Genomic DNA, 128,163 nt, shown 5'->3' with positions numbered 1-128,163 from the left:
GTGGGAGAGAAACATCGATTGGTTGCCTCTCAAACATGCCCCCAACTGGGGGCTGAAACCAGAACCCAGGCCTGTACTGGGACCTTTCACTTTTCGGGGTGACACCCAGCCCAGTGAGCCACACCGGCCCAGGCAAGGACGGCTTATTATTATTATTATTATTATTATTATTAACATTATGTAGCAGTAATGTTAGCTTATTTAGTAAACCTCCACATATTTAGGGAAAACAAATCCAAGTAAAACAAAGATGTACATTTGTATTATACTGAACACTGGCAAATTAGGGAAAAGAGATAGCTATTTCCTAAAAACAAAGTTGTGAAATGAGTCTTGAAGGGGTTTGGAACATGCCACCTCAAAATCTGCTGATTTCACCTACTGATTGTTTTGAGCTAAAGTCACTCAAAAAACAGCAGATGTGAGACGGGCACTCTGATCTCCAATGATCTCCGTGGGTTGAACAGACTTATTTATCCACAGTGCCTGGCACCTGTCTCACCTCCCTTGCGGTATTTGCACTATTCCTAGTGTTCATCATACTCACCTGACAAGGCAAGCGGCCAGCTAAGAGCAAACATAGGCCTCCACATGAGCCCCGAGGCTCACAGGGTTTGGCAGCCGTGGTCAGGGCTACAGTGTGGTGTACAGTGAGTGGCCCGTGGGGAGAGCACAGCCTTCGTAGGGGAGGAAAACGTTTCCTAGGGTCCCTGGCTGGGCCTGAGAATTAAATGGCAAAGACAGGTTAATAGGAGAAAACCATACTAATTTATTTAATGTAAGTTTTATGTGACACAGAAGACTTCATCAGGAAATGAAGGCCCAAAGAAATGGTTAGAGCTGAGTATTTTATGCTAGGTTTGATGGAGAGTGAGCAATTGTGGAGAAACATGACAAGTTAAGGGTATGAGGTACGTGCAGGAAACTGAGAGAAACTTAGTGAGGCCTGTTTGTTAGGACTCTTCTCGGCATCCCTTTGGGTTCAGGATGAGGGGTACAGAGAGGGCACCTCACACATGAGGGTGTAATGGCTTATTTCAGGGGAAAAGGGCAAAGGGAAAGTCAGAATGACCTTCCTACTTTTGCTATTTTCTCAAAACTCCTTCAGTTTAAATTATTTAATATGCCATGGTGCCATATTTTGGGATAATGTGTCCAGAACCCCATCACCCCAAATGGACCACTGGGATGCTGCCCCAGCTTCCCAGAAATCCAATAATCCAGACCTTCAAAGACTCTTGAGTGGTCACTCAGCCAGAGGACGTGTACATATGAGACTCCGGGCACCCAGCCTCGGGAGCTATCCCTGGAGTCAGGTGAGTAGAAGGGCAGAGTGACTGTGTCAGCACAAAAAACCTAGTTCCTTAAAATTACGGAAGTTCTATAGTGTCTGGCTTGATCTTTTCCCTGTGTTAGGTAAGAGAATCCATAGACTTGGTAAATATGAGAGGCTGTGATCAAGAAAGGCAGCAGCTGGCATATAGGCGTAGGCCCCAGAACACTGCTTTATCTTTGGAGAGAAGGACAAGGCTCGATTTGTGAGCCTGGGAAAGCTCCCATTTGCAAAGGCAACTGGCCCTCAGAGTTCCGGGCAAGGGCTGGGAACACCCTTAATCTGAAAGACACCAAGCTGTGCTTTCTGGCAGAGTAGATTCTGTCTTGGACTTCAAAGTCATTACATGACCCCCAGAAGATTTAGGGAAATATGTGTGTCAAATATGTTTTAAAATCTTATGAGAACTTACTCTGTGTTAGATCCTATACTAGACACTTCACGTATGTGTGAGAGGAAGGTAAGTCAAAACATTACCAATGAATTTTGTTCACCATTGGGCCTCCATTTCCTCCACAGATGAGCTTACCCACACATTCTGCAGCCAATAAAAAGTATAAGGCAGTCTGATGTGTAATAATCTCTAATATATGTCATTAAATGAAAAAAGAAAGAAGCGGAAAAGCACACATGATATGTTCCTATTTGTGAGTACACACATGCACGACAATACATTCAACAACTTAGTTTCTCAGTTCCTTGATTTCTCAAACTATAATGACCTTACATGAACATGGCTGGAGAAAAATATACAATCCTGCTAATTGATCTGATTTTAAAATTCTGACCACAGTCCTCAAGTGGACCCTCGATGGTATCCAGCAACCCTGCTAATTTCCCTAGACAAGTCATCCTCACTCTCCCTTAACATATCATTTAATTCGTCCTCCTCACACCTGTAATACCCTTTGCCACTCCTACTCTAGTGACAATGCTTTTTGCTGATGACAATGTCTTTTATTTCACTGAGAAAATGGAAAAGAATTTCCACATCCTCTCACCAATAAAATTACTAACTGACCTACATCGCCGTGTACCTATATGCTAGATCTTCCCCATTAACAGGGGATACATCCTCCAAGCTCCCATCTAAGGCTGGCCCTTCCTTTTGCGTGATGGCTCTCACCTTTTCTTACTTAACTGGTTGGACTTACACCCATTAAATGGAATTTGAGATCCAGCAAATTAAAGAAACTGAGAATGATAAGAAAGCACATACTATAGATTACAGATTAAGGAAAGTGTAAACTGAGTCCTAGGAGTAAGGCAGATGTAGAGGCCCCAAGCATTTTCACAAGGAGATCAACTAGGCTAAGAGTCAGGAGGTCTGTTGGAGGGGTGTTGGAGGGGTTAGTCATAGCTATACCACCAGCTATATGAATTTGGGCAAGTTACTTCAATTCATAGACTTGGAAGGGATGTGGGAAGGCCATAGACAAGGTTAGCAAAACTACCTTTTGACCCTTGGATTCCTTTTGCAATATACTCTGAATTAGTCAAGTTCCTCACAAGCAACAAAATTCAATTGAGACTTCCAGCCAAGATGGTGGCATAGGCAGACGTGGCTCACTTCTGTACAACCACAACAAAATTACAACTAAAACATAGAACAATCCTTGCTCAGATCTGACAGAAATTGAGTTGCATGGAAGTCTGACAACTATGGAATTAAAGAAACCACACCCATCCTGACTGAGCTGGCAGAATGGGCTGGTGCTGTATCTAAGATTCCATCAACCTGGCTAACACTGTTTGACCTGCCACCCCAGAGACTCTACCCCACCCAACTTATGGGCCCACCCAAGTTGTATTTCCACATGAATGGCTGGTCTCGGCTCATTTTCCACCATTTCCTAAATCCTCTCAAACAAGCAGCAGCTTACTTCACTTAAAAATTGATTTTCCTTTTTCTGCCCTAATAGTTTGGACAGAAGGGGCCCAGAAATCTGAAAGGGGGAAATCCTAAAATATTTCCCTCAACCAAGCTAAGTATAGTGGGCAAAAGGGCTTTGGACAGATGTGACATGCTTTGCACACCTTCCTCCGAACAAGCCACCCTTTTTCTAATATGGAACACTGAAGAATTGGTCCCTGCTTTTGTCACTTAGTGGTATGGTTTTAATTGTGCCTTCTAACTCTCTTGCCAAACCTGTTGCCTCCAGAATGCAACAAGGATGCCAACTGCCCAGTAGTGCCAGTGTTTGGACACCAGGCATTCCACTCCCCAGGAACAGCCAACTGACCTGGACTCTACAAGGACCTTCCCCATATGAAGGCCACCCTCTGCTCCACACCCCCACTCTTTTAGGGATCCCTGGACCCAAGGGTAGGTAGGACAGCAGCCATGTCCCTCAGGAAGTAGCTATGAAAAGATAATGAGACCTTTGCCTGTTGTACTTTATAAGAATATAAAAGGTCTATATCTGAAAGAGGGGAGTGTAACAGGTGTAGAACGAGGTCCAGAACTTGGGGTGTTTGGGCTAGGGTTCTCCCTGAAGCAGAGAAGATCCCCCTGGGAATATAGAAAAAGGAAAAAAATACCAAAGCCTCCATAACCTGGCTGGGGGAAGGGGAAACAGAGCAGAGTCATTGAGAGTTACTTTGCATATCTGAAAAAATGTGGCCAATGTTTTAGTAATGTTAAGTAGCTTCGCCTGCTGTGCTGGAAGCCAGGGAGATGGGTGAGAATCTAATCAGTGATGCAGTTGGGAGGTGGTCTCTGGTTGCTGCACCTGCACGAGGAGCTTGGAGGCAGTTCCTGCATCACAGACCCACACCCACCCAGACTAACGATGGCAGCCGAGAAAGGCAGAAGAGACCAGACTACTGGCAGTTGTAACCCAGCGTGGGAGGAGTTGGAAATGATGTTACAGAGGAAGATCTGCCCTGGGTTTTAAACACAAGTACGGTAGGTAGCCGTGCTAGTGCTCTCAACCACGTGGGAAGGAGAGTAGGAGAGCTATGAGAGGTGCCCTGCTTCTGATTTTCTTGGCTATGCAGCTTAGAAAGAAGAAGAAAAGCAGGATGTAGTAGCTTGGCCGGGGCTTGGCCACACAGTTTGAAAGGATGCAGAAGGATCCCCACTGGCCCACCATGAGGATGAGGTTTTGGATCAAGAGCAGGGAGCCTAGCCAAACACAGATGACTGGAAGAAGCTGGAATACAGACAGGAATCTGCCCTGCTAAGCTACAGACTTTTTTCCTCGAGACACAGTACCTCTGACTGGCCTGGTTTGGCAAGGGGAGACAGGACTGTATGTTTGTGGGTGTTTTTTGCTTCTAACGGGTGTGGATTTAAAGACAGAATTCTGCCATTATTCTAAACTTGTGTAACTTTTGAATAAATAGTTCCTTTCCTTTTCATAAGATTCTGGCATTAGGAGTCAAGATTCTTACTGTCAGCGGGCAATAGAACCCAGATAAATAGAACCCCGAGTAGCTCTATCCACAGCCCTGCACCAGTGGGCAGATTTCCTAGCTGCCCAATGCCTGGCTTGCTAACAGCTCAGATCAGCCAGGCATGGCATCTACCCTCAAGCCATTCACAGGCCAAGAGGATCAGTACTGTGAAATCTTGAAACCACTTCTTTTGGTTATATATGAGAACTTGACCTGCTTTCTTGTGGTTCTCTAACATAATTTACAACCATGCCTCTAACCATAATGTCAGTTATGACTTGTATTAAGAAACCAAGAAAAATAATTATTTCCTTAGAGGAAATTATTTTCAGCCAACATCTCCCATGGTTTATTCCGGTGCATTTTCATTTTGATAGCAAGGAAGATCATCTCTGAAAAGAATTTTAAACTGCATGATATTGTAGAAAGTATCCTTAGCTGGACAGTCAGGCACCGTGGGAGTTTAATCCTAGCTCTGCCCTTAGGGCACTGGGGGGCAAGTTGCTTCACCTCTGAGCCTCCCTTTTCTAAGACAGTCAGTGGTGTGGGAAATGACAAATACTTTTCAATGCTCTCAAAATCAAAAGTACACTTCTACTGCATCAATGGAACATTGGGACTGGATACCAGGCAGTCTAATCCCTCATTTTACAGAGAAGAAAATGAGGCTAATAGTGATGAAGTGGCTTACCAAGGACAGACATCTAGCTGAGATCAAAGTCAAGGCAGTGTGACGAAGAGCGGTGCTCGGTTGTTTGTTCCACCCCAAGCCTTTGTGTGCCTATTGGTTATAAGCAGCAGCAAGCAGTATTAGGCTTAGCTTAATACACAGTTTTCTTCCTTTATTCACACAGTTCACTTCGAAGGAAATAAAGTCTTTGCATTTATTGTGATTCCCTTTGAGGGATTACAAACTTTTATCTCTTGTTGTTGGTTGTAATAATTAAAACTTTGAACAGCTTTAAACATTATTTGTGGGATACAAAAAAGTAAAACTTGGTGAAAGATGAAAATTTCTAATTTTATAATTGAACAGGACACTTAGCATACAGGAAAAAGGGGGGATATTAACGTGCCTTTACTTGTTGTTAAGAATTATAACAGGATTTCCTTTTGAGAGAAAAGCAACAGGGACAAGTTTTTAACCTGAAGGGTTTTTTCTTCTGAAACTGATGACGTATGCTGAGGAACAAGATCTCAAATGTTCTCAAAGATCTTTTTAAATAATTAACACAGTTTTATTTAATTTTCTTGTAACTCGCTGCATGTCATTCTTGTACAATACCATTTATCTAAAGATTATAGATAAGATTGAATCTTATCTACAATTAAGACAAGGTTGTAGATAATCTTATCTATAATTAAGATAAGATTATAGATAATCTTATCTATAATTTTCATACAATTCATTTATTTTTATTTTTGTTTTCAGATAAGTAAATCAAAATGTTCAGAAATAATAAAGAAAAAAAGAACAAGATTTTCAGAAATAAGATTCTTTGAAAAGCTCTGCATTGCCTGTTCCTTCTTTCAGCAAATTCAAGTCGAATGCGGCTTGTAAGTAGCCTCTGATTCAAACTTAGCCTCGCTGGTAACGGAACTGATGATACCATCGGAACTGATGATACCATCGTGCTAGCCGCCAGTTCAGTCTCCACAGGATAAGACGAGGTCTCCTAGCCCCAGAGCAATCACCTACCACCATGTCGTCATCACCTTCTCCGGTTCTCTTCCCACTCTCCCAGCCAAGGGCACTTCAGCTTCCCCTGTTTTGCCTTTGGGCTTCCCCAAGGACCCATGTAAACCACCCTTTCCTCTCTCTCAGCTGCTCTGCCTGGGAGAGGATACCTAGCTAAAGCCGCCAGTTAGCTAGTGCCCTTACCGGACCTGCTCTGGACTAGAGAGAGGGAGGTTTAGACACGCATCTTTGCCCCACCATGACCTTTGTCCAAGTATGAGGGAACAAAACAAGGGAATAAAGTCAAAGCCTCGCCCCAGTCCCTAGATATAGAGTGCTTGGGCAGCAAGCATTAGGTTCTGACTTGGACACTTATGACCTCCCAAAAGAAGAAACAAGGATAACAAACATTATTGATGAATCTTTGTTAAAAATGGAGGTATAGGGCCCTGGCTGGCGTAGCTCAGTGGATAGAGCGTGGGCTGTGAACCAAAGTGTTGCAGGTTTGATTCCCAGCCAGGGCACATGCCTGGGTTGCAGGCCATGACCCCCAGCAACCACACATTGATGTTTCTCTCTCTCTCTCTCTCTCTCTCTCTATTTCCCTCCCTTCCCTCTCTAAAAATAAATAAATAAAATCTTTTAAAAAAATAGAGGTGTAGCCCTGGCTCGTGGGGCTCAGTGGGTTGAGCGCTGGCCTGCAAACCAAAAGGTCACTAGTCAGGTTCCCAGGGGGCACTTACCTGGGTTGTGGGCCAGGTCCCCAACTGAGGACATGTAAGAGAAAACCTGTTGATGTTTCTTTCACACATCAATGTTTCTTTCTGTCTCTCTTCCCCTCCCTTCCCCCTTCTCTAAAAATTAATAAAATCTTTTTAAAAATAGAGGCGAAACTGGAAGTGGTGGTGTATTGTCTGCAGTTTTGTTCCTCAAAGTGCCGTCTGGGGACCAGCTGAACCAGCATCGCCTGGGAGCCCCTCGGCCCCCACCCCAGACCCGAGAATGCAAATCTGCGTTTTAGTAAGACCTCTAGGTTCATTGTGTGCATGCTGACCAAGTCTGGCTTTATCTGGTAAGTCTGGCTTTATCTGCTCTTTTCTACGATGGGCCTCTGAGTGACCAGGGCCTGAGAGACAGACTTGAGCTACCCAAAAGGCACAGAAACCAAACGCTAATCCACTCATCCGCAGAGAGACCTCGCTTGCATACACGAAGGACTTGCATACACGAAGGCTGACCTCCAGCACTTTTCTCCCTGCTGGCAAACTTAAGCCAGGAGGCTAGATCCTCATCAGGTTACCAGGTGATCCTGGAATGTGTATTCTCTCTCCTAAGTGACCAGAGTTTCTCGAGGTACGTGAATGCCAGCCTGAGAACTCTTCAGTCTTCTTCCTTTGCTTCTGAAAGGCAATCTTACTTTCCACATTTTCTCAAGCTTGGGGGGCATCTCCTGGTAACTCACAAGTAATATTGATAAAATCCTCAATCAGGCACATGAACTCATCGAGTCCTCATAACAACACTATGCAGTAAGTACTCTTTCTCCATTTTACAAAAGCAAAAATTGAGATGCTAAGTAATGTGTTCAAGGTCACATGTCTTGTAGTAGGGGGTCAGAATTCTGGCTGGCTCCCAAGCCTGTTGTTTTGCGGTTTTAAGTTCCCAATACACACTATACCACTGTGGCTTTCTCCTCAGGAAAGCTTCAAAGCTGCTCTGCAAGCTGTTATTTACACATGAATAACTGGCTCATTTTCCTGCTCCTTCATGTGGTTCATATGTCACCTGTCAACCTTTTCATTGTGGTTACTCTCATTTTCATCATCCTAATGTTTGTCGAAAGCCCTTGTGGTGCTAGGCACCACAATTTTAATTTCCTAAAGGCAGTTTCTACCTGCATACTCTTCCTTTGTAAATAAACACTTTGCTATGAATATAGTATTTCCTTTTGAAAATCTGACAGACTACAAGCAGGTGATCTATTTGTTTTCGTGCAAAAGCTAGGAAAAACAGAAAACAACCTTTGCTCAGTTATTCACCATACACAAAATTACAACAGTTGATGCCCTGCTTTCACACTTCATGCTTAATGCTTTCAAAGATGAAGATAAAGCCACCCTGGCTGGTATAGCTCAGTGGATTGAGCACAGGCCTGAAAACAAAAGGGTTGCCTGTTCAGTTCCCAGTTAGGGCACATGCCTGGGTTGCAGGCCAGGTCCCCAGTTGGGGACTTGTGAAAGGTAACCACACATTGATGTTTCTCTCCCTCTCTTTCTCCCTCCCTTTCCCTCTCTCTAAAAATAAATAAATAAATAAAATATTGAAAAGAAATAGATTCTTAAAAAATAGGCAAAGGGCCTGAATAGACACTTCTCCAAATATGACATGCAAAGGGCTAATAGACATAAATGAAAATATGCTCAGCATCACTAATCATCAGAGATATACAAATTAAAACCACAATGAGTTACCATCTCACACCTGTCAGAATGGCTATCGTCAATAAATCAACAAGTGCTGGTGAGGATGTGGAGAAAGGGGAACACTTGTGCACTGTTGGTGGGAATGTGGATTGGTGCAGCCACACTGTGGAAAGCAGTATGAAGATACCTCAAACAATTAAAAATGGATCTGCCTTTTGACCCAGTGATCCCATTTCTGGGAATATATCTAAAGGAGCCCAAAACACTAATTCGAAAGAACATGAAAGCCCCTATGCTCATTGTAGCATTATTTACAATGGCCAAGATATGGAAGCAGCCTGAGAGTCCATCAGTAGATGAGTGGATAAAACAACTGTAGGACCTCTATGCAATGAAATACTACTCGGCCATAAAAAAGAAGAAATTTTCCCCTTTGCAACAGCATGGATGGATCTGGATGACATTATGCTAAATGAAAGAAGCCAGTCAGAGAAAGACAAGTACCATATGATTTCACTCACATGTGGAACCTAATGAACAAACTGAACTAAGAAGCAAGAGAGAGACAGACTCAAAGATGGAGAACAGATGGTAGCTAGAGGTAAGTGGGTGGACGGATTGAGGAAAAAAGGAAAAAGGACTGATGGACATGGACAACAGTGCTGGCGGAGGGGCATAGGGGGACTAAATGGTAATAGAAAAATATATAATAAGGAATAAATCAAAAAAATAAAATTGAAAGGCTACATACAGTATGATTTCAACTCTATGACTTTTTGGAAAAGGCAAAACTATGGATGTAACAGGGAATGTCAGAGACTCCCAAAATGGGGAAGTTCCCCCACTAATCTGCCTGGGGAAGGGGAAGTAGAGCAGGGCCACTGAGCGTTACTTTGCATATCTGAAGAAACTGTGTTTTAGTAACATCAAGTAGCTTTGCCTGCTGTGCTGGAAGCCAGGGGGAGGCATGTGATCCTAAGTAGGGGTTTGCTGAGACTGTGAGAGAGGCTTGAAGGTGGCTCCTACATCACTGGGCCACGCTTACCCCAACTAACAATGGCAGCCGGGAAAGGCAGAGGAAACCAGAGTACCGGCAGGTGTAACCCTCTATGGGAGGAGTTAGAAATGGGGTTACAAAGGACAGTCCATCCCAGAATTTAAACACAAGTGTGGCAGCCATGAGAGAGCTCTGGTGCATGTGGGAAGGAGAATAGGAGAGCCACAAGAGGCACTCTCTGTCCACCCCCACCCCCCCACCCCCGCCCCCTGCACTTTACCATGCAACTTGTGAAGAAGTGGCTTTGGACCACGAAGCTTAGAAAGGAGCAGAAAAGCAGGATGTAGCAGCCTGGGAGGTCTTGGCCACAGGGTTTGAAAGGATGCAAAAGAACCCCCACTGGCCCACCATGAGGGTGAGGTTTTCGATTAAGCGCAGGAGCCCAGCCGAGTACAGACAACTGGAAGAAAGTGGAATACAGATGGGAATCTGCCCAGCTGAGCTGGGGTTTCTATTTCTTTTCCTGAGAGACAGTGGCTCTGACTGGCCTGGTTTGGCAAGGGAGTCAGTACTCTGTGTGTGTGTGTGTGTGTGTGTGTGTTTCTAAAGGGTGTGAGATTTAATAGCAGAATTCTGCCATTATTCTAAACCTGTATAACTTTTGAGTAAATAGTTCCTTTCCTTTTCATAAGACTTTGGCATTGGGAGTTATGGTTCTTATCAGTGGTGGGCAATAGAAGCCAGAACAATAGGAGCCAGTGGTTCTGTTACATGGAGAGAGTAAAACAAATCAGCGGTTATCAGGGGATCGAGGGGCAGGAGAGAAGAAGTTGCAGAGCACAGAGGACTTCTAGAGCAGTAAAACTATTCTGTATGATACTATAATGGTAGATGCATGTCATTGTGAAGTTGTTCGAACTCACAGAATATCCAACATCAAGAGTAAACTCTACTGTAAATGGCAGACTTTGGGTGGTGACAATGTGTCATTGTATGTACATCAGTTGCAATGAGTGTACCGCTGTCATGCAGGATTTTGAATGTTGGGGCTGGTGGTATATGGGAACTCTCTGTACCTGCTTGTCAACTTTACTGTGAACCTAAAGCTGCTCTACAAGATAAACCTATTAAAAACATCTTATTCTGTCCTAGCGGGTGTAGCTCAGTGGATTGAGCGTGGGCCATGTGAACCAAAGGGTCACTAATTCAATTCCCTGTCAGGGCGCATGCCTGGGTTGCAGGCCGGGTCCCTAGTAGGGGCCAAGTGAGAGGCAACCAACCATGCATGATGTTTCTCTTCCTCTCTTTCTCCTTCCCTTCCCCTCTCTCTAAAAATAAATAAATACATATTTTTTTAAAAGGATTGTAAAGACCTTTAAAAAAATCTTATTCTGACTCATAAACATACAAATTCTAACTACAGAAATGTTGTCTTTCACCATCTGATTGCAAAAAGCAGACAGTTTGATAACATAGTGTTGGTGAGGAAGTGGTCTAACAGATACTTGCTTACTCCACTGACAAGATTGCCCAGTTTTATAACCTCAGTGGAGGACAGTTTGACAATATCTCTCAGAGTTACAAATGCATGCCTCCTTTGTCTCAACAATTTCATTTTGGGGAACTAGCCTAAAGATGTGCTCTTCCACGTGTGAAAAGATGCACATACAAAAGTATATTCATTGCTATGATATTTGTGGTAGCGAATGATTGAAAACAGTTAAAATATACATCATTAAGTAAACTACAGTTCAAATAAGACTGCTCTGAGAATGAGGATGAGTTCTCTGTGTACTGAAACAGAAAGATCTCCTAGATGTGTTCATGTAAAAGTAGGATGCAAAATTCCATTTTATGTTTTCTTTAAGTTTATAAAAGAAACACAAAAAGGAGAATATAATTACATTCCTATGTATGATCTATATAAAGATACATAAGAAACCAATAATGGTTACCTATCAGAGAATGTGGGAACGGAACAGATGAGGAACAGAAAGGAGACGTTTCTCTGTACACTTAAAAGAATTTTAAGACATACGAATGTATTTGATATTCAATAAAGCAAATATATAAGTACATACTCACAACAAAACAAAATATAGCCCATGCCCAAGCCATAAATATATATGTACTTCTAATTAAATGGAAAACACATCCAATACTGTATCAGTTCGCTTTTGTTTGAAGTTTGGAGTGGTAACAGTGGGAAATTGTAACCCACTTCACCATTCTTCTGACATTGTTTCTGCTAAGTGCTGGCTCTGACTCATATGTAGCTTGTAGGTAAACAGCATTCTTATATAAGAATCCTAGGAACTAACTTATTTCTTTAAAGATTTTATTTATTTTTAAACAGAGGGGAAGGGAGGGAGAAAGAGAGGGAGAGAAACATCAATGTGTGGTTGCTTCTCACTCACTCCCTACTGGGGACCTGGCCTACAACCCAGGCATGTGCTTTGACTGGGAATCGAAAGAGCGACCCTTCAGTTTGCAGGCTGGCACTCAATCCACTGAGCTACACCAGCCAGAGCAAGGAACTAACTTAAAAAGACACAGCCTCCAACCTTCAGGCATCCCAGCTCTGGAACTCTTGCTGACCTTCAACCATGGAGCCAGGGTGATGTAAATCCAGGATGACTAAACCAGACTAATGCACACTGAACCACCACTTCCCTTATTGGAATGACTGTGCTAGTCTGCACCTAAATAACTCCTCAATCCCCTTCCTTGATCTCTTTGTTCTGTTCCCTATTTATAAAAGCTCCTGCCTCCACCAAAAGGTGGAGATGGGCTTTGTGACAAGTGCACCATCTTCCTGGGAGATGGGCTTTGAGACATGACTCCCCCATCTTCCCAGGAAAGGGGCTTTGTGGCACGAGTCCCCCATCTTCCAGAGGGCTGGCATCTCAATAAACTACTATCCTTTACATCAGCACCTGCCTCTCAAGTATTGGCTTTTGTAGTGTCAGGCAGCTGGACCTGCATTCGATTACAGAGTTGACATTTTCAGTACATTTAATAGAGATATGCATATATGCACATGCACACAGGCATATGATTAGGTATTGAGAAAGACAAAAGGCAGCCCCTGACACCCGGAAGCTGACCTGGTGCTACCAGCTGCTGGCCTTGGAGTTGCTATGAGCTGGCCTGGCACTCACAGCTGGGTCCTGATGTTCTATTTCACATGAACTATTTCACAGAACATCAACATCACACAAGGCCACTCTGGGACCACAGTGGATCAAGACAAAAACAAGACCACTCTATAATCATGCCTGAACACAGACAAAACATGAATCATGAATATTTTTCAAGCCATAAATACCACACATCTTGCTATCCTGGCTACTGTGACAGATGTTTCTTTACCAATTATAGCTTTAGCCTCACTTTAATCTATCACCTTCCTACAGATAAGATTTATTGAAAGCCCTGGCCTATTAGCTCAGTTGGTTAGAATATCATCCCAAAACACTAAGGTTGTGGGTTCAATCCCCTGTCAGGGCACATACAAGAAACAACCAATGAATGCATAAATAAAGTGGAAAAACAAAGAGATGTTTCACTCTCTCTCATTCTCTCTCTTCCTTTCTCTTAAAAAAATTTATTGAGATACTTGATGACAGAGTTTCCCCACTTTCTAACAGCACCCAATCTAGAGTGTACCCTCCTCAAAATCACCCAACCAAGGTTCAAGTCCTAAATGAGCCCTAATACTGTCTTACTGAAATGCTCTGTGGTTCTTCGTGGTATATGTTCTCTCTCCTACTGCAATGAGCTATAGACCAAACTTTTTCAAATACAAGAGCGTTCCTGGTGGTCTTTGGCTGAAGGTCATTGAGAATATATATGACATAAAAGTTAGATAATTTCCAGTTTAGCTTTGCACTTAAACACTAGACTCTGCTGTAGACAACCTTTGATTCGAATCTCTCCTAGTCCAGTCAGCCCGAGACCAGCAGGGACAATCCTGTGAGTGACAAAAGTTAATAGACTCCTTACTCTGAGGAAGACTGCACACTAAAGGACCTACGGGGTGTCTCAAAAGCAGAGGAAAATACAGAATCATTATAGGATTTGAACCCTGACCGGCGTGGCTCAGTGGGTTGGGCATCGTCCTGTGAAGCAAAAGGTCTCTGGTTTGTTTCCCGATCAGGGCACATGCCTGGGTTGCAGGTCCTGGGTTCAGGGCATGCGAGAAGCAACCCAATCAATGTTTCTCTTGCACACTGATGTTTCTTTCCCTCTCTTTTCTCTCTCTGTCCCCCTCTGTCTGAAAATACATAAATCTTAAAGGATTTGAGGAAAGGGCGAAATTTTAGGTGTAATTGAGGAAAGCAGTTTTGATAGGTTCACAATGAAACAGGGCTATGTGTAATGGGTTTCCTTCAAATTTTGACTGCTAATGGAACAAAGGGCCTGTTTCCTTAAATACTACAGTTAGTACAGATATGGAATGTTATATCCAGAACTTTTCTGAAACTCCTCACCTAGATCGGAAACCCAGGCAGCTTCCCTGTGTCAAAGTGACTTAAAAACCTCTTGGCCACCTCTTGGAAACACCAAAAGTAAGGTGTTTCCTTTGCACTGATACAATTTCAAACAAAGTTTCTGGCTCCTCCTGTTGCATCTTCCCCAAGGAATATCACAATTCCCCGGGATTAGCATAGATGTGGGGGCTAGGAGGTGGTGGCGTTGAAAGGAAGGCTAGGAGTAAAAAAGTACTGAGTACTCACTAAGAAGGCAGAAAAGTGTCTTGGAGGTTTCTCCCTCCCTTCTCCCCCACCAGTAAGGTGGCTTCAGGAGAGGCCCCTGAGGAAAGTCTTAAAAAAAGACCCCCCCAATAAGGATGCGGTCTAGAAGTGCAAGTATGCTGAAGACAGTGGCCTGCTGCGGGGAGAGCCCTTGACTGGAGCTCCTGCAGAGGGTGCAGTGTGTGTGCAGCAAGGTTTGTGGGGGCAGCTTCTCAAAGCCCTGTGAGGCCTGCCAGATAAGCCTTTGTAACTGGCTGCAGCTGGGCCTGAAAAATCACATGTAGGCTTTTGGCCAGGAGATGAAATACAAAAATATACACACGCAAACATACTCAACAACCCCAACACAAAATGGACCAAGGTTGTGAACAAAAGGTCCACAAGAAAAGAGTTGATTCCTAAATTCTTAAATCCATGGAATGATGTTCAGTCTCACTCATAATAAGAGAAATGCAAATTAAACCTGCACTGAGATAACAATGTTTCACTAAACGCACTGGGATAGTAAAGGAAGGGAGAAACAGACACTTTCTTATATAGCAGGAGGGTGTATACATGAGTAACTGCCTCTACAGAGAGCAGTTTGCTCCCATCAAAATGACGGATTCAGAGATCTTTGACCAGCAAATATATTCTAAGAATTTACCCTGTAGATGGGCTCACACATATGGTGAATAACGTGTACACAAGAGTGTTTTATTCATTGCTGTTTATTTCCTTTTTAAATATATTTTATTGTTATGCTATTTACAGTTGTCCCATTTCCCCCTTTTATTCCCTTCTGCCCTGTACACCCCCTCCCAGCCTCATTTCTCCCCTTTAGTTCATATTTATGGGTCATACATATAAGTTCTTTGCTATTTATTTCTGTATAATAGCAAAAGATTGGAAACCACCTAGCAGCAAGGGACTGGTTAAACAAACTATGGTACATCCATACCCAGAAACCCTATGCAGCCCTTCAGAATGTGCATCATTAGGGTTTAAGAGCAAACACAGAATGGCGCGTGTACTACGCACAGTTTGCATGATTGTGCAGAGAAAACAACATGTATATATGTTTCTTTAATAAAAGGGAACATAAAAAAACAATAGCATTGGTTTGGGGGGAGAAAACTGGGTAGCTGGTAACCCAGATATGAAAAGAAGCTTTTTTCATTGTATATCATTGTAGACCTTTTGAATTTTAAACCATTTTGAATGGATATCAAATTTTAGAAGGAAGGAAGGAAGGAAGGAAGGAAGGAAGGAAGGAAGGAAGGAAGGAAGGAAAGAAGGAAAGAAAGAAAGAAAGAAAGAAAGAAAGAAAGAAAGAAAGAAAGAAAGAAAGAAAGAAAGAAAGAACCAGCCATAAAAACATGGGCTCTGTGTCAGACTGCTTGGGTTAAACCTTTCACCGTTGTGTGCTAGTCGTGTGACCTTAGGCAAATTACTTAAACTTGGGGTTCTTTTCCTCAGCTACAAAATGGGCACGATGCTATCACCAACCTCAGAATTGCTGCGAGAACCAAGGGGATGATGCAGGTCATTAACTGAGATCAGGAGCAGAGGCCCTGGAGCCAGACTGGAGGGTTCAGATTCTGTCTCCACCTCTTTCAAGTCGCATGATCTTGGACAGGTTATTGATCCTCATTTTTCCTCCATTTTTTCATTTGGAAATGGGGAAAATAATCAAACTGTGTGGAGATTAAATTAGTTAATACTTGTAAACTGCTTAAAACTGTATTTGGAATATATTAGGTGCTATATCAATGTTTGTGGAATATTAGGTATTTATTGGTTTAATATAAATATTAGTTATTATGGTTAGCTATTAACCAACATTGCTGAAATAAACCATTCTTAGTCAAGTTACCTTTCCCATATGACCTTACCTACCCATAACCATGTTCTTCTCCTATCCATAATTGTACAAATACACAAATTCTATGAATTCTACAAAAAAGAGGTAAAAATTTTGTTTTACCTCTTGTGTTAAGGGCATAAGAAGGCTACCAGCTTCTCATTTGCTCATATTATTCCCATAGTCTGGAATGCCAATTCCAACTAGGACTGACTGAGGAATGTAACTGTCCTCAATATCCAATTCAAAGATTTCTTTCTCCCTGAGTGTGGCTGTTCTCTCCTATTAGCTGCCCCATCACTGGTCTCACTGGTCTCTATTCTGTCTGTGTCCCCTCCTGCCCCAGACCAGCACACAAGGCAGGCAACAACTCATGCTTGTCTGGATAAATGGGTAAATGGAATACTGAGGTTTTGTGCCTTGAAAGGAACTAAAAAATAAATAAATAAAAGTTTTCTGTTGTAACATGTTTAACTTCATTTTTATGCCCTAAGGTCTAGATAGAGAGGAAATAAAGAGTAGTTCAGGGACACTAAAGAAAGGTGGAATTAGAATGTGTTGGAAATTAGAGGGCATGTTTGAAGTGTGTGTGTTTTTTTTTTCTTTTGTTTTGTTTTTGGTGCCTTTGGTCAACATGGATCTTGCTCCCCCTCCTGGACATAAAGTAAAATGCTGCTTCAAAAATCCATTTATGTAAAAAAGAAGAAACAAAGCTTGTAGCTTGATACTGTTCTTATTACAGATGGCATAGTTGTAGCCATGACATTCCAGAACTCCTATAATGACTGGCTATATAACAATTACAGTTACCTCACGTATATGGAGGGAGAGGTATGGCTTTGAAATCTAAGTCCAGGACTACAGGCCAGAAAGTTCTGAGTATAAATCCAGCTTTGATGACAACTGCAAAAAGTGGCCTCTGGCAAATAAGTCTGTTTTTTCATGTTATTATTAATTTTTATTTTACCTCTTGTGTTAAGGGCATAACAATGCTACTCATTACCACTGAAATCCAGACGGCATTGGCTATACCATCAATGTTTGTCTAACCGTTAGCCAAATAATTAAAAAAAACTCACAATGTTACTCAGAAAATCCATCCTGAAACATGAAGAAAGAGAAGCCAAAGCCTTTAAATGTGATGAGTGATTGTGGTCAGATAGGAATAAATTCAGAAGTTCAGAAAAGGGAACTGTCCTTAGGGTATGGAAGAAATTTTTTTGTGGTTCCTGGGCTAGCATATTTAGTCATTCATCCTGAGGCCTAGATGAAGCACAGTACTTTCCCTTATGTGTTCATCCTCTAAGGAAGGAGACAGATAAATAACAAGTAAACTAATAAAGTGAAAACAGAAGGTGGTGCTGTGAAGGAAAAAAGCGGGGCTCTGTGAAGGAGAGTGATGAGGTGGGGTGTGTTGGAGACGAGCATCAGCTTCAGAGACAATGGGGGGTCAGGAAGCCTCTCTGAGGAGCCTTGCAGAAGGAGCTCCTCGGGAAGACAATCCCAGTGCTTAACCTGGCAGGGGAGATACCACAATCACAGAAGGTGGTTTTCCCAGGGCAAGGCTTATTCATTGTGCTCCGGATGTGCTGACCGCCGCTATTTCCCCAAATGTGGGAAACTTGCCTGCCTGCGTAATTTGTGGTAGTGGGGGACTGCATTCTGCTCTCCCCTGGCAAAAAAAAAAAGAAAAAAAAAAGCATTCCAAGCAGAGAGAAGAGCTTGAGAAAGAGCAAGTGTGGAGAGGGGTTGCAGCATGGGTTGGACAAATGTTACAAGCAGTGGAGTGTAAGGAAAGAAACAAACATAAATTCCAATGCAAAATTTACTTTTATGAAACATATTCAATAATAGTGCTTAAGTAAACACTTAGCTCAAAATATTTGGTTTGTTATTCCAAATACTTGAGCATTACTTTAAACATATACATGCAAATACATTCTCAAACATATAAAGTTTATAAGTTCCCAGAATGATTCGAAGCCACTAATAGAAATATAAAATAACAAGAAATAAATGAGCCCTGGCTGGTGTGGCTCACTGGATTGAGTGCCCACCTGAAAACCAAAAGGTTGCCAGTTTGATTCCCAGTCAGGGCACACGCCTGGGTTATGGACCAGGTCCCCAATTGGGGGGTGCAAGAGGCAACCAACTGATGTATCTCACACATTAATGCTTCTCTCCCTCTCTTTCTCCCTCCCTTTCCCTCTCTGTAAAAGTAAATAATAAATAAATAAGTAAATAAATAAATAAATAAGTAAATAAAATAATTGTGGTGGAGGTCAGAAGTAAAAGCAAACAGGAGAAAGAAAATAACTATATCTGGGCTGCAACATGGAAATATCAACAATTATGAAATTCAGTGTCCCTATGATAAAAATGAAGTCGTTTTTAAGAGAAATGTAGCTTCCTGGTATTAAGATCTGAGAAAAATGTTCCTTTATTAAGTTACTCTATGCTGTAATGGTCAAAGTCCTCAACAATATATCTCTGCAGTAATCACAAAAGCAAGATTCCTAGGGCCATCTCCTAAGCTAACTTCAATGCATAAAGCCATAGTGCAACTCAGTAACAGCAACTCTGCAAGGGTCTAGAGGCAATCCAGCTTCAGAGCTTATTCTAGTAGCTGTAAATCAGGGATAACCCTAAAAATGTCTAGAGAAATGGATACATCACATATCCTTCAAGTAATCCTCAATGAATAGTTCTTCTTTCACCTGAGCTTTAAAGAAAAATATTTATTTATTTATTTTTAGATAGGGGAAGGGAAAGAGAAAGAAGGAGAGAAACATCAATGTGTGGTTGCCGATTGCATGCCCCCTGCTGGGGACCTGGCCTGCAACACAGGCATGTGTCCTGACTGGGAATCAAACCAGTGGCCCTTTGGTTTGCAGGTCAGCACTCCATTCACTGAGCCACACCAGCCAGGGATCACTTGAGCTTTTGATGAATATGCAGTACAGAGTTTGAAGTTATTTCTCTGGCAAGAAACTAGAATGTAAATTATCTTTGCTGTTAATTAATAGTTGTCTTGACAATCAATGGAGCTAAAGGCAGGACTGACATTGAAAGAAGAAAAGAGTTTAACAGTGTGATAACTTAAAAAGGAGATCGCCCTATTGCCACTTAGAAGTGTGCCTAAGACTTTCCTCAAAAAAATAGACCTAGATGCATGGACAGATAATTATTTACTCCACATACTTCTGCATACATGTGGTCAAGATCATTCTAGCCTTTTGTTTTTAGTTAAGAGAATACCTTAATTAATGAATTAGTTTTAAAATTTCCAGATAACTGCATAGTTTATGTGCTGTATAAATCTTTTGCCAATAAATCAATTAGAGCCCTGGCTGGTGTAGCTCAGTAGATTGACCACAGGCTGCGAACCAAAGCATCGCAGGTTCGATTCCCAGTCAAGGCACATGCCTGGGTTGCAGGCCACAGCCCCCAGCAACTGCACATTGATGTTTCTCTCTCTCTTTCTACCTCCCTTCCCTCTCTAAAAATAAAGAAATAACTTAATTAATTAATTAATTAAATGTTGGAAGACAGCTATCAAAAACAGTATCTGAATGTAACAAGAGCTAATACTGAGCCATGCTTTGAGCCATGCTTTCTGACAATAATTGTACAGAAAAATCCAGAGCCTGCTGAGTGGTAATAACACCATATCCTCAGCACGGAAGCAAATAATTAGCTTTCCCTTCTTAAAAAAAAGTCAGGCACTAAGCTTATCTAAGAGTGGTTTTAGGCCATTAATAAGCAAATTTTGGGGTGGGGGAGTGGAAGAGTGGGAAGCTTTCTGCTTATCCAACAGTTTTCTGATCTGTCGGCATGACAGACTGGCTGCTAGTTACCAAATCAGTTTCCTTTCCCTCTGGGCCCACAGTTCAACTACATTTTCCAGCTTCCCTTGCAGTGAGGTGTGGGCAAGTGAGTTCCGGCCTCTGGAACTGTATGCATTTCACCTTCAGGGTGGTGTAAGAGCCACAGCGTGACCTTGGATGCAATGTACTGAAAATGGTAGACCTTTCCATCAGTCTTGGTTTCTAAACACCGAACTTCTGATTGGGTTTATGCAAAGGAGAAATACTTTCTATTGTGTTAAGCCACTGAGATTTCAAAGTTTATTGTTACAACAGCTTGTATACAGTCAATACAACATTCAAGTCATCAAGAATATACTGTACCTCAATTTCAACTGTGAAATGGAGATATTAATAGCACTTACCTTATAAGTTTACTCTACAAATTGAACAAGTTAAGGCTTCAAAGAGTACCTGGCACAGAGTAAACACTCACTCATGTTAGTTATTATTGTTATTATTACAAACCTTCCTAACAGCACTAAGATGCAGTTCCCATATACATGTAACTCCGATTTCCTCTGACTATTTAGATTCTAGTAACAAATGATGCCACATTTATGTTACCATCTGCACTGTGCTGATCTGCCCAGCATCACTGTAGGGCACCAGTACATTTCTGGGCCATCCTGTGTCGTCCCACAGATGCTCTGAAATTGTTCTTCTCTGATCTCCATGTTGCTGACTGTTAGCCACTTGGGAAATCACTGGGGACAGGCGGTGGCACAATGAGCAAGGCTTGCCACCAACTGTGCTGATCCTGCCCGAGGGGGCACCTTTCACTTGTTCCAGAGCTGTAAACCCTCAAGATGCCAAATTAGACTCCTACACATTTGTATGTATTTTTCTGAATTTGCTTTAATTTTTTAAATTTGCATAATACTTCACTGCATTTTACTAAACGTTAGAAACACCTTTAAGGGGTTATTCTTAGATATCACAGAACGAGTTTTAATTCATTTAATTTCCCATTGTCAATCAATGGGCATATGGGAAAGGATCATCAGTCTGTTCTGTCGAATCCAGGAACTCCTGGTCAGTTGCCTAGGCCTCTTCTTTACCCACATCTTGTCCGTACACTGGGCCACCACAGTATGCCCAGAAACTGCTCCTAAGTTTGACTGAAAGGAATTCTTAACCTCAGGTCCGTAGACCTCTCCCTCTCCAAGTAACCCCAAGAAATCCAGGAATAGAATTCAGGAAGCCTATGAACTTGAATAGGGAAAAAAAGTTTACATCTTTGTTTTTAGTAACCTCTAACAGCAATTTAGCAATTTCTTCCATTTTTTAAAATAATTCCTTATATGTCCTTACATACATTTTAATGCTATTTTTTAAAAAGATTTTATTTATTTATTTTTAGAGAGGGAAGAGAGGGAGAAAGAGAGAAAAACATCAATGTGCGGTTGCTGGGGGTCATGGCCTGCAACCCAAGCATGTACCCTGACTGGGAATCGAACCTGCAACACTTTGGTTCAAAGCCTGCGCTCAATCCACTGAGCTACACCAACCAGGGCCAATTTCTTCCATTATTGATGTAGGCAACAGTCCTTAGCAGTATTAGCAGTATCCGTGACTTTGTCACCAATAGATGTCCCAATAGGTATTTCTATATCATATTACAGCAATTACAAATATCTTGAAATATCATTTATGCTCATACTACTGTGAAATTATGGCATTCACTAGATATATCATTATATCTTATTTAATATATTGATAAAGAAGCATGCATGATACTATAGCAAATGCTGATTTAATATTTTGAGAACTATATTTCATGGTAATTAACTTCCAATTGTACTTTAGCTTTGTATGTAAAAAAAATGTTTTGAAAAAGGAGGCTATAGACCTCACCTGGCTGCCAAAAGGATCCATGGTACAGAAAAGAAAAACCTGTAGGTTACCTGGTTTGACACATAACTCCGCACTGCATGTGTCTTTCCTTTCTCACCCTCCTCTCACAGTGGTGACAAGCATTCAGACTCATTGAAATGCCACCCCCAGGTCAGCAGGGTAGACGATGAAGAGCTTGGGTGCTGGAGTCAGCTTGCCTGCTCTGTCACTTACTAGCTGTGTGGTCCAGGCGAGTTACCTAAGTTCCCTCTGTTTCACAGCTGTAAAATGGGGTTACAGCTGCTCCTTCCTCATAGGGCTGTTGTGCAGCAAGAATGAGTTAATCCATTAAATCTCTTAGGCTCTGTCCCATAGTAAGCTATCAGAAAATGTTGGCTGCTTTTTCAAGTGCATGTCACAGCTGTTCCGTTATTATGATGTTTACGGGGAGGGGAGAAGAGAAAAAGAGTAGGTTGGCTTTTTCTTTTGAGTCATATCTTATACATTATTTCCATGGTGCACAATATTTGATATCCATATGGTGCAAAATTGATATCCTTTTTAAAAGCGCATTGAAGAAACGCTTGATGGTTCTTCCTTGAAAAGTTCCCAACTTAATTTTATGTTTTATGTAGTAACAACACTTCAGTGGCAGTGCAAGGGCTCCCCACCCTTGGTTCACAAAGCAAGGCTTCCATTTAAATAATTTTCATGCTCATTTCTGAGACCTTTAAGAGTTGAATCTTGGCTATGTCATTTTAACTGAGGAGGAGAGGGTAGTAAATATAAATGGAAGTACATTTATTCTTTTATTCAACAATTATTAAGTTCCTGCTCTGTGATGGGTACTGCTCTAAGCGCAGAGGAACTTGTGGTGAACAGAACCAAGTCTCTGCTGTCATTGAGCTTACGTTCTAGTGTTGAAGACAAGCTATAAACTAAAATAAAATTTTAAAAGCATTAGGAGTAACTGATACTTCATAGATTATTAAAATAAGGTGATGTTATATACACAAGGACCAGAGACTATTTTAAATTGGGTAGTTCTCCCTAAGGAGGTGACATTTAAGCATTTAAGAGATCTGAATGGCAAAAAGGAGCCGCTCTTTTTCTTTCTTTTTTTAAGATTTTATTTATTTATTTCTTAGAGGGCAGGGGAGGGAGGGAAAAAAGAGAGGGAGAGAAATATTGATGTGTGAGAGAAAGACGCATCCATCGGTTGCCTCTCTCATGCCGGCAACTGGAGGCCTGGCCTGCAACCCAGACATGTGGCTCAACTGGGAATCAAACTGGTGACCTTTCAGTTTGCAGGTCAGGTGCTCAACCCACTGAGCCACACCAGTCAGGGCCCCTTCTGTCTTCCTTTTTTTGTCCAAGGGAACAGCATTCCTAGCAAAGAGAATAGTGCAAAGTTGTTAAGAGCAAGACTGAGCTTAGCTTACCTGTTCCCATCTGTTTAGCAATGGACAGAAGGCCCCCATTGCTAGAACATAGTAGGCAAAGAGCAGAGCCATAAAGGAGAGGTAAACGGGGATCAAATAGTGTGAGGCTTTGTAAGTAAAATGCAAAGTTTATTCTCAGTATAAGTCTCAGGCGTAAAGTTATCCGATTTCCCATTTAAAACCGCTCTGCCACATGGGGATGAATGTAGGGGGGCAACACTGGATATGCAATGACTGGTTAGACTGTGGCTGGGGCCGGGATGACAGCAGCGAGATAACAAGGAAGGCCACCTTAGGCATTAGGCTATATTTTGGAGGTAAAGCCAGTAGAACTTACTGATTGGGATGTAAGAAAATGAGAGAAATCAAGGTAACTCCTGACTTTTTCGCCTGTGTGTTGTAACTGGGCTGATGGTACCAGTTATTGAGATGGATAAATCCTGGGGGCGATGAGGGTTGGGGAGTGAAGAACAGATGCTAGGTCATCAGCTGAGCGTTCTCCATTTGTGCTCATCTTCATTTCGAGTTGCCTAGCAAACATCCAAATGGAGATACCAAGTTACACGAGTCCAGCATTCAGGGGAGAAGTCAGGGATGGAGATATAAATTTGAGAATCGTTGGCCTAGGAATGGTATTTAAAACCATAAGACTTGATGGGCTCACCTCGTTAGACACTATAAACAAAGAAAAAAAAGTTGAAGACTAAGTCTTGGAGCATTCTTACCTTAGGAAGTCTGAGAACGGGGAAGTTGCTGGTAAGAGACTAAGAGGTAAGCAGGAAGGTAGAAGGAAAATAAAGTGCACGTGGTGTCACAGAAGCCTAGAGCACTAGGCGCTTCCAGGAGGGAGCGATCACTAAGGTCACAAACTGCTTGGTGGTCCAGAGGATGAGGACAGACAGTTGCCCTGACTTGGCAAATGTGGGTTAATACTGACTTGACTGGAGATACTTCAGTATATTGAGGGGGTCAAAGCCCAGTGGGGTGAGAAAGTAGAGTCAGCAAGTGCAGACCGTGCTTTTGAGCTCTGCTGTAACAGGAAGCAGAGAAATTAGACAGAAGCTGGAGGGGGTATAAGGTCAAGGGAGGGTAGGAAGTTTCGTTGTAGGAGGATTAGATGGGGAAAGACTGGGTAAGGAAGCTGTGGGAAGGGAAAGTATAGATTTACTTTGGTTTCTGACCTCGGGGAGTTTATGATCTTGTCTGGGAGAAGTTGGGGACAGCAGTGATAAAAAAAATTAGGCTTTGGATTAAATAAGACAGTAGCTTAATGCTGAGTACAATGCCTAACAGTAAAAATTCAAGATGGAAGGAAGCTATAATTACAAAACAAGTTGAAAACATGCTAACATAGGAGTTAATTAAGGACTAAACTGAGTAATTAGATGTTAGGATTTCAGAAAATAGAGAGACTATTGTCACATTGACGATACTTTCCAATTAAAAGTTAGGGCCCATCATAAGATGATGGGTTTAAAAACATCTGTTCATACATTCATAAGTTGTGAAAACAACTTATAGAGCTCTACAGATTTAAAAACTTTAGCCACCTACTTAAACAACTGTCTATATTGGAAATATTTAAAATCCATATATTCCCAAATATTCAAGTGATTTTGAGCCCTCTCTACACCTGTGCTCATGCTTTTCCTTCTGCCTGGAGCATTGGCCACCTTTACCCAGCAAATCCCTGCTCCGTGTTCAGGGCCGCCTCCTCTGGAAAGCCCCTCTGGCCCCACCCTCCCTTCCAGTGGGGCTAGGTGCTCCTTTGCTGTCACTTGGTGCTCAATTTTACCATGGCCTTTTTTTTAAAGATTTTATTTATTTATTTTTAGAGAGAGAAGGGAGGGAAACATCAATGTGTGGTTGCCTCTCACGTGCCCCCTACTGGGGACCTGGCCTGAAACCCAGGCACGTTCCTTGACTGGGAATCGAACCAGTGACCCTTTGGTTCACAGTCCAGAGCTCAATCCACTGAGCCACACCAGCCAGGGCAATTTACCATAGCTTTTAATACAATGTATTGACATTTTCTACTTGTGCATCCTTTGTGTTTTTCCTGTTCCATCTTTGGGTTTTCTATACCATAAGCTTTTTCATGGCAGGATCAGATTATATCCATTTTGTTTGCCATGTACTCAGCCCAGTTCCTGGCTGATCTCAGTCAATGTTTGTGAAACCCACCTGAATCTAATAGTAAAGTTGTGCTAGAAAATCCTGAGCCCTGGCTGGCGTAGCTCAGTGGATTGAGCGCGGGCTGCAAACCGAAGTATTACAGGTTCGATTCCCAGTCAGGGTACATGCCTGGGTTGCAGGCCAGGTCCCCCGCAACCACACATTGATGTTTCTCTCTCTCTCTATCTCCCTCCCTTCCCTCTCTAAAAATAAATAAATAAATAAAATCTTAAAAAAAAAAAATCCTGGACACAAGTCTTTGAATGGACTTGTTAAGTAGCAGCTAGGAATGAGCAGCCAGAGGAGAAATAAAGACAGGGCCCTTGCCACTACAATCTAATAGAGAACTTAGTGCAGGAGGCTGGAAGCAAAAGAAAGAGCCATTTCAGCAATTCACTCAGCAATCCTGAGCTCGGCTTGATAAGACTGTCGGGTGTCCTGAGCAAGCAAAATAGCACAGGAGGAGGGGAGAGTCCTTGAGACTGTGCTGAGAAAAGGGTCTTCTGTAACAATCTTACTAAGATAGCGGGTTCTGAACATCACAAGCAGGAGTAGCACAGGGAGAAGAGAGGGGCCTATGCTGGGAAAACAGCTTCTGTAACAATTTCACTAAGACAAAGAGCCTTTACTAACTGAGAAAGAAAGCCTTTGTAGCTGCACATTTATTCCCAAGGGGGGAAGGAGAGGGAAACTAGAAGCCAGCTGAGGTATATAACCCCTGAGCCCCAATCGTCCTCATACTTAGATTAGCCAAGTACCCACCTGTAGCCCCAGCTCAAGTGTATAGAATAAGCTCACAAACTTACTAACAATTCTCTTTCCTCTACATGTGGGGCATTTAGACCTGCTGGGCACCTGCCTGCTGCTCCATGCTTATATGCGTTTCACAAATAAACTCGCTACTTCATTTCCACTATGTGCGCTCGTCTCTTGCTTGAATTATTCTCTTGCAAGCAAGACAAGAACCGAGGCTGGGGAAGAAGGCCTCCTGACTTGGGTCGCTCTCTCCCCATCCATAACAGACTGATAACTTATACACCTCACTACAACTTTACAACAGGTTTATAACAGGTGACATAATTAGGACCCATCTTTCATCACATCATTGTGGAGCTGTTTTATATCATCCCCTCCCCCCCAAAAACTTGTTTTTTACCTTTTAATCATCAAAGCATATTCAGTTTCTAATCAAAATGTATTAGCATCAGTGCAGTCTAAATACATATGACTAAACTCTCTTATGTTGGGAACCACCCTGCCTGGTTTCAGAAGCTGTAACCCCCCATGGCTAAGGCTGAGTGAGCGACTTTTGGATCATAAACCACTAGGGAGACAAAGCTTATCTCCCTGGCAGGGGCACTGCTTCTGCTCCTTTTACTTCATCCATAACTGGCCCCCAATGCTTGGTCGGTTAGCCAATGACGGGTAAGATTCCCCAAGGGGGAGCAACCTAAGACAGGCATGTTCACCTGGAGGCCCTCAGAGAAGGACTTGGGGGGCTATGGAGAAAGGGGGTGATGGACCCTCGTTCCTCAGCTTTGTCAAAGCCTGAGTCCTCATTCTGTCTTCGAGAAGTCTCGTAATCTCTTGGCTGCCTTACTTCCTCTGCCTGACTTAAGCCGGAAACAATGACAGAAGGTGGTGCAGCCATGTGCTAGAAAGGGCAGGTTCCCTGGGCAATCAGGCCTAAGAAAGAATATGTAAAATGCTGTGAAACCTGCTTTGTTTAGAATGCTCTCAATTAAATAAGGGTCCAAGCAAGAAGTGAGTTTTATAGCTCTTTAGCTATCTGACCCTGACTCAAAATAGGCCCTCAGAGTTCTTTGTTATCTATTGTTTGATCCTCACTGCCTGATAATGATTAATGAGCTTTACCTGTATTCCTGTGCAAAATGAACCTAATAAAAGCCCATTGAGGAAAAGGTTCTTGGCCCCTCTCCTTTGAGAGATTGGCCACCTTTCCTCCCCAAGCAGATCATGTCTTATTGTCATTCATGGCAGCTGGAGGCAGGGGCGGGGGGATGCCCTGTGGGCAGAGCCCCCACCCCACACTCTTACATTATTTTCTTTTTTAGTTTGAAAGTATGGCATGCTCCTGGTAACAAACTCAACCTGCAGAAAAGGTGTACATAGTAAAAAGGAAGGTTCCCTCCTGTTGCTGACCCCAGCCTCCCAGGTCCTCCTTATAGACATGGTCACTGCTATCAGTTTCTGGTGTATCCTTCCAGAGGTATCCTATCATGTTACAACATACTTCATTTTTTTTAACATAAATACCAACATTCCACAGGTTATTTGGCAACTTGGTTTGTTCCTTTAACAGAATACACTGCATATTAGTCCATATTGGAGATTTTTCCTTATCAGTGCATATTTTAACAGCTGTATAGGATTCCATTTCCCATTTTATGATATTTCATTATCTATTTAACCCATTTCCTATTGACAAAAATTTAGCCATGGCTGGTGTGGCTCAGTGAATTGAGCTCCAGCCTGCGAATTTAAAGTGTTGCCAGTTCAATCCCCAGTCAGTCCCTGCTGGTGTAGCTCAGTGGATTGAGCTCGGGCTGTGAAGGTTGGTTCGATTCCCAATAAGGGAGCACATGTCTGGGTCGTGGGCCGGGTCCCCAGTGAGGGCCAAGTGAGAGGCAACCACACATTGATGTTTCTCTCCTTCGTTTTTTCCCTCCCTTTCCCCTCTCTCTAAAAATAAATAAATAAGATCTGTAAAAAAAAATTTCTAGTCAGCAGGGCACATGCCTGGGTTGTAGGCCAGGTCCCCAGTAGAGGGCACTCAAGAGGCAACCACACATTGATGTTTCTCTCTCTTTGTCCCTCCCTTCCCTTCTCTCTAAAAATAAATACAAAGGAATTTAGGTTGCTCGTACCCTTTTCCTACTATATCATTATTACAAATTAAATTAGGTTACTCCTGAAGTTCATATGTTGAAGTCTCAACTTAGTATATCAGAATGTGACCTATTTGAAGATAGGGTTGTTACAATCAAGTTAAAACGAAATCACATTGGGGCCTAACCCCAAATGACTGGTGTCCTTATAAGAAAAAGAAATTTAGACAGAGACACTCAGCAGGGATGAAGATATGAAGCCATAGAGGAAACAGCTCTCCACCAGGCAGTTTCACTCACAGCTATCACAAGGAACCAGTCCTGCCAGCACACCGATCTGACTTCCAGCTTCGAGTACTAAGAGACAACAAATTCATTGTTTAAGCCGCTCAGTTTGTGGTACTTTGCTATGGCAGCCCTAGTAAACTAATGCAATAATACTTCAATGCATATCCTTGTGTTTTTTTCCCAAAGATGCAAGTATATTGGTAGAATTCATAAAAGTAAATTTATCATCTTTCAACCAATGACATTTTACCTCTTCAGTGTTTTCTCAGCTGAATCAGTGATATTTCCCACGTCCCCCTCACCTGGTCATGGAACGGCCAACAACAGACCCCTGAACACATGCAATTCTTTCATACCTCTGTCTCTTTGCACACACCCCTTGCTCTTCCTAGAAGGTCCTTCCTCCTGGGATGCTCCTGAAAAACTGCAATGTAACCACTTCAAGTGCTGCCTCCTCTGGGAAAGTGTCTGTGGTGATTATCCTCCAGAATGGCCCCTAAGCCCCCCCACCTGCCAGTATTCAAGCCTTTGCATATTTCTCACCTTTGTGTATTCCCTTCCCCTTGAACACGGACTGGACTTGTTGTCTCACTTCTAACAAAAAGAGTAAGGCAGAAGGGATGGGATGTCGCTTCTGAGATTAGGTTACAAACAGACTGTGGCTTTCGTCCATGGGTGCTTCCTCTCACACACTCTTGTTCTTTCTTGCTTGTTTTGGTCAGTGATGTTGGAGGAAGCCGGCTGCCATGTTGTGAGGCAGCCCTGCGGAGAGGCCCATATTTCAAGAGATCAAAACTTTCTAATTACATGTGAGTGAAAATGGAAGTGGGTCACTCCCCAGCCAAGCCTTTAGATGAGACTGGCAGCAGATAGCAACCTCATGAGAAACCTTTAGGCAGAAGTACCCACCTATGCCATGCCTGGATTCCTGACCAAAGAAGCTGTGAGATAGTACATTTTTGTTGCTTTAAGCTGCTAAGTTTTGGGATAATTTGAAAAACAGCAGTAGATAATGAATATAACTCCCATCTTCCCCTCTTCTTTACCCTAAGCTTCCAAAGTTATGTAAACATATGTCTAGTAATGCTCTTAGCATCATACCACATTGTACTTACTTCTAAATCTTCTTCTCCTACTTGGCTATCTGCAAGCACAGGAACCCTTGGCACAGTCAGCTTTATATTTACTGTGTCTCACTCAAATTTTAAGCCACCATCATCACTTCCCTCCATCGTTGTAATACCCTCCAAACTGGGCTGCCCAAATCTTCTCTAGCCTCTTTCTAAGCCATCTTCTAAAAATGCAACTTGGGTCACTTGAGAGATTAAAATTTTCCTCCTCATTCTTAGGCTAAAGACCCAACTCCTCAATACCCAGAGCCTTCCAGGCATGGCACGACCTGCCACAGCCTCACCACTGCATCTACAGCCAGTTCCCCCTTGTTCCTAGTGCAACAGCAACATTGGCCTTTCGGTTCCTCAGTTGAACTACACTCCTTCCTACCTCAGTGTCTTTGTACACAGTTCGCTTTGCCTAGGATGCTTTTTCCCTCATCTTCACTTAATTTCTACTCGCCCTTTGGATCTCAGCTCAATGTCACATCTTCAGGGAAAGCCGTTCTGCCTTCCTTAAAAATAAAATAACGCTTTAGTTTCCTCATTCCCTTTATCACAAATTGGGATTAAGTGATTGTTCAATTGTCTAATATTTTTTGTCTCCCCTGTTGGACTCTAAGCTTTACATGTTGTCTTGTTCACGACTGTGTCCCCAGCACAGACCATAGTGCCTGACATAGAAAATAGGGGCTCGATACTTTTTAATTCTTTTTTCCAAAATGAATTACAAGGCAGAAATTTCCTATTCCTTCTATAAACTTCACATCATTTCATCATCTACACATTTAATGTTCTGAGTGCCATTTCTCCAGTATGCTGTTGTCTACCTTAGATAATGATCTCCAGGATGTAGAGACCACAGCTTTTAAGTTGTGTGCTATAGGACTCAACAGAGCTCTCTGACTGAGGTGGGGATACAGCATTGGGAAAAGAAACAGAGGGATAGGTCTACTTATTAATGTCCTTTTGTAGCTACTTTCTTGCTGTTAAAATCTCCTTGGCCTGTTGCGGGCAGTGTGAAGTTGAAAGAACATGGGCCACCCTGGCAGGGTAGCTCAATTGGTTTAAACATTGTACAGATACACCAAGGTTGCAGGTTCAATTCCCAATTGGATCACATACAATGGATGCACAAATAAGTGGAACAACAAATTGATGTTCCTCTTTCTCTCCTTCCTTTTCTCTCTAACACTCAATAAGTAAAAAATTCTTTAAAATAAAAATAAGCATGGAACATTCAATCAGAGCCAGGTTTGGATCCCAGCTATACTACTTAGGAGCTGTATGACTTTGGGCAAATTACTAATGCTCTCTGTTCCTCCAACTCCTCAGCTATGAAATAATGGTATAATGATGGTATAATGTTATACGGTTGTTTGAAGGATTCTATGAGGTGTCAGGCATCAAGGATAGGGCCTAGCCTTAGCAAGTGCTAAATAAATGTCAGCCACTATTTTTACCTGAGGTAGAACAAAATTGCCCATTTCTCATTCGGTATTAGAAGTTTGTAAATATTTGTGGTGCTGTAAAGTTCTCTGAGGGATGTTAGGATTGGGACACTTAAAAATATAATACTTGCCCTGGCTGGTGTGGCTCAGTGCATTGAGTGCCAGCCTTCGAATAGGGAGGTTGCCGGTTCAATTCCCAGACAGGGCACATGTCTGGGTTGCAGGCCAGGTCCCAGGTTAGGGACATGTGAGAGGCAACTGATATCTCACATTACAATATTCCTCTCCCTCTCCAGTTCCTTCCCTTCCCCTATCTCTAAAAATAAATAAATAAAATCTTAAAAATATATATAATACCTCCTCCTCAGTTCTTTCCTCTCCCTTTAAATCTTAGGATTGAAGTGTTGTGGATGAAAAAAGGGGCCCTACGAAAGTAACTTCACAGGGTGATCTGACCATAAATTCCTAACTGGGCAGGCCATGGTGTTAGCAAACTCAAGGGGTTCACTGCTTAGGGTGTTCCATTCATGGATGAGATGTGGTTGTTATTAGGTAGTTTTATTTACTTGCAGCAAGTAAAGGAAACAGGGGATTTATATCCAAAGCTCTGTCTCCTTCAAGGGAGGTTTATCCATTGTTTCAATACACTGTTTAATTATATGTTGATTTCTTCTTTTCAGTTGGCTATACTTATCCAGTTGGATTCCTATCAAGCTCATCCTGTTTACATCTGCTTCTGCAAAATACTGTGCTACATTTTAACATTTAGCAAGAATAATGGCCCAGACCTTGGTTAGACCTTAGACTCTCCCAGACCTTAAGACCTTTGTCTTAATTTCAAATGTATGAAAGAAACTATGAAACTGTCATCCACTAGAAGTATTTGATATCTTGCTTCTTGGCACAAATAAACTCTTATAAAAACTTTCTACAGGTTTGGACACTTCTTACATTGATATTTACTTGGCATTGCCAACAGGATTTTAAAGGAGCCCCCTAGGACTACCTCGTGGACCCAGACATAGTGCTAGGTACAGGCGTGGGCCCATTGTGCCCCACTGGCTCTCCACTTTGCATGGAATGAACTTGATAAGTATTTTCTTGGGATCCTGGGCCTTCTTGCTTTAAATAACAGGTCCATGGCTTTATTTGGGCTGTTCTTAGAAAATCCTCAAGGTGGATAAAAGTTGAAATAACCCAGGGAAAGGGGAAAAATAGGTTGCTGCATTCAATTTCAGCTTTTTAATTGGATTGCTTATGGAGAATTTAAACAAAATCTTTGCTGGTTAAAGGAGAGAGAACTCTCTTTAGCTGTGGAAGAGAAAGGACACTTGCTTTCCCACCCAACTAGCTAATGGGGTGACAATGGTTGTCCAGACCCCTGAATCTGGAGTGGCAGAGATGGGTGCTGCAAGGCATCCAGTGTGCCCATGCAACCAGTCCAAGAGAAAGTGGCAGGGACCCTGGGGAGAGTTCTCTTTTCACTTTGAAGGGCATGGCACCTGTAATGGGTTCACCTTCCAAGAAGGGCCTATGTCTTGGGAAGTGTCACGGTTCCATTGGCAGTTACCAAATAGAAAGTGGGGTTTGACTATTCACCACCACCCATAGGTAAAACCCGGAGGCAGAGGTTTGGTGAGAAAAGTAAAGAGGCCTTTTATTAAAAAACTGCACAATTTGGAAAAATGGCAGGCCTCAGGGCCCATCCCCTCCAGAACACTCAGAGGAAACCCCACCACCCCCTGCTAGGTCAGCCCAAGGCTGTGCCGAGTTCCTTCTCCCATTTAAAAATACCATCCTTTGGGAACCACAGGCGGCACAACCATCAGGCGGCTTAGCTTGTTCCTGTTTGCAGAGTGGCTTCAGGCTTCTTCCTGGAGTCTGCATGTGGGGCCCGTGCAGCCAGGCCGCCACTGCTGTTTCCTGTGCCAGGAGCCAAGGGCTGCTGCCAACTGGTGTGGCCAGCTGAGCGGGAGCTCCACCATGCCAGCTACAGGGCCCGGAACCTGATGCCCAGACGCACGGTTTCCAGGGCCCGCTGGTCCCACAAAGCTGGCCCACATGTCCATTCCATGGGTCACAGAGAGAAAGAAGCACACGTTTCTCCTTTCCCTTGGTTTAAGTCTCCTGGCACAAACTCCCTTCCATCTGGAAGGGTCTACCTCTCCAGCCAATCCTTTCCTTTTCCCAAGCTAGACTGACAGGTTTTTCCCAGCACAGCACCTCCCCCTTTCACCGTGTACCAGAAGTGAGTAAGAGGGCTTTTCCCTTATCCAAACATTTTATTGGCCTCGCGCATGCTCTGTACAAGGCTCCTTCTGTCATGTCTCTGCCTGAGGGTAGGGAAAACTGTCATCATGTGCTGTGCTAGCTTGTTTACCTCAGGCAGCTTCCTTCTATTGGGTCAGGTCTACCTGTATCAGCATCAGGTAGGCTCTTTCTGGCCTTTGCTCAGGTATTCTTAGGTGACTAAGAATCTGTGGGGTTGCCTGCAGAAAAATTTCCTCTAGGGCATGGAGCAGGCCTACAGGGATAGCCACTACATTTAGCTCATCCACAGATGAGCACATAAGGGCTGGTGTTCCCTAGAAGTTTGTTCAGACTCTACAAGATCTCAAAGAAAAACTTAAAATTAAAATGGGATATTGTGCCTGACAAGCCCCACAACACTCAGCCCCCATTAATACTAAGATGTCCAAAACTAGGATCCTTCGATACTTTTAACCTCTTACGTGCAATTAGAAAAAGCCAGGTATAAAATTAGGCAGAATGCCCTGGCTGGTGTGGCTCAGTGGATTGAATGCTGGTCTAAAAACTAAAAGGTTGCTGGTTCAATGCCCACTCAGGGCACATGCTTGGGTTGTGGGCCCTGGGTTGTGGGGGTGCATGAGAGGAAACCAATTGATGTATCTCTTGCACATCGATGTTTCTCCCCCTCTCCCTTCCTTCCCGTCTCGTTAAAAAAGAAATAAATAAAATCTTTAAAAAACGAGAAAAGTCCCTGTTTAAAAAAATTAAATAAAATTAGGCAGAATGAACGGAAAGCATATATTTAATTGGTCCCTTGAGGCTTCAAAATGAGGATTTGTATAAATAGATCAACCTGTGGTGTCATTTAGATGTCAATTCTTTGTGGTATTAAAAATAGCTATCCTTATCTTAAAAGGGAGAAGTTCATTTGAAACTCGACTCATCAAGAACAGATATAAATTGTAAATGCCTCCAGGGCAAAATTCAGATCCAACTGTTCTTTTATAAGCTATAGAGTTTTTGTCATGGCTAACAGTTCTGTTTGACATGTTTGTCTATGTTTGTTTATATATGCATGTTTTTAAAATTATTTTATTGTTGTTAAATTACAGTTATCTGTATTTTCTTCCCACCCCTCCCCCGCCCCTCCAAATCCCCCTCCCTCCCTTACTTCCATCCTCCCCCTTGGTTTTGTCCATGTGTCCTTTATAGTAGTTCCTGAAAACCCTTCTCCCCATTCTCCCCTCCCTCTTCCCTCTGGCTATTGTTAGATTGTTCTTAATTTCAATGACTCTGGTTATATTTTGTTTACTTTTTTCTTTTGTGGATTATGTTCCAGTTAAAGGTGAGATCATATGGTATTTGTCCCTCACGGCCTGGCTTATTTCACTTAGCGTAATACTCTCCAGTTCCATCCATCCATGCTATCGCAAAGACTATAAGCTCCTTCCTTCTCTCTGCTGCGTAGAATTCCATTGTGTAACTATGCCATAGTTTTTTGATCCACTCATTTGCTGATGGTTACTAGGTTGCTTCCAGCTCTTGGCTATTGTAAATTGTGCTGCTATGAACCTTTGGATTGGTGTTTCAGGGCTCCTAGGGTATAATCCCAACAGTGGAATTGCTGGGTCAAAAGGCAGTTCCATTTTTAGTTTTCTGAGGAAATTTCATACTGTTTCCCACAGTGGCTGCACCAGTCTACATTCCCAACAGTGCACTAGGGTTCCCTTTTCTACACATTCTCTCCAACACTTGTTTGTTGATTTGTTTATATTATATATGCATGTTTTAAATGTGAAAAAAATTTCTGCCTTTGGATTGTTTTGTTAAAATTAATTTAAGGCAAGCACTTATAAAAATTTGGGTATTTTTAAATTCTCAGAAATATGGAAACTAACCCAAATGTTTTTCTTTTCTTTTTAAATTTATTGATATTAGAGATAGAGAGGAAGCAGGGGAGAAACACTGATTTGTCGTTCTACTTATTTATGCATTTATTGGTTGATTTTTGTATGTGCACTGACCAGGGATTGAATTCACAAACTTAGTTTATTGGGATGTAGCTCTAAACAACTAACCTATCTGGCCAGGGCCTAAATGCTCTTCAATTCATGTGATCTAAGATTAATGCTTAATAAATAAAAAGCTAACTTAAGTTTGTTGGTTTAAGTAAAACAGACATGTCTTTATTTTACCTGGGTTTACAAAAAAAATCATTAATTACTGAACATAGGTTTTCCTATTTTTGGCTTATCTGTTAATGAAATTCCTTGTATTTTGTTGAGAAAGCATGTTTCTAAAATTATGAAATGTATTGCCAGTAAAAGAGCCTATGTTTACAAAGATTTTAAAATGTCTTCATAAATTTGACTTCTTAGTTTTTGTTAAAAATTGAAGTTTTAAGGGTTAAAAATCTCAATATATGTAGGAATAACTTAGTGGTGGTCTAGAAGGATCTCTGGAACACCTCAAAATACTTCTTTTATGTTAAATCGCATAGACAGCATTGTAAAGTAAACAATAAAAACCTTCTACGGTATACTGTATGGGTAGACAATATTTGCAAATTAAATGAATAGTCAGGACTATGGGAAATCCAAAACAGCCTCTCAGTTCTTTAAAGCTTCCTGGCAAAACCTATTTTTCAGTTGTTACTTTCCTCACGCATCACAGTACATTTAAGGTGGACTCAAATGAAGGAACTTATGAGCTGACATTATTGAAAGAAGACATATTAAAGTATTGCCAAGATATGATAATGTCACTTTTAAAAAGTGCCAGATTGGTTTTCCTTTCCATTTGGCCAGACCCATCAGGTAAGCGAAGACAGGTTTATAAGTACATCCAGGAGCTGTGTAGGAAGAAGCAGTTGGACGTAATTCACTTTCTTCCCAGGGACGGCTGCTGGCAGATCTGCTAGCTCTTTAAACTCCATAGCGCCCCCCGCCCCCCAATAAAGAACGCAGGCTAGTATACAAGGGCATTGAGCTATAGTGGTCACAAATGACCAGTTCCTAAGGGACTGCCCCTCAAAGGGAAAGGCCCACCAGCGGATTTGATTCCCAGTCAGGGCACATGGCTGGGTTTCAGGTTTGGTCTTGGTCCAGGTGCTTGTGAGAGGCAATCAGTTGATGTTTCGCCCTCCCATCGATGTTTCTCTCCCTCTCCTTATCCCTTCCTTCCCCTCTCTCTAAAAAACAAATATTAAAAAAAAAAAGAGCCATGAAAATAATGAAGTTGGAACTGCAACAAAGAATTCGAGCAAGGGTGCTCTGCTGCTGGAACCCAGGGAAAATATTTCTCATAAGAAAAGTAGAAAAAAATACAAGTAGGTCAAAGTTAATCTTCCCCCAAGACACAGTGTCCTCTCGAGGCCCCTTCCTTCTTTTCTGAAGGCACACTCAGTTCAAGAGCAGAAGCTAGGAAACCAGCCTCAAGTAAATCTGGTTTCCTCTCTCCTTTTAATCTTAAGAAGGGGCTGCCAATTCTAGAAATTCCTCCTTTGATGAGAAGATAAAGTAGAACAATGGTGTGAAACTAAGGGAATTCTTAAGGGACATTCTTCTAGGGTGTGTAAAGCCTGCCTGGAAGGGTGTGTGCCTGGATGGGGCTGGGAAGTTAGGAGTAGGAAGGGCGAGTGGACAAGAGTTGGTAGCCACAGCTACAAGGGATAATACAGTTGCTTCTGAGCGTCTCATAGACGAGCCACTTCATCCTGTCTCTTCTCCTGGAGATTAAGTGAGCGCTTCGGAAAGCGCTTTACCCAGTCCACATTATGGGTCACTAACCACACATCCCACAGCACCCGATGCGCGTTGAAGAATCGGTAAATGATGGTTGGAGTGAAAGATTTTTGTTAACTCTCCTGTTCTTTCAGTCTTCCAATCACAAACTATTGTCGGCGCGGCCTGAGGCGGAGACCACGAATCTGGGAGCCGAAGCTGGGATGGAGGCGCGAGCGCGGAGTTCCCGGAGAGGGTACGAAAACAATAGAGCGTTTCAGTGGTTTGGCGGCGCTTCGGAGGCCCAGCTAGAGTCCAGGGAGGCCCCACTCGCCCAGCCGGAGTCTGCAGTGAGAGACGTCCAGCTCTCTTTCGACACTCCCCAAGTGAGAGCCGGACCCTAGCACCCACCATCCCAGCTGGAGCCTCACTGGACGCGCCCAAGCCCCGCCCACTACTTCAGGTAGGCCATCTGAGTCAGCCTATCCGCAAGAAGCCTGGGCGCGGAAGGCGGAGCTTCTAGACCGGAAGTGACGTTATGCTTGGCTGGCTGCAGAGTCCGCCGAAGCTCACCGCGGTCGCTGAGACTGCTGAGAGGAAAATGGCTCGCACAGGGGTAGCTTTTGCGGCTCGGGTTGTGACAGACACGGAGGCTCAGGCAGCGTGAGGTGAGGAGTGGTGGATGCGGCCGGGGTCGGTACCTGGAACCTAGCTCTGTAAGGCCAGAGAGGGGCCTCAGAGGTTCAGGGATGTAAGGGTCTCTGGTCTGGGCCCCCGGTCCCGCGGGTGCCAGTCTCTGACCCTCCATCCCGTACCTACTCCTGGCGCTGCCCCATCCCGACTCACCTCCCTCCGGGCCTTACTTCCACCCAGGCAGTTGCTGACTGCCCCGCCGGAGGTGCAGGGGCCTGCGCCTCAACCAGGCCCTCCTGTCGGGGACTGGGCCGAGGGTGCTGGGCGATAGTTTTGTCCCCAAGGGGGAGGAGAGGCCACCCCCTTGTCCCGCGGGACCGGACTGGAACTGCATTGCCCGGTCCTATTTTCTTGACGAAATGTTATGTTATTAAGTCCATCGAGTGTGTGTTGCACTTCTCACTTATTTTTTTCCTCCCCATTCTCTTTTCACTTCCTCGTCCCTCCCATCTCAAGCTTTGGGGCTAGTGGTCCTTTTTTCATCCCACTTCCCCACGGTTTCCTTTTTGCCGCGAATCCACTTGCTTGGGGAAGACTTATTACAGTGTGTATTTAGCTCATCATCTTCCTGGGAGGGCGGTCATATTAACTTCCTGAGTGACCGAGGAACGATAAATAATTGAAGATAAAAGCAGTACATACTTATTTTCCTCACCAAATGGTTTGGCTTTAAAAAGGAGATTCTCTAGCTGTGGAATTTTTTTTCGAGAGGGTGGAGCAGGGATTGAGAAGGGAAGTGAGGACGAAGAAAACTAAGTGAAGAGGAAAGTCTAGAGATAAAGAACGTGGAAGAACCTGTAGTAGTTCTTTCCCTGTATTCTCCTGATAGAAGTTGAGGTTGTAATTATACTTTTAAAAGTGGGTGTTGAATTGAATGTAAGGAAGGAGGCCTTCCTCTTTGAACAAGATTATCTGTTAAAGAGATACCCTAAAATCTTCCCGGGGGGGTGTCAGGCAGAAAAGCTCTGTTGAGAAGATTGTTTAATATATTGGAGTATCAAAGTCATAGATTAGAAGAGTTGCGGAAAAAAGAAAGCTATTATTAGAAGTGGTGAGGGCGTAATTTAAAGGGGAAAGACGGCAGGTTAGGAGGTCCAGGAACACTGATTTGATTCCGGGAGAGACTTTGTACCTTTTCGGCTTGTGGCGGTCTCACCAGGAGACTTCTGAGGTAGTTGGGGTTGGTGCTCTTATTCACGGTAGCAAATTAGAACAAAGTGCCTTAGTTAAGGTCTATACAGTTTAAGATAACGTCTTCTTTAACATTAAGACAGTCTTTGAGTACTGAAAAGCATTATGACTGAATGAGAACAGGGACATTTTATTGTTTAACTCAGTGATTCAAAAGTGATTTTTATGTAGGTACAAAGCACTTTGAGAGCTTCCACAAGTTATTTTGCCTAAATTAACAAATTCTGTAGCAATTTTTTTTCTGATGAAAATCTCTGCTGTTTTCTATGCATGTTGCTTGCAGTTTTTCTTGGAAGCAGTATATTTTAATATTTTCATCTATAGGTTTCACACAGTTTTTTTGTGTTTTATAGAATATGGAAGTTGGCATGCTTGCATTTAGGAATTTTAGAAACTATAACTTTATCTAATTAGCTGTATGTTAACATGATTATTTCTCCCTTTAGCCATGAATGGTTCCAAAATTTTCAATTAGTTGAAGATGGCAGTATCAATTCTCATGTCCAGGAGTCTTTCTTTCATCTTGCAGAAGGCTTTCTTACTTAGTAAGCACATTCTTCAGTAAGTGAACTTAATGAGAGTGTTGGATTTTTCAAGAGCTCAGAGTTCTTATTGGAGAGCATCAGAGCAAACTTTGCAGAGCAACAGTGCAAAAGCCCTTTACTTTGTAACTTGTATCGCTTTGATAACATAAATTTACCATTTTATTATAAATTTGCCATATTCCAAAAAGAATTTAAGGCAGGTAAATGATAAAGGTGAATGTTTCAGTGCCGTGCATTTACTTAGTACATGATTTGATTTATTAGTTGTACCTCAGTAGAGCAAAAACTTACCCTCTGAAAGATCTTTCTGTTTTCAGCATCCCTACAAGAATGTCTGGCATTACAGAGGTTCCAGGGATAGAAAAATGAATGAGACAGTGCTTGTCCTCAAGAAGTTCTCTAGTCTGTGTAGGGAGACAAATACACAAATTGGAACAATATGGTTATACGGGCAGAAGTGGATCCAAGTAGTATTAAAAAGGATGTGATCACTTGGGCTGGCAGATGGAGAAGGAATGAGTACATCTGACAAGGAAGATGGTGCTCAAATTGAGCGTTTTCCCCCTGCACTGATCTTATTTTCTGTGGAGTAAACACGGAAAAAATTTTTCTCATTTTCTTAAAGAGGAAAATGAGGCCCAGTGAGTTTGTGACTTGTTTTAGCATAATACGTTAGAGGCATTACTTGAACTTATAATGTCTTACAATTCTAAGCCTAGTATTTTTTTCATGCATCTCTTCAGTTAGTACTTCAGTGTTTAGATACATAGCATTTGCCAGATTTTGGAGTGTTTATTAAAGAATGGGTACTTCCTGCCTTTAGGGTGTTTATATTCCACTTAGGAGAGACCAACTACAATACATATGGCAGAAAGTAATTATAAAAACTTGTTTATGGTAAAACTACCACTTAAGGGATAGTATGGGTACTTTTTAAATAGATGAGAGTTAATGAGGCAAGTTTTCTGAATAATGAATTTAGATCATAAAATGTTGCTGTAGTAAAAAGTGATGAGGTGTCAGGGACATAGTTATTTCAATGCACAGAGAAGAACTTGGGGGGAAACTTAGATAAGAGAAAATAAAGTATAGGTTTAAGGAGGATTTGCAAGGTTTGTTTGAAAAGATAAGGACAGGACATAGGTGAGATAAGAGATGAGAATAAATAGACATCTGCTATAAAGAATTTAGAGACCAATGGTCAAATTTTACATTATTTGAATGATTCAGGAAATCTTAGCACAGGCTGTGAACTGGTGGCCTAAATAGTATGGAAGTCAGAGTGAAGAGGACTGAAGGAGAGGGCCATGTCTGTAAATGAGCAGCAGAGGAATGCTTGTTCCTGTTGTGAAACCGAGTATGGATTTGGTAAGAAATTTGACAAGGAGAGAAAGAGAAAGGAATGGGCAGTATTAAGAGAATTGGTTAAAGGTTTTACAGTACTGAAGCAGCCTATTTTTTTTAGAAAAGTATTTTCCTATAAAAACAGAAACTGGCAGTTTACCTTCAGGAAATAACAGAAGAAGCAGGAAGAGATTAAGTATTGTTGAAATTCTGCTGTGGAATGAGAGGAAAAAGCAAAGACAGAATTCTCTTTCAAGATAAAAGGGTGCAGAAAATGAGAGGAGACAATAGAGAGAAATCAGTCCTGGGGAGGTGGGGAAAAACATGGATGTCAATGGGAGAGATAGACGGACTTAGGAAAATACCTGTCTGATTAGGGAACAGGAAAATACTTTTTCAGATGTTCTGTTTGCAGTTTTGGGAATTATGTGAAGCATGTATTTTCCCTCCAAGATAAGATGAGACCTAATTATACTTATAAACAAAACCATAGTGCTATGAACAGCCATAACCAAACTGATTTATTAAGTCACTTTATATGTGTTCCTAATGTAATATATAACTGTTCTGACTCCTCTTTTGGTTTAGTGTGTGTTTTTTTAGATCACAGTGCTGAGCTGGGAAAGGTGCTCTTCGGCTCCAGGTTTCATAGCCTGGTTTTATCTGATTAAACCTCATAATGACACCAGATTGGAATTCTGCCTGTGTTGCAATGCATGCATGACATAATACTGTAACTGTTTAGGTTTTTTTAAAAATTAGATTTATTGAGATATAATTTACTTACAATAAAATTTATGTGCTTTAGGTATATTGCTTTATAAATTATAAGAAATAGCAACAGTGTTTAACTGCTACCACTACAATTAAGACACAGGATATTTCCATCACTCCAAAAAGTGTCATTATGACCCTTTGTAATCAGTCCCTTCCACTCACCCTTTTTCTAGTCTCTTGCAATAATTGGTATATTTGTTGTTGTTTCTGTAATTGTGGTTTTCCAGAATGTCGAGTAAAATGGCACCGTATGGTATACCACAACCTTTTGAGTCTGGCTTCTTTCACTTAGCTTAATGATTTTGAGATTCATTAAGCTTCCTTAAAAAAATTAAACTAATTTTTAGAACAGTTTTAGATAACAGAAAAAATAATACAGAGACCTAGTTTTCCCTATTATTTTAATGTATGTGAACTATTGATATTTGCTACTTGTCAAAAACAAGATTCTAGAATTACGTTTTTGTAGATGGAAAATTGTGTGGAGGTTTCTGTCAAGATGATTTAATGTAAATTCTGCATGAAATTTGTTATTTTAACCATTTTTAAGTGTACAACACAGTGACATTAATTATATTTACAAGCTGAGCAACCATCATCACTATTTCTAACATTTTTTTCTTTATCTTTTTTTAGCATAAATTTTTCTTCTTTGTATTCTTTTTATTTTAAGTTTTCTTATTTTTAGAGAGTGGGAAAGGGAGAAAGAGACGGAGGGAAACATCGATTGGTTGCCCTTTGCACATCCCAAACTGGGCACCAGGCCCTCAACCCAGGCATGTGCCCTGACCAGGAATTAAACTCTCAACCCCTTGGTTCACAGGCCAACATTCGATCCACTGAGTCACATCAGCCAGGGCTATTTTCAAAATATTTCATCATCCCACACAGAAATTCTACCCACTTAGCTGTAATTACCTATTCCCCCTCTTTCCAGCTCCTGGTATCTGCCAGTCTTCCTTCTGTCTGTATGAATTTACCCATTCTAGATATTTCATGTAGGTGGAATCATGCAACATTTGTCCTTTGGTGTCTGGCTTATTTAACCTTGTATGATGTTTTCATACATGTTATAGCATGTATCAGAGCTTTATTCCTGTTAATGGTTGACTAAATATTCCATTGTAGGTAATATACTACATTCTGTGTGTCCTTCTGTAGATGGATACTTGGGTTGTTGCCACCTTTTAGCTATTGTGAAGAATGCTGTCATGTATGTGTGTACAGATATGTAAGTCCCGGGGTTTTGTTTGTTTGTTTGTTTTTAATTTGTGTGAGTTTATTTGAGCTACACTGATGACATGCCCTAGGAAGCAAGATATCAAATGCTGTCTGTAATGCCCTATTTTTAATTCTTTTGGATATATATCTAGGAGTGGTCATACAGTAATTCTGTTTAATTTTTGAGGAAACACCAAACTGTTTACCAAAGTGACTACTATTTTACATTCCCATCAGCAAAGTATGAGGGTTCCAGTTTCTACACATCCTTGTCAATATTTGGTATTTTATTTCTGTGTCTTTTCCTTTTTAAAAAAAATTATAGCCAGTTCAGTAGGTGTGAAGTGGTATCTCACTGTGGTTTTGATTTTCATTTCCCTAATGAGTAATGATGTTGAGCATCTTTCCATGTACTTAATGGCAGTAAGCTGCAGCTTTTAACGGTAGGAACATATTACTAGGTTGTTCCAATAATTGGACAGGTGTATTTTTTAAGGCCATTATGTAGTAGGCATGATATATAGTTTTATTTAACTGTACAATGCTGTGACATGTATGTTTCACAGGTGAGAAAACTAAGACAAAGGCAGGTAACAGAGCTTGCTTAAGATTACACAGTCAGAGGGAGGTGTGATATTTGAGCTGGAGTCCATCATTTTCTCCTCTTATCACTCTTCTAGGAAACACAATTTCATGCAATTGGTGTCATGTGAGATCAAGATGTTGTTAGCCATAGAAATCGATGGAGTTTGGGGGCAAAATTCCAGAAGTAGTCATAATAGTTTTTCATCATTAGTATTACCTATATGAGGGTTCTCAGTTGTAACGCCAATTTTATTACTATAATCCAAGTTGGAATGGAGGCATATACCAAAGATTGAGCACAAAGGCTTTCTATTGTCATGTTGGAAATGGGTGATGTTAGTGTATATTTAATTATTAGTGTTAAATGAATGAACAATAAAGCAGTCCAAAGTTCAACAATTATCTCCACAAAGCAGTACTACTGTTGGGATTCTGAGTTAGATTGAAAACTGCTTTGTCAGTAAAATGTCTTTCAGTAGGAGCCTCTTGCTGTGACTATATTCCCCCCCTTTCCTTGTCTCCCTCCCAAACACATGCAGTTACACATATGCAGACACAGAAAGTCATTCTGGATGAATGCCCTGGTTGTGAATCTTTTATGTGTGGAATGTTGCTTCCAGCGGCCGAAGGTAGTAAGTACAATGACTGCCAGTGCTTATTAGACTACAGTGCAGCCATTGCTTTTTGTCAAAATGGGAGAATTAAGCCTTTTATTAATTGTTTGTAGTACTTGGGCAAAGCATAATTTTAAGTGTGGTATGGAGGCTAAAGAATGTGGGAGATGGGCTAGGCTCATCCATCTTCAAACTTGTAAAGAAACTGGGGGAGGCTGTTCTCGGCTGTTCCTGTGATGCACTCTTATGTCCAGGTTATGGCTCCAATTTCATCTTTTCCCTGACTAATAGAAAAAAGTCTCTCCATTAGATATTTATCACCTTTGTTTTAAAATAGCAAGGCTTACTAGTGATTAAATGTTTAAAGTTCTTTGAAAGTTTAGATAATGAAAAGTAAATCTGATTTCTACCATCAGCTGCTTCTCCCCTCCCCCAGCCATCCATTTTTCGGTATTGAGTTACTAGTTTCTTACCTTTATCACCTCAGTCTCCTAAGGCATCTCTTCCTTACCTAGTCAGACCCTTCCATCTGTGCTTTGGTTCTATTTTACTTAGCTGTACCCAGGATCTCTGAGCTATTGTTTATCTCCTAGCTCTTGTCCCTTTCAGTCTTTGTTCCCTGAATCCTTCTCTTCAACCTACCACATACTGAAATCCTTTCCTGGGCTTTTAATAGCACTTTCTGACACCTCCTCCACTTGCTCTCCTAGTTCTCTTAACTGCCAAAGAATTGAAAGGATGATATGCCCTTGTTCTTTGTAATTCTTTCCTTTTTCAGTTTCTCACACTTGTGTAAATTCCCCTCTTTGAAAATCACTAATGAGGGCCTGTGGGGGAGGGGAAATGAGGAGTGATGAAGGGTTTCTTTGGGGATGATAGAAATGTTTTGAAATTTGGTAGTGATGATCACACAGCTCTGAATATACTTAAAACAACTGAGTCGTTTGCTTTAAGTGGGTGAATTTTATAAGTGAATTATATCTCAATAAAGCTATTTTAAAAATAATCACAAATGAGCTCTTAGATCTAGAGTATTTTTCCATCCTCATTCTGTCACCTCCCTGTAGTTTCTGACACTACTGATTACCTTCTTCTTAGGATGCCGAGTTCCCTCATTTCTCTAATACCAGCCTTCACACCTACCAGTGATTGTCTTCTGACCTTTTGTTTCCTTAAGTTTTAGTGGCCCTCATGATTTCTTCCTTGTCTCTTTCCTTTCTTCGTCCTAACATTCTCCCAAGGCAGCCTCAACTACTCGCATGGTTTCAGGTCTTCACTATTACATGGATAACATCTAATATTCATCTCTTGCTAAATTGGTCTGTTGAGCCCAAGGTCCAGTATTTCTTGTCTGTACTTGTACTTCAAAATAGTGTTTTGGTCTGACCAAAAAGGAATGGGGCTCTGAAAAACAGTTCCAAGAATATATACACATAGTTTTCTTTTCTCGGAGAAAGAAATTAATGGCTTATTTGACACAGTTGAGATGACTTCCAAATACTTTAAATGGAAATGAATTCAACAAGAGTGGATTAAAAATATTGTATCTCTTAGGTTAAAATACTCATTTTAAATATGATATTTTTGTCTGCTCTTAAGTGTCTTACAGAATGAAGACACTGCAGCAGGGGTGTCAAACTCATTTTCCCCGGGGGCCACATCAGTCTTGTGGTTGGCTTCAAAGGGCTGAATGTAATTTCACCTCCTTAACTGTTAAGGAGTAGTTCCATTTATACAGTCATAAATTATTTCGGCTCTTTGAAGGCAACCGTGAGGCTGATGTGGCACCTGGTGAAAATGAGTTTGACACCCCTGCTCTACAGTTAAGAATTGCTTCCTGATCTGGTCCATATTAGGCTTAATTTCATTTATTTAAGACACAGCTGAATGAAAAGCTTGCTTGTTTCAGGATGTTCTAGGTGCTGGGGATATAGGAGTGAACCCAACAGAAAAATCCAGCTTCACAGAATTTATATTCTAAAGGAAACAATGGACAATAAAATAAGTAAGTAAAATGTATTGTATACTGGATAGTACTAAATGCTAAGGGGAAAATAAAGTGCATAGGCAATGGAGTTAGAGACGGTTATGGTTTTAACTAGGTTGGTAGTGAGGGCTTGACTCAAAAGTCACCTCAATGAAAACCTGAAGAAGGCTGGAGAGTGAGCCATGCATCTCTCCACAGGAAGGTCAGTCCAGTCACAGGGAACAGAAGAGCATCATGTACTTGAGGAGCAAGGAGGCCCATGTGACAGTAGCAGAGAGGAGAGTTGACAGGAGAGAGGTCATGGGGGGCCAGATATTAGAGTGCTTGGATATTAGAGTGGTTGGTGGGCTTATTGTCAGGATTTTACCTTTTCTCTGAGCAAAACAGGAGCTGTTGAAAGTTCTCAGCAAAGGGCTAAGAAGATTTAGGTTTTTCAGAATTACTCTGGCTACTGTATTGAGAGTAGTCTGAAGGTGGGAGGTAGAGGGATGGCAGAGATAGACAAGCAGGCTATTTCGACAGTCCAGGCAAGACATCATGGTTGGTAGGTTTAGAGTAGTAGCAGGGATATAATGAAGAAACACGCAGATTCAGAAATATTTTAAGGTAGACCTTATAAGATTTTATGTACATATCCATAACTGTCTAATAGCCATCAGGAAACATTGCTGTCTTCCTGATGAGCTATATTCAAATTAGTATTTTTTAATTTAATTCAAGTGAGAAGTAAAATTTACTGGATATATGTAGGATGGTGATAGTGTACAGTCATCTCTTACTGATAGGAATATCTTACTACCCATTTAAAAATGTTTTACTTGTGAACAACAATTAAAATAAAATTAAAAAATAAAAAATGTTTTACTTGCATTTTAAAATGCAGTGAATATTAAATTGGTCATGTTATGTGCAATGCCCATGAAATGATTCACAGATGGTGAAAATTTGAGAAACCATATTTTATAGTTTCCTTCTGCATTCTTTTTTATTCTATTTTAAATCTTTTTATCGATTTTGTGAGAGAGAGTGTCATCAATTTGTTATTCCACTTATTTATGAATTCATTGGTTGTTTCACGTACATGCCCTGCCTGGGGATTAAACTTGCAACCTTGGCGTATCAGGATGACATTCTAACCTACTGAGCTACCTGGCCAGGGCTTTTGCAGTCTTACACCCGCTCCCATCTCTTAGTGAGTAAGGGTGGTGTCCTTAATTTAGCCTATAGATTGACCAATGAAAAGGGACAGTACAGCTCTGATTTGTATTTTTTTATGGTATCACTAAAAAGCTAAACTTGTGTTTATGTAATTTGCCACACGTAGGTAAAGAAAACCCACATGCTATTTATAATGCAGGTGTTCCTTTTTTATTTTTCACATTTCATAATGTAGGTATGAGAATGTGTTTAAAATATGTAGGGAGTGTATTTTTTATTGTGAAATAACACACAGAAAAGTTTATAAAGTGTATATGATTATTGAACACATACTTGTCAAATAAACACTTGTATAACCAGTTGCTAAGTCAGGAACTAGAATATTGCTGATATTCCCAAGTCCCCAGGGTACTTCTCCCTGGTCATAAATATCTCTCTCCCTCCCTCTGTGAAGTAACCATTATAGTAACTTTTGGTGATCCTTTCTTTTCCTTCAGTTTTACTATTATACAAGCATTCTTAAGCAATGTAGTTTTTTATGTTTCTGAACTTTATTGTGAAGGGAATCATGTATATTTTTGTCTCCATTTGCTTAACATTGTTTCAAAGTTTTATCCATTTTTAAAATATAACTTTAGTTATCTCATTGGCATTGCTGTGCAGAATTTCATTAAATGAACTGTGATATAATTTTTAAAAATTGGCCTTAGTCTCCTGTTCCTTTAATGCAACTTTTAAAACCCTGGGAATCACCAACATGATAAGAGAGTCTTTTGTACGCTAATGAGATGACTATTGTCCCGGACTAGATAATAGTTTCCGGATGGGGACTGATCACCAGAGAGACCAAGGTTTTATTAGAGGGTTGGAACTTTTCACCCTGCCCTGTGACCCCTAGGGAGGAGAGAGGAGCTGGAAATTGAGCTAATTGGCCAATGATTTAATCAACCATGCCTGTGTAAAGAAATCTCCATAAAAACTCCTTAATGTCAGGGTTTGGGAGCTTCCAGGTTAATGAACACACTGAGGTGCTGGGAGGGCGGCACCTCCAGAGAGGCAGGGGACCTCCACGCATTCCCCCACCCCCCAGCCTTGCCCTGTGCATCTCTTCCACTGGCTGTTCTTGAATTGTATCCTCTATAATAAACTTGTAATAATAAGTGAGCTGATTACCTGTGAAGTATTTAGCAAATTATCAAACTTGAGTAGGGATTGTGGGAACCCTCGATTAGTACCTAAGTTGGACAGAAGTGTGGGTAACCTGAGGACCCAATACCTGCAACTGGCATCTGAAGTGAGGACAGTCTTAGGGGACTGAACCTCTAAACCTGTGGAGTCTCACTGTCAGAATTAGCTTGAACTAGGACACTTAGTTGGTTTCTGGAGAATTGGACTGGATGTTGGAGTGGAACTCCCACAACATTTGGTGTCAGCAGAGTTGTGACTAGAAAAAGACTGTGATAGTTTATCCACGTTTATCTTAGCAGTGTGTGTTTTCCCATTGTTTCATATCCTTGCTATCAGTGTTGTAAAATTTTAAAATTTTCCCAGTATTGTATATGTAGTGGTATCTCACTATGGTTTTAACATGCATTTCCTTGATTGCTAGTGAGATTGAGCCTTTTTTCTTATACTTTTTGGCCGTTGGATGTCTCTGCTCACTTTTAGATTGACTGTCTTTTTAATTTGTAGGAGTTAACTTTTCTTTTAGATTGACTGTCTTTTTAATTTGTGGCAGCTATTTATCTAGAATTTGAGTCTTGTTTATGTGTTAAAAATATCTTCCTTTCTGTCTTGTTTTTTTATCATTCTGTTGGTGTCTTTTGATGAATAAAATTTTATTAATGTTTTCTCTTATGGTTAGTGCTTTCTGTATGTTAAGAAAATTTTTCCTTCTCTAATTCTAAAAGCTTAATAGTTTTTCTTTCATGACTAGGCATTTTGTTTGTCTTGAGTTGATTTTTGCTTAAGGTGTGAATAGAAATCTATTTCATTTCCTCTGCTTTGTTCTAGTACCATTTATTGAAAAAGTTCTTTCCGGCCCTGGCTGGCGTAGCTCAGTGGATTGAGCGTGGGCTGGGAACCAAAGTGTCCCAGGTTCGATTCCCAGCCAGGGTACATTCCTGGGTTGCAGGCCATAACCCCCAGCAACCACACATTGATGTTTCTCTCTCTCTCTCTCTGTCTGTCTCTGTCTCTCTCTCCCTCCCTCCCTTCCCTCTCTAAAAATAAATAAATAAAATATTTATTAAAAAAAAAAAAAAGAAAAAGTTCTTTCCTGTGCTCTCATATATATGCCATTTTTGTCTTAAATCAGGTATCTATGTAGGTGTGTATCTGTTTCTGAGCTCTTAGGCTTTTTAAAAATAATTAATTAATTAATTAATTAATTATTTTTAGAGAGCAGGGTAGGGAGGGGAAAGAGAGGAAGAGAAACAGTGTGAGAGAAAACGTCGATAGGTTTCTTCTTGTAAGTGCCCCAGCCTGGGGCTTGGTCCCTCACCCAGACATGTGCCCTGATCGGAATTGAACTCATGACATTTTTGCTTTTTGGGACGATGCTCAACCAACTGAGCCACACTGGTCAGGGCTTACCCTGTTCTTTAGATTTATCTCTTTCTGCACACATACCATCTTAAGTAAAGTTAGCTTTATAAAGAAAGTCTTTATTGTGTAGAGAAAGTCCTCTCACCTTGGTCTATGTTTGAATTTTGATTGGAATTGCATTAAACCTATAGATTTATCAGGAGAAGTTGCATAGTTATAAAATTAAATCTTTAAATTTGTTAATATGGAAAAATATCCATTATATTTGCATAGTTCTAGTATTAGTAAAATTTTGTAATTTCCCTACAACTTTTTGTTATGTGTATTGTTAGTTGGTGAGTTTTGTGTGTGTGTTATTGCAAATTACCTTTTCAAAATTTATTTTCTGACCATTGTATATAGAAATACAGTTGATTTTTGTATATTAGTATCATATTCAATAACCTTGCTAAACTCTGGTATGTAATTCTATTATATGAATATTCTTTGGATTTTTTACTTTATCAAGTAATATCCTGTTTCTTCCTATTTTATCCTACTGTTTATTTCTTTTTGTTGCCTTTCTGGGTGTCTAGGATTCTATAAGATGTTGCATAGAAGTGGTGATGGGCATCCTGGTTTTTGTTGATGGTCAAAAGGAAAGTTGTCAAAGTTTTACCGTGGAGTATATTTGTGATACCCTTGGTCAAACAAGGAACTCACCTTCTGTTCATAGTTGACTGAGGCTATGTATTGAGATGAACATATGCTTTTTCTATTTTAATTCTTTAATTATTGATGTGGTAAATTGCATTTTGTATTTACAGCTGAGTTTTGCTTAGGATTTTCTGTATTTATGTTTATGAGTAAGATTGATTTGTTATTTTCTTTTCTCATCCTTGCCTGGTTTTGTTAGTTAGTTACAGTAGTTTCATAAAAGATTTGGGGGACATGCCTTCCTGTATGTTCTCTGGAAGGGTTTGTGAAAGATTGTTTCTTCCTTATAGGAAGGCAGTGAAGCCATATTGCCCTGCAGTTTTCTTTGAGGAAACTATTTTTGACTACTAATTCAGTTTCTTTATTACTTATAAGATTATTCAACTTCATGCTTCTATTTGAGTAAATTACTATCTTCTAGGAATTTGTCTACATTTAAAATTTTATTTGCTTAAACTTAATAAGAATATCTTTATTATCTTTCTAATGTCTGCTGCATGGGTTGGATGTCCCTTTTTTGTTCTTGATATTGTTTATTCCCCTATATTTTTCCTTGATCAGCATCACCCGATAACATACTAGTATTTTCACAAAAGCCAACTTTTGCCTTTGTTGATTTTCTCTGTTGCATATTTCCTATAACTAATTTCTCCTCTGGTCTTCATTCTCTCCTACTTTTCTTTTGCTGTTATTGCTTATTCATAAGATGGATTCTTAGTTCATTAATTTTTTAACCTTTCCACTTTTCCAGCATCATTAAATATTACTGTAAATATTTCTTTAATGTTTTATGTATCTAATATTTGTTGGTATGATGACTGTTTTTCCCTTTCTCTGTGAGCTTATTAGCAATTCCGTATCTACTAGTATAATTTTTAAATTGCTATTGCCTCAATATGGGTAAGAGTAAAATAAACATTTTTACTTTATTGTAAACTGCTTATTCATAATCTTTATCCCTTTTCCTGTATGGTTGTTTTTCTGTATGAGATCCTTCTTATGTGTTAGTAAATTAGCTCTTCCTCTGATCTGAGTAGCAAATATTTTTTCCCAGTTTATTGTTTTTTTTCTTGTTGACATTTTTACTGGTTATTTTTATTTTACTTTTCAGCACCTAGAACAGTGCCTGGCTTATAGTGTATACACCCAATGAATATTTATTGAAGAAATGAATAAGTTCAGTGGTACTTGTTTGCCAAACAAAAATTATTACTTTTACTTTTTATTTTATTTTTTAATTAGTTTTAAAAATTTTCTTTATTTATTTTTAGAGAGGGCAAGGGCAGGAGAAAGAGAGGGAGAGAAACATCAATATGTGGTTGCCTCTCATGTGGTGCATCCCCCGCCCCCGCCGAGGACCAGTCCCACAACCTAGGCCTGTGCCCTAGACTGGGAATTAAACTGGTGACCCTTTGATTCATACATAGGCCAGCACTCAATCCACTGAGTCATACCAGCCAGGGCCAAAAAATATATTTTTTAATTTATTTTATTTTTTCAATTTTAATTGTTCAAGTACAGTTTTCTGCCTTTTACCACCATCCCAACCCTTCCCCCTAGCCCTCCCCACCTCCCTTCCATTTCCACTCCCTTTTGTTATTGTCCATATGTCCTTTATAGTTGTTCCTGCAAACCCTTCCCCTTTCCTCCTGAAATTCTCTCCCCCCCAATTATTTTTTTTAATGTTTATGTGCTTGAATAATTTGTCATGGCTTCTAGCTTTTGAACCATATTAGTGTGGCCTTTTTAATGCTGAGGTTACATAGGAATTGTTTTCTTTTGATTTTTATTATTTTTTTTACATTTAAATATTTAATCTTTTTATAATTTACCTTATTTGGCTGATTTTCAACACATTTCTCTATAAAATGTTAACAGTTTTCTAATTGTAGAGTACCAGTAATTGGAAATTATATACTTTAAAAATAAAAAGGTTATAAAAGATGATAAGATAGACTTTAGTTAAAAGGCTGTGTGAGGTTTATGGGACTTAAAAAGTAAAAATTTTTCTCCTGAAAAATAACTTATGTTGTCCACTAGTCAACCTGAAATGTGACTACTCTAAGTTGGAATGTGGTAAGAATGAATGTATGGCAGATTTTGAAGACTTAGTATAAAAAAAAAAGAATGTAAAATATCCCTTTCATATTTCTTAATATTGATTGCCTGTTAAAATGATAATACTTTTGGATATATTAGAGTAAATCAAATATTTTAAAATTAATTTTATCTTTTTTCATTAATATAAGAACATTTTCTTTTAAGGTTTTATTTACTTATTTTTAGGGGGAGGGGGAAGTGTGAGAGAAACATCAGTTGGCTGCCTCTCTCATGCTGCCAACTGGGAACTTGGCCAGCAGCCCAGGTGTGTGCCCTGACCAGGATTCAAACCAGTGGTTTGCAGGCCGGGGCTCAACGCACTGAACCACACCAGCCAGAGTGAAGAAATTTTTAAAGATTTTATTTGATTACTTTTAGAAAGAGGGGGAGGGAGGGAGAAAGAGAGGGAGAAACATCTATTGGTTGCCTCTTGTACTCCCCTAACTGGGGCCTGGCCTACTACCCTGGCATGTGCCCTGACCAGGAATGGAACTGGTGACCTTTCAGTTCGCAGGCCAATGCTCAGTCCACTGAGCCATACCAGTCAGGGCAAGAAATTTTTAATTTCATATGTGGCATGCCTTCTGTTCTATTGAACAGTGCTGCTCTAACCTAATCCCACCCAACACCTGGGCAGTGTTCCATTTTGTCTTTCTAACAAATTTGTACAGTGCCTAACCCCAAACTGCTTGGTTTCTTTTGTCAAATGAGTTTTTTCCCCCTCCATGAATCAGTAGAGATAGGAGAATATTGTCTTCTTGTCTACTGCAGTTTTCCTTTTTGCACAGATGGAGTACTCTCTTGCATTTTTAGTTGTCCGTTGCCATCTTCCTTCTAGCTTTCAAGGTAATATTTTCTCTCACCACTTGTTTATATTAAACTCAACCATGTGATTTTTCCATTTTATTTGAATTATTAATAAATGAGCTCTTTAAGTGTGTTTATTTTTGTTTCAGAATTTGAACATCTTTGTTAAAGGAATTGTGTTTTAAGTTCTCTAGTCATTGACACGTTCATTCAACAACTACAGTAGGTTTGAGAGTAGGGGGTGAATAAAATGAGCAGTGTAACAAATAGCAAACGATAGAAATCCTTTCTTTTTGACTGGCTATTTGCATAACAGTAAACCCAGTTGGAACTCTTGGAAATAGTGACTAGTATTTAAGCCATTTTATGCCAAGAATTCTGGCAGAAGGCCGCTGGTTACAGTAGCCAGTGAGACAGCTGAAGTGAAAGCTTGTTGAGTTCATTTACTGTCCTAGCTTTCCTGGTTGGGCAGAGAATAAGATAGTCATGTATGTGTAAACATCTTTCTTAACCTAACAGTGAGTGTGTAAGATATTTTAAAAGTGTTCCCTTCACCCAGATTTCCCTCAAATGTTCATTTTATTTTATTTGGTAGTATGTTTGTAAGTGACTTTGAATCCTAACTAAAAATATACAAGGTAGGTTAAAAACAAAATTTGTGTTTAAAAAAATCTAATTAAGTGTTATGTTTATTTTTGTGCATAGGTCTTGCTATTGGGAACTATAAGAAAAAATAGATTAGAGGAAGGTTGGTCTTTTAAGTGGACATGGCTCAGATATCCAGCGACAATGGATTTAAACAGTGTTCATCTTCACCTCTGGATCCAGCAAGAACAAAAGATGTGGACAAAGAAGAAGCGTTACAGATGGAAGCAGAGGCTTTAGCAAAGCTGCAAAAAGATAAACGAGTAACTGATGATCAGCGAGGCCTTGAGTTGTCAAGCAGCACCAGACAAAAAGCACAAGTTTATAACAAACAGGACTATGATCTCATGGTGTTTCCTGAATCAGATACCCACAAAAGAGCAGTAGATATTGATGTCGAAAAGCTCACTCAGGCTGAACTGGAGAAACTATTGCTAGACGACAGTTTCGAGCCAAGGAAAACACCTGTGTTGCCAGTTACTCCTGTTCTGAGCCCTTCGTTTTCGGCACAGCTGTGTCTTAGACCTACTGTTCAACGAGGACAGTGGCCAACTGGTTTGTCTGGGCCTTCTGCTTACACTTTACCTTCTATTTATCAGTCAACTTACAGTAGTAAACAGACTACATTCCAAAATGGCTTTAATCCAAGAATGACTGCCTTTCAACCCACAGACCCTATATATTTAAGTCTTCCAGGACAGTCTCCATATTTTTCATATCCTTTGACACCTGCCACACCGTTTCATCCACAAGGAAGCTTACCTGTCTATCCTCCAGTAGTCAGTCCTGACATGGCAAAGCTGTTTGACAAAATAGCTAGTACATCAGCATTTTTAAAAAATGGAAAAGCAAGGACTGATTTGGAGATAACAAATTCCAAAGCTACAATCAGCAATCTACAGGTATCTCCAAAGTCTGAAGGTATCAGTAAATTCGACTGGCTAGACTTGGATCCTCTGAGTAAGCCTAGGGTGGACAATGTAGAGGTTTTAGAGCATGAAGAAGAGAAAACTGTTCCAGGTTTGCTAGTAGAGGATCCTTGGGATGCTGTTCTTCTTGAAGAGAGAGCACCGGCAAGTTGTCACCTTGAAAGAAAGGTGAATGGAAAATCTCTTTCTGGGGCAATGGTAACAAGAAGCCAGTCTTTAAATATTCGAACAACTCAGCTTACAAAAGTCCAGGGCCAAATATCTCAGGTACAGTTTTCTTTTTGTTTGTTTGTTTTTTTTTTAAACTGACTTCTTAAATTTAGTAGTAACACAATTGATTTTTGTGGGTATAATTTATTAGATACAAATATTTTTTATTTTGACTCTTTGTTCTTAAGTGTGCTGTAACTCTTAGAATATATGCTAAAGGATTAAATGTAGGCCATTTGAAAAATTGCTTGCTATTAATGTTATCTTTTCAAGGATTATAAATTCAAGAAACCTCTAAGAATCTGGCTATCACTGATAGGCACTTACTTTTAAAATAATTTTTAAATAATATTTATCTGTCTCTCCATGTCTTATGATATGGTCCTACTTTTTTTCTTCTTTATCTCATTTTTTCAAGGTATACAAGGAATTACTCTTTTTTTACACCATTATAGAAATTCTCATTTTATTTTTTATATTGTTTTAGTGTTCCTCATTATATTGTTTTGTTGTTTTTAACCGTGAATGAATGTAAGGAAGGGAGGGTAACCCCAGAGAGACAGGGGAAGGCCATTCAAATGATTCTCTGTAATCACCTGTATTGATAAAATTGAGGAATGGAACTCTCTGTAGGATGTAGTTGTTGATTTCTTAGTCTTACTATCTGGAAAATTTAGTTAAGGGTGGCTCTCAGAAGAGAGGCAGCAAGGTGTAGACTTTGCCTTTCCAAATATAGCATACCTAATTGTAGATTTGTGTTATGCTTTTAAAACATCTGTGGATCCTGGAAATGTTAAGCTTCATTCTCACCTTAATGTGAGTTACATTGTTCAGTGCCTAGCTTCTCTTTAATTTAAGCATTGGAATCAATTAGCATTTAGGGAAGAAGTGAATTTCTCATGATTTGGATGGATTTATGTTGAATTGTTGACTTTAAAAAGCCATTTTGGATGTCAGGGATGAAATAAGCAGGTATTAAGAAGGCTCAGAAGAAAAGATGAGGATGTTTTTGATGACATGATCAGGAAAATCTTAACCAGTGTTACTGTTCCCAAATGTATTTTGTTTGCAGCTCACACAAAGAAACATGTTATTAAGTTCTCTTAAGCTTTTCAATACCATTTACAAATTTAGTACATAATCTCTGGACATCTTTCAATTAAAAAAGAAACCACAAGCTAATTATACATTTTAAATTGAATCACAAATGTAATATCAGATTTTTTTTTTAAATAATCCATGTCTTGTCATGGTTTGGGTTTTGTTTTTATAAAATAATCATTTCCGGGAGTATTTGAAGGGAGAAGTGGAAATTCTAAGTCAAGAATCATTAAAAAAAAAAAAAAGTAGGGGGTAGGATATACCTAGGAGTAGATTTGTTCACGTTCACGGGTCATGCGTATAAGTTCTTTGACAATTCCATTTCCTATACTGTACTTCACATTCCCACGGCCAATCCCCTCACCTCTTCACCCATTCCCCACACACCCCTACCATCTGGCAACCATCAAAACGCTCTCCGTGTCCATGATTCTGTCTCTGTTCTTCTTTGCTTAGCTTCCTTTTAGATTCATTTGTGGATAGACATATATTTATTGTATTATTATTAGATGTGTATTTGTTTAGGATAGAGATGCATATATGTATTATTTAGTAACTTAATTTTAAAATTCATTGTCCCAAAAAGTAGAACAAGGAGAAAGAAAATTCAGGGAAGCAAGTATTAAAGCAAGTGTTATTATGGTCAAATGTCAGCAAAAGAATTTATAAAAAATAGCCTGTTGTTTGTCAGTGCATAATTATTGAAGGTCTTCAGTTAGAGGTGTGCACTTGTTACAAATACTGTAAAAGGATTTTTATATTCAAAGAAAGTTCTAAGCCCTTTTATTAACACAAAATTTCATCATTTTCTTTGTGTACAAGAAGATAAAGTTTGGTTTCATTTAGGCCAGAAGGGGGAAGGTAAACAACACTAGTAGTATTTATTGGAAGTTCGTGGCACCGACATTAAATGGAGCTTTTAATTTTTCACATTCCATTCATCTCTGTTTAAAAGCTAAGGTTTAAACCTTAGGTTTAAACCCTAAGGTTTATTTTTTTTGTTGTTGAAAAATAAGATTGCAATGTCTGTTGTTTGTAATTATTATATGTACTTAAGTATTCATTTTCTGTAAGAACTTTATGCTTTGTGGTAAAAACTCAGAAGGGTATTTTTCTACACACTCAGCAAGCTTACTTCCTGTTTCTTCTAGTGTCTCATTTTTGTGAATAATCTAAATTCTTTAGTTCAGATGTTTTGTGAACAAAACCAGGAAAAGGAGTACTACTCGAAACTGTTCTGGCAATTTAAATTGAAATGAGACTTTGAGTTAATAGCTATATATCTAGATACTTTGAGCAGATTTCAAACATTTCAGTAATGAATCCAGTTATTTTCATAGAAGTGGTTTTGCAAAGTTCTGTGGATATTTACTCTTTCTAAAAGTTAATTATATTAATTTTATAAACATTTATATCCCCATTGACAGAATGTCTTAATTTTAAAGATGGAGGAAATGAACAAAATGTGTTTTCATTGGCTGAATGTAGTGTATTATTTGGATAGGTTACTGAAGTCTGTTTGCGAAATTTTTTAAGAATTCAGGTATGGAAGTAACCAACTTTGTCCTTAATAGTAACTGGTACATGTATTTAATGCTTACAGAATATTAATTGAAAGCTTCGTGTTGTGTCCCATCTAATTTCTGGATAACGTGGCATGGAACTTGGACTTGTGTAGGCTTAAAGCTTTCCCACATTCTTATAACTGCTTTACAGAGTATGTGCTGATAAAATCTTGTGAATCATTTCAAATCTTCATTGCTTTCTGTAGACCCCTAATCTATCCTTTCTACCATGTAGATGTCCTCATTACCTTTTCTTTTTTCTTTTTTTATGTTGAGGTCAAGGTCATCCTTTGTACGCACTTGTCCACCTCAGATTTGCCTTTATTTCTGGTTTGAGGGAAGAAATATTCTTTCCCTTTTCCAGAACTTAATTCTTTCATCTCTTTTCTTATTTCTGTCTTCCTAAAGTATTTTCTACCCTTACTCTTTAAAAGAGAATTTGTTCTTAATGGCCTTTCCAGTCTCTCACTGTGCTCTATTCCCATCACATTGCAGAGAAACTTACTTCTGGTAACAGGTATACTAATTGCCAATCTCATGACCATATTCACTTTCCACCCCTTTTGCTCCATATGAACAATTAACTACATTCTTTTTTTGAAACGTCTCTTCTGTTGTCCAAACATACTTTCTAGGTTTTCTCCTGTGATCTTGACTCCTTTTCCTTTGTCTAGCTTCTAAACATAGGCATTCACCCACACTTTTGTTCTTGGTTGTGTTTAATATCTGTTACCTCTTCTTTCTTTTTCAGTGCTTCATTCTTGAGACTCCAAGATACAGAATTTGAAAACTACTGGTGTAGACTCTTCCAGTAATATGTAACTCTATGACTCTTTATGGTTGTGAGGCTGTGATGATTAATCTTTGTGTCTACTTGACTGGGCCGTGGGGTGCTCAGACATTTGGTCAAACAAATGCCATGGGAGTGTCTGTTTGTAAGGGTGTTTCTGGAGGAGATTACTATTTGAATCAGTAGCCTGTGTAAAGGCAGATTGCCTTCTCTAATATGGGTAGGCCTTGTCAAATCAGTTGAAGGCCTGAATAGAACAAAAAGACTGACCCTATTGCCAATGAGTAACTCCTGCCTGTCAGCCTTTGAACTGGAACATGGATTTTTCCTGCCTTCAGACTCAAACTGAAACCTCAGCTCTTATCAGGTCTTGAGCCTTACCTATTCAGACTGGAACTACACCATTGACCCTCTTGGTTATCCAGCTTGCCAACTGCAGACCTTGAGACTTGTCAGTCTCTATAATCACATGATCTAATTTGTTATAACTCTGTGTGTGTATGTGTGTATCCCAGCTTCATTCCCAATGGGTACAGCCCCTTATGTGTCCCTTAGTTTCCTAAAGACACTGTCTCTTACTGATTGAAACTTGGACCCAAAACCCCTTTGGATGGGATACTGCCCTCTTGGTGATCCTGATGGATGCTGATAGCAATTAGTAGAGATAAATTTCCCTATAGAAAATTGCTGAAATTGGATGGATGATCCCCAAGTCTAGGTCTTTAGCTCTGGAATAGAATTTCAGGAATACAATATTTCTAGATGATGATCAAACACCTATGAGGATTTCCAGTCCAATATATTTACTAGAGAACACAGTAACTTCCACAACAAACCTTTCTTTGTTCAATCTATTGGATAATGGCATTAGCAATTTTTCTTACTGATTATCATTGTCTCTTTCATTCACTGAAACATATTTGAGACTATACAAGGTGAGGGCTATAAAAATTAATCATTTGCAGACCTCATTCTTAAAGAACCTGAGTTAGAAGAGGGAGACAGGATGTGTGTGCACATAATTGCAATATAAAATAAAGAGCCTTGAATGCCACATGAAAGTACAAGATCAATGGAGAAAAAAGAGAGGCTTTGATGTTTAGGTTGTTCGGGTGGAGTTGAGAGAGATTGGGGGCAAGAGCTGAGTGACTAGGTGTAAAACTTTTTAAAATTTTGTTTAAGAAATAGTGGACAAAAACAAAAAACAAAAAAATGCTAATATTAACGTATGAGACAAAAAAATTGGTAGCCCAGTATTTTTTATTTTGTGGACAGAATACTGTGTTAACTTTCCAGATTCTGTTATTACCTTACTGTATGACTAGAGAATTAGTTATTATAACCTATTTATGTCACTGTCAGTTGAAATATAAAACCTGCTTGAAAGGAAGAACCTAAGTTCATGAATGGCACTGTAAAAAAAATGCAACATTTTGATTTTAAAAATCTAGAAATGTCACTAAGGGTATTCAAAATCTGTTAATAAGTAAAACATGAAAAATAGTCCAAGAAGGAAAGATGATTATTGGGTCAAGCAAAAAAACCCCAGGTTTTCTTTTTTTAAAAAAGACTTTACATATCTATTTTTAGAGAGGGGAGGGGAGGGAGAAAGAGAGGGAGAGAAACATCTATGTGAGAGAGAAACATTGATTTCACGTGCCCCACCCGGGATCAGGCCTGCAACCCAGGCATGTGCACTGACTGGGATTCAAACCAACATATTTTTGTTTGCAGGACCAAACTCAACCAGCTGAGCCACGTCAGTCAGAGTAAAACAGGTTTTCTATTCATGTTGCTCCAGCAAAGGTCACATGTCATTTTTCTCATTGCATTTTTAAGGAGTTTTTTAAAATTATATTTTATTGATTATGCTATTACAGTTATCTGACCTTTCCCCCTTTGCCCTCCTCCTAACTCACACCACCCTACTCCTTAGGCAATTCCCCAGTCATGAGTCATGTCCATGGGTCATGCGTATAAGTTCTTTGGCTACTACATTTCCTACAATGTACTTTACATCTCCATGGCTCTTGTGTAACTACCTATTTGTACTTCTTAATGCCCTCACCTTTTCACCCATTCCCACACCTCTGTCTCATCTGGCAACCATAAAAACGCTCTCTGTAGCCGTGATTCTTGTTTGCTAGCTTCTTTTTTAGACTCAATTATTGTAGATTTGTACTTTTTGCCATTTTATTGTTCATAGTTTTTAATCTCCTTTTTCTTAAATAAGTCCCTTTAACATTTCATACAATAATGGTTTGGTAATGATGAACTCCTTTAGTTATTTCTTGTCTGGGAAGCTCTTTATTTGCCCTTTGATTCTAAGTGATAGCTTTGCTGGGTAAAACAGCCTTGGCTGTAGCTGCCTGCTTTTCATGACTTTGAATATTTCTTGCCAATTTCTTCTAGTCTGTGAAATTTCTTTTGAGAAATCAGGTGACAGTCTTATGAGAATTCTCCTGTAGGTAATTAGCTGCTTTTCTCTTGGTGCTTTTAAGATTCTCTCTTTAACATTTGACTTTTTACTTATGATGTGTCTTGGAGTGGGCCTCTTTGCATCGATCTTGTCTGGGACTCTCTGTGCTTCTTGGATTTGCATGTCTATTTCCTTCACCAAATTATGGAAGTTCCCTTTCATTATTTTTTTCCAAATAGGCTTCCAATTTCTTGCTTTTTCTCTTCTCTTTCTGGCACCCCTATGATGTGAATGTTGGACCTCTTGAAGTTGTCCCAGAGGCTGCTTATTACTATCCTCATACTTTTGGATTCTTTTTTCTTCTTATTGTTCTGATTGGTTGTTTTTTGCTTCTTTATGTTCCATATCATTGATTTGATTCTTGGCATCATCCACTCTGCTGTTGTTTCCCTGTAATTTGTTTTTTATTTCAGTTAGTGTGTCCTTCATTTCTGATTTGATCTTTTTTATGCTGTTGAAGTCCTCACTAAGTTCATTGAATATCCTTATAACCAGTGCTTTGAACTCTGCATCTCGTAGGTTGGTTTTCTCCATTTCGTTTAGCTCTTTCTTGAGTTTTGTTCTGTTCTTTCATTTGGGCAATGTTTCTCCTCAACTTGGCAGCCTCCCTGTGCCTGTTTCTACGTATTAGAAACAATGTATTCTACGTATTACTACATATTCAATGTAAAACTACATATTAGAGCTGCTTTGACTCCATGTCTTGTTAATGGGCCTAATATAGTAGTTGTCCTGTAGGGTCCAGTGGCACAGCCTCCCCTATCACCCAAGCTGGGTACTTGGGGTGCACCTTTTGTGTGGGCTGAGTATACCCTCCTCTTGTAGTTGAGCCTTGATTGCTGTTGGCAGGTCAATGGGAGGGATTCACCCATACCAGTCAGCTGCAAAGATTGACTGTGACCACTGACTACCAACCTCTGCCCTCTGTGAAGGATCAGCTATACAGGGGTAGGGGGGTGGTGCTACAACATGGTCTGTACCTGTTATTGGGTGTGCTGGCCCTGGCATTTTCCTGGAGGTGCAGGCCGAGGTTAGCCCCCTCCTGTGTGCTGCCTGCAGCTACTCTGCATGAGCTATAAAGCAATCTGAGATGGCTGTTACTTGTGTTGGGCTTGGAGATTCCCATTGCAGTACAAGTAGCAGCCAAGCTGTGAATCTAGGGTGGCTGCTGCTAGTGCTGGGCCTCAGACTCATGGAGGCCAGTTTTTGATTGATAGGATGTAGGAAGTTGTAAAGCATAGGCCAAGACCAGCTGTTCATATGGAGAAGCAGCTTGGGTGGTCCTCTAAGTTGGGTGGGGTGGAGTCTCCTGGGGTCTCTGAGGTGGGTAACACAGTTACCCAACCTGGGTTAGCCAGGTTGATGGAGTGTCAGATATGGCATCAGCTTGCTGGCTCAATCTGGATGGATGTGGTTTCTTTAATTCTGTAGTTCTGTAGACTTCCCTTCAGCTTGATTTCTGATGGTCCTGAGTGATGGTTGTTCTACATTTTAGTTGTAATTTTGATGTGGCTGTGTGCAGAAGTGAGCCATGTCTGCCTATGCTGCCATTTGACCAGAAGTATCTGTTGTTTTTTGTAAAGAGACTTTTGAGAGGTTAATGGCAAGGTGGTTAAGCATGTGATTTCTGAAGTTAGGCTACCTGGGTTGAAATCCTAACTTGAATATATTAATTATATGACATTGTATGAGTTAAATAAACTTCTCAGTGCAATTTACAGATTTATTTAGTCTGCAAATGGGAATAATAATAGTACCCACCTATTAGGGCTTTGTTAGAAATAAACAATACATACATACCTACCAGTAAATTTCTAAGAGCAGAGCCTGACATGTAATCAGTGCTCATTAATTTCTAGTTTTTCGATTGTGGTAAAATATACCTAACAAAATTGACCATTTTAGCCTTTTTAAAGGTGCGAGTTCAGTAGTATGAAATACATTCACATTGCTGTGCAGTCCCCACCAAACACCTTTTATCCCTGGAACTTTGTTAGCCTGTAAAACTGAAACTCTGCACCTGTCACAGAACAACTCCCCGTTCTCCCTTCCCCCACGCTCCTGGCAGCCGCCTTTCTACATTTTGTCTGTGATTTTGAATACTCTAAGTACCTCGTGTAAGTTGAACCACATAGTATTTGTTTTTTGTGACTGGCTTATTTCACTTAGCATAACATACTCAAGGTACATCCATGATGTAGCATATTGCAGAATTTTCTTCCTTTTTAAGGCTAAATAATACTCCATTGTATGTATACATCTCATTTTGCTTATCCATTCATCACCTGTTGATGGACACTTGGGTTGCTTCCATGTTTTAGCTATTGCAAATAATGCTGCTATGAACATGGACGTACTAACATCTCTTCAAGAATTGCTCTCAATTTTTTTTAGTATGTACCCAAGAATGAAATTGCTGGGTTTTTTGGTCCTTGTATTTTTAACTGTATGAGGAACCACCATATTGTTTGTTTTCCCACAGTGGCTGTACCATTGTACATTACTAACAACAGTGTGTAAGGGTTACCATTGTACATTAGTACCAATAGTAAATAAGAATTCTGTTATCTTCACATTCTCACCAACATTGGTCTTTGGGTTTATTATTATTTTTAAAGATTTAATTTATTTACTCTTAGAGGGAAGGAAAAGAGAAAGAGAGGAAGAGAAACATCGACTGGTTGCCTCGTGCACGCCCCCAAGTGGAGACCTGGCCGGAAACCCAGACATGTGCCCTGGCTAGGAATTGAACTGGCAACATTTCAGTCTGCAGGCCAGCACTCAATCCACTGAGCTACACCAGCCAGGGTTCTTTTGTTGTTTTTAATAGTAACCATCCTAATGGGTGTGAGGTGGTGAGTTTTAACTTGTTTTTAGAGGGAGTAAAATATTCAACAAGTTGAATCAGTGGTTCAGTGCCTCCTGAACTGGATCTAAAGCTCTACAAAAATATAAAATTCAATAAAACTTGATTTTTACCTTCAAGGAGCGCTCCCATTTGGACAAATATTAAAAAGGATATAATGCCTGGCTGGCGTAGCTCAGTGGATTGAGCGCGGGCTGGGAACCAAAGTGTCCCAGGTTCGATTCCCAGCTAGGGTACATTCCTGGGTTGCAGGCCATAACCCCCAGCAACCACACATTGATGTTTCTCTCTCTCTCTCTCTCTCTCTCCCCCCCCCCCTACTTCCCTCCCTAAAAATAAATAAATAAAATGTTTAAAAAAAGTGTCATTTAAAAAAAAAGGATATAATGATAATGGTGTTTGTTCACAAGTACTTGGAAGTGCTAGGAGGGAAGAATTGCTTCATATTGAGTCATTATCAAAAGACATTATAGAGGAAATGGCATCCTGTTGAGCCTTAAAAAATTGGTAGATGTTTGACTTATGAGGGGAATTTAGGAGGAAGACATTGAAGACAAAATTTCAGAGTGGGATAGCTCATTTGTGTTTTATTAGGAACAGAATATGATTCAAGCTAACTGGAATGTAGAAATCATTTGTAAAGTTCTCAGAAATTTGATTGGATTAGATTATGACAAACCTTGAGTGTCAGACCAAAGGATTTGTTAGAAACATCCAATCCCAATAGGGTAGTATGGTCTATTTGCTCTAGTACTTGTTTCTATAACACAAATTAACTGTTGTAATTGGTAAATATGAGATTGATGTCAGTATAATGGGGAAATAGCATTAGTTCACACATAATCTTTACCAGCATATCAACATTTTTTAAAGAAAGATTTTATTTATTTATTTTTAGACAAAGAGGAAAGGAGGGAGAAAGAGAAAGAGAACAGTCGTTAGGTTGCCTCTTGCTGGTCCTAAACCCAGGCATGTGCCCTGACCAGGAATTGAACTGGTGACCTCTTTGTCTGCAGGCCAGCACACTAGCCAGGGTGCATATTAATGTTTTAAAGCAATCAAGAACAAACTTTCTCACAGTTAAAAGAAAGTATTAGTAATATAAGAAAATGTTAAGGAAAACACTGAAAATCCTGCAGACATCTTATTTAGTAAAAATGCTGTTGGATGAGTAGCTTCAAGAATGGTTTCATAATCCACAGTGTTAAGCTCCCTGGTGAAGCAGTTAGCACAAAGAAGATGTGAAGACATTTCCTTTGCATTAAGAACTTTGTTGAAGAAATCTATATCTTAGATGATATTTTTAATTCCACTGAAATTGGTAGACTAGAAACAAATGCACTCGAGAATCCATATAATAAATGAAGCCGGAGCTCCAGGGTTTTAAAAAAGGTTCAGAGACCATAATGCTAGGTGAAAATTTAAGTGCCGACTTAACTGTGCTAATATTTTTATAAGGTGTTTTTATTGTGTTAGTTGGGGTTTGATGATAAAGTTACACTGATTTTGAGTAATCTGCCTTAATCCTGTTTTTTTCCATAAGCTTTGTTATTTTTAGTTGCAGTTTTCTGGATCTCAAGACTTTGTTTTCTTTTTTTTTTTTTTTAAAGATTTTATTTATTTATTTTTAGGGAGGGAAGGAAGGGGGAGAGAGAGAGAGAGAGAGGGAGAGAGACATCAATGTGTGGTTGCCAGGGGTTATGGCCTGGAACCCAGCAATGTACCCTGGCTGGGAATCGAACCTGGGACACTTTGGTTCCCAGCCCGCGCTCAATCCACTGAGCTATGCCAGCCAGGGCAAGACTTTGTTTTCTTCCCCAAATGTGCATATCACAGTCTAGCAGAAAGGGCTCTGCCATACTTTAAAAGAAGACAATTCATAAAGGAATTATTGCCCTAAGTTTCCAGTTTAGTTTTCTGACAAAGTGTTCATTGAAATCTATTACAACTCTTGAAATTTATATATTGTGTTCTGATTCACTTAGTTTTGAATTGTGAGTGTTCCGATTCCAATTTTAATGGAAACTTACATTTGAAATTTGTGCCAAATAAGTATTTTTGTGTAGTAACCACAGTACCTCTAAATATGGACTGTTTGGCTTTGCTTGTGTGGTGAATTTATTTTCTAAATGTTCAACAAAAGTTTTGATCATAAACTTAATTACTAGAGGACTGTTAGTTATTTGTATAACTTTATTAACATAGAGAATGTTCACTAACTCCCAGAACTCAGTCTCTTATGTAAAGAACCAGCTGCTGTGTTGGAATTTGAAGCCTAAGTTAAGTCCAGTGTGGGGCAAAAGTAGGCTCACAGTTGTTTGTATGGAAAATAATACAGTAATAAATTATAATACAAGAATAAATTCTGTTTCACATTTCTCACAACTGTAAATCTACTTTTGTCTGACCCTGTGTATAGAATTCCTGGTTTATTAGAGGATTCCTAATTGTACTTATCTCTTCATTTTCTTAAAATAAAGGGCTAGTCCTTGAATTTCATTCAGCTGTTACTTTGGTGTTCATTTTGGGAAGATTTCGAATGGAAATGTCTTTAGCATTCCATTCTGACTGACCAATACAAAGAATAGGATATTTCTACTTTCGATCCAAGAGAACCAGTGAACTTTAAAATGAGGCTTAGTTGGCATTACTTTTACACATAGAGTCCATAATTTCAAACTTTGTTACTGATGTAATTAATTTTACCTTCATATCTTTGTACATATTTTTGTAAAAGTGTGTTTATGCTATGGTGCTATTTAGCATTTTGGGGATCTTTTACTTTTAAAATAAAAACACTTTTTTGATTACAGAAAGACCCAAATGGGACCAGTAGTTTGCCAACTGGAAGTTCTCTTCTACAAGAAATTGAAGTACAAAACGAAGAAGTGGCAGCTTTTTCTCAATCCATTACAAAGTAAGGAATTTTTCTTTATAAATTAAATATTTTTTATTAAATGCTTGTTTAAAAATTTATTGAAAATTAGCTTAGTGCTAATTATTCTAAAGTTTTTAACTTTTTATTTTTTTTCTCCTTGTGGCTTAAAACTTAAGTTGGCACATTAACAAACTAGAGGTGAACCTGTTAGGTTTCTGAGTACTTAGCAGAAGGACTGAGGTCAGACAGCAGACTTCTGATAACCAGTTATATGGCTTAAACAGTTAACTTCTGTTAACCAGTGAAAATATGGCTTAAACGTTCAAGTTTCAGTACACTTAAATAATGCCTGTTGTTTTAGGGACACTTAATTTTGCTTTATTCTTTTTTAGCATTCAAAATAATGTGCTTATTTAAGAGATAACATGTACAATTAGAGAAGCAAATGTATTTTCTGTAGGTTAGGCAAATGCAATTCTAAAATGATCTTTTAATCTTAAATGTGTCTAATATTTTTAAATTGAGGAAATTGAGACTCATAGAAGTTACCCTCCAAAGCTTACTCAGCTATAGTCAGCCAGGTTTCCTTTGCCCCTAGTTCAGTGTGTTTTCTTTCCATTATATTATATTGCTCTACTAGCCGGACTTCCATTTTGAGGACTAGAAACACATCTTAAAGTAGTTTAATCAAGCGTGGTTATGTGTTGGCTCACAAACCCCTACAGCAGAAAGAGGAAGGATGGGACAGAGCTCAGTGACAGCCAGATCCTGGAATCCTTACACTGTAAGGGTCCCACCTCCCTTTGGGCTCTCTTTTCCCACTTCTGTCCCTGCTCTCACTCCATGCATGTTGGCCTCATTTTCTTCTACTGCAGATGGGGTATCGATGGCAGGAAATGTGGCCACTGATAGCTTAGATTTCATATTCTAATGGTTATGCTAGTAAAGACAAAGGGAGGCCTCTCAGCCAGCACCAGACAGAAAAAACCTCACGGAAGGAAAAAGTGGACAAAAAACATTGTGGCTAAGACAACGGGAATGTTATCTTTTCTAGACTGTTGGTAATATTTCATTAAAGCTGTCACTCTTTACATTACCCTTTTTAACCAGAATTGTTCTGCAGAGTACCCTAGGGGGAAAAAAGAAGAAAAAATATCAGTAGAGCTACTTTTTCTTCCCAGCAAAAGTTACTCTTAATTGGATTTTTAAAACTCATGTTTTTTAGTAGGCATTTAAAATAGAAGAGACAAAGACCGTACTTTCAGGGAATTTCTACAGTTTGTTACTAAAATAGAAGAGATAATTTAGATGACTTAGTATATAAATTGCATGTATTAGAAATAACCTATGCCATTATATCATTATGTGTGTGTGGTTAACAATTTGGAAATAATCTTTTACTTTAATGGTTTGGAAATAATCCATTATGTGTTCATCTAGTTCTATTTAATTTTCTCTCAAAGCCCTGTATGTTTTCTGTTAAACTGTTGAGTGACTATTGCATTTAATTTGAGAAATTAGGCTGTCTGTGACCTGCCCTTTCTCTCTATTTGAATCTTTGAGTTATTAACAAAGACTGCCAATAAGCTAAAAAGATTATTTTTACACATGCACACATACACACACACACACAACGGCTTATGTAATATGAAACCCCAGAGTTCTTTTTGTAATTTTATTTTCATTAGTAGAGTATGATTGCAACAGGTATTTCAGAGGTGTTTTTGAATCATGCTTTAGGAACTTCTCTCATTCCCCTGTGACCTTGGCGAGTAAGATCAGGAGGAAATGTCCCTTGAAGAAATTAATGACTCTATTTTTTTCAATATGCTAATACCTGCAGTGCATTTTAAAAACAAGTATTTATATTCTTACAGAGTCATTTACATTCAGCTATAAAATTATTAAAAGACTGTCAGGATGGTAACTGCTTACAGTTAACATTAGTGTATAGCAGCCTTAGAATTTAGTGCCAGTTCTTGGTCTTTTTTTTTTTTTTTTTTTTCCTCCTCCTTCTGCGACGTTAGGGAGTTGGGCTGTTGATCTCAAAGGTTGCTTTGTTTCAGGCCCTGTAGTGCTTTGATTCAGGACCTTTCATTGTTACTGCATTTCTTTCCTGTCACACTCAGCGTTAATTGACAAAACCTGCTGTTTCCACTAGCTGTCAGTTCAGAGAAAGTTCTTAAGACGAGAAGAATGTTCAGCACCAGTATAAGTTTTTGCTGCTTTTTTTTTTTTTGTGGTTTCCTAGGGGATAAGATGAGAAACTACACTTTAGACTTTTCATTCTGAAAAGCTTTGTATTTCTTTTCTTTATATATGGTTCAGATCTAATATTTATATCCTATAATATGTCTTGATCCCAAGCAAGGATTTCACCTCTGCATTTAGTTCATTTTATTTTAAACAATGCTGAATCTATACTTTCCTGTAAAGTAGCATTCGATTAAAACTCTCATTTTTATCTTTAATTTAAAAATCCTCATTTTTATGTCTTCTGTCCTGATTTTGCATGATTTGGCTCTGTCTATATATAACTTTAGCTGGATCAGGCACCACATTAAACAAACAACCAAAGCTATGTCTTTCTTTGGTGGTGATAGGAAAATGGAAATTTTAGAGAAGAAGAAAATTAAAGTTAAAAAATACTCTTTACAGGTAATTAGTTAAGAACATCACACTATGTTGGCTTAAAGTGTCCATAAAAACATTTTATATGGTCTATTACATTGAAGTGAATAATTTACTTGGCAATTACCAATTTACTCATTTAATTTGATTTCATATATTTACTTACAAACAAAAAAATGTCCAACTTTAAGGAATCTTTACCATCTTGGTTTTTCCCCCCAGTTTTTGTAACGCAAACAAAGCCATGAGAATAGAAGAAATTATCAATTTTATAGAAAAACAAAGAAAATTACTGTGCATAGGGGTAAATGGTGATGTAAGGAGACTTCACTTGGGGTGGTAAATACACAATATAGTTTACAGATACTGTATTATAGAATTGTACCCCTGAACCTATATAATTTTATTAACCAATGTCACCAAATACAATTAAAAAAGAAAAATAATCACTGTATTTTTCTGGACCATCTTTTTTTAAACTTAAAAAATGTATTGATTGGTGAGAGAGAGAGAGAAAGAAACATCGATTGTTGTTCCTCTTATTTATGCATTCACTGGTTGCTTCTTGTATGTGTCCTGACAGGATTAAACCTTCAACCTTGATATATTAGGGAGACACTCTTAATGGACCAATTTAGCTACCTAGCCAGGGCTGGAGTAAACTATCTTTCATGGTGTCAAGCAGAGAGAAAAAGTACTTACTAGAAAATAAACTGGCTTTATTGTGATAAAATATATATAACATAGCATTTACTATTTTAACCATTTTTACACATACAGTTCTGTGACATTAAGTACATTCACATCGTTGTGTAAAAGAAGGGACTTATTTTAGGAAAGGGAAATGAAGGTTTTTTCCCCCCAAAGTCAAGTTCATTGAATGCAACTTTTATCACTGGAATTTTCATCCAATAAATTCTTGTTTTCTGAGCTATCATCAGGATTTCTGATTTTCCTTTCATCATCCTTAAAATATTTGTTGTCTGAGAATTGAAAGCTTGCTTAGCTGTAGACAAAATTCTGTACCATTTCATATATTAGTTAATTATATGATTTGCTGTATCTGTTTCATTCATACTGTAGAAAACAAGAGAATATCAAGTATGTGTGTCTGTACCATTTCATATATTAGTTAATTATATGATTTTGCTGTATCTGTTTCATTCATACTGTAGAAAACAAGAGAATATCAAGTATGTGTAAAACAATAAGAATCTTGGGCTGGGTCCTATGAAGATGTCATTGTGTTGCCAGAGGGATAGGCCTGACGACAGATCTGAAGATAATGTGTCCGGATTGAGTTTTCAGTGTGAATTTGATTTCATTACTTATGATACCCCCTTTTCAATTACATTTCTCTTTAATGGCAGATCCTTTGTGACACTTACAATCACAGTGCAGAAACCAGACTTACTCATTTACTCTTTCATTTATTTGACAAGATCCTTACCGTGCTTACTCCGTACTAGGTAGGCCCTGTCCTGCGTGCTTTAATTACTTAATTCACATGATTCTCACAACAACCCTGTGATGTTAGTCTTAGTGTAATCCTGAGTTTACAGAGCAGGAAATCAAGAAAAAAAAAAGGAGTTTCAATAACTTGCCTAAGGTCACACAGCTAGGAAGTTGTAAAATCAGGATTTAAACTCAGGTAGTTCGGTATAGTTTGGTACTTGCCCTCTCTCTAGAACCTTTCTTTCTGTCATCTCAAACTGTTTTATTCTATTCCTGTGACTTCATTATTTTAATCTCTACAGAAGCATATGCACAGTACTTTTCAGTATTCATTCCATTTATAGCCCTGTGAAAAGCAGATGTGAAGATTGGAACTTGTCTTCTAGCCTCCAGAAAAAAGTTAAAGGAAGCTCCTAAGTTTGAGAAGGATCAAATCCTCCCTTGTCTCTGATAACAAAGCACTGTCTGGAGATGAGCCAGCCAGGCACCGTGCTCTTGTATTTAAATTTAAACTATAATGCTTGTCTGAATATCTGTGAACACTAGGAATACTTTCCCAGGCAGTTATTACCATTCCCTAAGTTTCAGAAATCACTTTGAGGGAATAAAGGCCTCATAGCACTGGGTAAAAACCCATTTTCTATGTTTCGTTTTGTTTTTTAAGAAATCACTGTCTGATGACCAGAAGCAATGTGTAGGAAAAAAGGTTTTGAAAAAAGGTTTCGAAAAAACAACAAATATTTTATTCCTCTGGCAGTTTAGGGCTACATTACCTATATTATCAGTGAGTGATTAAAAATGTACCATTTTGTGTAATTACACTGTGTAGCAAAAGAATCTGAAGCAGAGCACCTCACATAAACGGCCGTGTGCCCGGTGTGTGCCTGGTTAACGCTGATAAGGGTACCAAAGAGGTCCTGGCAGTGCTTAGTCTCTTCCCTTAGATTCCTTGTATTTAAAAGGCAAATGCTGGTATTTGGGGTATTGGCAGGGGTCCATTGCAGTTTTCATGAGCTGCTCTAGGACTGAACAAAGGCACAGAATTGAATGGCTGTAAGCATGCACAGTCTATTTCAGGGCTCAAATAAATGCAGCTTTTAAAAAAAGAATTTAATTTCTTCTTTCTTGGGAACAGATTGAAGACCAACTTTCCATACACCAATCACCACACAAATCCAGGCTATTTGTTAAGTCCAGTCACAGTGCAAAGAAACATATGTGGAGAAAATGCTAGCGTGAAGGTCTCCATTGAAATAGAAGGATTTCAACTACCAGTTACTTTCACATGTGATGGTAGGTTTGTAGTTCCCCAACTGTCCTGTTTTGCTCTGGTAAGAGAGAAAATGTTTAAAATGTTAATAATTATTATTTTCTTTATAAACTGACTCTTAGTATCATTTTAAAAAATGTGTGTGCATGAGTGTGGCTGAACACTTAACATTCATTAGTTATCCTCTTTTAAAACTTGGCATCTCATTTGGATACTTTCCTGGGTAGGGCAAGTGGGAAAGCATTTTATCTTTAGCTGCTGTACATATTTCTCTGAAGAAGGCTGAGGAATTTTGGTTAATCAGTGGCTCTTGGCCAAGGCCCCAAAGCATTATATAAGAAGTCTAATAAAAAGATAGCTAATTAAATAGAAAGCCCAGTTCTTTCTTTTCTTTTTTTGTTTGTTTAATGGCAAGAAGAATGCTTGTTTATAAAAACCCGTCAGTAAAATTGAAATTCTAGTTATCTTGCTAAGCTCCTCTAAGGCAGAGATTTTCAACCTTTTTCATCTCATGGCACATATAAACTAATTACTAAAATTCTGCAGCACACCAAAAAATATGTATATTTTGCCGATCTGGCAGAAAAATAGGTATAATTTTGATTCATTCACACTGATGGCTGTCATCTTTTTTAAAACTTGATCATCTAAGGGAGTAGAGGTTAGGTGCCCCTGACTAAAGAGTCAGGTATTGCGTGTTTTAAAAAATCTTGTGGCACACCTGTTGAAAATCGCTCTTCTAAGGAGAAGATATTTCTCTTTTGGTATTTTTTTTAATTTTATTTATTTATTTTTTAGAAAGAGAGGGAGAGAAACATCAATGTGTGGTTGCCTTGCACGGCCCCCCAACTGGGGATCTGGCCCACAACCCAGGCATGTGCCCTAGACTGGGAATCAAACTGGCAACCCTTTGGTTCACAGGCTGGCACCCAATCCACTGAGCCACACCAGCCAGGGCTGTCCTTTGATTCTAAGTCTTCCTTTGAAACTTGATGTGGGTATCCTTTCTAGAGATATATCCCCAAGTCTGTGGGAATTTTTTGTTATAATTTTTAAAACTACTCTTATTTTCTTTCATAGTTTATTGCTTTTCACAATTTTTATTATTGTAATGGGTTTCTTCTTTTTAAATATTTTATTTATTTATTTTTAGAAAAGGAAGGGAGGGAGAAAGAGAGAGAGAAACATCAATGTGCAGTTGCTGGGGGCCGTGGCCTGCAACCCAGGCATGCGCCCTGACTTGGAATCGAACCTGTGACACTTTGGTTTGCAGTCCGCGCTCAGTTCACTGAGCTACGCCAGCCAGGGCTGTAATGGGTTTCTAACAGTAAAATAAGATCCTATATTTCTACAGTACTTTGGCCTAAAAATTTTGCCATTTTTTTTCTTTAATGGTTATAACTAGGAATATGTTCAGTATTTGGATACTTTCTTTGTAGCTTTGAACTTTTCAAGGCCCTTTGAAAAAATATGATCTGAAACAAAAATGTTAGCCAGTTATAAAGAGTCATTCTTTTAGTTTCTAAAGGAAGGATTGTTTTAAAAAATAACCTCACACATTTTGGGTTGAGGTATCGTTTCAATCTAAGTATGCTATAAGAATTAATACTAAAATTGAAGGAAAAAAAGATAATAGGTCTTTTGAAATAAGCATGAGTACCAGTGCTTATACATTGATAACAAATATTTTAATTTGTGTCAAATTTTGACTTGCTCTAAAGATCTAATTGCTTAAGATCTAATATCAAAATCTAATAGCTTAAAAATATTTCAAATACCTATTGTTTGGTTCTTCATAAATGTGTACAATTACAATGAACATCTCTGTTAAGAAATGTAACCATATTGTGGTACACATGGTTTTTATATGTTCAAATGATAAATGTCACCATTCATTTGACTATTCAGAAATGTAGCCATTGTATTAGATAGAGGTTTTATGGCCTTTACTGCCAAGCTGTTAACTTGCATGAAGTTTGAATGTAAACTTGCTTTCTAAATTGAATTTAGGACCTTGAAGTATAGAAATAGTGTACTTTAAAGGTTTCCTTAGTTTTTAATTTGTTGTAATCTTAGTATCCAGCTATTGCCAAGAATGATAATTAAACAATACTTCTTACTTGCTAGATTTTTATTGTTTATCATAAAATATGCTAGGCAAACTTCAAACATTTAAGATGGTGATTCTTTGTCCTTCTGAAGTGGTTTAGGTCATTATTTGCTAGAAACTGCTAAATGTCATCCTTTTTGGAAGCATCTGCAATAGGGAGGTGGCTTTCTTAGCTTAGATTTACCCTGATACAGTAACCACCAGAAATGTGACGAATGTAGATTGAGATGTGGTATAAATATAAAATACACACTGGATTTCAAAGACTTAATTTGAAGAGAATATAAGATACCAGTAATTTTAAAATCCTGATTATATGTTGAAATGATATTTTAGATATATTAGGTTAAGTAAAACTTTAAAATTAGCTTCACCTGTTTCTTTTTACTTTTTTCATTGTGGCTACAAGAAATTTTTAAATTATACATGTGACCTGCATTGTATGTTTATTGTATAGTACTATCTTAGATATAAGAAATATAATCTGAATAAATGTATACTTAGAGTTAAGTGAGCAAAATGCAAATGATGACTAACTCTTTTACAGTGAGTTCTACTGTAGAAATCATTATCATGCAAGCCCTTTGCTGGGTACATGATGACTTGAATGAAGTAGATGTTGGCAGCTATGTTTTGAAAGTTTGTGGTCAAGAGGAAGTGCTACAGAAGTAAGTTTATTCATTTAACTACTGAGCGATGTCTTTGGAAATTTCATTTTTAACAGCTTAAATTAGAAAAAATTTAAGTTCAATTTGTAATCCAAAAATATACTGGGTCCTACTGAATTGACTCATTGTATCAATAAAATTGTATTGGGTCATACTTTGTCAGAGAAGTCATGTCTCAGACAGTGGGGGGATTTGAGAGACAATTAAGACATGGTATTAATATTTCCCTTAAAAAGCTTATAGTCTCAGATGGGAAGAATGGTGGGCAATTGGTTGGTTGTAGAACTTGAAGGTTTTTTTCTTTCTGCAAAGGGTCAATAGTGACTGACATCATCACAGCCTTCATCTTCCTTTTGTAGCATGCACTGTTATTTTATACAAAGGGGTCAGTTGTGATTTCCTTTTATTTACCTGACATAATCATTATATGACTTTTTCTGAACCCATAATTATTGCATCTGGCATTTAGTCTTGTTACAGATTTCATTTTCTTAGGCCACTGAAAATGATCTGTCCCTATTTTAAAATTTTCTTCATCTTCTTTCTTCTTTGTTTTGACTCTTCTCATGTGGACTTAGTCCTCTACTCAAATGCTCATATTTGGTTTAAAAAAAAATCTCTGTATTTTACCATTCTCTTCCATTTCTGATGCGGATGCAATTTATATTTTACTCTTACCTCTATAATTTCTATTTTTAAGAAAACAAAACATTGATGAACAATTACCATATTTTAACAGTAATCATTGCCTTGGAAGTCATGAACATATTCAAAACTGCCGAAAATGGGACACGGAGATTAAACTACAACTTTTGCCCTTAAGCGCAATGTGTCAAAATCTAGCCCGAACAGTAAGTGTTTGCCTTATAATTGAATTGCTTTTGTTCAAATCTGAATAATTCTGCTAAGGAGCTAATTGGCAGTTTGTTATCTTCTGTAAGATTTCTGGGTTGGACTGGAAGTGATGGACTCTTTTTCTCAAAAGGAGTCCTTTTAGCAGATGCCGTGAGATTTTTAATCAAAGGTTAGGTAGCATACTACTCAGAGCAAGAGGCCTATTTGAAAATCAAAGTGGAGGAATGAAAAATTTGATTTGTAATAGTTTTACACAAGAATGAAAACGTCAGTTCCTAGTCAAGGAGAAATGAGGAAGAAGGAAAGAATTTGAATACTAATCCAGTTTTTTTTGCGGGGGGGGGGGGGGGGGGGGCAATGGGGGGAGATCTACACTGTAACTGAGAAAAATACATCACTTCTCACCAAGTGAAAACTAATTCTGTGTTTTAAAAGTACAGTCCTTTTTTTTGAGTTTAAAACAAAATAGCATTCAGGAAATGAGGCCATTTTATTACTGTATACATACTTGAATTTTAATCTCTAAAGAAAATTATTCTTCACATGGTGGAATTTTGGGTGGGAAAATATCAGTCATTTCTACTCTCAATTTTTTTAGGTTTTGCTGCTATGTTAGGTAGTGGAAACTATTTCACAAAATTCAGTATATTTTAGCAGTCATTAGTAACTTCTCTTTTCATTTCTTGAGGAATGATCTTCCTGAATATATTTACATAGTAAGGACTTATGGTGGGAGAGACTAGTGCCTCATGTATTGGTGTTAAGGATATAGAGAAACTTGATTATCATTAGAAAGAAAATGCGGAAATTCAAATGATTTCTTCCCCATCTGGTTCCCACCCCACCTTCATTTGGCTGTCAGCCATCTTTAAAAGTATTTTTAGCTTCCCAGTCTCTATATAGAACAGAAGTAATTTTGGCATTGGGAGCTGTTTATATATTAGAAACTAGACTTAAAAGTATTATGTTTTCCACTTAAACAAAAATTTTCAGACTATTCACTTTTTTAGAGTCAATTATAAATAACATAATTCTGATATTTTCCTTTGTTCTGAAAAATCACTTTAGCTTTAAGAATTTATCATACACTTAACCGTATTTAATTTGGCAATAGAAAGACCAAAGAATAGATTTGATTTTTTTGGTAAACATTTGTGTATATATGTTTGTTTAGGCGGAAGATGATGAAACACCAGTGGATTTAAACAAACACCTGCATCAAATAGAAAAACCTTATAAAGAAGTCATGACAAGGTGTGGCATCTAAAGCATTAATTGCAGCTTTTCATACTTTTCAGTGTAAATACATTTATTTTGGCAAGTAAAACAGTCATTTTTGTATATAGTATCCTTCAGCCACAATAACTGTTCTTTATTTCAGACACCCTATTGAAGAACTCTTAGATTCTTATCACAACCAAGTGGAGTTGGCTCTTCAAGTTGAAGTAAGTCTTAATTCACATTTTGACATGATGACTTAAAGATTCTTGTCTCTGTCCTATTTTAAATACTAGTGTTGGTATTGGATAAAATATTGATGGACTATTTAAACTATATATATATTTTTTAAGATTTTATTCATTTAGAGAGAGGGGGAAAAAGAGAGGAAGAGAAACAGCGTTGGTCGCCTGTCATGCTACCAACTGAGGAACTGGCCTGCAACCCTGGCATGTGCCCTGACCAGGAATCGAGCCAGCAGCCCTTTAGTTTGCAGGATGGTGCCCAACCCACTGAGCCATACCAGTCAGGGCCAAACTATATTCTTAATGTTCATGTTTGATGACTTGTTTTCTGACCCAGCTTATTAACAGAAGTTGTCAGTAATGCTTAGTCAGCATGTGTACTCTCACTTCAGCTTTATTACTGAGAACCTTTAGTTCAATTCAAAAAAGCATTTATTGAATGCTTACTATATGCTACTTAATTGGAGTTACGAAAATGAATGAACTAGTTACTCATCTACCAAGAATTTAAAACTAGTGACAGGGGATTTAAACAAAATTTCAGTGTTAAATGCAAAGTAGAGGTATGCATTGAGGTTCTTTGGGAGATCAAAGGACACTTCTTTCAACTTAAGTGTTCAAGAAAGGCTTCTAAGAAGGGATGTTGCCTGAGTGACATCTTAAACAGTATTAAACAGTAGCTAGAAGAAGGTAGTTGGTAAGAACATGGGAAGAAAAATACACAACTGTATAACATGTGGTGGACGTATAAGCACTTATATGATAGAGTACAAAGTGTGAAGTGAAGGCAGACCTAAGTTATCGCCTCATAATTCATGTTAAAGAGTTTTATTGTATTCTCTACATTAGGAGGCCACATCCAGGACTCCCCCCCCCCCCCAGCTTTTTCAAACTATAAGAGGAAGTTTATTTAGAAAGTTACAGAAACAAAAGAAGGGCCCTTGGACCTTAGGAGAGAAAGTTAAAGGCAATGCTTTGGGGCGGTGGGGGCGGTGGGATATAGGAGGAGGAGAAAGACATGCGTGCTCCTAGGAGGGAGAGTGCACCTCCCATCCACTTTTTTCCTTTTTTGCATATTTGATATTGTGTTTTCAGCTTTGTTTGGAGGTTGCATTAACATTTTCATGCCACAAAGGTGCACTAAATGTCACTTTGTTACATAAAACAAATGAATATTCATCTTTGATTTATACATTCTTCTCCCTCAAAGATTTCCCAACTTTCACATTTCATATTTTGGCTCTGATCAATTACAAATCTAATCTCATCAGAATAAATAAATATCAATAGTAATGATAATATAACATTCTACTTCATCTTGTAAACCGATTAGATTTTTGACATCTTGTTTCATACTTACTACTTTATATGCTATTGATCTGTATACCAGTTTTAATGTAGAATTACCATTAGAACTCACAAACAGATTATATGGAACCACATTATTATATCATACAATATATGAGTGCCATTTCTCTGGAATGTAATAAAAAATAATAATATTAATAGCTATCATTTATCGACCATCTCTTGAGCAGCACCACTGTGATGAATCCTCTCTGTCACCATCTCCATTCTTCACCACAGTCTACAGCATAGGTTTTCACTGCATTCTATGATTGAGGAGTCTGAGGCCCAGAGATGCTAAGCAAGTTCTCAAAGGCCACATAACAACTAAGTAGAACATAGGTCTGCATGGTTCCTAGACCCATTCTCCCTCCAGTACAGCATGTTGCAGTGAAGAATATCATAAGAAATTGTTTTCGTTTTACCCATAGTTGTATCAGGTGAGAGCCAAGGACCACCATGTCAAAGTCGAAGAATTCAGGTTCTTTTTTAATGTCAAACATTATTGGTGTGAGTTTAGAATAATCGGCACAGTTGCAAGTAGTAACACAAACTCGAAGCTTTCAGTTATTCCCGTTCTTCTCCGTGACTTGTTTTTTTCTTTTTGAAAGGTCGTTAAAATAGAGTTCAGTTCTGGAGACTGAAAGTCTGAGATCAGGGTATGAGCACGGCCAAGTTCCAGTGAGAGCCCTCTTTCTAGTTGCAGACCGAACATCTTGACTTCTTGTATCATGTGGCCAAGAGCAGAGGGAAGGCCAGGGCTGTCCTGACTCTCATAAGGGCACTTTCCAGTCTGCTTTCTATTTTTGTAAATACTTTTTTTAAACACAGCCATACCCATTTGTTTATATAATTTTCTGTGCTTGCATTTGAGTAATTAAGACAGAGGGCATATATCCTAAAGTATTTACTCTTTGCCACTTTACAGAAAAAGTTTGCTGATTGCCTGCTCTAGCCATTTGAAGTGTTTTTAGTTGAGGGTGGGAAGTGGAGTGGGGTGGGGTGGGGTAGGGTGGGTAACATGGGTAATCCTGAGCTCTGAAATGACTTTGGCTATACCCTGGAAGTAAGGCTTAGGGTTGATAAGATTGGATTTAGGAAGACTATTTAGGAAGGGTTTTTTTTTTTTTTTTTTTTTTTTTTTAAATATGTTTGTGCAGGTTTATCTTTTTTTTTTCTTCTAGATTTTTATTTATTTGTTTTTAGAGGAAAAGGGAAGGAAAAAGAAAGGGGTAGAAACATAAGTGTGTGGTTGCCTCTCACGTGGCCCTCTCTGGGGACCTGGCCTGCAACCGAGGCCCTAACTGGGAATCGAACTAGCGACCCTTCGGTTTGCAGGCCTGCGCTCAATCCACTGAGCTGTACCAGCCAGGGCAGGAAGGTTTTTTTGAATAGTAGTCCAAGTAAAAGATAATGGCTGTGGTAAAGGTTAAAAAGGAGAGAACTGATTAACAATACTTAGAGGTGAAATTGGTAACATTTGATGGGTAATGAGGTAAGAGAAGAAGAAATAGTGTAAGATAACTTCTGTATTTCTAGCTATGAATACATTCTTACCAGCACATACATGTCTTCATTTATTCAATAAATGTTTACTGAGTATCTCCTCATTGTGAGGCACTATTGTAAGCGCTGAGGATATAAGAGTGAACAAAAGAAACGGTAATCCCTGCCCTTAGTTTAAATTTTGGTTGGAAGAGAGAGACAATAAAATATAGTAGGGAAATATATGTGATATCACATGGAAAGTGCTATAGAGAAAAATGAAAGAGGAGAGTAATGTTGCAATTTCAAATGAGGTAGTCAGAGAAGGCCTCATTAAGCAGATTAATTTGATTCAGGAACTGAAGGAGAGGAAGATGTTACTGGTTATCTGGGGGAGGAGTGTGCTTGGTATATTTAAGGTCCACTAGGTCTTTGTAGCTGGAATAGAATGAAAGAGGTGGCGAGAGTAGAAACAAATGAATTCAGATGTTTTGCTACAGGAGAAATGATGATGGCTTGGACTAGATTGGTTACAGTATAAGTGATGAGAAGGGGTTGAATTCTGTGAATATTTTCAAGTTTATGCTAGGATGATTTACTCCTGATTGATTTAGATCTGATGTAGAGCATGAGAGAGAGAGAGGAGAGAGAGAGGAGTTACGTGTAACTCTAAGGTTTTCTAACAGCATTTGGAACTTTGGAGTTGCCTTTTAGTGAGATATGGAAAAATTGTAAGAAGAGCAGGTTTTGGGGGAAGATCTGTTACTCAGTGTTGGACATTATGTTTGGTATGACTATTATTCATCCAAATAGTGATGTTGAGTAAACAGTTGGATATGAATCTGGAATTTAATGGAGGAGGTCCAGGCTGGAGATGATGATAAACTTGGGAATCATCAAAATATGAATGGTATTTTTCAGCCATAAGACTGGGTGAGATCACCATTGCAGGTAGAGAAAAAGAGCTCAAGGACTGAGCCCTGGATATAGCTCCCACACTGAATAAAAAAATCTACATTTTCCTGCAGCAACCACTCCACTTCTTTATTCCTCTCGCTGCAGAACTCTTGAAAGTTAGTGTTTTTGCGGCTCCCACTTCCTCTTCTCATTCTCTTATGAACCCTCTCCAGCTAAGATTTCAGTCTCAGCACTTCCCTAAAACTGCACTTATGAAGATCATGAAGGACTTCCATGATCATGTTTCCAGTAGTTAGTTCTTAGTCTTTATTTTTCTCAATTTTTCTATAGTGTTTGATAGAGTTGACTATTTCCTCCTTAAAACACACATGGCCTCTGGGCTACCACTTTCTTGGTTCTCCTACATCCAGTGTCTTTTCTGTCCTCCCTGTCACCTGTAGCTTCCCTCTGAACTCCTTATCTTCCTGACTTTCTAACATTAGAATGCCCCAGGTCTAGGACCTCTTTTCTTCTCTCTATTTCACAGCCTAGGTGACCTCACTTAATCTCATGTCTTTAAATACCCTGCATGTACTCATGGTTCCAATTTGTATCTCCAGACTTAACTCTTCCCTTAACTCCACATTCAGGTGTCTTACTACCTGACATCTCAAATTTAGATTTAGAAAACTGATTTTTTAAAATTAATTATTATTTTTTAAAGAGTAACTTAGTCCTTTTTAAAAAGATTTTATTTCTTTTTAGACAGAGGGGAAGGGAGGGAGAAAGAGGAAGAGAGAAACATCAATGTGTGCCTGCCTCTCATACGCCCCCAACTGGGAACCTGACCCAGGCGTGTGCCATGACTGGGGATCAAACTGGTGACCCTTTGGTTCACAGGCCCATGTTCAATCCACTGAGCTATACCAGCCAGGGCAGAAAACTGATTTTTTATACTACCCCTCATATTTATTAATTATAATTCCCTTTCCGAATAAATGGCAACTCTGGCCTTCCATTTGCTCAGGCTAAAACCTTGGCATCATATTTGATTTCTCAAGAAACGGCTCTTTCACATCCCACATTCACTCTAATTCCTATCTGCTCTGCCCTGAAAATACTAAGAATGTGACCACTTTTTGTCACTGTCAAGGCTACAGTCCTCGTTAGTTACAATAGTTTCAATAGTTCCTCACTGGTCTCTCAGCTTCTACCCTTGTTTTTTCTTTAAATATATTTTATTGATTTATTTATTTAATATATTTATTGACCAGACAGGGTCATTGGAACCCAAACAGATTTCTAATATCAAAATAGTGAGTCCTCAGTACTACACCCTCTTCATGTTAAACACCCTCTCTTTAATTTTTATGAATATTGCCAAGTTCCTTAATCTGACCACTGCTCCAACAATTTCCTGTTTCTTTATCTCTCCATCTTAAACCCTTTTAAAATGGTAAGTTATGTCACTCTTTTGCTCACAAAAATGTTTGCTACCTTAGTAAAATTCAAAGCCCTAGTGGCCCAGAATGTGTAGGGGGCTTGAAGCCTACACCTCTCTGATCTGGCCTCCTACCCATTTCCTCCTCTGTCTTAGGCGATCAGTAGGCATGCTCCCCAACCGGGACCCTTGTGCTTTTTCCCTCTTTTAGTGAGTGCTCTTGCCCCAGATGCTTGCATGGCTTATCTTTCAGGTCCTCAAGGTCTGTGCTCTTGTGTCTCTGTCTGAGAGCTCTTCACTGACCATCTTATTAAAATAGTGACTCTATCATATTTACTCCTCATATTTTATAGCTTTATTGAGATATAATTTATATACCATAAAATATACCCATTGGATGTGTACAATTAAGTGATTCTTTCAGGAAATGCATAGCATTGTATAATTGTTACCACAATCCAGTTTTAGAACATTTTTATTACTCCCGTGTGCTACTTTGCAGCCACTCCCCACTCCCAGCCTCAGACAACTTCTGGTTCCTGTCTTGATAGATTTGCCTTTGAGATTTCATGTAAATGAAAACATACCCCATGTAGTCTTTTATATCTGATTTCTTTCTCATACTGGACTGTTTTTAAACTCTGTCCATGTTGTAGTAGATAAATTGTAGGATGTAGTCATAGTTTGTTCCTTTTTTATTGCTGAATACTTTGTGTGGACATACCACTTTTTGTTTATCCAGTCAACAAATAATGACATTTAGACCATTTATAGTTTTTGCTTATACATAGTGTTGCTATAATTATTCATATATAATTCTTTGTGCGGATATATGTTTTAATTTCTCATGAGGTAGGTTGTAGGAGTGCAGGGAGGTCAGGAAGTTGCAGAAGTTTTAATTCCTCTTCATCTTTGCTTTCTAGAGATAAGATGTTAATTATTTTAATAAAATGAAAGTAGGGTTGCAATAGGGGTTTTGAGGCAAGGAATAATGGTTTGGCTACACATTCTAAGGGGAATGGGAAAGAGAGCTGACCAAGAGGAGGTAAAAGGAATGTTAAGTGGCAGGTAGGCTCCTGCTAAAATCGGGGACTGTTGAATCTGTATGGTTGTGAGATTTGTTAGAAGTACCCAGCTGTCAGTAGAAGCAGCAGGAAAGTTTCTGAGCTCAAAGAGCAGGTTTTGTTAGACTGAGGGTATGAGGGCTACAAGCAAAGGAGATTGTGATCAGAGTATGATTTGTAGATGAGATTCTGGTGGGGTATAGTTCAGGGATTGGAGATCCTGTGTTCTCCACATAGACATTGATATAACTGAGGGTTATCATAGGATGTAGGGTAGAAAGTCGGATAAATAACCAGAGCAAAAATGTGGCGTGCCCTGGGGGAGGTGACCACGTGTAAGTAGCAAGGCAGATCACTCAGCCAGGGGCCAACTCAGGAGACAGAAATTCTAATACTAGTTATTTGAACAGGGACATTTGAAGAGTCATTAATTAGTAAAAGGTAGTTAATTACTATAAGGGGTTAAAGAAGACTGTAATGCAGAAATTTGCATATTATTGACATGACAAATCAAGCCTGTTGTGTGTTTTTGTAAATAAAGTTTTTTTTGGAAGATAACTATGCTCATTCATTTATGAATTATCCATGTAAGTTTTCATCCTTCATGGCAGAGTTGACTTGTGACAGACTGTATGGCCCACAGAGTCTGAAACATTTACTATTTGGCCTTAAAAAAAAAAGTTTACTACCCCTGCTCAAAGGAGTCCCGAGTGACAGGTGCAACCAAGCAGCTATCAGCTCCGGGCTGAGGAACAGTAGAGAGTGAAGAAACACTTTTCTCCCACCATGCTGAAATTTATGGCTCTCACAGAGGGGGCACACAGGTTGCCTGTGGCAAAGAAACTTGCCAGAGCTGTCAGATAGGGAGAGCCTGTCCTGAACATGCAGCTGGCACTGGTGTTTGAGGACCAATGAGCTCCTACTCTGAATTAAAAAATAGAGGACTGGAACTCTGATGAGAGTTACCTTCGTGCTGCCTTTGCCATTGAGTGTCCCTTTGGTGCCCTCTAATGACAGATCCTAGCACTTTGCCTGCTGGCAAAGGAGAAATGTCTAGTAGCTCCAGTAACACAAAGTAGAGCAAAAAAGGGTAGATTTTAACTGATACATAATAATTTGATAATTGGCACATAAAAATGATGGAGAATAGTATAGGAAAAATGGCATGAGCCTTAAAACTGGAAAGGTTTTGCAAGAAGGTAGAGGAGTAAAAGTAAGCATAGATATAAGGAAGCAAAAATGGGGAACTAGATAATAAACCTTCAGGCTTAGAGGACAGCAGGGTAATTGGGTATTTGAGAAAATGAGGTGGTTTCATTTAAGCATGAAGATGAAGGGAACATTGAGTTTCTGGTAGCCAAGCCTCACGGTGGAAAAATTTAAATTTTTAAAGGATGGTACAGTACTGAGTTTCAACCCATTCTAACAGTACTTGGCGTGTAAGTTTGGCATAAATGTTTGATGGATTAATGTGTTATGTAAGAATGTTTCTTTAAATAAGATTTTATTTATTTATTTATTTATTTATTTATTTATTTCGAGGGGGGAAGGGAGGAAGAAAGGAAGGAAGAGAAACATCAGTGTGTGGGTGCCTCTCATGTAGCCCCCACTGGGGACCTGGCCTGCAACCCAGGCATGTGCCCTGACTGGGAATCGAACCAGCTATTTGCAGCCCACACTCAATCCACTGAGCTACACCAGCCAGGGCTGAAATGCAATCTTATCTCTTTTGTTTTTCATCACAAAAGAGTAAAATACATCTGTTCTTAGGCACATCTGAAATGTCTAGTTTCTGACTTCATTCCTGAAATTGATCCTTTAAATTCTAAATGCTTACATTTATTTTACCTTTTATTTTTAAAGAACCAGCACCGAGCTGTAGATCAAGTTATTAAAGCTGTAAGAAAAATCTGCAGTGCTTTAGATGGTGTAGAGACTCCTGCCATTACAGTATCAGTCAAGAAGCTAAAGAGAGCCGTTAATCTTCCAAGGAGTAAAAGTGCTGATGTGAGTATTTTTGAGTAATTAGCGTTTCATTACATAAAGCTACATACTGAAGTGAGCATCTGTCACTGAAACGGACAGATTTTTGCTTCTGGACAAAATGTTATTTTGGCTTTTATTCTTGAGTTGATTGGGTAACTTAGCTTGGTAAGGTGGGGAATTCCTAGGAGGAGGTTGGAATAGCCTTCTGAGAGTTGATGTTGAACAGGTGGATGCGAAAGCTTGAACCTTTTGTGTATAGAGCAGGAACTCGGGCATAAATGAGTTGGCTGGCTTGAAGGACCTGGCTGGTAGTAGGTACTGTTTCTCCCTCTGGATGGAGGCGTCCAGGACTGCTGATAACAGGGGGTTCTCTTTTGGACCATGCCTCCTTCTTGTTGAGAAGACCCAAATGCCTCAGTAACAGTGACTGACTTACTACTGAAGTAGAAACCAGGGTAAAAGCCCTCTTCTGATAGCATAGCTTTTAGTGAAAGCTCTCCCTGTGGTTTTTCCATGGGCATTTAATCGATTCTGTTCACAGGGGTGTTCATAGCTCTTACTGGAAGGATGAGAGAAAGTGGATTGCAAGACACGATAAATTTAAAGCTATGTTGATGGTGTGCCCCTCAAAAAATATCTCGGTGAAAGCTCAATCCATTTATTCTTAGAAAACCTGTCCATATGGTATATAGAAGTTTGGGTCTCTCTTTTTTTTCTTATTATGTGCTTGTTTTTGAAAATTTAAAAATACATATGAAATCACTTGGAAGTGATCGACTACCGTGGTCCTAATGTTTGAGGTTTTATTCGTTATGTTAATTTGCTGGGTAAAGTAGAAAGGAGGAGGAGAGCTCAGTGCTGTGTTGAGACACTAAATGGTAAAGGAGTTCTAGCTTCTTTAAGGCTGTTCTTACCATGCTAAATAGTAGAGCAACTAGTGGAAAATAAAATGATGTATTAGCATGTTTATCACTTTGTGTATCAAATCTTAATTTAGTTTAATGAGGCAGATTTTGTTGAGTTAGTATATTTTGCAGTAATTTTCAGTTACTTCATGATTTTCTTTTGAAAATTGTTGAAATAGTTGAAATTTTGGGGAGTGACATTGGTTAATAATATTATAGTATTATGATTTTCTTTACTAAAAATCATCTGTTTACTTGGTGGGGGAGTTACGTTTTTATTGTTTTATTGGTTCTACAGATACTTTTGGGGAAGTTTCCCCTGGGAAAGTTTTGAAATGAAAGCTTAACATTTTATGTTTTGTCATGGGCCATTTTTTGACAAATTTGTATGTGTATGCAGGTGACTTCCCTGTCCGGAGAGGGGGACGCTAGCAGAAGTTTGACTAGGGGTGTGTATGTCTTCAGTTTTTTAAATTTTAGCACTAATTGTTGCTTTTTCAGAGAATCGTGATAACTATTTCTTTACATCCAGGCTCACTGCATCCTGAAAATCCTGTTCAAGTAAGCATGGACCAGTTAACTGCAGCAATTTATGATCTTCTCCGACTCCATGGAAATTCTGGTAGGAGTCCTGCAGACTGTGTCCAAAGTGACAGGAGCATCAAGGAAGCATGGACTACAGCAGAACAGCTTCAGTTTACTATTTTTGCTGCACATGGAATTTCAAGTAATTGGGTATCAAAGTAAGCAGCTGTTCAAAATAAAATATGTACAGCTTTACATAGAAGTTATTTTGATCTTGTAAAATGTCAGCACCCACTGTTAACTTGGTATTTTAGTGGATGATAAAGAATCACAGATACCTTGGTGGTTTTCATAAAAATTACAGAGATTTTTGAAGCTGTTCCAGTAACAAATATCACTCCTACTACCTGGGAAAAAGGCAGGAAAATATGTTTAAAATTAAAAGGGCAAATGTTGATTAATAAATTAGTCCATTTATGACTGCTATTCTTTTGGCTTTCCTTTAGAACCAGGGTAATTTGAAACAGTATAACGGGACTTGACATTAGCACATTTTTTCCCCTTTTAGTACAATAGTTTACTCCTTGCTAGGCTTTCCAGTGTGCAAGAGCAGATTTCTTCTATAATTTTTTTTAAAGATTTTATTTATTTTTGGGGAGGGAGGAAAGAGGGAGAAAGAGAGGGAGAGAAACATCAGTGTGTGGTTGCCCTTAACATGCACCCCACTGGGGACCTAGCCTGCAACCCAGGAATGTGCCCTGACTGGGAATCCAACTGGCAGCCCTTTAGTTCACAGGCCGGTGCTCAATCTACTGAGCCACACCAGCCTCTTCTATAATTTTTAATATGGGTTTTTCCTGTTGGATTGTTTCATCAATGCCATAAAGTTTGCCAACTTCAACTTATTTGCAAGTAAATAATATAAACTGAAAAGTCTGAATTGAGTATTTTCAAGTAAGCAGTATTATAATAATAGCTTAATGCTATAAAAGAAGGTAATATCCAGTAAAAAGATATCAAGCGTAAATTCTGCTTAAATTGACCTTTATATAAAATAAACAAATGAAATATAAAAAATAACAAAATGAGTTGAATGTGGTATATTAATTCATTCAAGAAATATTTAGTGAGCACCATCTGTGGGGTATGTTCTTTGTGCCTCTGGGGATTCGGCAGTAAACAAAGGCAGCAAAACTCTGCCCCTGGAACTTGCATTTAAATGGGTACTACTGCTGTCTGAAGGTGTTTCATTCTTTTAGCAAGTTGCAGGGATAATACCCCCCATGTCTTCCATACACACAGAAATAAATTTAGCGATACTAATAAGGTGAACAAATACTTAGAAGACAATACAGAAAACTACAGTGATAATTAATTAAGATGGAAATAAAGTTAGTAAAATGCCTAAATAAAGAGGGATAATTGAGAAAAGCGATCAAATCATTGGCTAGGGGTGTTTGTGAACCAGTGACATTAGATTTAAAATAATATTTATAATATACTTATGTATATGAACAAAGTGATTCATACGTAAACCTAGCAGTAAGTTAGAATACTAGTAGAATACAGTTTTACTGAACCTAAGACTCCTGTGGTACAAGGTTGCCTGATTGTATCTGACCATCTCTGTGCTTAGGGCAATTCAGAGCTGTTATTGCTGTCTAATGACAGTGTAACAGCATCTGTCTCCCCAATGAAGACTGACTCCGTGCAAGTCAGACTGATGCACTATCTGTATGCTTCACTGACTCTTGTTTCAGTGGCTTAGCAAAGGACAATAGCACCTAGGGATGATAATGTTTGTATTCTTTATTCCTAGAATTTACCTAAAAATGAATAATTACTCAGTGTCATTCTACTAAAATCTAAAGCTAGAAACTAGCTGAGCATAACATTGAGGTAAATTCTCCAGCTGGTATCATTTTGCCACCTTAGACTGACAGCTGGGGATAACATGTTTACTTCTGCATTCCCTTTGCTGTGCCTCTTTATTTTACAGAATTAGCAATAGTTAAGTTTCAGATGCTTTTCCTTAAGTTCATATGATTGATAACCCAGTTATTTCAGATATTAGTCACTTTTAGGAAGGATGGCTAATGACATATATTTGTGTTAACTAAATTCTATTATCAAATAAAAATTGAACTCTTTCTTTTCTCAGTTATGAAAAATACTACTTGATATGTTCCCTGTCTCACAATGGAAAGGATCTTTTTAAGCCTATTCAATCAAAGAAGGTTGGCACCTATAAGAATTTCTTCTACCTTATTAAATGGGATGAACTGTAAGTGAAGTTTCTGGCTTTTTATTTTTTTCAGTATGCCCTGTTCTCTCCATGTATGCATCCTGGTTTTTATTTTTATTACAGTTTCCATTAAAATACATTAAATTCTTACCGACATCTTCAGGTCTCTTTTAGATATGATGCTGTAGAACAGACTGAAATTCTGATTTAAAAAACCTAAAATGCTCTTTTAAATCTACATGTTGTTAAATTGCAGAAATATGCCGTTCTTCCTAGACTTTGTCAAGTTAAGTATATAAATTCACGTGTAATTGTAGAAAGGTAGTATGTTATAACATTGCTTAGTTTAGTGTTTTTAAATACTATTTTTATGGTAAGGGAATACTTTCATTATTTAGACAGATAGGACATTGCAGAACTTTTTATTTTTTTATTCCACATTTATTGAGTGATATCCTATTCTTTTATTTTTTTAATTACAAAAATAACAGTTGTCTATGAAACTAATCATATAATATAAAATGCATATACGGGGAAAAATGTCACTTTCTTTTTAACACTTAGCCATCTCATGGCTCCTCAGAGTGACCACTGCTGACCTCGCGTGTCCTAAAGCAGAACACTGGCAAACACATACACATGTCTGTGTGTATATGAGCACACATATGTACTGAATCAACAGTACTCATACTCATAAACATCTAGTTCTTCCTAAAGGAAATAAAAATGACTACTATTATTTTGTCTAGAAATAGGCATTGCAAGTCTTGAGTAAATGCACTAACAAATTTTAAAGAAATGTTTTATATTTGAAATTTCAATAAAATTTGTCTAAGATATTTTATAGTACATGTTAGGCAAACTTGCTACTTAAGTAAAGGTTATTCAAGATTAAAGATTATTTGATGGGTCAATTAAAATACCTACAACTGTCTGTTTCATTAAAGGATTAATATATTCTATCCAATTTGTTTTTTCTATTAATACATTTTTTTCCCTTATAGAATTATTTTTCCCATCCAGATATCACAATTGCCATTAGAATCTCTTCTTCACCTTACTCTTTTTGGGATTTTAAATCAGAGCAGTGGAAGTTCCCCTGATTCTAACAAGCAGAGAAAGAGGCCAGAAGCTTTGGGCAAAGTTTCTTTACCTCTTTTTGATTTTAAACGGTAAGTGTTACTGAGTTGTGATGGTGAGTTTCTATGGACATGTCTTCAGCGTCCAAATTGGCTGGAGAACAGGGTAGGGAATGGTGGCAAGCATGAGGTAATGAGCTGCCTCAGCTTTTTTCAGTGTGATAAAAGGAAGTTTTCAGGGACACAGATCAGAGGAAACCAGTTATTCTGCTCTAGTTAGAACGTATCTGTATGGGTAGTCGAAGGATTGTTTGCCCCTCTGTTTCAGGAGAAAAGCAGCAATCAGTTCACTTATAAAACTGTGATTGTCTTCAAGCACTATTTTATTGATATAATATTTAGTCTTATAGGTGCCCTTGGCATTACTAAAACAACTCCATTTTTCCTCTTCTTATCTCTATTCCATACTTCTCAAGTTTCAGGGAATCTGCAACTGAACATTATTCCTTTCTCCTTACCTGGCTACCTGATTCATCTACCCTTACAGCTATGGGCCCCTGGCCTTTAATTGCCAAAGGTTCTACATGAGTACAAAAACTTAATGATCCTTAGGGATAAAGAAATTCCTTTCAAGGTTTTGTCTACTAGTAGCCAGTAATCTATCTGACCTTTTAGCTGACAAGTTTAGTTACGTTTTTAGTAACAGTATGTTCCATGAGACCATTAAGAGTCTTCTACAGAAATGGGGAATACATGGAGGGTTATCAATAGGGGAGTTGGGAAGAGGAGAGAGGGGGAAGAGGTACAGAGAATAAGTAGCATAGATGGTAGTAGAAAATAGACAGGGAGAAGGCAAGAATAGTATGGGAAATGTAGAAGCTAAAGAACTTATGACACATGGACATGAACTAGAGGGGGGGAATGTGGGTGGGAGGGTGGGTAGGGTGGAGGGGAATGAAGAGGAGGTAATGGGACAACTGTAATAGCATAATCAATAAAATATATTTTAAAAAGTCTTCCTAAATAAAAAAAAATAAAAGTCAGTTGAATTAAGTTTGGGATATGATTCATTCAACACATGGTAACATTTTTTTAAAGATTTATTTATTTATTTCCAGAGAGGGAAGGGAGGGAGACAGAGAGAGAGAAACATCAATGTGCGGTTGCTGGGGGCCGTGGCCTGCAACCCAGGCATGTGCCCTGACTGGGAATCAAACCTGCGATATTTTGGTTCGCAGCCCGTGCTCAATCCACTGAGCTATGCCAGCCAGGGCTCATGGTAACATTTTTTAGAGTGATTATGTACATTAGCATGTTAAAATATCTCTAAAGTTTGGCAGCCAAGAAGCCTATTGTGTTTAATAGCATATCACTCTGTAATAAACCCCTAGCATTCACTGTGTGCTAGGTGTCATTAGTCTGAGTGCTGTGTACATCCTTGTATTCCTCACAGCAACCCTGTAAAGGTTGTTACTAGCCCTTACTTGTCACAGAGAGCTTATGTGACTTGCACTACGGCACTGTGCTAATTAGTGGTAGTAGAATTGTTTTTTAGGTGAAGGACTTAACATTCTTTCAGAATTCAACAGAGTAAGTGATTTTAGACAATTAAATATTTCATGTCCAACACTCTGCTGTTAAAACAGTGAGCAGGTGGCATTCAGTTTGAGACTTTGCCAAGTAATGCAGTTAATCTGGGTAATGTTAGTACTTAACATTCAAAAAATACTCAGGTGTTAAGAGGGCAGATGATTTTACATTAATTCATACAGAGAAACAAAGTGTTAATTATTTAGTTCAGTTAATGTACTATCGCATAGTAATCAGAAATCCTGGCCCTGAAATTACTTGTAAAATAATTTATGTCAAAGTGCAACTCACATACAGCCTGAAAAAGTCACTGCTGTGGCAGCCAGATGACTCAAGGCTCTGCAGTCAGTCTTGGTCACATGTGAGTTCTTAGCTCATTTTTCAGCAAACAGGATCAAGCATTTACCTTGCTTTTCCCTTACAGGTGCATCTCAGGGTTACCAAATAATTGGTGTGAGAAAGTATTTTATAGAAAAATTTCAGCTAATAGATGCAGATGAAATGATAGAATATCACAAGGTTGTAGCTTCTACTGAAATAATTTATGTCAGCGTTAGATTTAGGCCAGAGTTTCCCAGTCTTGGCACTATTGATATTTTGTACTGGATGATGATTTGCTGTGGGAGACTGTCCTGCGCCTTGTAGGATGCCTGGCCGTGTCCCTGCCTTCTGCCTGCTGCATGACACAGACACCGCAGTTACCAACCCAGAATGTCTCCAAACATCTCCAAGTGTCTACCGGGGGCAAAATCACTCCTGTTTGAGAACCATTGAAACATAGTGATTACCAATACCTGCTTAAAACCACTAAGCAATCATTGTGTCTGGAACTTTGTTATAATATGGATGTTTAGATTGCACCTACATAAACTATGTTTACTCCTCAGAAAGAGAGATAAACCAAGCAATGTGTGCCTCTTTATGTACTGCCAAAGAAAGTAGTATACAGTACCCCCTAAAAGTAGTAAGTATTCTTGCCAGATAACTAAACCCAAATCAGGTCAACTCTCCAGATCTAACTGCTACTTTACTACAGAAAATACAGGAGATAGAGGGGTGTGCTGAGTGACCAGAGGGATGCAATAAGTAAAATCCAGGGTAAGGAAAATTCTCAGAACGATACTTACCTGGCAGGGGAGATACCATGATCAGGAGGATGGTTTTCCCAGGGTGAAGCTCACCCATTGCACTTTGGGTGTGCTGACCCCTGCGATCTCCCCTGTGTGAGAAACTCAGCTGCATAGTTTGTGGTGGTGAGGGACTGCGTCTGCCCTCTCCCCAGATAACTTGCGTTGCAAGAGTAGTTGTCTTCCCTAGCTGCTGTGGCTCAGTGATTGAGTGCCGGCTTGTTAACCCTTGGGCCACGTCCCTAATAGGGCGTAGATGAGAGGCAGCCACACATCGATGTTTCTCTCCCTCTTTCTCCCTCCCTTCCACTCTCTAAAAATAATAAATGAATGAATAAAATCATTAAAAAAGAATAGTTGTCTCACTGTTAAAAACAAACAAACAAACAAACAAACAAAACAAAACAAGAGTTGGCAGACTTTGTAAAGAGGACCAGAGGGAAGTAGTTTAGGCTTTGTGGATCATGTGTCTCCATCACACGAGCAAAAGCAGTAATTGACGGTATGTAAATCAATGTGTGGTTTGGTTTAATAGAAGTTTATTTACAAAACCAGGTAATAGGCTGGAGTCTTGTTGACTCTTAAATTAAAGATACTTAAAAGACATATCAACCAAATGAAAATGTTGGACCTTGCTTGGATCCTTATTGAACAAACCAACTAAAAAAATTTTTTTGAGACAATCCAGGAAATTTGAATATTAATTAGATAGCTGGTGATTTTAAGTAATTACTGTAGAAGTGGTAATGGCATTGTACTTATTTTAAAATAAAACTTTACCATTTTGAGGCATATAAAAGTATCGATAGATGAAATGTGATAGGAATTTACCTTAAAAATAATCTATTTGGGGGTGAGAATGGTTCTAAAAAAGACAAAATTTAATGTATCAGAGATTTAAAGGCTGTTAACCTGTAAGAAAAAACAGCAGGACTAGAGTCTAGCTTTGGAAAGGATACTTGCTATTTTAATAAAATGAACAAAGTTTAATGAAGTTTATAGTTTTGTGCTTTTATAAATATCTCATGTTTTCAGAAATTTCTTCTGTGTTTACTGATACATGTGTTTAATGCAATTAGGCCATAAACTGGTTGTCTAGGGCAAGGGTCAGCATACTACAGCCTGCTGCCTGTGTTTTGTAAGTACAGTTTTATTAGATACAGCACAAATTTACTTATGTATTGTTCATGGCTGCTTTTGCACTATAATAGCAGATTTGAGTCTCTGCAACAAAGGTTGTCTGTCCCTTCAGAGATAAAGTTTACTGACCCCTGGTCCAGGGCACAGATAAATTAAAACTTCTTAAATAATCATTTAAGAAGTCATAAAGCAGGTTCTGTTTCTTTGGGGCATGTATTTTTGTTCTTATGGTAAAAGTCAGAGAGCGGTTCTGTAATCCAGACTTGCTTTGTTCTGGGAGCAGTGTGTTCTGTTCTGTCCTCAACCCCATTCCTCCTTAGATATGATCCCTCCTCTCTCTCCCTTTGTTCCAACCCCCGCTCTTCAGTCCAGTTACCTAAAGATCAGTACACTATGGAGAGTGACTCTTCCCTATAGGTTTTTAAAGATGACATTCTTTTTAGAAAGAGGATATTTCATAAATGTTTGAATACTAACGTTTCAAATTCATTACTATGTGTTGTAAGTTTTGATTGATTTTTAAAATAAAAACCACAGTATTTTTCTGTTTACATCATGAAGGTTTTTAACATGTGGAACTAAGCTTCTATATCTTTGGACTTCGTCACATATAACCCCTATTCCTGGAACAATCCCCAAAAAAGGATATGTGATGGAAAGAATAGTGTTACAGGTAAAGGTACTTCTTGACACATGGGGATGGTTATATGTAAATTTCTTTGTAAAAAAGTATGTGTATATCATGATTTGGGTTGTTATTAAAGAGGCCTAATCAATCTTGTTTCAATTTTAGGGTCTGTTTTCAATTTAAATGCCAATGAACCATTTCCAGTTTCTGAGAAACAGTAAAATATGCCTTTGTACCCATCCCAAGCAATGTATGTGCTATTGCGAATTACCAATAATGCAATCACTTTCAGCAAAAGGACATTAATTTAATATACAATCTAAAATTCACCCTGGTGACTAAGAAAAATCAATGTTCTCAAAGAGAAAGACGTTAATGTGGACAATATGTGGCCTGTTCAGCTGTAATTTGATCAACTTCTGTTAAATTTTTAAGGTCGACTTTCCTTCTCCCACATTCGATATCATTTACACTACTCCTCAAGTTGACAGAAGTATTGTCCAACAATACAACTTGGAAACATTGGAAAATGATACAAAAGGGAAACTGCTCCATATTCTTCACAAAGACTCATCACTTGGGTATGCTCCTTTGATTCTGTTTTGCCTATTTATCTCTTACAATGTAAAGCTCAAGTTAGTGGTTTATTAAATACCCTGATTTAGTTCATGATTTAGCAATGTTCTTGGTGTGGAAAGTTTTATATATAAAGACTATACAGCTACATAAAAGTTCAGAAATTTGTACAGGTCAAAGTTTTCACATACTCAAAAGGGAACTGCATGGACAGTAAATACCTGTAGATAATTTCCTTAAGGTGCAAAGAATCTTATTGGCAGAAAAACCAACGTTTACTCATTTACTTGGTCTAATTTACTCAGTAGTAAAATTAGACAAAGAATATTAATACATAATTCTTTGGAAAAGAATGCAATGTCTTTTAAACATTTGAAAAGACGTCAGCCTCGCAGTAATTAAGGAAATGTAAATTGATACAAGATACCATTTCATAAACATCAGATTGTTGAAAATTAGAATGTTTTGTCATAGAAAGTGTTAATACAGAAGAGGGGGGATTATATTGTTGGCAGAATTCTAAAAAGCTTTGGAGAACAATTTTGCAAAATCTATAAAGGTCACAATGTGTACAGTCTGACCTAGCAATTCTACTTCCAAGCTGTTACATGTCTTAGAGGAAAGAAGCCCTTTTGTATTTGCTTATGGAGACTCATTGCAGTATGAGTTAGGATTATTGTAAAACTAATAGGGAATATCCATTGATGGGGGTCCGATTATGGTACATTTATCCAACAGGGTCCTATATAACTATTAAAAATGAAGTTATAGCCATGTACCAATATGTCAGATACATTAAATGAAGAAAGCAAAGAGCAGAATAGTGTATTAGTGTATCCCCACTAAAGGAAAAATCTCTACGTATGTCTGTGTATGTGCTTCTATACACATGGAGTCTGGAGGAATAAATGAGCTCAGGCAGTTGCCTCTGGTAGGGGAATTGGAAGAATAGGGACCTCACTGTGCACTTTTTTCAGTATTTGAGTTTTTTTCAGTATTCCACATGAGATGAATACATTTCAGTGTGTGTATTACATAAACAGAAGTACATGGGTGGGTAGTAAAAGAGTGAAATCTTTCATTCACATAAACATTTCTCATTAAGTCTAAATTAGAATCTCCAAAACAAGTTCTTTTCTCTTTAAATATACTCAATTGAGCTATATAAACAATCATCTTCTAAAATTTTGTAATAGCAATTGTGCATTACATAACATTTGATTTTACTTGTGTAAAATGAATAAAATCCTTGCTCTTAGGGTGGATTTTGCTTATTCAACTTTGATTCTAGTGCATGGCATCTGGTTAGAGCTTAATAAATTTTTATTGTACTGAATTATCCTTCATTTTCATAACTAAGACTTTTATCAAGGCAAAATGATTTCTTTCTATTCCCCAAATTAGGGTAAATTAGTGGTGTTTGCTGTACATTACGTTTTTCTGTTCCAAATTAGTATTAATGATTCTACCAACAAGTGGCTGTCCTAAAATGAATACATTTTTTCTTTGTATTTTTAATCATTGAGACCATAACTGTTATTATATCATTGAGAAGTAATTTAGCTCCTGTTATGTATGCAGACTTTCTAAAGAAGACAAAGCCTTTTTGTGGGAGAAACGTTATTATTGCCTCAAACACACAAATTGTCTTCCTAAAATACTAGCAAGTGCCCCAAACTGGAAATGGGTTAATCTTGCCAAAATTTACTCCTTGCTTCACCAGTGGCCTCCATTAGACTCACTGACTGCATTGGAGCTTCTTGATTCAAAGTAAGTCGATTAAGATGGAGTTTATTTGCTCTTTTTATTGTTGTTAATTTTTCCAGTAAGGTGTTATATTGTAGGAGTACTTCCCTTTGCTTTAACATGAAAGCAATTCGATGCAATATAAATGTGTAAATGTATGTTTCTACTAATATACCTTCTCATTAAGGTTATTAAAAGGACATGTGATACTGAAAATTAGCCTAAATATGGAATTAGGTTGTAAATTTTGAATAATTTGTTATATTTTTATGATGTGGGTCAAAATTAATTTTCATAAGCTTAAGATTTCTAATAAACCAGTCCCCTACCAGAATTTGTATAGCACAGGAAGATTTTCTTCCTAAAAAAGAAGGTGACACACATTGCATTTGAATAAAGAGCTATATGAGTGTTCATTGTTAGGAATAAATTTAGATTATGTTTTCAGGAAATACAGTTTCATTAGAAAGAAGTCACCATCAAATCTTGATTTTTGTGATACTTTTTTCTAGATTTGCTGATCAGGAAGTGAGGTCCCAAGCTGTGACCTGGATCGAGGCTATTAGTGATGATGAGCTGACAGATCTTCTCCCACAGTTTGTCCAGGTGAGATGCGATGCATGGGCAGGCGCATTGTCGTGATGAAGCTGCAGTCACCACTTGCACATAGCTGCGGCCTTGTGAATCATCCGAATAGCTTCTGCAGAGAAATGTTCAGGCTTAACACAAGATTTGATGCAGATTTGTTGCTGTAGTCATTCAGTCATTTTGAATGTGATGGCCACACAGCACACATGCTTACTCAAGGGCATCTACCGCCCCCACTGACCAGTACAGTGAAGACGTTATTGTTCACGCATGCACATTCCAGTCTGCTCTCTTCAGCTGCTGTGTTACATCAATGTCGCACACACCGTTCTCGTTATATTAACAATGGTTGGACTTTTTCTGGGCAGGCCTCGTGTGTGTGTGTGTGTATAGATATGAATCTGAATTTTTAATTCTTTGACTTTTTAGATTCTCAGAATAAGTCAGACTTGAACTTTTATTTTTCTTTATTAGCCATTTAAATGTAGCTAATGAATGTTATTCCCAGGTCTGTGCTTTCCTGCTTGATTTCATTAATTTAGCCTAAGTTAACTTATCTGTTTCATTTTTACCAATATCATCTTTCATCAATAGGAGTGAGCTTTATATAATTTCTTTTTTTGATAATTTTATCCTAACAGTGTACTATGGATTTGACCACTAGTAATTCTTTATTTTCTTTTATGTGTAGGCTTTGAAATATGAAATTTATTTGAACAGTTCATTAGTACGCTTCCTTCTGTCCAGGGCACTGGGAAATATACAGATAGCGCACAATTTATATTGGTAAGATTTAAATTTTTTTCAGTACTGTATTTGACATACTCTGAAAGTCTAAATGGTACACCCAGACCACTTACTGTAGATACCAGATGTTTTATAAAGGCATTATTTTTAAGAACTTAAATTTTTATGTCCTTAGAAATAAAACAAAAAATAACAAAACTCTCTATTTGGCATGTTAGAGCTCTGTAATAATGAATGAATTTTTACTTGCCTATATGACTTAAAATAAATTTCTGGAGACCTACAATTAAACTTGTAAAATTGATTTTTGGGAGATGTTCATCCAGTTTTCAGAAGTGGCTGACAGATATTTTTGCTCTGTTAGGCTCCTCAAGGATGCCCTGCATGACGCACAGTTCGGGGCCCGATATGAACATGTTTTGGGGGCTCTCCTGTCAGTAGGAGGAAAAGGGCTCCGAGAAGAACTCTTGAAGCAATCAAAGCTTGTACAGCTTTTAGGAGGAGTAGCAGAAAAAGTCAAGCAAGCTAGTGGGTCAGCCAGACAGGTATGTACCCATAAGAGGGAACATAAACATTTTGACAAAGGATCTTTCCAGTGCTGACAAGTGAAGTTGTTATTCTTTGTCAATAAATAGCCAATAGAATTCTCATTATACCTATGCCGTTTTGGACAGATGAATTTAAAGGTTACTTAAAATCTTTAGGGAAAGATTTCACAACCTAATTCAGAAAATCAGTGCTTTAATTCCCATGTTTATTCATTCTTTTCTGGTTAAAATTGTTATCTTGAGTTTCTTTCATTATTTTGCTTTTTAACTATTGTAACTGTAAAATAATAAAACTATGACTGGATGCCAATGTTTAAAAAAATCTAAATAATGAAGTTTATAGAATAAATCTCTTACAGATTATTGTCTTTCTGTCTTGATCATTTTTTATGATTTTACACATACACTTTTTGTTTTTTGCAAATTGTTTTTTTTTTTTTTTTTACTTTATCTTGGAGAATTCATGTCAGTACATATATAGTTACAATTCGTGTTTCTTAATAGGTACATAATATTACAAGGTAATTGTAGCATAAATTATGAACCATTAATTACTTCTATATAGATTGTTTATATATTTTTCTTTCCTCAAACAGTCCTGCAATGAACTGCAGTGTGTATGTTTTTGCCCCTCATTTCTTAATACGATATTCCTACAGGTGAAACAGTTGAGTTAAGAACTGTGTACATTTTTAGTTGTAGTAGTTTCTATTAGATTGCTCTACCAAAAAATAAATTATATATTTATATATGGACTGGTATACATCCTTCTCCCCACTAATACATTATGAAAGTATCTGTTTCCCACCCTGTAGCCAGCACTGGATATTATCTTAAATTTTTCATCTGATGAAAAGTTATACCTAATTTTTATTCAGTTTGTTTATTTGAATGTGAGTTTTAACAAATGTTAAATATGAACATACATATACTGTTCCCTTCCATGTTTATAGCCTTTGCCTATTCTTACTTTATTTTTATAGTAAAAATTAACTGTCTTTAGCAACATTTGACAATTGGGCATTTTAAAAATCAGGTCCACAGTGTAATTTTGTTGTCTTAAAAATACATATTCATTTCCATTATGTACTTACAGTATCATTCTCTTTTCCTAGGTTGTCCTCCAACGGAGTATGGAACGAGTACAGTCCTTTTTTCTAAGAAATAAATGTCGTCTCCCTCTTAATCCAAGTCTTGTGGCAAAAGAATTAAATATTAAGGTGACACATAAAATACTTAGAAGTTCATATAACATTTCAAAATAATGTGCAGGAAGAAAGGAAATGGTCAGGCATGCTTAAAGCAAATGAGGATCAAACCCACCTAAGTTGCTTATAAGTATTTGTAGATGTCTGTGGTATAAGGCCCATATTTATGTTACTACATTGTTACTAATCACCATTCCTGAAAGAAAAAAGTGTAAAATTACTTACTACCTCAAATTAAACTATACTTTACTGCAGTATAAATAGTTACATGAGAGGCATGTGTTCTTAATTCTGATGGTAAAACTACCCACTCACAGGTAGACACTTTTCCCTTCCTTGGGAGTAGTCAGGTAAACTCTTCCTGGGTTTATAGCATGCTTTTTTCTTTCTTTTTTAAAAATATTTTATTTATTTTTAGAGAGAGGGGAAGGGAGGGAGGAAGAGAAGGAGAGAAACATCAATGTGTGGTTGCCTCTTACATGCCCCCACCCTCCCATTGGGGACCAGGCTGGCGACCCAGGCATGTGCCCCAAGTGGTAATCAAACCAATGACCCTTTGGTTTGCAGGCCAGCACTCAGTCCACTGAGCCACACCAGTCAGGGCTTATAGCACTTTTTTGAGCAATCAAAACATAGTGAGTGATCAACATCATTGTGTAATTTTATTTTGAACTGGACTAAATAATAGTGATACAAATAGGGATTTTTCTCTACCATGAGTTCAGCAAAAGCAACCAATTAATTCATCCATTTGAGTTTGTGGTTTTGAAAGGCCAGGGTATAGCTATTCATAATGGAGTTTCAGATTTGTTTTTTTTTTTAAGTTGACATAGCTACTCTTGAAATGAGCCATGGAGGCCCGACTTGTATGCATATGTCATTGGGGGACTGAGTGATTACATTGTCTTCTTTGGTTTGTTGTTTACCTTTAAGTTAGTTTCACAGTCTTAAATTAGTTTTTTAACCAGTTTCACTTAAAAGAAGATTGTAATCGTTAATTATATCTTTGCTAATGTAATTGTTAAATTTAGTGTTGCTATTTGATTGCATGACTAATTACTAATTATAATAGTACTATAAATCAGAGAAGTAGAGATCTCATCCCAGATTACACTGATTTAGAGGAAAGATAAGAGTATACAAAATTTTTGTCCTCTGTTGAAGAATTATGATACTTAAATCTCAAACTTTTAGTAGTTTTTGTCTCAAGTTTTTAAGCTTTTACTTCGCTGCTCAGAATAATAAATGATATTTTACTCATATACTATGTTTAAGTTTCAGAAAGTATGTTTATATACCTTTTATGTGCCAGATAATCTAAAAAACAGCTTTCCTGTGTTATTCCATTTGCCATAGTTTAGAGAAGCAAGTGAAAGGAGGAATGCTTAGGACAAAAAAAAATTAAACCCATTTTATTGCAGTGTTTTCTTTCTAATACTTAATGTGTTGTATTTGTAGTCATGTTCCTTCTTCAGTTCTAACGCTGTGCCCCTAAAGGTCACAATGGTGAATGCGGATCCAATGGGAGAAGAAATTAATGTCATGTTTAAGGTGAGCAAAATAAGGTTACTTTGTTCTTAAATGGTAGTTTAAAAATTCTTTTTTCAAATTTCTTTTCCAAAATTGCAAAAGTAATTTTGTTTGGTATTTAATTAAACTGAATAATTATGGGAAGTATTATCACTGGCATACACTGCTCCCAAACAGATTTGGGAGTGAATGTAACTCTGGGCTAGACCCGCTGCTGTGCTGGCTGAGCACATCCTGACTCCAGGCAGAGCCTCCCACACAGACTGCTCCCCTTCCCCCCTTTATGGCGTGTGATCCATGCAGCGTTTGGGAAGGGTACAAGTTTCATTTTGTTTTCTTGATTTCAAGGTTGGCGAAGATCTTCGGCAAGATATGTTAGCTTTACAGATGATAAAGATAATGGACAAAATCTGGCTTAAAGAAGGACTGGATCTGAGGATGGTGATTTTCAAATGTCTCTCAACTGGCAGAGATAGAGGTAACCTTGTTAGCTGTGTCTTGGTGTCTTATTTTTATTTGTATTTTTTTCATGAACTTAGCTCAGAGTATGACTGCCATAAGGATCCTGATGCTGACACACTGTGATCTCAGTTATTTTGTCTTTTAACTTAGTGTTACTTTACCGATTCATTTGCTCATGATTAAATAACTCAGTGAGTAGCCCTGATAGTGCTTTGCAGTAACCAGAGGTGTCCATTATTGACCTAACAAAGACTTTATGGTCTTTGGCTTTTGACTTACAACTAAGGCCATTTCTAAGTTAAACCAATTTAAAATTTCATTACAGCAAAATGAAATAATGGTTATAAAGCTTTTTTCCAGTAAGAACAAACTTTATCTTATTATTTATGGAATATTTTTTTTCATTTCCACATGTTAAGTGTGAATAATAACAGTACTATACTCATAGAAACACTGTGATAATTAAATGAGATAATAAATATAAAACACCCTAGTGTCTGATACATATTAGCCACTCAGTAAATCACAACCAATTATTGTTACTCAGCACATGTTTGTTGTGTACCTACATCTGCAAAATGCTAATAGCATATAGTGCTTATATTTTAGAGAGAAGCAATTGAAGACATATGTAAATAATTAGAAAATGCTTTATTAAGCTGAAAGTTCTAAGAAGACAACAGCAGTGCTGTGGGTTTTAAAGGACAGAAAGATCACCTACAGTTAGTGAAGATGAGAAATGCTTTCTAGATTATAATCATAGACAGTAGGAAGTCACCCAAAAGATTATCTTATCTAATCATCCTTCTAATATTTGCCATTCAATTTATGCTTAAATGCTTATAGTGAAGGAAATTCAGTGTATTCCAAGGTAGTCCCTCATGTTCTGGCTTCTCATGGCTGTAGAATTCTTTCTTGTATCCAGGTGAATGGGAGCTTACTTCTGGTTTCTTCTAACCATCAGTTCCAGTTCTCTTCATAGACTATCAGAGTTAAGTCAAATCCTTCTTCATGATGACCTGTTGTGATCCTGAGTAATTTGTGCATATGCATGTTTGATTATGAAATTAGAAATTTATATATATGTTAACAATTTGATTAAATGTAATCATAGAATCAGGATGCAGGTACTCATTGCAAAAGGATGTCACCTTGAACTATAAATCAGATGATGCAACCAGAACAACAAAAAAGATCCAGATGAGTTCATTCTGCCACGTGTGACCAGATAACTAGGATAACAACCTAGCCCTGTGCACTTTCTTTTGGGATGGCCTGGAGGCCTTGGCTTGCTTGGTTTCTTCCAGTTCTTTGTCCAAAGCAGGTCTTTGTATCCCTATCTTATTTTGATGCCAGTTCATTTCCTTGATTTTTAAAAAATATAAAGCTAATTTTTAAATTATATAAATAATATATGTACACTGTAAAATGTCTGTGTAGCATGTAATTGAAAAATAAAACTTAGTTTCCTCTTACACCTCCATCTTTAATCCTATGCATCCTGCTCCCAAAATATAATCACTTACATAGCCTTCTAGGAATATTTTGTGTATATCCCAATATACATCATAGTCTTTTTAAAATTTATTTATTTTCTTTAGATAGAGGGAAGGGAGGGAGAAAGAGAGGGAAACATCGATGTGCAAGAGATACATCGATCAGTTGTGCCCCCATCTGGGGACCTGGCCCACAGTCCAGGCATGTGTCCTGACTGGGAACCAATCTGGTGACCTTTTGATTCGTAGGTAGATGCTCAAACCACTGAACCCACCAGCCAGGACATAATAGTCTTTTTTTAAAACACAAAGTGTACAGCTCTCCATCTGGATTTTGTCTTTAAAAACAGATTTTTTAGAACTTTCTACATAAACACATAGAAATCTACGCCATTTTATTACACTGTGTAGATGTCCCATAATTTATTTGTTTGATATTTGTTTTAAGGGAACTATAAATAGAGCAAAAAAAATTATTTGTTCAGCCAGACATATATATTTCAGTAGGAAGAAAAAACACGCGACTTAAGCATATGACAAGGACAATCTTAACATGTTCTTCCCTTTGAAAGGGCTTAATTTACTCTGAAACACTCTTATCTTCAACAAATACATGACTAGAGAAAGTATTCGTGAAAGCGTTGTGAGAAAATACTATGTGACAGCATGTACCCTGTAAGTAGTTTTATTAAGGAGATCATATTGTTTACTTTGTAGTTAAAACTGTTATTTGAGGGATGGATAGCACATGGATGTACAGATTATAGAGTCTCAAATAGTTAAATTAACTTTTACATTGTGGATCTTCCAAAAATAAAAAACAATTTTGGTTGCTCACATTTTCTAGCATGAGCTGCCAGCGTTGATTTTTTAAAAAATGATAATTGCTAGCTGGTGTCTTATGTCAAAGCTTGAAAACTGCACATTTTTTTAAAGGCTTATTTTTGGAAGACATTTTCACATAGCTTAATATTTTGTTGTTAAAGGCATGGTGGAGCTAGTTCCCGCTTCAGATACCCTCAGGAAAATCCAAGTGGAATATGGTGTGACCGGGTCCTTTAAAGATAAACCACTTGCAGAGTGGCTGAGGAAGTACAATCCTTCTGAGGAGGAATATGAAAAGGTGACTAGCATGTGTCCTTATTCTAAATAACTTGGTTAAAAATATATTACATAGATCTTTAGTGCTTTTATTTTCCAGCTCTGTTTCAGCTATTTAGTCTTAAGTTGTGAAAGCAGTATCTTTCTCCAAGTAAAGGAAAGAATGTAAAAACAGAATACATCTAATGGCAGGAATCTAAGTGAAACCAGTGTCAAATTACAAAAAAAACTTTCCAAACATGTATTTAGAGACCAGCAAAACCGGTATTTTTATAACCCAGAATGTTATATTTCACAAAGGTCTTGGAAAAAGTTAAGGAAATAAGTATAGTGGCTATGTCATGTGGTAGTTAAGAGCAAAGACTATGGGCCAGACTTTCTGGGCTTGAATTCAGATCCAAAGTCACTCACCAGCTGTACAACCTCGGGCAAATTATTTAACTTCTTTGTGCTTCAGTGACGTCTGTTATAAAATGTTATAGTATTATATTTTTATGGTATTACAGTATATATTATGGCTGTAAAAAGTACTGTAGGTTATAGTGAGAAGTAAATGAATTAATATATTTATGTCTTTCTATAATTAATTGTATACAATACAGTAATTAACATGTAATGTCAATATTATAATCAATATATTGATATTACATGTTAATGGCAGGAATATATAATTATATATCACAATCAATATATGCATTAATATATTAATTATATATTAACATATAATAATGTGTGAGAGAGAAGGAATTAATATATAATATAGTAAATTTTATAATTGATAGCTGTTGTTATTATTGGAGACATCACTTTTTTGTTTTAGAATACTTTTGTATTACACAAGAAGAAAGGGAAATCTCTAGGACATAAGACCTGCAATGATCTGAAATTGGCCTAAGGGAGACTCAAGAATACTTTCAATGGTGGTCTAAGAGATCCCAGTTTCAATGTCATTTGCCTGCCTAGTTTATGTCAAATCATTAATGTATCACATTGCATATGGGTATGTGCAAATGCTACCTATTGACCTAAGAAAGTAAAGTAGAGGAATTTCATTGGTCTTTTAAAATGTTTAAAAACACTTCCTTTTCTTACTATGTGGTTTGGAGAAAGCAATGCAGAAGAAGCCAATATTTGTTTATAGTAGTGCTGGCTTTTTTGTGATTCCAGGTAAGCTGCTTGACACAAAATGATGGTGAAGAAACACACATAGCCTTTCATGCACTTGGCTTTTTTATGTGGGGAATACGATACAGAGGAGTCACATTGCCTCGGTTTGAGTCTTGGCTCTGCCTCTTAACAATTATGTGATCCTGGGCAAATAACGTCTCTGTGTTTCAGCTTCATATGTAAAATGACAATAATAGTACCTACATCATTGGTTTGGTATGAGATTTTAAATGAGTTAATATATATATATATATATATATATATATACAAAAAATATATATATATATGTGTATCCATCCATCCAGACACACAACATATGCATACACATTCCTATACCGTGAGTGTGTGAGGGGGAGAGAAACAGAGAGTAGTGCAGTACCTGAGTTTTGATAAGTGCTGTGTAAACACTTTTTAAGATGTATTTTAAAATTATTTATTTTCCCTTTTTTTGAGAGAAAGAAAGAGAGAGAGAGAAGGAGAGAAGTGTCAGTTATTTGTTTCATTCATTTATGCATTCATTGGTTGATTGTTATATGTGCCCTGACTGGGGATCAAACCCACAACCTTGGCTTGTGGGGATGACGATCTAACCAACTGAGCTACTTGGCCAGGGCCAAACATTTGGTATGTCATCACTGTCAGTAACAATTTCTGGGAGCTTATGGAATAAAATGAGCCATATGGAATAGATAGAACCATAAGACTGCTTCATTCAGAAGTGTAGTATCTTGAGAATAAACTAAATGCACATGTTTTAGATTAAAATTTTCATCGTATGCATCTTGCTGTGTCCTCCTGTATATTATGTTAGTAACTTAATCCCAGAACAGGCAGGACTAATGTCTCCAGCCTTGAGACATTTAACAGATAACACATAAGGAGTTATGAAATTGGCAACACAATACGTTAATTTTATTATTGGATGTTTCAAGATACAAGCTGATTTTCTTTACACATGCCCTCCCTACAAGTCAAAAAACTAAAACAATAATATTCTTTTATTCAGATTTGTCTTTGTCTCACTGTAACCGCTTGTGGTAACAGCAGAGCCTGTGAGGAGCAGAGCTCCACAAACATGATGCTTAAAGATGCTCAAAGGCAGCACACCCCCCACACAGGGCTTGGTGGCATCTCTGCTTATTAAAGGACAAAGCTGGAGAGAAGGGGCAATATAACCACCTTTAGAAGGTTATTTTTGTTTTTGAATTGTGAAAGGGCTGGCTTGTTACCATAATCCAACTTATCAGCTGTTTAGAAAATGGATTACAATAGTGATTTCAAAGAGTGATGAACTATGTTAATCTTTGTAATCTTGCTTCCTTTAGAAATAATTTTTTTCCCCCAAATAATTTTATATCTTTATTGCAGGCTTCTGAGAATTTTATCTACTCTTGTGCTGGATGTTGTGTGGCTACCTATGTTTTAGGCATCTGTGATCGACACAATGATAACATAATGCTTCGAAGCACAGGACACATGTTTCACATCGACTTTGGGAAGTTCTTGGGCCATGCACAGATGTTTGGTAGCTTCAAGAGGTACTGATGTTGTTGAAGAAAAGAGAGGCACTTCCAATTTCACAAATTAATTTCCCAAGCCTCCTCCTTTTCCTTGCTGTTCTTTGCCTGGTAGCTCCTTTTAGGAATAAATGGGGATGAAAAAAGCCCTAAGAGATGACCTTACCACAAGAATAAGTGTGTGTGTGTGTAACCTCTGCTGAGGTGAATTAGGGGTATTTTGTCTAGTTAGTGGTATCTGACTGCAGATGTTCCCATTTGTATTATGTCAACAAGTACAAAGTTTTTCTCTCTGTGTGTTTGTAACTGTAACTACGTTTGGTCTCTGTTTGAGAGTGTGGATTTATAAATATGACCTTGGGAAAAAATTCATGTATAAGTTCTATCTAAATGATGAGATTTTGCAATTACTTCCGTGAAAATGTGAATTTTTAAGAATTAATGCAAATTCAAAACTGTCTGATACTCAGTTTTCCAATTGGAAATTGCTGTAGTTTAGTTCAGTAACCATGTGATAACAATTGCACTATTTGAATATCTTCCATAAATAATGCTTTGTATGTACTTTTCTTTTAAATAGGGATCGGGCTCCTTTCGTGCTGACCTCTGACATGGCGTATGTCATCAACGGGGGTGAAAAGCCCACCATTCGTTTCCAGTTATTTGTGGACCTGTGCTGTCAGGCCTACAACCTGATCAGGAAGCAGACCAACCTCTTTCTTAACCTCCTTTCACTGGTAACGCTGTTCTTTACAAGCATTTAATTAATTTTATATTAATGCTTCTGTGTTTCAATAATGAAAAAAGGATATTTTGTAATTTTGGAATAAGATTTACTATATTCTCAAATGTCAGATGTATTGTTACCAGCATCATTCTTAGAAAACATAAAAAAATCGGTCAGGAGGCTGGTTACCCTGTGGGGAGGAGTGATAGTAACTGGAAAGGACCCTGGGTCACCTGGGATGCTGGCAGATGTATTGTGTCTTAACCTACGTGTGTTCAGATTGTGTACATTCAGTAAGCTGTATACTGAAGGTTTCTGTATTTTCTGGAAGTACATAAAATAAAAAGTAAAAACAAACCAAAAAAAACACACTATGATTATTGTGACTGAAATTAGTATTTTTTAAAAAAAGAGTACTAGTCAAAAATAAGTGGATTTTATAGTTTATATTCCATAAACTGACTTTGTAACTTCTAACAGTTGCCTTCATTTGCCTCAGCTTTTTTCATTTATAGAGAATCACTTAGGTTTCTAAAGCACAGATTCCCCCAAAACTGTGATTATTTTTATTTTAGTTCTGATTACCTGGACAGCTTTTAGGGAAGGGTGGAGAACAGATCTTTTTAAAAAATTAACTCATAAACTTTTTTTCTCTTTCTATAGATGATTCCCTCAGGGCTACCAGAACTTACAAGCATTCAAGATTTGAAATATGTTAGAGATGCACTTCAACCCCAAACTACAGATGCAGAAGCTACAATTTTCTTTACTAGGTAAGGCATGCTGAAATATATTAGAGAAGGCACATACAGTTTAGCTTTGATTTGTTTTCTTTCATGTAAACAAATGCCATATATCAAAATTCTTATTTATAAGAAAAAAATTGATTCAGAATATTAGCAAAGAGTAGGTTGTCAAAAGTTTATTTGCTGAATAAATATAAAGGATTTGCAACATTAAAAAGAAAATAAATTTAGCCCTGTCTGGTGTGGCTCGGTGGATTCAGTGCCAGCCTGCAAACCAGAGGGTTGCTGGTTCAATTCCCAGTCAGGGTACATTCCTGCATTGTGGCCCAGGTCCCCAGTAGGGGGTGTGTGAGAGGCAACCATACATTGATGTTTCTCTCCCTCTCTGTCTCTCTTCTTTCCTCTCTCTCTAAAAATAAATAAAGTCTGTAAAAAGAAAAATAAAAAAAATATATTTATTCTCTCTCTCATGATCTCCTTTTATTTAGTATATGGTTTCAATTAAAAAGGCCTATGTATGAACTATTTTTGTGAAGTATATATTCTATAGTGCTAAGTACAAGGTTTTTTTCCTAATCTATTTTTGAGGGTTCTGCTATAAAAATTTTCATGGATACGTATGTGATTAAAACAGCAAACTGCAGCACTGCTCTAGTAAGTTGTTATGATATGATGTAGTACTTGAAACACAACAATTGCATTTGAATTTGTCATTGCGGTAAAGGCAAATATGTTCTAAATGTCTGGTGACCAGATTGGTCAGTGACTAGTGGTACCACCTTATTACAGTGCCATAGCAGGGAGGGTTATGTGAGCTCATGCTTTTTCTCTCCTTTTTGTCTTGCCTTCTTTTCTCCCTGGGGAAGAAGTAGGAACCACTGGGCTGGATTTCCCTAGGCTCGAGAGCCTGGGCTGAATTGCATTGAAGGAAGCTGACTATTATATAGCCTTTCAAACTAATCCTGATAATTTAGGTATTGGGTTTTGTTTTGCTTTTTTTAAGAGATTTGTTGGCTCCTCTGGGTAAGGCTGTAAAGCAGGTATATATTAAGTCTGCTTGATCTGCCATAACAAAATACCACAGATGAAGTGGTTTAAACAACAGAAGTTTATTTTCTCATAGTGCTGGAGGCTGGGAAATCCAAGTCAAAGTGCCAGCCAGTTTGCTTCCTGGTGAGGGAAGGAAGCAGGCTACTGCCTTCTCACTGATGTTTTCTCATGAAAGAGGGAGATGGAACAAGAAATCATGAGCTTTCTAGTCTCTCTCTCTTAAAAAAAATTTATTTATTTATTTTTAGAGGGAGGAGAAGGGAGTGGGGGAGAGGTGCGAGAAACATCAGTGTGTGGTTGCCTTTCACATGGCCCCCACTGGGCACCTGGCCTGCAACCCAGGCATGTGCCCTGACTGGGAATTGAATCAGCAGCCCTTTGGTTCACAGCCCACACTCAATCCAGGGAGCCATGCTAGCCAGGGCTCCTGTCTCTTCTTTTAAGGACACTAATCCTATTGGATCAGGGCTCTACTTTTAACCTTAATTGCTGAGTCCATAAAGGCCCTGCCTATTGGGGCTTTAGCACATGAATTTTGGGAGACACAAACATTTGGTCCATAGCAAGGCAAGCATCTTTGTGTGAGGTTTCTCATTCTCTTTCTGAATCTCCTTTCATTTTCTGGATTTGTTTATCCTGTTTCTGAAACTTCTCATTTCTTTTGCTTGCTGAAAATGTTTTATCCAGGCCTGCCTTCCGGATTGATTCTCACCAAATTCCCTGTTCTGTCAAAACTTATTTTTCAACTGAGGGAAGTTATAATTATCTGAAGGACTTTGATACCAGGTTCTACTATTTTACTATTTGATAAGAGAGATTTTTAAAAATTTTAATTACTCTGGATGGCTTCCTTCTATACCTGTTTAGTTGTTTCTGCCCCCATTTATTACAAGGCAGTACAATAATGAAATCATCTTTTTGCCATTATACCAGTCATCTTCTATCCCTAAAAGCTTTTAGTTAGTATTGGACTCCAGAAGGCTTAAGAAATCAGAGCATTATTTTTTTGAGATAGCAGAATGGGATGGAATGGAGAATCTTGTGCTAAAATAGTTTGCTGGGGTTGAATGTATTTTAATGGGTTTTTGGTCTACAGAAAAAAGGGAATCCTTTGGTGAGAATCTGCTTAATATTTTAAAGGTAATAAAAGTATTTTCATTTTTATTATGTTAAAAGAATCAAACATGTTCTCATGGACATTTACTGTTAACACATTTTCTCGTTATTTTGTAGGTTGATCGAATCAAGTTTGGGAAGCATTGCCACAAAGTTTAACTTCTTCATTCACAACCTTGCTCAGCTGCGTTTTTCTGGTCTTCCTTCCAATGATGAGCCCATCCTTTCATTTTCACCGAAAACATACTCCTTTAAGCAAGATGGCCGAATCAAGGAAGTCTCTGTTTTCACTTATCATAAGAAATACAACCCGGATAAACATTACGTAAGTTTGGTTTGATTTTGGAGACACACCTGCAATGCTGTTGCCTTTTCCTGCTTCCTTCACTGACTCTGCTGCAGTTCCACACACTCGTTCTTGTCACTCCTCTTTCCTCCAGGGGTGGTCCAAAAATAAGTAAATGTACTTGGAGCATCCCTAATTGTGTTTTGGTATTTATTTTTTGGTAGATTTGCTCCAAAACCATGAGGGACTAATGATATTCTTCTTTTCAGACACAAGACTAAAAGGGTAGTGCTTTTTCTTCCTTATCTTCAGTTCGTTCTTAATTTCAAAGGTAAAGCTTGCTCATTGTAACAAATTCAACCAGTAGAGAAGCAGATAAAGTGACAGTCTAAGTTTTTTTTTGTTTTTTTTAAAGATTTTATTATTTTTAGAGAGTGGGGAACGGAAGGAGAAAGAGAGGGAGAGAAACATCAATGTGTGGTTGTGTCTCACATGCCCCCTCCTGGGGACCTGGCCCATAACGCAGGCATGTGTTCTGACTGGGAATCAACCGGTGACCCTTTGCTTCTCAGCCCAGCACTCAATCCACTGAGCCATACCAGCCAGGGCAAAAGTCTAAATTCTTAATCTCTCTAGGGATGATGAAGTATTGTAACACACACACACACACACACACACACAGACATCTAAAGTTTGTTCTTTAAAAACAGGGTCTTCAGTGTACTCCCTGCCCCCTGGTAGTACATCATGATCATCATTTTTGCTGTTCCTTTTCAGTCTTGGGCTAATATTTTTGTTGAATAATACTTTGTGGTACCGTGAGTCTTTAAATTTTTGACAAATTGATAAATTTTAGAAGGAGACTTTACTATTATTTTCAAATATTTTCACCTATTTTAATAATACATTTTTGTATGTTTACTGATCATTTTATCCTAACACCATTTTATGGAGCAATCTATCTTCCCCCAATGATTGATTATGCCACCTTTACATACACTTAAGTTTATCCACATCTCTGAATTTATCCCTTCTGTATAGATATCTGACTCTGCTCTGCATCAGTATTTTGCTCTTTAAAGTACTTTGACTTTATAATAGTTTAAATATCAAGGAAGTTTTCTCTCCTGCCACAGCTGCCATAAATTTTGCCTCTTTTCTTATTTATTCTCTTAAATGAACTTACTGATTAATATTTTCATTGGAAATGTACTACATTTATAAATTTGGGAAGTATGTTATTTTATTTAGTCCTGGAACTAAAATGACTTTCACTTGCCAGTTCTTGTTTTTATATTGTACAGTGGTTAAGATCACTCTTAGAATGTAGTTAGACATGCTATAAATATGAGTTTTATATTTGCTCTTTCCTGTTGGTGACTATATTACCAAGTTAAAAGCACTCAGATTACATATAATAGTCGAGCTGTAAATTTTCTGCCAGGATAGGTCTTATTATGAATCTAACATGTGTGGGTGTGATTTCTTCAGATTTACGTAGTCCGAATTTTGAGGGAAGGACAGCTTGAGCCATCATTTGTGTTCCGGACATTTGACGAGTTTCAGGAACTTCACAACAAGCTCAGTATTGTTTTTCCACTTTGGAAGTTACCAGGGTATGTTCCTATTCATACTCATTAATACTTTTTTATAGGAAATCATTTTTATTATTAAGTTTTGGTCAAAAGTTTTGTCTTAACACTTAGTAAGATACTGTGGACCATATGTGACTTACTTTCCTTTGTAACATAAGGGCCTAATACAGTACTAGACTTAGACAAGAAACTGTAAGTTTGCTGAATAAATTAATGAACAAGTGATCAAAACCTTAAATTTTGGGATTTCATAGCTTCCTGATTTTAGTTGAAGCTTTAAATTTGTTGTCTCTACCACAGTAAGCAACACAAGATAAAATTTGGAATCTTGGTTTTTAAAATGCAGATTTTTAATCACTGCAGAAATAATGTATTATGATTACATTATTTTTGAGCTCCTCTCAAAAATAAAAAGCTGAGGCATTGAGATTGTTAATCAGAAACTCAGTGCTTAGTTTTGTATCTGATACCCATTGAAAAGCCTCAGTTTCAGTGTAGTTGATGACCAGTAGATTTCTTACATCAGGTTGCTCGTATTCTGCTCAAACTAGATATGAACAGTAAAGAGGCAGTAGAGTGGGTATCAGAGGTTATTTTGATGTGCATTCTCATTTTCCCACTGCCACCAAAATAAGCAGAGCTACGATTATCTTGATTTGGGCCCTATGTCATTTGCAGATCATACTGGTATCTATAATAGCTATGGCTGTTTAATGATTATTTTGGAGGATAAGACTTGCACATAAGATCTGTGAATGATTAATCTTGAGAAGAGATAAGTAGAAAATAAGTAAAAATTATAGCAAATTAGCAAAACTATGTACCTTTTTTAACCAGGTTTCATAAAAAGATAGTAGATACTGGAACTATTTCATCTCTACTACCTAGAAGAAAAATCACAAAGTTTACTTTGTAGTGCATTAAGACTCTAGTTTGTATTTAAGATAATAAAAAAATGTGTTTCTAAGTAAATATTGTACTCGATTCTATAAATACTTCCAGATGAAATAATTTAAATCCTACTTGTTCTTGTTTTTCTTTTGTAGCTTTCCTAATAGGATGGTTCTAGGAAGAACACACATAAAAGATGTAGCAGCCAAAAGAAAAATTGAGTTAAATAGTTATTTACAGAGTTTGATGAGTGCTTCAACGGATGTAGCAGAGGTGACTGTCCTCTTCGAAAAATAACATACTTTTTTTTGTGCTATATAATAGTTAAACTAATGGATCTTTTTCCTCTTCTATCTTAGTGTGATCTTGTTTGTACTTTTTTTCACCCTTTACTTCGTGATGAGAAAGCTGAAGGAATAGCTAGATCTGCAGGTGAGATTTTTTTCCTCTTTATTGATAGTTCATGGCTTCTGCATGGCCTACAAGTCCGGAGCTTCTCAGTGGATGTTGTAGGGTTACAGCGGGGTTACTGGCTGTGGTTCAGTGAGATGAGAGGAGGTGTTCTTTCTAAGCTGCTCTATTTCTAGATAAACATAATTTTCCTGATAGAATGTGATTACTAAAGAAGTATATATCCAGTGGCCAACCAGGTTCTTTACCCTTTTTTAAAAATTTGTATTTTCTAGAGAGGGGAAGGAAAAGAGAAAGAAAGGGAGAGGAACATCACTGTGTAGTTGTCTCTCCCATGCCCCTTACTGGGGACCTGGCCTGCAACCCAGGCATGTGCCCTAGACCAGGAATCAAACAGGTGACCTTTTGATACACAGGCTGGCACTCAACCACTGAGCCACACCAGCCAGGGCTCTTTACCCTTTTTTACTGTGCATGTGATGGTCCTGGAGTTAAAGCAAATTGCTGCTGCTGCTGCTGCTGCTGTTGTTTGTTGTAGCTTGAATCGCTGCAAACAAGATAAAATGAAGATGAACATATTTATATTTTTACATGCAGGTCCCTTCAGTCCTACTCCAGGCCAAATAGGAGGATCGGTGAAACTCTCTGTCTCTTATCGAAATGGTACTCTTTTCATCATGGTGATGCACATCAAAGATCTTGTGAGTGGCTACAGATAATGGCGATTGCAGAGAAAACCCATGCCTCGGTAGGGAGCATCACCGTTAAGGGACTGTTTTTCTTTGTAGGTTACTGAAGATGGGGCTGACCCAAATCCATATGTCAAAACATACCTACTTCCAGATCCCCACAAAACATCCAAACGTAAAACCAAAGTTTCACGAAAAACTAGGAACCCAACATTCAATGAAATGGTAAGTTAAAAATCATCTCTAAAAATTTCCTAGATTTGTTTTGAGATTTTAAATTTCAAACACTTGAAATCAAAAATTTTTAGATATCAGTTTTATTGGTAAAACAAATCAATAGCAGTCCAATGCTATTTAACAAAGTGACGTAGAATTGAACCTGCAATCACAGACCTTAGGTTTTAAAAAGATCTTAGGGGCCATTATTCAACTACCCTTCCAGTACTTGAAGCCCTTCTACATTTTCAAAAAGGGGATATTCAATCTGTGCTGAAATCCCTCCAGGCCATCTGGTTTGTTTTGGGCAGCTGCAACTCTTAGATTACTTTTTACACTGAGCTGAAACCTTCGCTCCCTATAGTTTGCACTGGTGGGTCTCGGTTGTACTTCTTGGAACCACACAGAACTTCTTGGAACCTATGTAGCGGCCTTTCACATAATTGAACTTTAAATGTCCCTTCAGTTCATTCTTTTAAGATATCTTCAGTACTGCCTGGCAAGGTGACTTGGTTTGAGTGTTGTCCTGCACACCAAAAGGATTGCAGGTTCAGTCCCTGCGTGCATATAGGAGGCAACCAATCAATGTTTTTCTCTCTCAGATCAATAAATATATCCTCAGGAAAAGATTAAAAAAAATCTACAGTACTTTTACCATCACTTAATAAGATGTAGTTTCAAAATCACTTTCCTTCTAGTTCATTTTAGTCTGTCAGCAGCCCTCTTGAAATAAAGGGCTCCAAATGGAAGGCAGCACACAGGGCATCAGCTGAGCAGTGGGTGGCAGGACCGTGACTTTGACCCGCTGGTCACAGGCAACTTACAAACCTGCTCATCTGCGGAAATCACTGATTCTTCGTCAACCACTTCTTTAGGATAAACACTTTATTCTTTCACATTAACATTACATTCAAACAAAAATGTTTGGATAGAGATTTGAAAGCAGAGTCCTGAATTTTCATCAAGGTTATAAATTTATTAAAACCATAAAATATCCTTTCAGTCATTAAAAGCATAAAAAATGTTTGGCGAAGACCAATTTGTATCATTCTCAAAAAGCAGTATTGGCTTTTTCCTAGTTAGTGTTGTGCTTTCAGGAAAATGAAATGTCAGTTTTTTAGTTCTTACAGTGAGAAGGGCTACATAAGGGAGATGTTTTTCAGAAATTATGGTGAGGTGTTATTGAAAAAAAGAATTTCTAAGTGTTGAATGTAGTATTTGAAAGAGAGTAGCTTTCAACATTCCAGATTTGCCATAAATTACATTTGTAGTTGGTGAGTTTGCATTGGATTATAGGTAATCAGAGTATCACTTTATGGTAGATAAAATCCAACAGAAAAAAGGTAACACGAAAATTTTAATGTCATTTTTTATCAAATAATTTTAATTATGTTTTCTCAACTTGCTTCCTTCTATTCCCTTTTTCCTAGCTGTTAGATCATCTTACTGCATGCTGCCTTGTAATTCCTTTTCCCTTCCCCACACCTCCATTTCAGAAAAACCATGTTTTTGGTTTTATGCCATAGTAACTTTCTACTTTGTGCATTCCCGTGTCAGACAGTCAGAGGACTGATGATACAGTCCAGGACCCCTGAAGTACCAAGTGTGCATCCAAAGCATGAGACAGATTCCACCGGAGGATGTGTCTAACCAATGTTATTAACTGTTGTCACTCTGTAAACAGTAACCACTTATGTGTTACTACTTAGAATAATCCAAGAAACCAAATAATGTGTACCTTTCTGTTTTCTTTTTGTCTTTGCTGTAGCTTGTGTACAGTGGATATAACAAAGAAACCCTAAGACAGAGAGAACTTCAACTAAGTGTACTCAGTGCAGAATCTCTCCGGGAGAATTTTTTCTTGGGTGGAATAACCCTGCCTCTGAAAGATTTCAACTTGAGCAAAGAGACGGTTAAGTGGTATCAACTGACTGCAGCAACCTATTTGTAAGCTAGTGAATTTCTGAGCTTTGGAAGCAAAAAAAGGTTATAAACATGTGCGCGCACGCGCACACACACACACACACACACACACGGGAACTCTTTATACTGTTTTTATACTTGGACAGAATTTATTAAGTAAAATGTACGTGCTGGATTCAGCATCCATGTTGGACCAACTGTCACGTAATTAACTTTTATGAATTTGTTGAAGTCATTGCTGTTTTAAAGTCATTATATAGAATGCTGTAAACCCTAAACTTAATATATAGTAAGTCTGAAAAAGACTTAGCTGGTGAACAGTTTAACCCTCTTGAGTAATTCAGAGAACTAGCTGCAGTTTGGTCTGTTTTTCACTCTTTCTTACACAGACACCGCGTGTTTGTTGTGCTGGTTTGCACCTTCTGCAGCCTTCACCACGGTTGTGTCTGCAGACACCAAAGGACAGGGCAGGTGCGGGGTGTCACCGTCAATGCGGCTGCTATGCACAGGGCCAAGAAGTAAAGCACAGATTATAGATAGTTATGTTAAGAACTACTAAGTAGTTTATAGAAATAGGGAGAAATAATACTGCTTTTTATTTTTCATGTCTTTAAAGCCTTTTTCAGAATTAAGTGCCAATTACTGAAGTTGTAAATAATGGTGCCTTGACTTCACATGCTTCCCTGGCACTTCATTCTGATTGTTCTTCCTGACTCAATCAATAGTAAATAGTTTTCACTCACTTTCAACTTACTCAAGACAAGATATTATGTACATTTACTAGTGTTTTTCACACAGAAAGAATCATTTTCTCTACTTCTGACATGTGACTTATTTAAAGTCAGCCATTTATGTTTTTGTTACCTGGTAACTAAGATTCATCAGTGTAGCAATACACTAAATTTTATCATTCCATTATAATTCTACCTTTATTCCCAGGAGCATGAGTTGAAGTTTGGTAGTTTCACTTCCATGTGTCTGTACTCCACTCCCTCATTAAACAAGTGAAAATTGTTTACCCGTGTCCCCATTCCTGGTTGGTAGAAGTGTAGTGGGAGGGCCAACTCTTCACAACAGGCCCAGGACACGATTCTAGGGTCCAGACTGAATTTTTATATAGGCTTTATGGCAAAGTTGGTCTTGTAATCTGTCTTACATTTGTAAACATACATTCAAAAGTTATTTTCCTTAATATAATGTGACTCTGAATCATAAGGGACATTGAAATTATTTACAGTAACCATTAAGAATTAAGAGTAAGATTCATTTTTATTTGTTGTTCAAGTTCACATAGTTTCATGTTTAGTTTGGGCAGATATGTGTATATATATTCTCATGGCTAAAATAGAAATTCACTTTTTAAATGATAATAGATTGTAACAATCTAGGTGCTGTGAGATAACTGACAAAATATGCAATGCAAATACCAAGAGAGAAAGGGCCGTTTGCAGCTCAGTGGTCCAGGACAGAACTTTTGTGAACTGTACGAATGTTTCATGCACAAGGTGATGCCTGCAGAGCAGAAATCGACAGTTGAGGATGTATTAGTGAGACAGGCTAATAAAAAAAAAAGAGAAAAACTTGAAATTTTTGGTGCCTAACACTAATGGTCCATTTGTAAGAAACCCCATATGATATATGAATGTCTTTTCTTTTTATGTTAAAATGTGTTGTCTATTTAATACATTAATTAAAATACAGGTCAATCACCACCATTTATTTTCTTTTTTCACATACTGTTAACATTTTCTTCAAGTGTGTAAGTAGCTTTGCAAATGTAAAAGTACTAAATACTTTCACTTGAGTTTTTGAGACCTAATTCCATTCCACGAGTTGTCACTTAGCCACTGTCACAGTGCTGTCAGTAATGTAGACGGCCTGTCTGCAGTCTTACTGCAGTGTCTGTTAGCACAGATAATAGAGCTAGAAAATGTGGTGTCACTTCAGTTACAAGAAAGCTGGGTTCTTATCTAAAAGTGTATATTATGATTAATATTTTATAGTTAACCAGAGTTCAGAACAAATGGTAATGTTTTCTCTTAATTTAACTAATTCTGTGCCTTTTTTGGTCATTAAAACACCACACATTAACACTTTACATATATTTCAATATAAGTTATTTCTTTGTGAGATGCTAATCTTCAGCCCTTACCAAAAAAAAGTGGGGGGTGGGGACAGAAACACTTCTTTTTGCACTACTACTATCGATAAATTTTAAATCGGTTGGTTTTCAAATCATTTTTTTAAAGCCTGCATTCAAGTAAATCTAACTAAAGTTTAAACAAACTGGCCAAGACACTAATTTTTATGAATAATCATGTTTTATATCTGTTTTTATTGAATAAAAATAGTTATGCTGTATGTAAGTCCTGCACCAGAATTCTTTCCTCTTGGAGTATTTTGGGATTTGAAAATAATGGTTTGCTCCAAAAAATCTATTGTTTTCTCTACTGAGGAACCCAATGTAGAACTTGCACTGACATTTTTATTACTGCCTTTTTAAGAATCAGTAGGTATCTAAATGTTAAGGCATGTATGATCTTTGATCAAAGTATTCTTTTATCTTTTCAAATTGAAGTTGTATAAGTTTCAATATCTTGCCTTAAATTGGTCAACCGTTCTTTTCTAGGATTCAAATGTTGTGGCATTTAAAAAAGAAAACATTCAATTTTGATACTTAGACTTCAGCTCAATAAGGAGTAAAGCCACACTTTAATTCATAGGTGGACTTACATGCTGTTTACTAGCAGTGCAAATATGAACGTGGCATTTAGTCTGATCTATAAGAACCAAATACTTTAATTATATTAAGGTAGCAAGTAAAGATGTATAATATTTTTATTAATTCCTTGAATATATTCAGTGGATTGGATGTGACTTCATAATTGTACTATGATTGTATTAAAATATTTCTGGAATAAAAGAACTCTGCTATCATTTCTTTCCTCATCAACATATTAATGTTTTTGGTTCCAAACTTTGAGCTGTTGCTATTCTTTGCATTTCATTCAGGAGTTTATTAGGTTCAAATAATCCAGAATTTTAGAACTGACCTGTTGGTTGCCCCTAATGATGTCCAAATACAGTGTGCTTGATTTCTAAGTTCTCTGAACAAGGTCTGGACTGCCTCTCTCCTAGAGCCCTATCACCACTTCATAGAACTGAAATGCTTCTGTGAGTGTAGTCCCTGGCCTTTGGTAGTTTATTTAAATATTAAATAGTGTAGTTAACAGCCATGTATAGGCATGTATGCACAACAGGGAAATGTACATTCTTCTAATACCAAACCATAACATGTAAAAGGGCTTAGACACCATGAAGAGCAATAAATTAAACAATTAGAGACAATTTCTTGGGAGTAATGAACTCAGTTTCTGCAGAAAAGAAAACCGACTTTATTTCACCTGTACTCTTTTGAAATGCTGTAGCATGGAAATTTTAGACATACAAAATCAGACAACAGTGTAATGAACTCCATGAATGAATCCATCATACACCTACAACAGTTATTACCTTAGGTCTAATCTTATTTGATCTATAGAAACCAGGACGTGTGTAGGTACAGATACAAGGGTGAACCCCCTCAAAAGGCTGGGATTTATTTATAAAAAATTGTGTATTCTTACATGTTTAAACTTCAGTCATCTTCAAGATACTACTCTCCATTTAATGCAGTTGCACCTATTAAGACATTTTCCCCCAAGTTTTTCAACTCACTGATTTTGACGCCTTTTAGTGCTTCTGTCACTTTTCCCCCTCTTCCTGATTGGCAAAACATTTTTCTCTTTGAGGACTTTTTTCATCTGGGGAAACAAAAGTCCCTTGGGGTGAGATCTGGTGAAGAGAGGGTGGGGCATGGGATGGGGGTCATGCCAGTTTTGGTCAGAAACTGCTGAACATGTGCTCTGGTAAATCACCCATCATGAAATGGGCAAACTTGTTAAAAGAGTTAAAAAAAAAAATCACTGAAGCTGATTGCAGCCTCTCATGGTAACGCCAGCTGGTACACTGATAGAGATTCCTAGAACACTGTACCACAAGGACCCGGCCCTCCAGAAGATAATTCTGTTTTTTGGGGGGTCCTTTAAAGCTCAAAAGAAAGCCAACCCAATTTACAAATGGACAAATGATTAAATAGACATTTCTCCAAAATGGTCAATTACATGCAAAGATGCTTATCATCATTAGTAATTAGGGTAGGGAAATACAAATCAAAATGAAAGTAATTCACACCCCTAGGATGGCTAGAATAAAAAGTGTGGGGAAGTAGAGAGTTTGGCACCTTCATTAACTGCTGGTGGGAATGTAAAAGTGCAGTTGTCTGTGGAAAACAGTCTGGCAGTTCTCAAAAAGGTAAACCAAAGTTTCTCTATGACCCAGCAATGCATGTACTGTGTACGTGTATGTATAATCTCAAGAAGAACTGAAAACAGGTACTCAAAATACTTGTACACACGTTTATAGCATTATTCATAATGGCCGAAAGGTATAAAGAACAAACCGAATGTCCATCAACCGATACACAGATCAAATGAGATACATCCATACAATGTAATATTCATGTGATTTTACTAAAAGACAATTGTACACTTTAAAATGGTTAAAATAGCAAGTTTTATGTGAGTTTTAACTCAAAAATTTAAAAGCCTACACAATCTTTAAAAACCGTTTGTTCACAGTCTCCAATTGTGTTAACAGTGACAATATCTTAGGTGGTAGAATGATAACGTTATCCCTTTGTCTTTAAAAAGTCAGAAGGTCCTCACCTGGCCTCGGTTGGAGCACCCTCCGTTATTCCAAAAGGTTGCAGGTTCATCTCCGCCAAGCACCTACATAGGTTGCAGGTCCCGTGGGGCCACAGAAGGCAACCAATAGATGTTTGGTTTTGTTTTTTTTTTTTTTCTCTTTGAAATCAACGAATATATCTTCGAATGGGAAGAAAAGAAAGGAAATGGTAGCGGTGGTGGAGGAAGCGGGGTGGGTGACCATTATCATCATGAATTACTTCCAATCTGGCACTTAATCACCATAGTGTGTACCTGAGAATTTATTAACAGCCGGGGATAGCCTTTGAAATATCGAGTGTTAAGATTAAGACGGCCTTGGGTGTTCAAATGAAGGATTGTTCGCCGCTGAACTACAGGCACCCAAATTCCCTAGGGCTGCTGTCTCTGCTCCACGCCCAGTCCCAGTCCTAGACTTAAACCTGCGCGACCTCGGCGCCGGCACCACTTTTAGAAGCGCAGACCCAGCTGGAGGCGGACTAATTTCCCGCTCCGTCAGCGAACCACTCAAAACCGGTGCACGCTGGGATGTGTAGTGCGAAGGACCGAAGACCGCGGCCGCTTTGAAATGCATTTCGACATACGTAGTTACTCGGACGCCGAGGGCCACGCAGCGTAGCTCCGCCTTTCACAGGCGAGGAAGCAGGGACGTGTGAGGTCACTTCCTGCGTGCTGGGTGGCTTCCTGCGGCGTTCCAGTTCACGCTCTCTTTTTGCTGTCTGTTCTCCGCCATCATGGGTCGCATGCACGCTCCCGGGTGAGCGCGGGTTTCCCGGCGGGACGGAGGGCTCGGCCGCGGGCGTGGGGGGAAGGGAGCGAGTTGGCGCAGCGGGTGGTGGAGGGGGTGATGTTCTAGAGTGCTGTAGCACAGAGCGCCCCTTCATCCCAAGACTGCTTCTCTTCCCAGGAAGGGCCTGTCCCAGTCGGCTCTGCCCTACCGCCGCAGCGTCCCCACCGTGAGTAGCATGCGGTGACCTGGGAGGGAAGGGGAAGCCGACCGTCGCTCCGGGGAAGTGGTGTCGGGAATGGGGGCCATGTGTGCATCATGAGGAGCGCGAATTCGAGGGCGGAGGGGTTGCTGTGCCTCGCCGCCCTCCCAGGTTTGTTGTCTTAAGGTCGCTTTCTTTTGTACAAACAGTGGCTGAAATTGACGTCTGACGACGTGAAGGAGCAGATCTACAAACTGGCCAAGAAGGGCTTGACACCCTCACAAATCGGTGAGTGTTTTTGTCTAATGTAGTCCCTTCCGCCTGCCTTCGTGTAACTTGCTGAAAAGCCAGGGTAAGGGGGGAAGTTGGGGGTTGGTAAATGTGCCTTGGAAACCTTTTACTCTCTGCTGGCTTTATTGTGGATGACCCAGAGCTAATCTTCATTTTATGGAACTTTGGTTTTCTGAAGACGGTACAATTATTAAAGCGTTGTCTAAAATTTAACAGGTATTTATTTTTCTCTAGATATTCTCCTAAGTGCATGGTTTTAAACACTTTACATAAACTCACCTCATTTAATCCTGACAGCAGTACTTCAGGTAAATGTTAGAAGTTTTCCCCATCTTACAGTTGAGGAAACTGAGGCACAGTGTGCTTATATAACTAGCCCCAAATCACAAAGCAATTAGGTGAAAGGGTTAAAATAGGCTACCCAAGAATGCTTGTCACTTTCCCACAGTTGCATGTGATTTGAACTTCCTCTGTGTGTGACTTTGCAAGTGGCTTCATTCGGCAGATGTTTGCCTGCTATGTGGTTGGGAACCCTGAGATGTGGAAAAAAAGAGGCCAAGTATTTGCCCTCCTGCAACTTGTATGGTGGAGGCATCACACAGTAGGAAGTGGGTAGCAGGCTGTCAAGTAGTCAGATGGTGCTCTTTTGAGGTGTTGAAAAAATAAAGATATATTAAGTTTTTAGAATAGCTGGTGTTCCTACTAAATGTTAGCTGGTTTTAAGGGAACAAATACACATAGTTGAAATCTTAGGAATAGTTTTGATGCCCTGTAAGTGGTCCTCCAACATTCGCAGTTTCCAGTAGAAGGGCTCTCCTTAGTGTTGGGTAAACCTTCCTTGGATGTCTGAGTGAGCTTTGCGTGAGTGAGTTCTCACGTTGGTTTCTGTGATGTATAAAAGCAGGCCCATTTCACAGATGGGAAACTTGAAAAGTGACCTGATCTTGGAACCTTGACGGCACATGCTCCAGTTTGCATGTTTGGTTTGGGAATTGATCATATATTATTCCCTTTACAGGTGTGATCCTGAGAGACTCACATGGCGTTGCACAAGTACGTTTTGTGACAGGCAATAAAATCTTGAGAATTCTTAAGTCCAAAGGACTTGCTCCTGATCTGCCTGAAGATCTGTACCATTTAATTAAGAAAGCTGTTGCTGTTCGAAAGCATCTTGAGAGGAACAGAAAGGTAAGAGAACCATTAGAACTGCTTGTACTAACTTATTTCAATAAAATGTACTGCATCAGATTTGAATTATATAAGGCGGTTAAGGGTACAGACTAGTCATGCAAAAGTTGCTTTAAAGTTAAAATTCTGGTCCTGGCTGGGTGGCTTCGTTGGTTGCAGCGTCCATCGTTTCGTACGCCAAAGGGTCTTGGGCTCTCTCCCAGGCTGGGATGCACGAGGGAAACAGCTGATTGGTGTTTCTGTCTCACATCAGTGTGTTTCTCCCCCCCACCCCACTCCCACTCTCCCTCCCTCTCTCAAATCAGTGAGCATACCTCCAATGAAGATTTTTTTTTTAAAAAGTTCTACCGGGAGAGGTTGGGGAGAAGAGCTTTTGGTTCCCCTATTTACAGTATAGCCAGTTTTGAAAATGTTGAGGTGTTTATTTGCTGAGTTTTACAAATCATTCCTTCTCAGTCTTGTGGAAGCAAACCTGAAATTTCCTTAAGGGCTTACATAGCCACATGGACCTGAGCTTGTGATTCTATTACAGGGCATTGGTTAACTGTTTTCATTAAAGTGCATGGTGTCTATACATTCCTTCGTTGTAAAAATGTTTAGTTGTTTTGAGTGGTTTTCTTGAATTCTGTCCATTTTTATTTTTAGGATAAGGATGCTAAATTTCGTCTGATTCTGATTGAGAGCCGTATTCACCGGTTGGCTCGATACTATAAGACCAAACGAGTCCTCCCTCCCAATTGGAAATAGTAAGTATTGACCTTATTTGTTAACAAGAACAAGAGTTAGCCAGATAGTAAATACAGGAAAAGGACTGAGTAATATTTCAGGTCATGGCTGTATGGTCAACTAATTATGCTTTGAACTCTGACATTATAACAGGAATACAGCCATAGATGATACGTAAACAAATGAGTGTGGCTGTTTTCCATTGAAACTTTATTTGCAAAGACCAGCAAAGGGCCATAATTTGCAAACCCCTGAGTTGGAACATGAACTAAGCCTGTTGAATGCCTTTTTGGATAGTGGATAAAATTTTACTTGATACCACTGCTCCCAGATGGTTTTGTTTTTGTTTTTTGTTTTTGTTTTTGTCTTTATTTTTGCACCAGTTGCTCACTATGATGATTAATTTCCAAACATTCGCAGTTTCCACTAGAAAGGAGTTTCCTTATGTTGGCCAGTTCTTCCTTGGATGTCTGAGTGAGCATCATTCATTCGTTGTGCTTGAGCAACAGTGAACCCATTCAGGAACTCAGCAGTTCAGTTTGGTGCATTTTATATATTTGGGGTTATTTTAGCTGTTTGGAAATAACTCCATTAGCTGGGAGATAATATAAATGAATATGGAGGACCTGTATTAATCCAGTCTTCTCCCCCTCCCCCTTTCTTTTCAGCGAATCATCCACAGCCTCTGCCCTGGTTGCATAAAATGTCTGTACTCAAGCAATAAAATGATTGTTTAACTAGACGCATGTTTTGTATTTCTTTCCCTTAAAAAAAAAACAACTGTATCAGTGATTTCTATGTGTCGCTCTTTTTTTGCCATGGAAGTGTTTTAGCAGAATTAAAATTGTGTAATTCAGCAGCATTAAGTAGGATCCAGTATTGAGTCTGGTTTATAAATTGCATTTAGTCAAGAAGGTCAAAACTTCGTCAGGGCTCAAAAAGAACAGGGAAATAGTGACTTAATTGTTTGGATGTCAGGGCAAAAATGTTTCTCGTATTTTTAATGCATTCAGTGTTAAATACTTAGAATCGTGATAAATGTTATCAACAGTGTACAATCAGAAACATGTGAAAGTGTCTCTGGAGAAGAGAGCTTTTATTATGGAGGGACCTCGGAAGAAAGTGGTGCCTATGCCCTACTTGCTGGGGAGGTTTACAGATGAGGAGGAAGGGATTCAGGGGCAGTGAGCAAGCACAACTCTTTCTGGAGTAGCAGACACGGGAGGAACTGAGGTGAGCTCAGGTCCCTGACCCTTGCAACTTTTGGATGAGTGAAGATAAAATTGACTCAATTCCTTTTTTTTTTTTTTTTTTAAGATTTTGTTTGTTTAGAGTGAGGGGAAGGAAAGGAGAAAGAGGGAGAGAAACTTCTGTGTGTGGTTGCCTCTTACATGCCCCCCACTGGGGACATGCCTGCAACCCAGGCATGTGTCCTAACTGGGAATCAAACCAGCGACCTATTGGTTCTCAGGCCAGCACTCAATCCACTGAGCCACATCAGCCAGGGCAGAGTATTTAAATTCTTTTTTTTTTTTTAAGAGTTTATTTTTAGAGAGGGAAGGGAAGGAGAAAGAGAGAGAGAGACATCAATGTGCGGTTGCTGGGGGGAGTATTTTAATTCTTAAAACAACCTAATGAGGTACATGGGTATCTCTGAAGAGGAGCAGTTTAGCCCTGGCTGGCGTAGCTCAGTGGATTGAGCGTGGGCTGTGAAACAAAGTGTTGCAGATTCGATTCCCAGTTAGGGTACATGCCTGGGTTGCAGGCCATGACCCCCAGCAACTGCACATTGATGTTTCTCTGGCCTCTCTCTCCCCCCCTCCCTCCCCTCTCTAAAAATAAATAAAATCTTTAAAAAAGGGGGGGGCAGTTTTCTCGAACAACTGGAGTGCATTGTTGGAGGCTATAAGACCAGTGAATAAGCTGGGTGTCTGGACCCTCTTTTTTAAGTTTAATAAGCTTTTTACTTAAGCTTTATCCTGAGTAATAGTGTGTAGTCCTTGTTTTCAAGAGGCAGCATCATAACCAGCATTGATCTGTTGGTGGGGGCGGGTAGGGGGCATGTGTAGATACTCAAGTCACTTACCTTGTTCTTCAGGGCTCTGTATTTGCCTACCCAGCATTATGTGCTCTATGCCAGGTGTGCAGACTGAGTCAGTCCCTTTCCTAAGGGGCTCACAAATGTGGGAAACAGGTGAGGAAACCACTTCAGTATTTTACCCATTTCTTAACTAGTGTCAGAAGTAAGTTTTCATCTCCTGTGCTTTTGTGTTCATGTCTTAAAAGTGGGTAACCATCACAAAGGAATAAACTTATGTATAGTAAGGCAGGCATCGCCAAGTAAGAAAGGTAAAATCCTTTACAAATGTGTGATGGTTTGCAGATCCTGGGTAGCCAGCAAATGGTGAGTATTGGTGATTCCGGACCCAAAACTAGTAAGTTGTAGGTGGAGCATTTGATGTTTCAAAGGATCTCGAGGTTTTCTTTAAAATAATGAGCACCTATTTTAATTCTTGTCATTGAGTTGACAATTTCTGCAAATACTAGGCTGCATGTTGGAGTTTTAGATGGGAAGAGGGTATGGGGACGAGAGAGAAACCAATGTGAGAAACATCAGTTGGTTGCCTCTCAACGTCCCCTGACCTGGGACAAAACCTGCAACCCAGGCCTGTGCCCTGACTGGGAATTGAACTGGAGGCCTTTCACTTTGCAGGACAATGCCCAACGTAAGCTACAACAGAAGTTCAAGAACTTCTCAAAAGTACTGTGAGAAGTTCTTATGTCTTAAAAAAGTAATATACTCAATACTCAACAATGTAAGGAAATGTAAAAACCTCCTGCAGTCCTTT

General features: G+C 38.5%; 2 protein-coding genes, 1 long non-coding RNA gene and 3 other non-coding genes across 6 annotated transcripts; 5 read left to right on the top strand and 1 right to left on the bottom strand.

The window, feature by feature from the left end:
- Positions 1–17,936: 17,936 nt before the first annotated feature.
- On the top strand, positions 17,937–18,105 carry LOC114501241. Its single transcript, XR_003684991.1, has one exon. It is a non-coding gene; the product is annotated as a U1 spliceosomal RNA (small nuclear RNA).
- Positions 18,106–37,954: 19,849 nt separating this feature from the next.
- On the top strand, positions 37,955–120,334 carry PIK3C2A (phosphatidylinositol-4-phosphate 3-kinase catalytic subunit type 2 alpha). The gene is made up of 33 exons (XM_028517696.2): positions 37,955–38,089; positions 54,392–55,527; positions 67,085–67,188; positions 72,371–72,528; positions 75,163–75,283; positions 76,023–76,134; positions 77,313–77,392; positions 77,520–77,583; positions 85,699–85,842; positions 87,127–87,175; positions 87,259–87,469; positions 89,413–89,535; positions 90,501–90,668; positions 94,994–95,105; positions 95,496–95,641; positions 97,218–97,406; positions 97,895–97,988; positions 98,662–98,756; positions 99,082–99,262; positions 100,381–100,485; positions 101,932–102,024; positions 102,352–102,481; positions 104,948–105,084; positions 107,598–107,767; positions 108,327–108,483; positions 109,137–109,246; positions 111,503–111,710; positions 113,163–113,287; positions 114,313–114,430; positions 114,517–114,589; positions 115,166–115,269; positions 115,357–115,482; positions 117,242–120,334. Exons 2-33 carry the CDS (start codon positions 54,454–54,456, stop codon positions 117,422–117,424), a joined length of 5,064 nt encoding a protein of 1,687 aa, XP_028373497.1. The 5' UTR covers positions 37,955–38,089; positions 54,392–54,453; the 3' UTR covers positions 117,425–120,334.
- LOC118501306 lies at positions 65,145–67,078 on the bottom strand. Its single transcript, XR_004903934.1, has 2 exons — positions 66,076–67,078; positions 65,145–65,861 (listed from the first exon to the last, which is right to left on the bottom strand). It is a non-coding gene; the product is annotated as an uncharacterized LOC118501306 (long non-coding RNA).
- On the top strand, positions 93,285–93,447 carry LOC114501232. The gene has a single exon (XR_003684982.1). It is a non-coding gene; the product is annotated as a U1 spliceosomal RNA (small nuclear RNA).
- A 2,461-nt stretch (positions 120,335–122,795) lies between the features above and the next one.
- On the top strand, positions 122,796–126,056 carry RPS13 (ribosomal protein S13). Its single transcript, XM_028515483.2, has 6 exons — positions 122,796–122,937; positions 123,088–123,136; positions 123,319–123,397; positions 124,419–124,588; positions 125,234–125,334; positions 125,983–126,056. The coding sequence occupies exons 1-6, from the start codon at positions 122,915–122,917 to the stop codon at positions 126,014–126,016; spliced, it is 456 nt and encodes a 151-aa protein (XP_028371284.1). The 5' UTR covers positions 122,796–122,914; the 3' UTR covers positions 126,017–126,056.
- LOC114501064 lies at positions 125,702–125,792 on the top strand. Its single transcript, XR_003684838.1, has one exon. It is a non-coding gene; the product is annotated as a small nucleolar RNA SNORD14 (small nucleolar RNA).
- Positions 126,057–128,163: the final 2,107 nt, after the last annotated feature.

The sequence above is a fragment of the Phyllostomus discolor genome, chromosome 6 (genome assembly GCF_004126475.2).
Source record: "Phyllostomus discolor isolate MPI-MPIP mPhyDis1 chromosome 6, mPhyDis1.pri.v3, whole genome shotgun sequence".
In the NCBI taxonomy this organism is placed as follows: Eukaryota; Metazoa; Chordata; class Mammalia; order Chiroptera; family Phyllostomidae; genus Phyllostomus; species Phyllostomus discolor.
The sequence above is the reverse complement of the archived record's forward strand: the minus strand, read 5'-3'. Positions and strand labels throughout refer to the sequence as shown.

Bases quoted from the DNA above. Each gene is read 5' to 3' on its own strand.
- PIK3C2A (XM_028517696.2), top strand. From the start codon at position 54,454: ATGGCTCAGATATCCAGCGACAATGGATTTAAACAGTGTTCATCTTCA. The intron at 55,528-67,084 runs GTACAGTTTTCT...TTTTGATTACAG, and splicing joins TCCAGGGCCAAATATCTCAG to AAAGACCCAAATGGGACCAG. The intron at 107,768-108,326 runs GTACTGATGTTG...TCTTTTAAATAG, and splicing joins ATGTTTGGTAGCTTCAAGAG to GGATCGGGCTCCTTTCGTGC.
- RPS13 (XM_028515483.2), top strand. From the start codon at position 122,915: ATGGGTCGCATGCACGCTCCCGG. The intron at 123,398-124,418 runs GTGAGTGTTTTT...TTCCCTTTACAG, and splicing joins CTTGACACCCTCACAAATCG to GTGTGATCCTGAGAGACTCA. The intron at 125,335-125,982 runs GTAAGTATTGAC...CTTTCTTTTCAG, and splicing joins CTCCCTCCCAATTGGAAATA to CGAATCATCCACAGCCTCTG.